Genomic DNA, 144,179 nt, shown 5'->3' with positions numbered 1-144,179 from the left:
TCCTATACTTTGTCATGGCAAACTCCATACCTATACTTTGTTATGGCAAACTCCATTCCTATACTTTGTTATGGCAAACTCCATACCTATACTTTGTAATGGCAAACTCCATTCCTATACTTTGTTATGGCAAACTCCATTCCTATACTTTGTTATAGCAAACTCCATACCTATACTTTGTTATGGCAAACTCCATACCTATACTTTGTTATAGCAAACTCCATACCTATACTTTGTTATGGCAAACTCCATACCTATACTTTGTAATGGCAAACTCCATTCCTATACTTTGTCATGGCAAACTCCATACCTATACTTTGTTATAGCAAACTCCATACCTATACTTTGTTATGGCAAACTCCATTCCTATACTTTGTTATGGCAAACTTCATTCCTATGCTTTGTAATGGCAAACTCCATACCTATACTTTGTTATGGCAAACTCCATACCTATACTTTGTTATGGCAAACTCCATACCTATACTTTGTTATAGCAAACTCCATACCTATACTTTGTTATAGCAAACTCCATACCTATACTTTGTTATGGCAAACTCCATTCCTATACTTTGTTACGGCAAACTCCATACCTATACTTTGTTATGGCAAACTCCATACCTATACTTTGTTATGGCAAACTCCATACCTATACTTTGTAATGGCAAACTCCATACCAATACTTTGTAATGGCAAACTCCATTCCTATACTTTGTTATGGCAAACTCCATACCTATACTTTGTTATGGCAAACTCCATACCTATACTTTGTTATGGCAAACTCCATACCTATACTTTGTTAAGGCAAACTCCATACCTATACTTTGTTATGGCAAACTCCATTCCTATACTTTGTTATGGCAAACTCCATACCTATACTTTGTAATGGCAAACTCCATTCCTATACTTTGTTATGGCAAACTCCATACCTATACTTTGTTATGGCAAACTCCATTCCTATACTTTGTCATGGCAAACTCCATTCCTATACTTTGTCATGGCAAACTCCATACCTATACTTTGTCATGGCAAACTCCATACCTATACTTTGTTATGGCAAACTCCATACCTATACTTTGTTATAGCAAACTCCATTCCTATACTTTGTTATGGCAAACTCCATACCTATACTTTGTAATGGCAAACTCCATACCTATACTTTGTAATGTCAAACTCCATACCTATACTTTGTTATGGCAAACTCCATACCTATACTTTGTTATGGCAAACTCCATTCCTATACTTTGTTATGGCAAACTCCATTCCTATACTTTGTAATGTCAAACTCCATACCTATACTTTGTTATGGCAAACTCCATACCTATACTTTGTTATGGCAAACTCCATACCTATACTTTGTAATGTCAAACTCCATACCTATACTTTGTTATGGCAAACTCCATACCTATACTTTGTTATGGCAAACTCCATTCCTATACTTTGTTATGGCAAACTCCATTCCTATACTTTGTTATGGCAAACTCCATACCTATACTTTGTCATGGCAAACTCCATACCTATACTCTGTTAGGGCAAACTCCATTCCTATACTCTGTTATGGCAAACTCCATTCCTATACTTTGTTATAGCAAACTCCATTCCTATACTTTGTTATAGCAAACTCCATTCCTATACTTTGTTATGGCAAACTCCATACCTATACTTTGTTATGGCAAACTCCATACCTATACTTTGTTATGGCAAACTCCATACCTATACTTTGTTATAGCAAACTCCATTCCTATACTTTGTTATGGCAAACTCCATACCTATACTTTGTCATGGCAAACTCCATTCCTATACTCTGTTATAGCAAACTCCATACCTATACTTTGTAATAGCAAACTCCATACCTATACTTTGTTATGGCAAACTCCATTCCTATACTTTGTTATGGCAAACTCCATACCTATACTTTGTTATGGCAAACTCCATACCTATACTTTGTTATGGCAAACTCCATACCTATACTTTGTTATGGCAAACTCCATACCTATACTTTGTTATAGCAAACTCCATACCTATACTTTGTTATGTCAAACTCCATACCTATACTTTGTTATGGCAAACTCCATTCCTATACTTTGTAATGGCAAACTCCATACCTATACTTTGTCATGGCAAACTCCATACCTATACTTTGTTATAGCAAACTCCATACCTATACTTTGTAATGGCAAACTCCATACCTATACTTTGTTGTAGCAAACTCCATTCCTATACTTTGTTATGGCAAACTCCATACCTATACTTTGTAATGGCAAACTCCATACCTATACTTTGTAATGTCAAACTCCATACCTATACTTTATCATGGCAAACTCCATACCTATACTCTGTTAGGGCAAACTCCATTCCTATACTTTGTTATAGCAAACTCCATTCCTATACTTTGTTATGGCAAACTCCATACCTATACTTTGTAATGGCAAACTCCATACCTATACTTTGTAATGGCAAACTCCATTCCTATACTTTGTTATGGCAAACTCCATACCTATACTTTGTAATAGCAAACTCCATACCTATACTTTGTTATGGCAAACTCCATACCTATACTTTGTAATGGCAAACTCCATACCTATACTTTGTTATGGCAAACTCCATACCTATACTTTGTTATGGCAAACTCCATTCCTATACTTTGTTATGGCAAACTCCATACCTATACTTTGTTATGGCAAACTCCATACCTATACTTTGTTATGGCAAACTCCATACCTATACTTTGTTATAGCAAACTCCATTCCTATACTTTGTTATGGCAAACTCCATACCTATACTTTGTTATGGCAAACACCATACCTATACTTTGTTATGGCAAACTCCATTCCTATACTCTGTTATAGCAAACTCCATACCTATACTTTGTAATAGCAAACTCCATACCTATACTTTGTTATGGCAAACTCCATTCCTATACTTTGTTAAAGCAAACTCCATACCTATACTTTGTTATGGCAAACTCCATACCTATACTTTGTTATGGCAAACTCCATACCTATACTTTGTTATGGCAAACTCCATACCTATACTTTGTTATAGCAAACTCCATACCTATACTTTGTTATGTCAAACTCCATACCTATACTTTGTTATGGCAAACTCCATTCCTATACTTTGTAATGGCAAACTCCATACCTATACTTTGTAATGGCAAACTCCATACCTATACTTTGTTATAGCAAACTCCATACCTATACTTTGTAATGGCAAACTCCATACATATACTTTGTTGTAGCAAACTCCATTCCTATACTTTGTTATAGCAAACTCCATACCTATACTTTGTTATGGCAAACTCCATACCTATACTTTGTTATAGCAAACTCCATACCTATACTTTGTAATGGCAAACTCCATACCTATACTTTGTTATGGCAAACTCCATACCTATACTTTGTTATGGCAAACTCCATACCTATACTTTGTTATGGCAAACTCCATACCTATACTTTGTTATGGCAAACTCCATACCTATACTTTGTTATGGCAAACTCCATACCTATACTTTGTAATGGCAAACTCCATACCTATACTTTGTTATGGCAAACTCCATACCTATACTTTGTAATGGCAAACTCCATACCTATACTTTGTAATGGCAATTTACTCCATTCCTATACTTATTATAGCAAACTCCATTCCTATACTTTATTATAGCAAACTCCATACCTATACTTTGTTATGGCAAACTCCATACCTATACTTTGTTATGGCAAACTCCATACCTATACTTTGTTATGGCAAACTCCATACCTATACTTTGTTATGGCAAACTCCATTCCTATACTTTGTTATGGCAAACTCCATACCTATACTTTGTCATGGCAAACTCCATTCCTATACTTTGTCATGGCAAACTCCATACCTATACTTTGTTATGGCAAACTCCATTCCTATACTTTGTTATGGCAAACTCCATACCTATACTTTGTAATGGCAAACTCCATTCCTATACTTTGTTATGGCAAACTCCATTCCTATACTTTGTTATAGCAAACTCCATACCTATACTTTGTTATGGCAAACTCCATACCTATACTTTGTTATAGCAAACTCCATACCTATACTTTGTAATGGCAAACTCCATACCTATACTTTGTAATGGCAAACTCCATTCCTATACTTTGTCATGGCAAACTCCATACCTATACTTTGTTATAGCAAACTCCATACCTATACTTTGTTATGGCAAACTCCATTCCTATACTTTGTTATGGCAAACTTCATTCCTATACTTTGTAATGGCAAACTCCATACCTATACTTTGTTATGGCAAACTCCATACCTATACTTTGTTATGGCAAACTCCATACCTATACTTTGTTATAGCAAACTCCATACCTATACTTTGTTATAGCAAACTCCATACCTATACTTTGTTATGGCAAACTCCATTCCTATACTTTGTTACGGCAAACTCCATACCTATACTTTGTTATGGCAAACTCCATACCTATACTTTGTTATGGCAAACTCCATACCTATACTTTGTAATGGCAAACTCCATACCAATACTTTGTAATGGCAAACTCCATTCCTATACTTTGTTATGGCAAACTCCATACCTATACTTTGTTATGGCAAACTCCATACCTATACTTTGTTATGGCAAACTCCATACCTATACTTTGTTAAGGCAAACTCCATACCTATACTTTGTTATGGCAAACTCCATTCCTATACTTTGTTATGGCAAACTCCATACCTATACTTTGTAATGGCAAACTCCATTCCTATACTTTGTTATGGCAAACTCCATACCTATACTTTGTTATGGCAAACTCCATTCCTATACTTTGTCATGGCAAACTCCATTCCTATACTTTGTCATGGCAAACTCCATACCTATACTTTGTTATGGCAAACTCCATACCTATACTTTGTTATGGCAAACTCCATTCCTATACTTTGTTATGGCAAACTCCATTCCTACACTTTGTAATGTCAAACTCCATACCTATACTTTGTTATGGCAAACTCCATACCTATACTTTGTAATGGCAAACTCCATTCCTATACTTTGTTATGGCAAACTCCATTCCTATACTTTGTAATGGCAAACTCCATACCTATACTTTGTAATGGCAAACTCCATACCTATACTTTGTCATGGCAAACTCCATACCTATACTTTGTTATGGCAAACTCCATACCTATACTTTGTTATGGCAAACTCCATACCTATACTTTGTTATGGCAAACTCCATACCTATACTTTGTTATGGCAAACTCCATACCTATACTTTGTAATGGCAAACTCCATACCTATACTTTGTTATGGCAAACTCCATACCTATACTTTGTAATGGCAAACTCCATACCTATACTTTGTAATGGCAATTTACTCCATTCCTATACTTTATTATAGCAAACTCCATTCCTATACTTTATTATAGCAAACTCCATACCTATACTTTGTTATGGCAAACTCCATACCTATACTTTGTTATGGCAAACTCCATACCTATACTTTGTTATGGCAAACTCCATACCTATACTTTGTTATGGCAAACTCCATTCCTATACTTTGTTATGGCAAACTCCATACCTATACTTTGTCATGGCAAACTCCATTCCTATACTTTGTCATGGCAAACTCCATACCTATACTTTGTTATGGCAAACTCCATTCCTATACTTTGTTATGGCAAACTCCATACCTATACTTTGTAATGGCAAACTCCATTCCTATACTTTGTTATGGCAAACTCCATTCCTATACTTTGTTATAGCAAACTCCATACCTATACTTTGTTATGGCAAACTCCATACCTATACTTTGTTATAGCAAACTCCATACCTATACTTTGTAATGGCAAACTCCATACCTATACTTTGTAATGGCAAACTCCATTCCTATACTTTGTCATGGCAAACTCCATACCTATACTTTGTTATAGCAAACTCCATACCTATACTTTGTTATGGCAAACTCCATTCCTATACTTTGTTATGGCAAACTTCATTCCTATGCTTTGTAATGGCAAACTCCATACCTATACTTTGTTATGGCAAACTCCATACCTATACTTTGTTATGGCAAACTCCATACCTATACTTTGTTATAGCAAACTCCATACCTATACTTTGTTATAGCAAACTCCATACCTATACTTTGTTATGGCAAACTCCATTCCTATACTTTGTTACGGCAAACTCCATACCTATACTTTGTTATGGCAAACTCCATACCTATACTTTGTTATGGCAAACTCCATACCTATACTTTGTAATGGCAAACTCCATACCAATACTTTGTAATGGCAAACTCCATTCCTATACTTTGTTATGGCAAACTCCATACCTATACTTTGTTATGGCAAACTCCATACCTATACTTTGTTATGGCAAACTCCATACCTATACTTTGTTAAGGCAAACTCCATACCTATACTTTGTTATGGCAAACTCCATTCCTATACTTTGTTATGGCAAACTCCATACCTATACTTTGTAATGGCAAACTCCATTCCTATACTTTGTTATGGCAAACTCCATACCTATACTTTGTTATGGCAAACTCCATTCCTATACTTTGTCATGGCAAACTCCATTCCTATACTTTGTCATGGCAAACTCCATACCTATACTTTGTCATGGCAAACTCCATACCTATACTTTGTTATGGCAAACTCCATACCTATACTTTGTTATAGCAAACTCCATTCCTATACTTTGTTATGGCAAACTCCATACCTATACTTTGTAATGGCAAACTCCATACCTATACTTTGTAATGTCAAACTCCATACCTATACTTTGTTATGGCAAACTCCATACCTATACTTTGTTATGGCAAACTCCATACCTATACTTTGTTATGGCAAACTCCATACCTATACTTTGTTAAGGCAAACTCCATACCTATACTTTGTTATGGCAAACTCCATTCCTATACTTTGTTATGGCAAACTCCATACCTATACTTTGTAATGGCAAACTCCATTCCTATACTTTGTTATGGCAAACTCCATACCTATACTTTGTTATGGCAAACTCCATTCCTATACTTTGTCATGGCAAACTCCATTCCTATACTTTGTCATGGCAAACTCCATACCTATACTTTGTCATGGCAAACTCCATACCTATACTTTGTTATGGCAAACTCCATACCTATACTTTGTTATAGCAAACTCCATTCCTATACTTTGTTATGGCAAACTCCATACCTATACTTTGTAATGGCAAACTCCATACCTATACTTTGTAATGTCAAACTCCATACCTATACTTTGTTATGGCAAACTCCATACCTATACTTTGTTATGGCAAACTCCATTCCTATACTTTGTTATGGCAAACTCCATTCCTATACTTTGTAATGTCAAACTCCATACCTATACTTTGTTATGGCAAACTCCATACCTATACTTTGTTATGGCAAACTCCATACCTATACTTTGTAATGTCAAACTCCATACCTATACTTTGTTATGGCAAACTCCATACCTATACTTTGTTATGGCAAACTCCATTCCTATACTTTGTTATGGCAAACTCCATTCCTATACTTTGTTATGGCAAACTCCATACCTATACTTTGTCATGGCAAACTCCATACCTATACTCTGTTAGGGCAAACTCCATTCCTATACTCTGTTATGGCAAACTCCATTCCTATACTTTGTTATAGCAAACTCCATTCCTATACTTTGTTATAGCAAACTCCATTCCTATACTTTGTTATGGCAAACTCCATACCTATACTTTGTTATGGCAAACTCCATACCTATACTTTGTTATGGCAAACTCCATACCTATACTTTGTTATAGCAAACTCCATTCCTATACTTTGTTATGGCAAACTCCATACCTATACTTTGTCATGGCAAACTCCATTCCTATACTCTGTTATAGCAAACTCCATACCTATACTTTGTAATAGCAAACTCCATACCTATACTTTGTTATGGCAAACTCCATTCCTATACTTTGTTATGGCAAACTCCATACCTATACTTTGTTATGGCAAACTCCATACCTATACTTTGTTATGGCAAACTCCATACCTATACTTTGTTATGGCAAACTCCATACCTATACTTTGTTATAGCAAACTCCATACCTATACTTTGTTATGTCAAACTCCATACCTATACTTTGTTATGGCAAACTCCATTCCTATACTTTGTAATGGCAAACTCCATACCTATACTTTGTCATGGCAAACTCCATACCTATACTTTGTTATAGCAAACTCCATACCTATACTTTGTAATGGCAAACTCCATACCTATACTTTGTTGTAGCAAACTCCATTCCTATACTTTGTTATGGCAAACTCCATACCTATACTTTGTAATGGCAAACTCCATACCTATACTTTGTAATGTCAAACTCCATACCTATACTTTATCATGGCAAACTCCATACCTATACTCTGTTAGGGCAAACTCCATTCCTATACTTTGTTATAGCAAACTCCATTCCTATACTTTGTTATGGCAAACTCCATACCTATACTTTGTAATGGCAAACTCCATACCTATACTTTGTAATGGCAAACTCCATTCCTATACTTTGTTATGGCAAACTCCATACCTATACTTTGTAATAGCAAACTCCATACCTATACTTTGTTATGGCAAACTCCATACCTATACTTTGTAATGGCAAACTCCATACCTATACTTTGTTATGGCAAACTCCATACCTATACTTTGTTATGGCAAACTCCATTCCTATACTTTGTTATGGCAAACTCCATACCTATACTTTGTTATGGCAAACTCCATACCTATACTTTGTTATGGCAAACTCCATACCTATACTTTGTTATAGCAAACTCCATTCCTATACTTTGTTATGGCAAACTCCATACCTATACTTTGTTATGGCAAACACCATACCTATACTTTGTTATGGCAAACTCCATTCCTATACTCTGTTATAGCAAACTCCATACCTATACTTTGTAATAGCAAACTCCATACCTATACTTTGTTATGGCAAACTCCATTCCTATACTTTGTTAAAGCAAACTCCATACCTATACTTTGTTATGGCAAACTCCATACCTATACTTTGTTATGGCAAACTCCATACCTATACTTTGTTATGGCAAACTCCATACCTATACTTTGTTATAGCAAACTCCATACCTATACTTTGTTATGTCAAACTCCATACCTATACTTTGTTATGGCAAACTCCATTCCTATACTTTGTAATGGCAAACTCCATACCTATACTTTGTAATGGCAAACTCCATACCTATACTTTGTTATAGCAAACTCCATACCTATACTTTGTAATGGCAAACTCCATACATATACTTTGTTGTAGCAAACTCCATACCTATACTTTGTAATGGCAAACTCCATACCTATACTTTGTTATAACAAACTCCATACCTATACTTTGTTATGGCAAACTCCATTCCTATACTTTGTTATGGCAAACTCCATACCTATACTTTGTTATGGCAAACTCCATACCTATACTTTGTTATGGCAAACTCCATTCCTATACTTTGTTATGGCAAACTCCATACCTACACTTTGTTATGGCAAACTCCATTCCTATACTTTGTTATAGCAAACTCCATACCTATACTTTGTTACGGCAAACTCCATACCTATACTTTGTTATGGCAAACTCCATACCTATACTTTGTTATGGCAAACTCCATACCTATACTTTGTAATGGCAAACTCCATACCTATACTTTGTTATGGCAAACTCCATACCTATACTTTGTTATGGCAAACTCCATACCTATACTTTGTAATGGCAAACTCCATACCTATACTTTGTTATGGCAAACTCCATACCTATACTTTGTTATGGCAAACTCCATACCTATACTTTGTTATAGCAAACTCCATACCTATACTTTGTTATGGCAAACTCCATTCCTATACTTTGTTATGGCAAACTCCATACCTATACTTTGTTATGGCAAACTCCATACCTATACTTTGTTATCGCAAACTCCATTCCTATACTTTGTTATGGCAAACTCCATACCTATACTTTGTTATAGCAAACTCCATACCTATACTTTGTCATGGCAAACTCCATACCTATACTTTGTAATGGCAAACTCCATACCTATACTTTGTTATGGCAAACTCCATTCCTATACTTTGTTATGGCAAACTCCATTCCTATACTTTGTTATGGCAAACTCCATTCCTATACTTTGTTATGGCAAACTCCATACCTATACTTTGTTATGGCAAACTCCATACCTATACTTTGTTATGGCAAACTCCATACCTATACTTTGTTATGGCAAACTCCATACCTATACTTTGTAATGGCAAACTCCATACCTATACTTTGTTATGGCAAACTCCATACCTATACTTTGTCATGGCAAACTCCATACCTATACTTTGTTATAGCAAACTCCATACCTATACTTTGTTATGGCAAACTCCATACCTATACTTTGTTATGGCAAACTCCATTCCTATACTTTGTTATGGCAAACTCCATACCTATACTTTGTTATGGCAAACTCCATACCTATACTTTGTTATGGCAAACTCCATACCTATACTTTGTTATGGCAAACTCCATACCTATACTTTGTTATGGCAAACTCCATTCCTATACTTTGTTATGGCAAACTCCATACCTATACTTTGTAATGTCAAACTCCATACCTATACTTTGTTATGGCAAACTCCATACCTATACTTTGTTATGGCAAACTCCATACCTATACTTTGTTATAGCAAACTCCATACCTATACTTTGTTATGTCAAACTCCATACCTATACTTTGTAATGGCAAACTCCATTCCTATACTTTGTTATAGCAAACTCCATTCCTATACTTTGTTATGGCAAACTCCATTCCTATACTTTGTAATAGCAAACTCCATACCTATACTTTGTAATGGCAAACTCCATTCCTATACTTTGTAATGGCAAACTCCATTCCTATAGTTTGTTATGGCAAACTCCATACCTATACTTTGTTATAGCAAACTCCATTCCTATACTTTGTAATGTCAAACTCCATTCCTACTGCATTTCAGAAACAAAGGTGCATTCTCTATTTGACAGTTTTCTCTATCACGTAAAACTCCAAATAAGATCACGTTTATAGTAGTGTCTTAGGCTGACATGTTGATAATAGTGTCCTAGGCCGACATGTTGATAGTAGTGTCCTGGGCCGACATGTTGATAGTAGTGTCCTAGGCTGACATGTTGATAATAGTGTCCTAGGCCGACATGTTGATAATAGTGTCCTAGGCCGACATGTTGATAGTAGTGTCCTGGGCCGACATGTTGATAATAGTGTCCTAGGCTGACATGTTGATAATAGTGTCCTAGGCCGACATGTTGATAAGAGTGTCCTAGGCCGACATGTTGATAATAGTGTACATCCTAGGCCGACATGTTGATAATAGCTCCATACCTATACTTTGTTATGGCAAACACCATACCTATACTTTGTTATGGAGTTTGCCATAACAAAGTATAGGTATGGAGTTGACATATGGCAAACTCCATACCTATACTTTGTAATGGCAAACTCCATACCTATACTTTGTTATAGCAAACTCCATTCCTATACTTTGTTATGGCAAACTCCATACCTATACTTTGTTATAGCAAACTCCATACCTATACTTTGTTATGGCAAACTCCATTCCTATACTTTGTTATGGCAAACTCCATACCTATACTTTGTTATGGCAAACTCCATACCTATACTTTGTTATCGCAAACTCCATTCCTATACTTTGTTATGGCAAACTCCATACCTATACTTTGTTATAGCAAACTCCATACCTATACTTTGTCATGGCAAACTCCATACCTATACTTTGTAATGGCAAACTCCATACCTATACTTTGTTATGGCAAACTCCATTCCTATACTTTGTTATGGCAAACTCCATTCCTATACTTTGTTATGGCAAACTCCATTCCTATACTTTGTTATGGCAAACTCCATACCTATACTTTGTTATGGCAAACTCCATACCTATACTTTGTTATGGCAAACTCCATACCTATACTTTGTTATGGCAAACTCCATACCTATACTTTGTAATGGCAAACTCCATACCTATACTTTGTTATGGCAAACTCCATACCTATACTTTGTCATGGCAAACTCCATACCTATACTTTGTTATAGCAAACTCCATACCTATACTTTGTTATGGCAAACTCCATACCTATACTTTGTTATGGCAAACTCCATTCCTATACTTTGTTATGGCAAACTCCATACCTATACTTTGTTATGGCAAACTCCATACCTATACTTTGTTATGGCAAACTCCATACCTATACTTTGTTATGGCAAACTCCATACCTATACTTTGTTATGGCAAACTCCATTCCTATACTTTGTTATGGCAAACTCCATACCTATACTTTGTAATGTCAAACTCCATACCTATACTTTGTTATGGCAAACTCCATACCTATACTTTGTTATGGCAAACTCCATACCTATACTTTGTTATAGCAAACTCCATACCTATACTTTGTTATGTCAAACTCCATACCTATACTTTGTAATGGCAAACTCCATTCCTATACTTTGTTATAGCAAACTCCATTCCTATACTTTGTTATGGCAAACTCCATTCCTATACTTTGTAATAGCAAACTCCATACCTATACTTTGTAATGGCAAACTCCATTCCTATACTTTGTAATGGCAAACTCCATTCCTATACTTTGTTATGGCAAACTCCATACCTATACTTTGTTATAGCAAACTCCATTCCTATACTTTGTAATGTCAAACTCCATTCCTACTGCATTTCAGAAACAAAGGTGCATTCTCTATTTGACAGTTTTCTCTATCACGTAAAACTCCAAATAAGATCACGTTTATAGTAGTGTCTTAGGCTGACATGTTGATAATAGTGTCCTAGGCCGACATGTTGATAGTAGTGTCCTGGGCCGACATGTTGATAGTAGTGTCCTAGGCTGACATGTTGATAATAGTGTCCTAGGCCGACATGTTGATAATAGTGTCCTAGGCCGACATGTTGATAGTAGTGTCCTGGGCCGACATGTTGATAATAGTGTCCTAGGCTGACATGTTGATAATAGTGTCCTAGGCCGACATGTTGATAAGAGTGTCCTAGGCCGACATGTTGATAATAGTGTACATCCTAGGCCGACATGTTGATAATAGCTCCATACCTATACTTTGTTATGGCAAACACCATACCTATACTTTGTTATGGAGTTTGCCATAACAAAGTATAGGTATGGAGTTGACATATGGCAAACTCCATACCTATACTTTGTAATGGCAAACTCCATACCTATACTTTGTTATAGCAAACTCCATTCCTATACTTTGTTATGGCAAACTCCATACCTATACTTTGTTATAGCAAACTCCATACCTATACTTTGTTATGGCAAACTCCATTCCTATACTTTGTTATGGCAAACTCCATACCTATACTTTGTAATGGCAAACTCCATACCTATACTTTGTTATAGCAAACTCCATACCTATACTTTGTTATGGCAAACTCCATTCCTATACTTTGTTATGGCAAACTCCATACCTACACTTCGTTATGGCAAACTCCATACCTATACTTTGTAATGGCAAACTCCATACCTATACTTTGTTATGGCAAACTCCATTCCTATACTTTGTTATGGCAAACTCCATTCCTATACTTTATTATAGCAAACTCCATACCTATACTTTGTTATGGCAAACTCCATACCTATACTTTGTTATGGCAAACTCCATTCCTATACTTTGTTATGGCAAACTCCATACCTATACTTTGTTATGGCAAACTCCATACCTATACTTTGTTATGGCAAACTCCATACCTATACTTTGTTATAGCAAACTCCATACCTATACTTTGTTATGGCAAACTCCATTCCTATACTTTGTTATGGCAAACTCCATTCCTATACTTTGTAATGTCAAACTCCATTCCTACTGCATTTCAGAAACAAAGGTGCATTCTCTATTTGACAGTTTTCTCTATCACGTAAAACTCCAAATAAGATCACGTTTATAGTAGTGTCCTAGGCTGACATGTTGATATTAGTGTCCTAGGCTGACATGTTGATAGTAGTGTCCTAGACTGACATACTGATAGTAGTGTCCTAGGCTGACATACTGATAATAGTGTCCAAGGCTGACATGTTGATAGTAGTGTCCTAGGCTGACATGTTGATAGTATTGTCCTAGACTGACACACTGATAATAGTGTCCTAGGCTGACATGTTTATAGTAGTGTTCTAGGCTGACATGTTGATAGTAGTGTCATAGGCTGACATGTTGATAATAGTGTCCTAGGCTGACATGTTGATAATAGTGTCCTAGGCTGACATACTGATAATAGTGTCCTACGCTGACATGTTGGTAATAGTGTCCTAGGCTGACATGTTGATAGTATTGTCCTAGGCTGACATGTTCATAGTATTGTCCTAAGCTGACATGTTGATAGTAGTGTCCTAGGCTGACATGTTGATAGTATTGTCCTAGACTGACATACTGACAGTAGTGTCCTAGGCTGACATGTTGATAGTATTGTCATAGGCTGACATGTTGATAGTATTGTCCTAAGCTGACATGTTGATAGTAGTGTCCTAGGCTGATATGTTGATAGTAGTGTCCTAGGCTGACATACTGATAATAGTGTCCTAGGCTGACATGTTGATAATAGTGTCCTAGGCTGACATGTTGATAATAGTGTTCTAATAGGCTGACATGTTGATAATAGTGTCCTAGGCTGACATGTTGATAATAGTGTCCTAGGCTGACATGTTGATAATAGTGTCCTAGGCTGACATGTTGATAATAGTGTCCTAGGTTGACATGTGGATAATAGTGTCCTAGACTGACATGTTGATAATAGTGTCCTAGGCTGACATGTTGATAGTAGTGTCCTAGGCTGACATGTTGATAGTAGTGTCCTAGGCTGACATGTTGATAGTAGTGTCCTAGGTTGACATACTGATAATAGTGTCCTAGGCTGACATACTGATAATAGTGTCCTAGGCTGACATGTTGATAGTAGTGTCCTAAGCTGACATACTGATAATAGTGTCCTAGGCTGACATGTTGATAATAGTGTCATAGGCTGACATGTTGATAGTAGTGTCCTAAGCTGACATACTGATAATAGTGTTCTAGGCTGACATGTTGATAGTAGTGTCATAGGCTGACATGTTGATAATAGTGTCCTAGGCTGACATGTTGATAATAGTGTCCTAGGCTGACATGTTGATAGTAGTGTCCTAAGCTGACATGTTGATAATAGTGTCCTAGGCTGACATACTGATAATAGTGTCCTAGGCTGACATGTTGATAGTAGTGTTCTAGGCTGACATGTTGATAATAGTGTTCTAGACTGACATGTTGATAATAGTGTCCTAGGCTGACATGTGGATAATAGTGTCCTAGGCTGACATGTTGATAGTAGTGTCATAGGCTGACATGTTGATAATGTGTCCTAGGCTGACATGTTGATAATGTGTCCTAGGCTGACATGTTGATAATAGTGTCCTAGGCTGACATACTGATAATAGTGTCCTAGGCTGACATGTTGATAATAGTGTCCTAGACTGACATGTTGATAGTAGTGTCCTAGGCTGACATGTTGATAGTAGTGTCCTAGGCTGACATGTTGATAATAGTGTCCTAGGCTGACATGTTGATAATAGTGTCCTAGGCTGACATGTTGATAATAGTGTCCTAGGCTGACATGTTGGTAGTAGTGTCCTAGGCTGACATACTGATAGTAGTGTCCTAGGCTGACATACTGATAATAGTGTCCTAGGCTGACATGTTGATAGTAGTGACCTAGGCTGACATGTTGATAGTAGTGTCCTAGGCTGACTTACTGATAGTAGTGTCCTAGGCTGACATACTGATAGTAGTGTCCTAGGCTGACTTACTGATAGTAGTGTCCTAGGCTGACATACTGATAGTAGTGACCTAGGCTGACATGTTGATAGTAGTGTCCTAGGCTGACATGTTGATAGTAGTGTCCTAGGCTGACATGTTGATAGTAGTGTCCTAGGCTGACATACTGATAGTAGTGACCTAGGCTGACATGTTGATAATAGTGTCCTAGGCTGACATGTTGATAGTAGTGTCCTAGGCTGACATGTTGATAGTAGTGTCCTAGACTGACAGGTTGATAATAGTGTCCTAGGCTGACATGTGGATAATAGTGTCCTAGGCTGACATACTGATAGTAGTGTTCTAGGCTGACATGTTGATAATAGTGTCGTAGGCTGACATGTTGATAGTATTGTCCTAGGCTGACATGTTGATAGTATTGTCCTAAGCTGACATGTTGATAGTAGTGTCCTTGGCTGACATGTTGATAGTATTGTCCTAGACTGACATACTGACAGTAGTGTCCTAGGCTGACATGTTGATAGTATTGTCCTAGGCTGACATGTTGATAGTATTGTCCTAAGCTGACATGTTGATAGTAGTGTCCTAGGCTGATATGTTGATAGTAGTGTCCTAGGCTGACATACTGATAATAGTGTCCTAGGCTGACATGTTGATAATAGTGTCCTAGGCTGACATGTTGATAATAGTGTTCTAATAGGCTGACATGTTGATAATAGTGTCCTAGGCTGACATGTTGATAATAGTGTCCTAGGCTGACATGTTGATAATAGTGTCCTAGGCTGACATGTTGATAATAGTGTCCTAGGTTGACATGTGGATAATAGTGTCCTAGACTGACATGTTGATAATAGTGTCCTAGGCTGACATGTTGATAGTAGTGTCCTAGGCTGACATGTTGATAGTAGTGTCCTAGGCTGACATGTTGATAGTAGTGTCCTAGGTTGACATACTGATAATAGTGTCCTAGGCTGACATACTGATAATAGTGTCCAAGGCTGACATGTTGATAGTAGTGTCCTAGGCTGACATGTTGATAGTATTGTCCTATACTGACACACTGATAATAGTGTCCTAGGCTGACATGTTTATAGTAGTGTTCTAGGCTGACATGTTGATAGTAGTGTCATAGGCTGACATGTTGATAATAGTGTCCTAGGCTGACATGTTGATAATAGTGTCCTAGGCTGACATACTGATAATAGTGTCCTACGCTGACATGTTGGTAATAGTGTCCTAGGCTGACATGTTGATAGTATTGTCCTAGGCTGACATGTTCATAGTATTGTCCTAAGCTGACATGTTGATAGTAGTGTCCTAGGCTGACATGTTGATAGTATTGTCCTAGACTGACATACTGACAGTAGTGTCCTAGGCTGACATGTTGATAGTATTGTCATAGGCTGACATGTTGATAGTATTGTCCTAAGCTGACATGTTGATAATAGTGTCCTAGGCCGACATGTTGATAAGAGTGTCCTAGGCCGACATGTTGATAATAGTGTACATCCTAGGCCGACATGTTGATAATAGCTCCATACCTATACTTTGTTATGGCAAACACCATACCTATACTTTGTTATGGAGTTTGCCATAACAAAGTATAGGTATGGAGTTGACATATGGCAAACTCCATACCTATACTTTGTAATGGCAAACTCCATACCTATACTTTGTTATAGCAAACTCCATTCCTATACTTTGTTATGGCAAACTCCATACCTATACTTTGTTATAGCAAACTCCATACCTATACTTTGTTATGGCAAACTCCATTCCTATACTTTGTTATGGCAAACTCCATACCTATACTTTGTAATGGCAAACTCCATACCTATACTTTGTTATAGCAAACTCCATACCTATACTTTGTTATGGCAAACTCCATTCCTATACTTTGTTATGGCAAACTCCATACCTACACTTCGTTATGGCAAACTCCATACCTATACTTTGTAATGGCAAACTCCATACCTATACTTTGTTATGGCAAACTCCATTCCTATACTTTGTTATGGCAAACTCCATTCCTATACTTTATTATAGCAAACTCCATACCTATACTTTGTTATGGCAAACTCCATACCTATACTTTGTTATGGCAAACTCCATTCCTATACTTTGTTATGGCAAACTCCATACCTATACTTTGTTATGGCAAACTCCATACCTATACTTTGTTATGGCAAACTCCATACCTATACTTTGTTATAGCAAACTCCATACCTATACTTTGTTATGGCAAACTCCATTCCTATACTTTGTTATGGCAAACTCCATTCCTATACTTTGTAATGTCAAACTCCATTCCTACTGCATTTCAGAAACAAAGGTGCATTCTCTATTTGACAGTTTTCTCTATCACGTAAAACTCCAAATAAGATCACGTTTATAGTAGTGTCCTAGGCTGACATGTTGATATTAGTGTCCTAGGCTGACATGTTGATAGTAGTGTCCTAGACTGACATACTGATAGTAGTGTCCTAGGCTGACATACTGATAATAGTGTCCAAGGCTGACATGTTGATAGTAGTGTCCTAGGCTGACATGTTGATAGTATTGTCCTAGACTGACACACTGATAATAGTGTCCTAGGCTGACATGTTTATAGTAGTGTTCTAGGCTGACATGTTGATAGTAGTGTCATAGGCTGACATGTTGATAATAGTGTCCTAGGCTGACATGTTGATAATAGTGTCCTAGGCTGACATACTGATAATAGTGTCCTACGCTGACATGTTGGTAATAGTGTCCTAGGCTGACATGTTGATAGTATTGTCCTAGGCTGACATGTTCATAGTATTGTCCTAAGCTGACATGTTGATAGTAGTGTCCTAGGCTGACATGTTGATAGTATTGTCCTAGACTGACATACTGACAGTAGTGTCCTAGGCTGACATGTTGATAGTATTGTCATAGGCTGACATGTTGATAGTATTGTCCTAAGCTGACATGTTGATAGTAGTGTCCTAGGCTGATATGTTGATAGTAGTGTCCTAGGCTGACATACTGATAATAGTGTCCTAGGCTGACATGTTGATAATAGTGTCCTAGGCTGACATGTTGATAATAGTGTTCTAATAGGCTGACATGTTGATAATAGTGTCCTAGGCTGACATGTTGATAATAGTGTCCTAGGCTGACATGTTGATAATAGTGTCCTAGGCTGACATGTTGATAATAGTGTCCTAGGTTGACATGTGGATAATAGTGTCCTAGACTGACATGTTGATAATAGTGTCCTAGGCTGACATGTTGATAGTAGTGTCCTAGGCTGACATGTTGATAGTAGTGTCCTAGGCTGACATGTTGATAGTAGTGTCCTAGGTTGACATACTGATAATAGTGTCCTAGGCTGACATACTGATAATAGTGTCCTAGGCTGACATGTTGATAGTAGTGTCCTAAGCTGACATACTGATAATAGTGTCCTAGGCTGACATGTTGATAATAGTGTCATAGGCTGACATGTTGATAGTAGTGTCCTAAGCTGACATACTGATAATAGTGTTCTAGGCTGACATGTTGATAGTAGTGTCATAGGCTGACATGTTGATAATAGTGTCCTAGGCTGACATGTTGATAATAGTGTCCTAGGCTGACATGTTGATAGTAGTGTCCTAAGCTGACATGTTGATAATAGTGTCCTAGGCTGACATACTGATAATAGTGTCCTAGGCTGACATGTTGATAGTAGTGTTCTAGGCTGACATGTTGATAATAGTGTTCTAGACTGACATGTTGATAATAGTGTCCTAGGCTGACATGTGGATAATAGTGTCCTAGGCTGACATGTTGATAGTAGTGTCATAGGCTGACATGTTGATAATGTGTCCTAGGCTGACATGTTGATAATGTGTCCTAGGCTGACATGTTGATAATAGTGTCCTAGGCTGACATACTGATAATAGTGTCCTAGGCTGACATGTTGATAATAGTGTCCTAGACTGACATGTTGATAGTAGTGTCCTAGGCTGACATGTTGATAGTAGTGTCCTAGGCTGACATGTTGGTAATAGTGTCCTAGGCTGACATGTTGATAATAGTGTCCTAGGCTGACATGTTGATAATAGTGTCCTAGGCTGACATGTTGGTAGTAGTGTCCTAGGCTGACATACTGATAGTAGTGTCCTAGGCTGACATACTGATAATAGTGTCCTAGGCTGACATGTTGATAGTAGTGACCTAGGCTGACATGTTGATAGTAGTGTCCTAGGCTGACTTACTGATAGTAGTGTCCTAGGCTGACATACTGATAGTAGTGTCCTAGGCTGACTTACTGATAGTAGTGTCCTAGGCTGACATACTGATAGTAGTGACCTAGGCTGACATGTTGATAGTAGTGTCCTAGGCTGACATGTTGATAGTAGTGTCCTAGGCTGACATGTTGATAGTAGTGTCCTAGGCTGACATACTGATAGTAGTGACCTAGGCTGACATGTTGATAATAGTGTCCTAGGCTGACATGTTGATAGTAGTGTCCTAGGCTGACATGTTGATAGTAGTGTCCTAGACTGACAGGTTGATAATAGTGTCCTAGGCTGACATGTGGATAATAGTGTCCTAGGCTGACATACTGATAGTAGTGTTCTAGGCTGACATGTTGATAATAGTGTCGTAGGCTGACATGTTGATAGTATTGTCCTAGGCTGACATGTTGATAGTATTGTCCTAAGCTGACATGTTGATAGTAGTGTCCTTGGCTGACATGTTGATAGTATTGTCCTAGACTGACATACTGACAGTAGTGTCCTAGGCTGACATGTTGATAGTATTGTCCTAGGCTGACATGTTGATAGTATTGTCCTAAGCTGACATGTTGATAGTAGTGTCCTAGGCTGATATGTTGATAGTAGTGTCCTAGGCTGACATACTGATAATAGTGTCCTAGGCTGACATGTTGATAATAGTGTCCTAGGCTGACATGTTGATAATAGTGTTCTAATAGGCTGACATGTTGATAATAGTGTCCTAGGCTGACATGTTGATAATAGTGTCCTAGGCTGACATGTTGATAATAGTGTCCTAGGCTGACATGTTGATAATAGTGTCCTAGGTTGACATGTGGATAATAGTGTCCTAGACTGACATGTTGATAATAGTGTCCTAGGCTGACATGTTGATAGTAGTGTCCTAGGCTGACATGTTGATAGTAGTGTCCTAGGCTGACATGTTGATAGTAGTGTCCTAGGTTGACATACTGATAATAGTGTCCTAGGCTGACATACTGATAATAGTGTCCAAGGCTGACATGTTGATAGTAGTGTCCTAGGCTGACATGTTGATAGTATTGTCCTAGACTGACACACTGATAATAGTGTCCTAGGCTGACATGTTTATAGTAGTGTTCTAGGCTGACATGTTGATAGTAGTGTCATAGGCTGACATGTTGATAATAGTGTCCTAGGCTGACATGTTGATAATAGTGTCCTAGGCTGACATACTGATAATAGTGTCCTACGCTGACATGTTGGTAATAGTGTCCTAGGCTGACATGTTGATAGTATTGTCCTAGGCTGACATGTTGATAGTATTGTCCTAAGCTGACATGTTGATAGTAGTGTCCTAGGCTGATATGTTGATAGTAGTGTCCTAGGCTGACATACTGATAATAGTGTCCTAGGCTGACATGTTGATAATAGTGTCCTAGGCTGACATGTTGATAATAGTGTTCTAATAGGCTGACATGTTGATAATAGTGTCCTAGGCTGACATGTTGATAATAGTGTCCTAGGCTGACATGTTGATAATAGTGTCCTAGGCTGACATGTTGATAATAGTGTCCTAGGTTGACATGTGGATAATAGTGTCCTAGACTGACATGTTGATAATAGTGTCCTAGGCTGACATGTTGATAGTAGTGTCCTAGGCTGACATGTTGATAGTAGTGTCCTAGGCTGACATGTTGATAGTAGTGTCCTAGGTTGACATACTGATAATAGTGTCCTAGGCTGACATACTGATAATAGTGTCCAAGGCTGACATGTTGATAGTAGTGTCCTAGGCTGACATGTTGATAGTATTGTCCTAGACTGACACACTGATAATAGTGTCCTAGGCTGACATGTTTATAGTAGTGTTCTAGGCTGACATGTTGATAGTAGTGTCATAGGCTGACATGTTGATAATAGTGTCCTAGGCTGACATGTTGATAATAGTGTCCTAGGCTGACATACTGATAATAGTGTCCTACGCTGACATGTTGGTAATAGTGTCCTAGGCTGACATGTTGATAGTATTGTCCTAGGCTGACATGTTCATAGTATTGTCCTAAGCTGACATGTTGATAGTAGTGTCCTAGGCTGACATGTTGATAGTATTGTCCTAGACTGACATACTGACAGTAGTGTCCTAGGCTGACATGTTGATAGTATTGTCATAGGCTGACATGTTGATAGTATTGTCCTAAGCTGACATGTTGATAGTAGTGTCCTAGGCTGATATGTTGATAGTAGTGTCCTAAGCTGACATACTGATAATAGTGTCCTAGGCTGACATGTTGATAATAGTGTCCTAGGCTGACATGTTGATAATAGTGTTCTAATAGGCTGACATGTTGATAATAGTGTCCTAGGCTGACATGTTGATAATAGTGTCCTAGGCTGACATGTTGATAATAGTGTCCTAGGCTGACATGTTGATAATAGTGTCCTAGGTTGACATGTGGATAATAGTGTCCTAGACTGACATGTTGATAATAGTGTCCTAGGCTGACATGTTGATAGTAGTGTCCTAGGCTGACATGTTGATAGTAGTGTCCTAGGCTGACATGTTGATAGTAGTGTCCTAGGTTGACATACTGATAATAGTGTCCTAGGCTGACATACTGATAATAGTGTCCTAGGCTGACATGTTGATAGTAGTGTCCTAAGCTGACATACTGATAATAGTGTCCTAGGCTGACATGTTGATAATAGTGTCATAGGCTGACATGTTGATAGTAGTGTCCTAAGCTGACATACTGATAATAGTGTTCTAGGCTGACATGTTGATAGTAGTGTCATAGGCTGACATGTTGATAATAGTGTCCTAGGCTGACATGTTGATAATAGTGTCCTAGGCTGACATGTTGATAGTAGTGTCCTAAGCTGACATGTTGATAATAGTGTCCTAGGCTGACATACTGATAATAGTGTCCTAGGCTGACATGTTGATAGTAGTGTTCTAGGCTGACATGTTGATAATAGTGTTCTAGACTGACATGTTGATAATAGTGTCCTAGGCTGACATGTGGATAATAGTGTCCTAGGCTGACATGTTGATAGTAGTGTCATAGGCTGACATGTTGATAATGTGTCCTAGGCTGACATGTTGATAATGTGTCCTAGGCTGACATGTTGATAATAGTGTCCTAGGCTGACATACTGATAATAGTGTCCTAGGCTGACATGTTGATAATAGTGTCCTAGACTGACATGTTGATAGTAGTGTCCTAGGCTGACATGTTGATAGTAGTGTCCTAGGCTGACATGTTGGTAATAGTGTCCTAGGCTGACATGTTGATAATAGTGTCCTAGGCTGACATGTTGATAATAGTGTCCTAGGCTGACATGTTGGTAGTAGTGTCCTAGGCTGACATACTGATAGTAGTGTCCTAGGCTGACATACTGATAATAGTGTCCTAGGCTGACATGTTGATAGTAGTGACCTAGGCTGACATGTTGATAGTAGTGTCCTAGGCTGACTTACTGATAGTAGTGTCCTAGGCTGACATACTGATAGTAGTGTCCTAGGCTGACTTACTGATAGTAGTGTCCTAGGCTGACATACTGATAGTAGTGACCTAGGCTGACATGTTGATAGTAGTGTCCTAGGCTGACATGTTGATAGTAGTGTCCTAGGCTGACATGTTGATAGTAGTGTCCTAGGCTGACATACTGATAGTAGTGACCTAGGCTGACATGTTGATAATAGTGTCCTAGGCTGACATGTTGATAGTAGTGTCCTAGGCTGACATGTTGATAGTAGTGTCCTAGACTGACAGGTTGATAATAGTGTCCTAGGCTGACATGTGGATAATAGTGTCCTAGGCTGACATACTGATAGTAGTGTTCTAGGCTGACATGTTGATAATAGTGTCGTAGGCTGACATGTTGATAGTATTGTCCTAGGCTGACATGTTGATAGTATTGTCCTAAGCTGACATGTTGATAGTAGTGTCCTTGGCTGACATGTTGATAGTATTGTCCTAGACTGACATACTGACAGTAGTGTCCTAGGCTGACATGTTGATAGTATTGTCCTAGGCTGACATGTTGATAGTATTGTCCTAAGCTGACATGTTGATAGTAGTGTCCTAGGCTGATATGTTGATAGTAGTGTCCTAGGCTGACATACTGATAATAGTGTCCTAGGCTGACATGTTGATAATAGTGTCCTAGGCTGACATGTTGATAATAGTGTTCTAATAGGCTGACATGTTGATAATAGTGTCCTAGGCTGACATGTTGATAATAGTGTCCTAGGCTGACATGTTGATAATAGTGTCCTAGGCTGACATGTTGATAATAGTGTCCTAGGTTGACATGTGGATAATAGTGTCCTAGACTGACATGTTGATAATAGTGTCCTAGGCTGACATGTTGATAGTAGTGTCCTAGGCTGACATGTTGATAGTAGTGTCCTAGGCTGACATGTTGATAGTAGTGTCCTAGGTTGACATACTGATAATAGTGTCCTAGGCTGACATACTGATAATAGTGTCCTAGGCTGACATGTTGATAGTAGTGTCCTAAGCGACATACTGATAATAGTGTCCTAGGCTGACATGTTGATAGTAGTGTTCTAGGCTGACATGTTGATAATAGTGTCCTAGGCTGACATGTTGATAATAGTGTCCTAGACTGACATGTTGATAATAGTGTCCTAGGCTGACATGTTGATAATAGTGTCCTAGGCTGACATGTTGATAGTAGTGTCCTAGGCTGACATGTTGATAGAAGTGTCCTAGGTTGACATGTTGATAGTAGTGTCCTAAGCTGACATGTTGATAATAGTGTCCTAGGCTGACATACTGATAATAGTGTCCTAGGCTGACATGTTGATAGTAGTGTTCTAGGCTGACATGTTGATAGTAGTGTCATAGGCTGACATGTTGATAATGTGTCCTAGGCTGACATGTTGATAATGTGTCCTAGGCTGACATATTGATAATAGTGTCCTAGGCTGACATGTTGATAATAGTGTCCTAGACTGACATGTTGATAGTAGTGTCCTAGGCTGACATGTTGATAGTAGTGTCCTAGGCTGACATGTTGGTAATAGTGTCCTAGGCTGACATGTTGATAATAGTGTCCTAGGCTGACATGTTGATAATAGTGTCCTAGACTGACATGTTGGTAGTAGTGTCCTAGGCTGACATACTGATAGTAGTGTCCTAGGCTGACATGTTGATAATAGTGTCCTAGGCTGACATGTTGATAATAGTGTCCTAGGCTGACATACTGATAGTAGTGTCCTGGATTGACATACTGATAATAGTGTCCTAGGCTGACATGTTGATAGTAGTGTCCTAGGCTGACATGTGGATAATAGTGTCCTAGGCTGACATACTGATAGTAGTGTTCTAGGCTGACATGTTGATAATAGTGTCGTAGGCTGACATGTTGATAATAGTGTCCTAGGCTGAAATGTTGATAATAGTGTCGTAGGCTGACATGTTGATAATAGTGTACTAGGCTGAAATGTTGATAATAGTGTCCTAGGCTGACATGTTGATAGTAGTGTCCTAGGCTGACATACTGATAGTAGTGTCCTAGACTGACATGTTGATAGTAGTGTCCTAAGCTGACATACTGATAATAGTGTCCTAGGCTGACATACTGATAGTATTGTCCTAGGCTGACATGTTGATAGTAGTGTCCTAAGCTGACATACTGATAATAGTGTCCTAGGCTGACATGTTGGTAATAGTGTCCTAGGCTAGCTGACATGTTGATAATAGTGTCCTAGGCTGACATGTTGATAATAGTGTCCTAGGCTGACATACTGATAGTAGTGTCCTAGGCTGACATGTTGATAGTAGTGTCCTAGGCTGACATACTGATAATAGTGTCCTAGGCTGACATACTGATAATAGTGTACTAGGCTGACATACTGATAGTAGTGTCCTAGGCTGACATACTGATAGTAGTGTCCTAGGCTGACATGTTGATAGTAGTGTCCTAGGCTGACATGTTGATAATAGTGTCCTAGGCTGACATGTTGATAATAGTGTCCTACGCTGACATGTTGATAATAGTGTCCTAGGCTGACATGTTGATAATAGTGTCCTAGGCTGACATACTGATAGTAGTGTCCTAGGCTGACATGTTGATAGTAGTGTCCTAGGCTGACATACTGATAGTAGTGTCCTAGGCTGACATGTTTATAGTAGTGTTCTAGGCTGACATGTTGATAATAGTGTCATAGGCTGACATGTTGATAATAGTGTCCTAGGCTGACATACTGATAGTAGTGTCCTAGGCTGACATGTTGATAATAGTGTCCTAGACTGACATGTTGATAATAGTGTCCTAGGCTGACATACTGATAGTAGTGTCCTAGGCTGACATGTTGATAATAGTGTCCAAGGCTGACATGTTGATAGTAGTGTCCTAGGCTGACATGTTGATAGTATTGTCCTAGACTGACACACTGATAATAGTGTCCTAGGCTGACATGTTTATAGTAGTGTTCTAGGCTGACATGTTGATAGTAGTGTCATAGGCTGACATGTTGATAATAGTGTCCTAGGCTGACATGTTGATAATAGTGTCCTAGGCTGACATACTGATAGTAGTGACCTAGGCTGACATGTTGATAATAGTGACCTAGGCTGACATGTTGATAATAGTGTCCTAGGCTGACATGTTGATAATAGTGTCCTAGGCTGACATGTTGATAATAGTGTCCTAGGCTGACATGTTGATAATAGTGTCCTAGGCTGACATGTTGATAATAGTGTCCTAGGCTGACATGTTGATAGTAGTGTCCTAGGCTGACATGTTGATAGTAGTGTCCTAGGCTGACATGTTGATAGTAGTGTCCTAGGCTGACATACTGATAGTAGTGTCCTAGGCTGACATACTGATAGTAGTGTCCTAGGCTGACATACTGATAATAGTGTCCTAGGCTGACATACTGATAATAGTGTCCTAGGCTGACATACTGATAATAGTGTCCTAGGCTGACATGTTGATAATAGTGTCCTAGGCTGACATGTTGATAGTAGTGTTCTAGACTGACATGTTGATAGTAGTGTCCTAGGCTGACATGTTGATAATAGTGTCCTACTAGGCTGACATGTTGATAATAGTGTCCTAGGCTGACATGTTGATAATAGTGTCCTAGGCTGACATGTTGATAGTAGTGTCCTAGGCTGACATGTTGATAATAGTGTCCTAGGCTGACATATTGATAATAGTTTCCTAGGCTGACATGTTGATAATACTGTCCTAGATTGACATACTGATAATACTGTCCTAGATTGACATACTGATAGTATTGTCCTAGGCTGACATGTTGATAGTAGTGTCCTAGGCTGACATGTTGATAGTAGTGTCCTAGGCTGACATGTTGATAATAGTGTCCTAGGCTGACATATTGATAATAGTTTCCTAGGCTGACATGTTGATAATAATGTTCTATTAATAGGCTGACATGTTGATAATAGTGTCCTAGGATGACATGTTGATAATAGTGTTCTAGGCTGACATGTTGATAATAGTGTCATAGGCTGACATGTTGATAGTAGTGACCTAGGCTGACATGTTGATAATAGTGTCATAGGCTGACATGTTGATAATAGTGTCCTAGGCTGACATACTGATAGTAGTGTCCTAGGCTGACATGTTGATAATAGTGTCCTAGACTGACATGTTGATAATAGTGTCCTAGGCTGACATACTGATAGTAGTGTCCTAGGCTGACATGTTGATAATAGTGTTCAAGGCTGACATGTTGATAGTAGTGTCCTAGGCTGACATGTTGATAGTATTGTCCTAGACTGACACACTGATAATAGTGTCCTAGGCTGACATGTTTATAGTAGTGTTCTAGGCTGACATGTTGATAGTAGTGTCATAGGCTGACATGTTGATAATAGTGTCCTAGGCTGACATGTTGGTAATAGTGTCCTAGGCTAGCTGACATGTTGATAATAGTGTCCTAGGCTGACATGTTGATAATAGTGTCCTAGGCTGACATACTGATAGTAGTGTCCTAGGCTGACATGTTGATAGTAGTGTCCTAGGCTGACATACTGATAATAGTGTCCTAGGCTGACATACTGATAATAGTGTACTAGGCTGACATACTGATAGTAGTGTCCTAGGCTGACATACTGATAGTAGTGTCCTAGGCTGACATGTTGATAGTAGTGTCCTAGGCTGACATGTTGATAATAGTGTCCTAGGCTGACATGTTGATAATAGTGTCCTACGCTGACATGTTGATAATAGTGTCCTAGGCTGACATGTTGATAATAGTGTCCTAGGCTGACATACTGATAGTAGTGTCCTAGGCTGACATGTTGATAGTAGTGTCCTAGGCTGACATACTGATAGTAGTGTCCTAGGCTGACATGTTTATAGTAGTGTTCTAGGCTGACATGTTGATAATAGTGTCATAGGCTGACATGTTGATAATAGTGTCCTAGGCTGACATACTGATAGTAGTGTCCTAGGCTGACATGTTGATAATAGTGTCCTAGACTGACATGTTGATAATAGTGTCCTAGGCTGACATACTGATAGTAGTGTCCTAGGCTGACATGTTGATAATAGTGTCCAAGGCTGACATGTTGATAGTAGTGTCCTAGGCTGACATGTTGATAGTATTGTCCTAGACTGACACACTGATAATAGTGTCCTAGGCTGACATGTTTATAGTAGTGTTCTAGGCTGACATGTTGATAGTAGTGTCATAGGCTGACATGTTGATAATAGTGTCCTAGGCTGACATGTTGATAATAGTGTCCTAGGCTGACATACTGATAGTAGTGACCTAGGCTGACATGTTGATAATAGTGACCTAGGCTGACATGTTGATAATAGTGTCCTAGGCTGACATGTTGATAATAGTGTCCTAGGCTGACATGTTGATAATAGTGTCCTAGGCTGACATGTTGATAATAGTGTCCTAGGCTGACATGTTGATAATAGTGTCCTAGGCTGACATGTTGATAGTAGTGTCCTAGGCTGACATGTTGATAGTAGTGTCCTAGGCTGACATGTTGATAGTAGTGTCCTAGGCTGACATACTGATAGTAGTGTCCTAGGCTGACATACTGATAGTAGTGTCCTAGGCTGACATACTGATAATAGTGTCCTAGGCTGACATACTGATAATAGTGTCCTAGGCTGACATACTGATAATAGTGTCCTAGGCTGACATGTTGATAATAGTGTCCTAGGCTGACATGTTGATAGTAGTGTTCTAGACTGACATGTTGATAGTAGTGTCCTAGGCTGACATGTTGATAATAGTGTCCTACTAGGCTGACATGTTGATAATAGTGTCCTAGGCTGACATGTTGATAATAGTGTCCTAGGCTGACATGTTGATAGTAGTGTCCTAGGCTGACATGTTGATAATAGTGTCCTAGGCTGACATATTGATAATAGTTTCCTAGGCTGACATGTTGATAATACTGTCCTAGATTGACATACTGATAATACTGTCCTAGATTGACATACTGATAGTATTGTCCTAGGCTGACATGTTGATAGTAGTGTCCTAGGCTGACATGTTGATAGTAGTGTCCTAGGCTGACATGTTGATAATAGTGTCCTAGGCTGACATATTGATAATAGTTTCCTAGGCTGACATGTTGATAATAATGTTCTATTAATAGGCTGACATGTTGATAATAGTGTCCTAGGATGACATGTTGATAATAGTGTTCTAGGCTGACATGTTGATAATAGTGTCATAGGCTGACATGTTGATAGTAGTGACCTAGGCTGACATGTTGATAATAGTGTCATAGGCTGACATGTTGATAATAGTGTCCTAGGCTGACATACTGATAGTAGTGTCCTAGGCTGACATGTTGATAATAGTGTCCTAGACTGACATGTTGATAATAGTGTCCTAGGCTGACATACTGATAGTAGTGTCCTAGGCTGACATGTTGATAATAGTGTTCAAGGCTGACATGTTGATAGTAGTGTCCTAGGCTGACATGTTGATAGTATTGTCCTAGACTGACACACTGATAATAGTGTCCTAGGCTGACATGTTTATAGTAGTGTTCTAGGCTGACATGTTGATAGTAGTGTCATAGGCTGACATGTTGATAATAGTGTCCTAGGCTGACATGTTGATAATAGTGTCCTAGGCTGACATACTGATAGTAGTGACCTAGGCTGACATGTTGATAATAGTGACCTAGGCTGACATGTTGATAATAGTGTCCTAGGCTGACATGTTGATAATAGTGTCCTAGGCTGACATGTTGATAATAGTGTCCTAGGCTGACATGTTGATAATAGTGTCCTAGGCTGACATGTTGATAATAGTGTCCTAGGCTGACATGTTGATAGTAGTGTCCTAGGCTGACATGTTGATAGTAGTGTCCTAGGCTGACATGTTGATAGTAGTGTCCTAGGCTGACATACTGATAGTAGTGTCCTAGGCTGACATACTGATAGTAGTGTCCTAGGCTGACATGTTGATAGTAGTGTTCTAGACTGACATGTTGATAATAGTGTCCTAGGCTGACATACTGATAATAGTGTCCTACGCTGACATGTTGGTAATAGTGTCCTAGGCTGACATGTTGATAGTATTGTCCTAGGCTGACATGTTCATAGTATTGTCCTAAGCTGACATGTTGATAGTAGTGTCCTAGGCTGACATGTTGATAGTATTGTCCTAGACTGACATACTGATAGTATTGTCCTAGACTGACATACTGACAGTAGTGTCCTAGGCTGACACGTTGATAGTATTGTCCTAAGCTGACATGTTGATAGTAGTGTCCTAGGCTGATATGTTGATAGTAGTGTCCTAGGCTGACATACTGATAATAGTGTCCTAGGCTGACATGTTGATAATAGTGTCCTAGGCTGACATGTTGATAATAGTGTTCTAATAGGCTGACATGTTGATAATAGTGTCCTAGGCTGACATGTTGATAATAGTGTCCTAGGCTGACATGTTGATAATAGTGTCCTAGGCTGACATGTTGATAATAGTGTCCTAGGTTGACATGTGGATAATAGTGTCCTAGACTGACATGTTGATAATAGTGTCCTAGGCTGACATGTTGATAGTAGTGTCCTAGGCTGACATGTTGATAGTAGTGTCCTAGGCTGACATGTTGATAGTAGTGTCCTAGGTTGACATACTGATAATAGTGTCCTAGGCTGACATACTGATAATAGTGTCCTAGGCTGACATGTTGATAGTAGTGTCCTAAGCTGACATACTGATAATAGTGTCCTAGGCTGACATGTTGATAATAGTGTCATAGGCTGACATGTTGATAGTAGTGTCCTAAGCTGACATACTGATAATAGTGTTCTAGGCTGACATGTTGATAGTAGTGTCATAGGCTGACATGTTGATAATAGTGTCCTAGGCTGACATGTTGATAATAGTGTCCTAGGCTGACATGTTGATAGTAGTGTCCTAAGCTGACATTTTGATAATAGTGTCCTAGGCTGACATACTGATAATAGTGTCCTAGGCTGACATGTTGATAGTAGTGTTCTAGGCTGACATGTTGATAATAGTGTTCTAGACTGACATGTTGATAATAGTGTCCTAGGCTGACATGTGGATAATAGTGTCCTAGGCTGACATGTTGATAGTAGTGTCATAGGCTGACATGTTGATAATGTGTCCTAGGCTGACATGTTGATAATGTGTCCTAGGCTGACATGTTGATAATAGTGTCCTAGGCTGACATACTGATAATAGTGTCCTAGGCTGACATGTTGATAATAGTGTCCTAGACTGACATGTTGATAGTAGTGTCCTAGGCTGACATGTTGATAGTAGTGTCCTAGGCTGACATTTTGGTAATAGTGTCCTAGGCTGACATGTTGATAATAGTGTCCTAGGCTGACATGTTGATAATAGTGTCCTAGGCTGACATGTTGGTAGTAGTGTCCTAGGCTGACATACTGATAGTAGTGTCCTAGGCTGACATACTGATAATAGTGTCCTAGGCTGACATGTTGATAGTAGTGACCTAGGCTGACATGTTGATAGTAGTGTCCTAGGCTGACTTACTGATAGTAGTGTCCTAGGCTGACATACTGATAGTAGTGTCCTAGGCTGACTTACTGATAGTAGTGTCCTAGGCTGACATACTGATAGTAGTGACCTAGGCTGACATGTTGATAGTAGTGTCCTAGGCTGACATGTTGATAGTAGTGTCCTAGGCTGACATGTTGATAGTAGTGTCCTAGGCTGACATACTGATAGTAGTGACCTAGGCTGACATGTTGATAATAGTGTCCTAGGCTGACATGTTGATAGTAGTGTCCTAGGCTGACATGTTGATAGTAGTGTCCTAGACTGACAGGTTGATAATAGTGTCCTAGGCTGACATGTGGATAATAGTGTCCTAGGCTGACATACTGATAGTAGTGTTCTAGGCTGACATGTTGATAATAGTGTCGTAGGCTGACATGTTGATAGTATTGTCCTAGGCTGACATGTTGATAGTATTGTCCTAAGCTGACATGTTGATAGTAGTGTCCTTGGCTGACATGTTGATAGTATTGTCCTAGACTGACATACTGACAGTAGTGTCCTAGGCTGACATGTTGATAGTATTGTCCTAGGCTGACATGTTGATAGTATTGTCCTAAGCTGACATGTTGATAGTAGTGTCCTAGGCTGATATGTTGATAGTAGTGTCCTAGGCTGACATACTGATAATAGTGTCCTAGGCTGACATGTTGATAATAGTGTCCTAGGCTGACATGTTGATAATAGTGTTCTAATAGGCTGACATGTTGATAATAGTGTCCTAGGCTGACATGTTGATAATAGTGTCCTAGGCTGACATGTTGATAATAGTGTCCTAGGCTGACATGTTGATAATAGTGTCCTAGGTTGACATGTGGATAATAGTGTCCTAGACTGACATGTTGATAATAGTGTCCTAGGCTGACATGTTGATAGTAGTGTCCTAGGCTGACATGTTGATAGTAGTGTCCTAGGCTGACATGTTGATAGTAGTGTCCTAGGTTGACATACTGATAATAGTGTCCTAGGCTGACATACTGATAATAGTGTCCTAGGCTGACATGTTGATAGTAGTGTCCTAAGCGACATACTGATAATAGTGGCCTAGGCTGACATGTTGATAGTAGTGTTCTAGGCTGACATGTTGATAATAGTGTCCTAGGCTGACATGTTGATAATAGTGTCCTAGACTGACATGTTGATAATAGTGTCCTAGGCTGACATGTTGATAATAGTGTCCTAGGCTGACATGTTGATAGTAGTGTCCTAGGCTGACATGTTGATAGAAGTGTCCTAGGTTGACATGTTGATAGTAGTGTCCTAAGCTGACATGTTGATAATAGTGTCCTAGGCTGACATACTGATAATAGTGTCCTAGGCTGACATGTTGATAGTAGTGTTCTAGGCTGACATGTTGATAGTAGTGTCATAGGCTGACATGTTGATAATGTGTCCTAGGCTGACATGTTGATAATGTGTCCTAGGCTGACATATTGATAATAGTGTCCTAGGCTGACATGTTGATAATAGTGTCCTAGACTGACATGTTGATAGTAGTGTCCTAGGCTGACATGTTGATAATAGTGTCCTAGGCTGACATGTTGATAATAGTGTCCTAGACTGACATGTTGATAATAGTGTCCTAGGCTGACATGTTGATAGTAGTGTCCTAGGCTGACATGTTGATAGTAGTGTCCTAGGCTGACATGTTGATAGTAGTGTCCTAGGTTGACATACTGATAATAGTGTCCTAGGCTGACATACTGATAATAGTGTCCTAGGCTGACATGTTGATAGTAGTGTCCTAAGCGACATACTGATAATAGTGTCCTTGGCTGACATGTTGATAGTAGTGTTCTAGGCTGACATGTTGATAATAGTGTCCTAGGCTGACATGTTGATAATAGTGTCCTAGACTGACATGTTGATAATAGTGTCCTAGGCTGACATGTTGATAATAGTGTCCTAGGCTGACATGTTGATAGTAGTGTCCTAGGCTGACATGTTGATAGAAGTGTCCTAGGTTGACATGTTGATAGTAGTGTCCTAAGCTGACATGTTGATAATAGTGTCCTAGGCTGACATACTGATAATAGTGTCCTAGGCTGACATGTTGATAGTAGTGTTCTAGGCTGACATGTTGATAGTAGTGTCATAGGCTGACATGTTGATAATGTGTCCTAGGCTGACATGTTGATAATGTGTCCTAGGCTGACATATTGATAATAGTGTCCTAGGCTGACATGTTGATAATAGTGTCCTAGACTGACATGTTGATAGTAGTGTCCTAGGCTGACATGTTGATAGTAGTGTCCTAGGCTGACATGTTGGTAATAGTGTCCTAGGCTGACATGTTGATAATAGTGTCCTAGGCTGACATGTTGATAATAGTGTCCTAGACTGACATGTTGGTAGTAGTGTCCTAGGCTGACATACTGATAGTAGTGTCCTAGGCTGACATGTTGATAATAGTGTCCTAGGCTGACATGTTGATAATAGTGTCCTAGGCTGACATACTGATAGTAGTGTCCTGGATTGACATACTGATAATAGTGTCCTAGGCTGACATGTTGATAGTAGTGTCCTAGGCTGACATGTGGATAATAGTGTCCTAGGCTGACATACTGATAGTAGTGTTCTAGGCTGACATGTTGATAATAGTGTCGTAGGCTGACATGTTGATAATAGTGTCCTAGGCTGAAATGTTGATAATAGTGTCGTAGGCTGACATGTTGATAATAGTGTACTAGGCTGAAATGTTGATAATAGTGTCCTAGGCTGACATGTTGATAGTAGTGTCCTAGGCTGACATACTGATAGTAGTGTCCTAGACTGACATGTTGATAGTAGTGTCCTAAGCTGACATACTGATAATAGTGTCCTAGGCTGACATACTGATAGTATTGTCCTAGGCTGACATGTTGATAGTAGTGTCCTAAGCTGACATACTGATAATAGTGTCCTAGGCTGACATGTTGGTAATAGTGTCCTAGGCTAGCTGACATGTTGATAATAGTGTCCTAGGCTGACATGTTGATAATAGTGTCCTAGGCTGACATACTGATAGTAGTGTCCTAGGCTGACATGTTGATAGTAGTGTCCTAGGCTGACATACTGATAATAGTGTCCTAGGCTGACATACTGATAATAGTGTACTAGGCTGACATACTGATAGTAGTGTCCTAGGCTGACATACCGATAGTAGTGTCCTAGGCTGACATGTTGATAGTAGTGTCCTAGGCTGACATGTTGATAATAGTGTCCTAGGCTGACATGTTGATAATAGTGTCCTACGCTGACATGTTGATAATAGTGTCCTAGGCTGACATGTTGATAATAGTGTCCTAGGCTGACATACTGATAGTAGTGTCCTAGGCTGACATGTTGATAGTAGTGTCCTAGGCTGACATACTGATAGTAGTGTCCTAGGCTGACATGTTTATAGTAGTGTTCTAGGCTGACATGTTGATAATAGTGTCATAGGCTGACATGTTGATAATAGTGTCCTAGGCTGACATACTGATAGTAGTGTCCTAGGCTGACATGTTGATAATAGTGTCCTAGACTGACATGTTGATAATAGTGTCCTAGGCTGACATACTGATAGTAGTGTCCTAGGCTGACATGTTGATAATAGTGTCCAAGGCTGACATGTTGATAGTAGTGTCCTAGGCTGACATGTTGATAGTATTGTCCTAGACTGACACACTGATAATAGTGTCCTAGGCTGACATGTTTATAGTAGTGTTCTAGGCTGACATGTTGATAGTAGTGTCATAGGCTGACATGTTGATAATAGTGTCCTAGGCTGACATGTTGATAATAGTGTCCTAGGCTGACATACTGATAGTAGTGACCTAGGCTGACATGTTGATAATAGTGACCTAGGCTGACATGTTGATAATAGTGTCCTAGGCTGACATGTTGATAATAGTGTCCTAGGCTGACATGTTGATAATAGTGTCCTAGGCTGACATGTTGATAATAGTGTCCTAGGCTGACATGTTGATAATAGTGTCCTAGGCTGACATGTTGATAGTAGTGTCCTAGGCTGACATGTTGATAGTAGTGTCCTAGGCTGACATGTTGATAGTAGTGTCCTAGGCTGACATACTGATAGTAGTGTCCTAGGCTGACATACTGATAGTAGTGTCCTAGGCTGACATACTGATAATAGTGTCCTAGGCTGACATACTGATAATAGTGTCCTAGGCTGACATACTGATAATAGTGTCCTAGGCTGACATGTTGATAATAGTGTCCTAGGCTGACATGTTGATAGTAGTGTTCTAGACTGACATGTTGATAGTAGTGTCCTAGGCTGACATGTTGATAATAGTGTCCTACTAGGCTGACATGTTGATAATAGTGTCCTAGGCTGACATGTTGATAATAGTGTCCTAGGCTGACATGTTGATAGTAGTGTCCTAGGCTGACATGTTGATAATAGTGTCCTAGGCTGACATATTGATAATAGTTTCCTAGGCTGACATGTTGATAATACTGTCCTAGATTGACATACTGATAATACTGTCCTAGATTGACATACTGATAGTATTGTCCTAGGCTGACATGTTGATAGTAGTGTCCTAGGCTGACATGTTGATAGTAGTGTCCTAGGCTGACATGTTGATAATAGTGTCCTAGGCTGACATATTGATAATAGTTTCCTAGGCTGACATGTTGATAATAATGTTCTATTAATAGGCTGACATGTTGATAATAGTGTCCTAGGATGACATGTTGATAATAGTGTTCTAGGCTGACATGTTGATAATAGTGTCATAGGCTGACATGTTGATAGTAGTGACCTAGGCTGACATGTTGATAATAGTGTCCTAGGCTGACATGTTGATAATAGTGTCCTAGGCTGACATGTAGATAATAGTGTACTAGGCTGACATGTTGATAGTAGTGTCCTAGGCTGACATGTTGATAATAGTGTCGTAGGCTGACATGTTGATAATAGTGTCATAGGCTGACATACTGATAGTAGTGTCCTAGGCTGACATGTTGATAATAGTGTCATAGGCTGACATGTTGATAGTAGTGTCCTAGGCTGACATGTTGATAATAGTGTCGTAGGCTGACATGTTGATAATAGTGTCCTAGGCTGACATGTTGATAGTAGTGACCTAGGCTGACATGTTGATAATAGTGTCCTAGGCTGACATGTTGATAATAGTGTTCTAGGCTGACATGTTGATAATAGTGTCATAGGCTGACATGTTGATAATAGTGTCGTAGGCTGACATGTTGATAATAGTGTCCTAGGCTGACATGTTGATAATAGTGTCCTAGGCTGACATGTTGATAATAGTGTCCTAGGCTGACATGTTGATAATAGTGTCCTAGGTTGACATGTGGATAATAGTGTCCTAGACTGACATGTTGATAATAGTGTCCTAGGCTGACATGTTGATAGTAGTGTCCTAGGCTGACATGTTGATAGTAGTGTCCTAGGCTGACATGTTGATAGTAGTGTCCTAGGTTGACATACTGATAATAGTGTCCTAGGCTGACATACTGATAATAGTGTCCTAGGCTGACATGTTGATAGTAGTGTCCTAAGCTGACATACTGATAATAGTGTCCTAGGCTGACATGTTGATAATAGTGTCATAGGCTGACATGTTGATAGTAGTGTCCTAAGCTGACATACTGATAATAGTGTTCTAGGCTGACATGTTGATAGTAGTGTCATAGGCTGACATGTTGATAATAGTGTCCTAGGCTGACATGTTGATAATAGTGTCCTAGGCTGACATGTTGATAGTAGTGTCCTAAGCTGACATGTTGATAATAGTGTCCTAGGCTGACATACTGATAATAGTGTCCTAGGCTGACATGTTGATAGTAGTGTTCTAGGCTGACATGTTGATAATAGTGTTCTAGACTGACATGTTGATAATAGTGTCCTAGGCTGACATGTGGATAATAGTGTCCTAGGCTGACATGTTGATAGTAGTGTCATAGGCTGACATGTTGATAATGTGTCCTAGGCTGACATGTTGATAATGTGTCCTAGGCTGACATGTTGATAATAGTGTCCTAGGCTGACATACTGATAATAGTGTCCTAGGATGACATGTTGATAATAGTGTCCTAGACTGACATGTTGATAGTAGTGTCCTAGGCTGACATGTTGATAGTAGTGTCCTAGGCTGACATGTTGGTAATAGTGTCCTAGGCTGACATGTTGATAATAGTGTCCTAGGCTGACATGTTGATAATAGTGTCCTAGGCTGACATGTTGGTAGTAGTGTCCTAGGCTGACATACTGATAGTAGTGTCCTAGGCTGACATACTGATAATAGTGTCCTAGGCTGACATGTTGATAGTAGTGACCTAGGCTGACATGTTGATAGTAGTGTCCTAGGCTGACTTACTGATAGTAGTGTCCTAGGCTGACATACTGATAGTAGTGTCCTAGGCTGACTTACTGATAGTAGTGTCCTAGGCTGACATACTGATAGTAGTGACCTAGGCTGACATGTTGATAGTAGTGTCCTAGGCTGACATGTTGATAGTAGTGTCCTAGGCTGACATGTTGATAGTAGTGTCCTAGGCTGACATACTGATAGTAGTGACCTAGGCTGACATGTTGATAATAGTGTCCTAGGCTGACATGTTGATAGTAGTGTCCTAGGCTGACATGTTGATAGTAGTGTCCTAGACTGACAGGTTGATAATAGTGTCCTAGGCTGACATGTGGATAATAGTGTCCTAGGCTGACATACTGATAGTAGTGTTCTAGGCTGACATGTTGATAATAGTGTCGTAGGCTGACATGTTGATAGTATTGTCCTAGGCTGACATGTTGATAGTATTGTCCTAAGCTGACATGTTGATAGTAGTGTCCTTGGCTGACATGTTGATAGTATTGTCCTAGACTGACATACTGACAGTAGTGTCCTAGGCTGACATGTTGATAGTATTGTCCTAGGCTGACATGTTGATAGTATTGTCCTAAGCTGACATGTTGATAGTAGTGTCCTAGGCTGATATGTTGATAGTAGTGTCCTAGGCTGACATACTGATAATAGTGTCCTAGGCTGACATGTTGATAATAGTGTCCTAGGCTGACATGTTGATAATAGTGTTCTAATAGGCTGACATGTTGATAATAGTGTCCTAGGCTGACATGTTGATAATAGTGTCCTAGGCTGACATGTTGATAATAGTGTCCTAGGCTGACATGTTGATAATAGTGTCCTAGGTTGACATGTGGATAATAGTGTCCTAGACTGACATGTTGATAATAGTGTCCTAGGCTGACATGTGGATAATAGTGTCCTAGGCTGACATACTGATAGTAGTGTTCTAGGCTGACATGTTGATAATAGTGTCCTAGGCTGACATGTTGATAGTAGTGTCCTAGGCTGACATGTTGATAGTAGTGTCCTAGGTTGACATACTGATAATAGTGTCCTAGGCTGACATACTGATAATAGTGTCCTAGGCTGACATGTTGATAGTAGTGTCCTAAGCGACATACTGATAATAGTGTCCTAGGCTGACATGTTGATAGTAGTGTTCTAGGCTGACATGTTGATAATAGTGTCCTAGGCTGACATGTTGATAATAGTGTCCTAGACTGACATGTTGATAATAGTGTCCTAGGCTGACATGTTGATAATAGTGTCCTAGGCTGACATGTTGATAGTAGTGTCCTAGGCTGACATGTTGATAGAAGTGTCCTAGGTTGACATGTTGATAGTAGTGTCCTAAGCTGACATGTTGATAATAGTGTCCTAGGCTGACATACTGATAATAGTGTCCTAGGCTGACATGTTGATAGTAGTGTTCTAGGCTGACATGTTGATAGTAGTGTCATAGGCTGACATGTTGATAATGTGTCCTAGGCTGACATGTTGATAATGTGTCCTAGGCTGACATATTGATAATAGTGTCCTAGGCTGACATGTTGATAATAGTGTCCTAGACTGACATGTTGATAATAGTGTCCTAGGCTGACATGTTGATAATAGTGTCCTAGGCTGACATGTTGATAATAGTGTCCTAGGCTGACATGTTGATAATAGTGTCCTAGGTTGACATGTGGATAATAGTGTCCTAGGTTGACATGTTGATAATAGTGTCCTAGGCTGACATGTTGATAGTAGTGTCCTAGGCTGACATGTTGATAGTAGTGTCCTAGGCTGACATGTTGATAGTAGTGTCCTAGGTTGACATACTGATAATAGTGTCCTAGGCTGACATACTGATAATAGTGTCCTAGGCTGACATGTTGATAGTAGTGTCCTAAGCGACATACTGATAATAGTGTCCTTGGCTGACATGTTGATAGTAGTGTTCTAGGCTGACATGTTGATAATAGTGTCCTAGGCTGACATGTTGATAATAGTGTCCTAGACTGACATGTTGATAATAGTGTCCTAGGCTGACATGTTGATAATAGTGTCCTAGGCTGACATGTTGATAGTAGTGTCCTAGGCTGACATGTTGATAGAAGTGTCCTAGGTTGACATGTTGATAGTAGTGTCCTAAGCTGACATGTTGATAATAGTGTCCTAGGCTGACATACTGATAATAGTGTCCTAGGCTGACATGTTGATAGTAGTGTTCTAGGCTGACATGTTGATAGTAGTGTCATAGGCTGACATGTTGATAATGTGTCCTAGGCTGACATGTTGATAATGTGTCCTAGGCTGACATATTGATAATAGTGTCCTAGGCTGACATGTTGATAATAGTGTCCTAGACTGACATGTTGATAGTAGTGTCCTAGGCTGACATGTTGATAGTAGTGTCCTAGGCTGACATGTTGGTAATAGTGTCCTAGGCTGACATGTTGATAATAGTGTCCTAGGCTGACATGTTGATAATAGTGTCCTAGACTGACATGTTGGTAGTAGTGTCCTAGGCTGACATACTGATAGTAGTGTCCTAGGCTGACATGTTGATAATAGTGTCCTAGGCTGACATGTTGATAATAGTGTCCTAGGCTGACATACTGATAGTAGTGTCCTGGATTGACATACTGATAATAGTGTCCTAGGCTGACATGTTGATAGTAGTGTCCTAGGCTGACATGTGGATAATAGTGTCCTAGGCTGACATACTGATAGTAGTGTTCTAGGCTGACATGTTGATAATAGTGTCGTAGGCTGACATGTTGATAATAGTGTCCTAGGCTGAAATGTTGATAATAGTGTCGTAGGCTGACATGTTGATAATAGTGTACTAGGCTGAAATGTTGATAATAGTGTCCTAGGCTGACATGTTGATAGTAGTGTCCTAGGCTGACATACTGATAGTAGTGTCCTAGACTGACATGTTGATAGTAGTGTCCTAAGCTGACATACTGATAATAGTGTCCTAGGCTGACATACTGATAGTATTGTCCTAGGCTGACATGTTGATAGTAGTGTCCTAAGCTGACATACTGATAATAGTGTCCTAGGCTGACATGTTGGTAATAGTGTCCTAGGCTAGCTGACATGTTGATAATAGTGTCCTAGGCTGACATGTTGATAATAGTGTCCTAGGCTGACATACTGATAGTAGTGTCCTAGGCTGACATGTTGATAGTAGTGTCCTAGGCTGACATACTGATAATAGTGTCCTAGGCTGACATACTGATAATAGTGTACTAGGCTGACATACTGATAGTAGTGTCCTAGGCTGACATACTGATAGTAGTGTCCTAGGCTGACATGTTGATAGTAGTGTCCTAGGCTGACATGTTGATAATAGTGTCCTAGGCTGACATGTTGATAATAGTGTCCTACGCTGACATGTTGATAATAGTGTCCTAGGCTGACATGTTGATAATAGTGTCCTAGGCTGACATACTGATAGTAGTGTCCTAGGCTGACATGTTGATAGTAGTGTCCTAGGCTGACATACTGATAGTAGTGTCCTAGGCTGACATGTTTATAGTAGTGTTCTAGGCTGACATGTTGATAATAGTGTCATAGGCTGACATGTTGATAATAGTGTCCTAGGCTGACATACTGATAGTAGTGTCCTAGGCTGACATGTTGATAATAGTGTCCTAGACTGACATGTTGATAATAGTGTCCTAGGCTGACATACTGATAGTAGTGTCCTAGGCTGACATGTTGATAATAGTGTCCAAGGCTGACATGTTGATAGTAGTGTCCTAGGCTGACATGTTGATAGTATTGTCCTAGACTGACACACTGATAATAGTGTCCTAGGCTGACATGTTGATAATAGTGTCCTAGGCTGACATGTTGATAATAGTGTCCTAGGCTGACATGTTGATAATAGTGTCCTAGGCTGACATGTTGATAATAGTGTTCTAGGCTGACATGTTGATAATAGTGTCCTAGGCTGACATGTTGATAATAGTGTCCTAGGCTGACATACTGATAATAGTGTCCTAGGCTGACATGTTGATAATAGTGACCTAGGCTGACATACTGATAATAGTGTCCTAGGCTGACATGTTGATAGTAGTGTCCTAGGCTGACATGTTGATAATAGTGTCCTAGGCTGACATGTTGATAGTAGTGTCCTAGGCTGACATGTTGATAATAGTGTCCTAGACTGACATGTTGATAATAGTGTCCTAGGCTGATATACTGATAATAGTGTCCTAGGCTGACATGTTGATAGTAGTGTCCTAGGCTGACATGTTGTTAATAGTGTCCTAGACTGACATGTTGATAATAGTGTCCTAGGCTGACATACTGATAATAGTGTCCTAGGCTGACATGTTGATAATAGTGTCCTAGGCTGACATGTTGATAATAGTGTCCTAGGCTGACATGTTGATAATAGTGTCCTAGGCTGACATACTGATAATAGTGTCCTAGGCTGACATACTGATAATAGTGTCCTAGGCTGACATATTGATAATAGTGTCCTAGGCTGACATACTGATAATAGTGTCCTAGGCTGACATGTTGATAATAGTGACCTAGGCTGACATACTGATAGTATTGTCCTAGGCTGACATACTGATAGTAGTGTCCTAGGCTGACATACTGATAATAGTGTTCTAGGCTGACATGTTGATAGTAGTGTCCTAGGCTGACATGTTGATAATAGTGTCCTAGGCTGACATGTTGATAATAGTGTCCTAGGCTGACATACTGATAATAGTGTCCTAGGCTGACATACTGATAATAGTGTCCTAGGCTGACATACTGATAATAGTGTCCTAGGCTGACATGTTGATAGTATTGTCATAGGCTGACATGTTGATAATAGTGTCCTAGGCTGACATGTTGATAATAGTGTCCTAGGCTGACATACTGATAATAGTGTCCTAGGCTGACATGTTGATAGTAGTGACCTAGGCTGACATGTTGATTATAGTGTCCTAGGCTGACATGTTGATAATAGTGTCCTAGGCTGACATGTTGATAGTAGTGTCCTAGGCTGACATACTGATAATAGTGTCCTAGGCTGACATGTTGATAATAGTGTCCTAGGCTGACATGTTGATAATAGTGTCCTAGACTGACATGTTGATAATAGTGTCCTAGGCTGACATGTTGATAATAGTGTCCTAGGCTGACATGTTGATAATAGTGTCCTAGGCTGACATGTTGATAATAGTGTCCTAGGCTGACATGTTGATAATAGTGTCCTAGGCTGACATGTTGATAATAGTGTCCTAGGCTGACATGTTGATAATAGTGTCCTAGGCTGACATGTTGATAATAGTGTCCTAGGCTGACATGTTGATAATAGTGTCCTAGGATGACATGTTGATAATAGTGTCCTAGGCTGACATGTTGATAATAGTGTCCTAGGCTGACATGTTGATAATAGTGTCCTAGGCTGACATGTTGATAATAGTGTCCTAGGCTGACATGTTGATAATAGTGTCCTAGGCTGACATGTTGATAATAGTTTCCTAATAGGCTGACATGTTGATAATAGTTTCCTAATAGGCTGACATGTTGATAATAGTTTCCTAATAGGCTGACATGTTGATAATAGTTTCCTAATAGGCTGACATGTTGATAGACACTTCATTGTTTAACTGCTGCACAATTGCCATGACATGTGTGTGTTTATGTAACTGAGTGTCTGTTTGTGTGTGTTAGTGGCTTTGTCTGTGTGTAATTGTGTAATTCTGTGTTTTAGAGTGCTGTGTATGTATATATAGAGAGAGTGCTGTTCATGAAAAACAAATATCTATAACATGTGATACAACGTCCAAGTTGTCTCCACCAGTGATACATCTACCCAGATATTCCAACAGGTGTTACAACTACAAGTGATCCACCTACCAAGATATCACCACAGGTAATACACCTACCAAGATATCCCCACAGGTGATACACCTACCAAGATATCCCCACAGGTGATACAACTACAGGTAATACACCTACCAAGATGCCCCCACAGGTGATACACCTACCAAGATATCACCATAGGTGATACATCTACCAAGATATCCCCACTGGTGATACAACTACAGGTGATACACCTACCAAGATATCACCACAGGTGATACACCTACCAAGATATCCCCACAGGTGATACAACTACAGGTGATACATCTACCAAGATATGACCACAGGTGATACAACTACAGGTGATACACCTACCAAGATATCCCCACAGTTGATACACCTACCAAGATATCCCCACAGGTGATACAACTACAGATGATACACCTACCAAGATATCACCACAGGTGATACACCTACCAAGATATCACCACAGGTGATACACCTACCAAGATATCACTACAGGTGATACACCTACCAAGATATCACCACAGGTGATACAACTACCAAGATATCACCACAAGTGATACACCTACCAAGATATCCCCACAGGTGATACAACTACCAAGATATCACCACAGTTGATACACCTACCAAGATATCACCACAGGTGATACAACTACCAAGATATCACCACAGGTGATACACCTACCAAGATATCACCACAGTTGATACACCTACCAAGATATCACCACAGTTGATACACCTACCAAGATATCACCACAGGTGATACAACTACCAAGATATCACCACAAGTGATACACCTACCAAGATATCCCCACAGGTGATACAACTACCAAGCTATCACCACAGGTGATACACCTACCAAGATATCACCACAGGTGATACACCTACCAAGATATCACCACAGGTGATACACCTACCAAGATATCACCACAGGTGATACAACTACAGGTAATACACCTACCAAGATATCACTACAGGTGATACAACTACCAAGATATCACTACAGGTGATACAACTACCAAGATATCACTACAGGTGATACACCTACCAAGATATCACTACAGGTGATACAACTACAGGTAATACACCTACTAAGATATCACTACAGGTGATACAACTACCAAGATATCACTACAGGTGATACAACTACCAAGATATCACTATAGGTGATACACCTACCAAGATATCACTACAGGCGATACAACTACAGGTAATACACCTACTAAGATATCACTACAGGTGATACAACTACCAAGATATCACTACAGGTGATACAACTACCAAGATATCACCACAGGTGATACACCTACCAAGATATCACCACAGGTGATACACCTACTAAGATATCACCACAGGTGATACACCTACCAAGATATCACCACATGTGATACACCTACCAAGATATCACCACAGGTGATACAACTACCAAGACATCCCCACAGGTGATACAACGTCATGTGTTGAGTTGTTTATCTTCCATAACAGTTACATATTTTACATACAATACTACAGACAGGACATGTGCCAAGATGTCTTAATGTTTTGATAGCGATACATATTGCTATGCCAACAACGAGAATAACATTTTCTGCATGTATACCGGGAGGGCGCTATGGTATACGACGTTACGACACAGTACCTATTATGGTAGTCTTGCTGCTAGACGTTCGGGCCTTCTTTCCGATACCATAAGGGATCGGTCAGTTTCTTCGGCCTGGGGGGGGGGACGCGGTGGATTTGTAGGGGGGGGGGGTCACCCTGTTTTTGAAATTGGCAGTAGTGGTTGTCATGCTGTTTTCAAAATTGTGGATAGCGGGGTCATTGTGTTTTGGATTGAGATGGAAGAAAAAAATCCTTTTTCTACAAATGCATATAGCCTTGTCCGAAATGTGGTACATGTAAATATTTGTTCTTATCCCTGTTTCTTACATGAATTCTTTAATTATATTACTTATTAGTTCAAACATACATATACATATACATATACATATACATATACATATACATATACATATACATATACATGTATTACCTAGCTACCACACTAGTTACAGACATGTCGTGTAAATGCTTGGCTGTTTCACAATCAGTGCTTCACTTATATTGCACTTTGGGGCAAAAGTGAACGTGAACATATACGTTAGCTATTCGAACCTTGGAAATATTACCTCAAAGGCCTAAACATTGCCTTAATAGAAGCAAAAAACTCCAGATCTGCCAGGGCAAAAACCCCAAGGACTCCCTCACCCCAGAGGTCACTCATGCATTCAACCGACAATCAGATGCACCAACAACCTCTTTACTGTCATAATGGTATTAAACTTTTCTTAAATATTGTCACCAAATTCTAATTTGAGATGATATTGTCTTTTAAAGATGTGAAATGTTTGCCAAGGTAGTTTAAACTTGCCTTATTCTCCAAATCTCCCCTACCAATGATACTACCATTAGATGTGCTGACCTTTACTACATGTGTATAATGATGCCATTTAAGATTTTTAAGAACATATTTCAACCCTATGTAAGTTATAAAGAATAGTTTCTGATACTTGATGGTGCTGTCTTGTAAAGCATGGATTGAGTTATTGCTTGAAAGGGTCTGAATAGCCTATAATAAATATTGGCTTTAAGAGTAAAAATCCTCCAGGGATAGTGTAGCCAGGGCTTTTACCAACCATCTGAGGAATGTAAGCATATTTTATTCTATTTTATTCCTTATTCTTATAAATTGAGAAGAAGGTGGGAGAGTTTATTTTCTGTCTCCCCTTTTGGGGATAAATTACATTTTAATCTAATGATTTTTAACACCAGGAGGACATACCATATGAAAATAAACTTAATGTAAGCAATACAGTCTTACTAACGGGCCAAAGGTTTTGTATGATCGATGCCGTTCAACAACTCCTAAACGGGGCGAGAGCGCGTTGTACAATGTTACAATCACACCAAGCATTAAAAGTGAAAACAAAAGTATGAAATATACGTAAAGTGAGGGCGCCATATATACCTCGGCTACAATAACATCTTGTAACAAGATTTAAACTGAATGCCTTCCGTCAGGGCAAAGTTTTGAGATTGTTAATCCTACAGACAATTGTTGGAATACAACAGAACACATGCAATATTAAAGTTATTTTTCTCATTGATTGCTATTTGCCCATTGCTGTTAGTGATCTCCTGGCCAACGACAACATGTAATGTGAAGCTTTATAGAACGTTGTAACATAGCACTCACCGTAGAAAGAGTTTTAATGGCCAAAAACAATTTTTTTCTGGTCAGAGTCCATCACTTAAGTACCCCACTATCCACGTTATTTGTTTCTTCCGTAAGCCAATTCAGTATGCAGATGAAAGGGAAAACACAAAAGTAACTCTCCCTACATTAATTGCCACAAGTAAAGACAACTGCAAAACTAATCATGAACTAGCCTATGACATCTGCCCCACATACACACTTGCTGTAAAGTACTAAATATAAAGAACAGTAACTGCAATGATAAGTAGATTGATTAACATTTGTTGAGAATGTCAAAAAAAATAATCGCATCGTCGCACCACTTTAGACAACATTTCCCTTATGGGAGGCATTCAGTTTAAATGTGTTTGTAAGTTGCTATAACTCATTTGGAGTCTGACTGAGTACTTTATATCTAGAGTGATTTTGATGCATGACAAAATTATTCATTAAAACTGTAAGCTATATCAACTAATTTTGTCGGACATATCTGCTTTATATGGTTAACGTATGAACTAAATTATATTGAAATTCAAGTATGCATTCTTAAGATATCCTAATTACCGAAAATCATTAATCATGCAAGTTATTAACACTGTAACGGTACATCAACAAACTTTATAGGGCATATAAACTTTGTTATGTTTAATGTATGAAGTAAATTATATTGAAATTGAAGTATGCAGTCTTAAGATATAGCCTAAATACCGAAAATAATTAATTATGCAAATTATTCACTAAATCTTCAAGCGAAATCATCAACTTTTATAGGAGATATACACTCTGTTATGTTTAACGTATGTACTAAATTGTATTGAAATTGAAGTATGCAGTCTTAAGATATAGGCTAATTACCGAAAATCATTAATCATGCAAATTATTCATTAACACTGTAATGGTACATCAACTAACTTTATGCATACACAATTTGTTATGGTTAATGTATGTACTGAATTGTATTGAAATTGAAGTATGCAGTCGTAAGATATAGCCTAATTACCAAAAATCATTAATTATGCAAATTATTCATTAACACTGTAAGGTACATCAACTAACTTTATAGGACATACACAATTTGTTATGGTTAATGTATGTACTGAATTGTATTGAAATTGAAGTATACAATCGTAAGATATAGCCTAATTACCAAGAATCATTAATTATGCAAATTATTCATTAACACTGAAAGGTACACCAACAAGGTTGACAGGGCATATGCGATTGTTATTGTTAACGTGTGTACTGAATTATATCAAAATTGAATTAAGTATTCTTAAGATATAGCCTAATTACCGAAAATCAATAATTATCATTAACAGTTGTAATGTACATCAACAAACTTGATAGGACATATGTGTTTTCTTATGGTTAATGTATGTATTAAATTATATTGAATTTTAAGTATGCATTCTTAAGATATAGCCTAATTACCAAAAATAATTAATTATGCAAGTTATTCATTAACACTGTAAGGTATATATCAACAAATTTTATAGGACAAATGTATGTTGTTATGTTTAACGAATATACTAAATTATATTGAAATTGAAGTATGGAGTCTTAAGATATTGCTTTCATTGATATGCAAATTTCTCTAATTAAACATTAACGGATCTGGCTGAAAACCTAATCAGGTCTAGCTATTACCCTAAAGATTATACATTCCAAATTTCATTACAATTGAGCAAGCCAATTTTTAGAAAATGATCACACACACACACACACACACACACACACACACACACACACACACACACACACACACACACACACACACACACACACACACATTTCTGCCCTAAAGTATCTCCTCCCTTACGGAAGGAAAAAATGTAGTAGTCGAGTCAAGTATACTAGTAAGATATCCATAATTGTGAGCGGCATACCGCGCTGTACTTGTTATACTTTTGTTCATTTACTTTAGGGAAAACAGCATGTAATCAAAGATCTTTTACAAGATATCATACAGTTTACAGTTTCTTATTTATTATTATTTGTAGTTTAATTATTTATCTATAATTCATAACGATGCAGGTTTGAGGAAACATGAAAGTTGGTCATTATTATGATAGAAGTGCGCCCCCATGCTGTCAACTTGTGTGAGGTAGACAGCTTGACAACCATACATGGAAATGTTAATAATTACTAATAATGTAAACATTATTGGGTAAATTGATTTATCATACCATATGAAATATTCAAGACATGCAAAATCCAAATCTGTATCGGTAACAATGTCTTTTTTAATTACTTCAATTGCCCCTCCTCCTCAACTACACCAGATGAAAGTAAGACATTGTTTAAAGTCCTAGAAAGATTGAAGGGGTGTCATACTGTGTTTAAACAGTTTTAACATGAATTTATTGATAAGACTAACTATTAACAGATATCGATAAATCTAAAGTCCTTGCTGAGACGCTATTGTTTCATACAGGGGTTATTTAGTAGCTAGACAGATATGAAATCCTAGTTTTTATCAGCATAATCTTATCAAATATGTAACTATATAGATATGAATTACTAGTTTTTATCAGCATAATCTTATCAAAAAGATTTCAATCGACATCTATACAAAATATAATATAACCCTACATAATGGTATGTAAAAACTCAGTAGCGTTTGTTTGTTTGTTTGTTTGTTTGTTTGTTTGTATGTTTGTTGTCTCAAAACATCGCTATTCTTAGCAATCGCTGTATTAATCCTATAAACTTGCAAATAGACCATGTTATTCTGACAGTGACGATTACTTCTATAGCCTTGCAAACAGAATACACTAGCAGATGTTAAAATATGCCAAGATAGCCATGAAAATTGTTCAATACGGAGATGTAAAAATCGATTGAGATTCGAGGGACCGGATGACCATTACCATGGCAACGTAGTACTTGATTTAAAGTGTACATTTTTCAGAGTGGGAGCACCACAGTGCTAAAAGAGTTCAATCTATTTTTTGTTCAATGTTGTCGACAATAAAGCAATGTTAGATATAATTGATAATGTTTTAACATTCCTATTTCTTTTCGAATCGAGAATCACAATTCGAGATGGAAAATAACTTATTTGCATAATAATGGCTACGTCATGGTTACTATCTAAAATCGATTTAACGCACCTGTCTTAAGTGACAGGTGCAGGCATTCTACGCATGCGTCCTTTTGTGTGATTGGTTGTGAATCTTTGATAACTTTTATCGAACAGTTCAGTAGCGATCCTATTCAGTTAATGTCAATGCTCGTTGGCATGTGAATGTCAGTGTTCGTTGCCATGTGAATTTCAATATTTTCATCATTACAATATGTAGCAACCAGCCTAATGAGAATATACAATACCTAGGGATGAGCAAACAAAACAACCTAGATGTTTAAATGCACTTTTGTCGGTACATCGAAGCAACATCGAAGGAAGACTTGTCCAAAGTGTTATGGTGTGATGGCGTAAAAAGAGATATATGATGATTCCTGTAGTAAACCAATTCAACTATGTGGTTAGGATGATATGACAGATTGACTGGAAGTCTTGTTATTCTTTACAACTCTAAGTGTCATAAGACAAGGTATTGTAAAATGAGTGCCTCTTCGAGTAAACGTTCAGTGCGAGGCGATGGGGAAGACAAACTTTCGATTAGCGGACAAACAGATGCTCTTGCCGGAGAGACAACGGGGATGCCGCGACGCCGAGACAATGTCGTGTACATCAATGTCGGTGGGGTTCGCCACGAAACGTACAAGTCAACTCTGAGAAATATACCCGATACACGTCTTTCCTGGTTGACACAGACAACGGCAAATAATGCAGACTATGATCCTATAGCAAAGGAGTTCTTTTTTGATAGGCACCCGGGTGTGTTTTTAGCGATCCTGAACTACTACCGAACTGGTAAGTTACATTGTCCAAACGACGTGTGTGGACCGCTTTTCGAGGAAGAACTGCAATTCTGGGGAATAGATGAGAAACAAATTGAACCGTGTTGTTGGTCGAATTATACACAGCATCGGGATGCACAGGAAACATTGGCTAAATTGAATGGACCGGATTGGGAGGATAATGATTTGGAAGATGAAGATGACGATGTTGCCAAAAGATTCGGTATTGAGGAATCCGGGGGTTTTGAAAAGGAAAGTTGGTGGCAAAGGTGTCAACCCAAAGTATGGACATTATTTGAAGAACCTTACTCCTCAAGATGGGCTACAGTAAGTCTCGTAAAATAAACACACATAATGTAGAGTCTCTTACTGTAACAGTCACTATACACTACAGCACATACAACGTAACACTTTTTGTGGTTCATTCATTCTTTCTTCGACATATTACTCGTACACGTTGGCGTCTACATTTGTCGAAGCTTGAACAAATTATAATATAACAAACTCAATGATTTGCAATTTTTATTTTTCAAAGGATATTACGCAAACATGGATTGGTCCAAAGTAATACTAGTTACTACCTTGGGCTGTATCTAATCAGTCTATACACATGTTGTCCTTGTTTTTAGCCGTGTGTCTCATATCATATCATATCCGTCATTATATTTCATTGAAATATAGTGACGGATAGAGGCAGTATTGAAATACAGTGACGGATAGAGGCAGTATTGAAATATAGTGACAGGTAGAGGCAGTATTGAAATATAGTGATGGATAGAGGCAGTATTGAAATATAGTGATGGATAGAGGCAGTATTGAAATATAGTGATGGATAGAGGCAGTATTGAAATATAGTGATGGATAGAGGCAGTATTCAAATATAGTGACGGATAGAGGCAGTATTGAAATATAGTGACAGGTAGAGGCAGTATTGAAATATAGTGATGGATAGAGGCAGTATTGAAATATAGTGATGGATAGAGGCAGTATTCAAATATAGTGATGGATAGAGGCAGTATTGAAATATAGTGATGGATAGAGGCAGTCTTGAAATATAGTGACGGATAGAGGCAGTATTGAAATACAGTGACGGGTAGAGGCAGTATTGAAATATAGTGACGGGTAGAGGCAGTATTGAAATATAGTGACGGATAAAGGCAGTATTGAAATATAGTGACGGATAGAGGCAGTATTGAAATATAGTGACGGGTAGAGGCAGTATTGAAATATAGTGACGGGTGAGGCAGTATTGAAATATAGTGACGGATAGAGGCAGTATTGAAATATAGTGACGGGTAGAGGCAGTATTGAAATATAGTGACGGGTGAGGCAGTATTGAAATATAGTGACGGGTAGAGACAGTATTGAAATATAGTGACGGGTAGAGGCAGTATTGAAATATAGTGACGGATAGAGGCAGTATTGAAATATGGTGACGGGTAGAGACAGTATTGAAATATAGTGACGGATAGAGGCAGTATTGAAATATAGTGACGGATAAAGGCAGTAATGAAATATAGTGACGGATAAAGGCAGTATTGAAATATAGTGACGGGTAGAGACAAAATTGAATTCAGTGACGGATAGAGGCAGTATTGAAATATAGTGACGGATAGAGGCAGTATTGAAATATAGTGACAGGTAGAGGCAGTATTGAAATATAGTGACGGGTAGAGGCAGTATTGAAATATAGTGACGGGTAGAGGCAGTATTGAAATATAGTGACGGGTAGAGGCAGTATTGAAATATAGTGACGGATAGAGGCAGTATTGAAATATAGTGACGGGTAGAGGCAGTATTGAAATATAGTGACGGATAAAGGCAGTATTGAAATATAGTGACGGGTAGAGGTAGTATTGAAATATAGTGACAGGTAGAGGCAGTATTGAAATATAGTGACGGATAGAGGCAGTATTGAAATATAGTGACGGATAGAGGCAGTATTGAAATATAGTGACGGATAGAGGCAGTATTTAAATATAGTGACGAGTAGAGGCAATATTTAAATATAGTGACAGGTAGAGGCAGTATTGAAATATAGTGACGAGTAGAGGCAATATTTAAATATAGTGACAGGTAGAGGCAGTATTGAAATATAGTGACATGTAGAGGCAGTATTGAAATATAGTGACGGGTAGAGGCAGTATTGAAATATAGTGACGGGTAGAGGCAGTATTGAAATATAGTGACGGGTAGAGGCAGTATTGAAATATAGTGGCGGATCGGATAGAGGCAGTATTGAAATATACAATGTAGTGGCGGATCGGATAGAGGCAGTATTGAAATATAGTGACGGATAGAGGCAGTAATGAAATATAGTGACAGGTAGAGGCAGTATTGAAATATAGTGACGGATCGGATAGAGGCAGTAATGAAATATAGTGGCGGGTAGAGGCAGTATTGAAATATAGTGACGGATAGAGGCAGAATTGAAATATAGTGACGGGTAGAGGTAGTAATGAAATATAGTGGCGGGTAGAGGCAGTATTGAAATATAGTGACGGATAGAGGCAGAATTGAAATGTAGTGACGGGTAGAGGCAGTAATGAAATATAGTGACGGATAGAGGCAGTAATGAAATATAGTGACAGGTAGAGGCAGTATTGAAATATAGTGACGGGTAGAGGCAGTATTGAAATATAGTGGCGGATCGGATAGAGGCAGTATTGAAATATAGTGACGGATAGAGGCAGTATTGAAATATAGTGACGGATAGAGGCAGTATTGAAATATAGTGACGGATCGGATAGAGGCAGTAATGAAATATAGTGGCGGGTAGAGGCAGTAATGAAATATAGTGACGGATAGAGGCAGAATTGAAATATAGTGACGGGTAGAGGTAGTAATGAAATATAGTGACGGATAGAGGCAGTATTGAAATATAGTGACGGATAGAGGCAGTATTGAAATATAGTGATGGATAGAGGTAGTATTGAAATATAGTGACATGTAGAGGCAGTATTGAAATATAGTGACGGATAGAGACAGTATTGAATTCAGTGACGGATAGAGGCAGTATTGAAATATAGTGACGGATAGAGGCAGTATTGAAATATAGTAACTGGTAGAGGCAGTATTGAAATGTAGTGACGGGTAGAGGCAATATTTAAATATTTCAGTCGCAATTTTTTTCATAGAAGTAAATTTAGACAGCCTTTTTTATGTCAAGAGCTACTGTATGTGAAATAAAACTCGAACATTCGAATTCCCTCTCCTTAAAAATACTTATACTTCTTGAAATTTTATCAACAGTAATATCATCTTCAATAGTTTCTTTCAGAGTATGTTTCCTGAAATATGTTAGGAAATGGCAAATAACCCTGTATACTACCTTCAATAAATATTTGTCTGTGCGTGCAGTGAGGACTGTGTGAACTGTCAGCTGTTATGGATCATAAAGTATTAATGATTTAACATAGCAACTTAGTTCACATTTTATGCAGTAAACACCTCCCTGGTTTCTAAGGTCGACTGACCAGATTTCTATGGGAAATTAACTTGACTTTTACCTGTGTTGTTGTACACTAGCTATATGTTGACATCAGATAACTTAGAATTGAGATTAGGCCCCCCCCAAAAAAAAAAAAAAAAAAAATTATTATTTCTGGTCGGCGCGCGCATCGCGAGTCGGTCTTTTTTGTGTTTCCCCATGCCCCCTCCCTGAGACACCTGCAGAACCAACACAGTCATGAACAAGCATCTACCCCACGTACACATTTCAATGTGTATCGCCTCGATAATAACAATGCTAGTCGAAACAAAATTGAAAACAGTTTACACCCTAAACGATTCCCTGTAATACCGTAGTACAAGTAGAGCAAGATCGAAGACGGTACCCGGGTAAATCAGATTTTCCAAGCCTTCCCGCATGTCCCGTACACGTAATAGTACGCATACGACGTCATGACCAGTTTTGCTTTTATGTCGATGAATGAAAACTTAAAATTTGTACTTAGTCTTAAAGAATTACTACCCCGGTACAGTTCCGTGTTAGAATTACTGTCCTAGATGATTAAGTTCGGATGTGAATCGTGATTGCCGTAGAACGATACTATCCATACGATACGGCAGCCATGTTTTGTCACCCACATAAGCACACGTACATATTCTGTAATATTCATAGCCCAAATTCGTCACACACAAACATGTATTCAAGTTTGCTGAATGGATAAAATGAGAATTTAATTGATTGTAAGCCTTTTTAACATTTTTTCACTCTCTAATATTATGATCTGAAAAATATGCTGGTGATATGCAAATTAATATGCAAATTACACCACCTCTTTAATAGTCGTGGAGAACCCTGCACTTGCTCTAAAGAACTAAATAAAAAGAACAGTAATTGCCATAAATAGGAGACTGTGACCAGTTTATTGAGAATGAAAAAAATCGCGTCATCCCACCATTTCAGACAGACAGTCCTGACCAGAAACAATTGTTTCTTTTTTTTTGACTTATAAATAACAAACTGACTTAGACTTAAGAGTAATAACAAACTGACTTAGAATTAAGAATAATAACTAACTGAGAGTAATACATGTAATAACAAAACGACTTAGAATTAAGAATAATAACAAACTCAGAGTAATACATGTAATAACAAAGTGACTTAGAATTAAGAATAATAACAAACTGAGAGTAATACATGTAATAACAAAGTGACTTAAAATTGAGAGTAATAGCAAACTGACTTAGAATTGAGAGTAATAACAAACTGACTTAGAATTGAGAGTAATAACAAACTGACTTAAAATTGAGAGTAATAACAAAAACTTACTTAAAATTGAGAGTAAGAACTAACTGACTTAGAATTGAGAGTAATAACAAACTGACTTAGAATTGAGAGTAATAACAAAAACTGACTTAGAATTGAGAGTAATAACAAAAACTGACTTAGCATTGAGAGTAATAACTAACTGACTTAGAATTGAGAGTAATAACAAAAACTGACTTAGAATTGAGAGTAATAACAAAAACTGACTTAGAATTGAGAGTAATAACAAACTGACTTAGAATTGAGAGTAATAACAAACTGACTTAGAATTGAGAGTAATAACAAAAACTGACTTAAAATTGAGAGTAATAACTAACTGACTTAGAATTGACAGTAATAACAAAGTGACTTAAAATTGAGAGTAATAACAAACTGACTTAGAATTGAGAGTAATAACAAACTGACTTAAAATTGAGTAATAACAAAAACTTACTTAAAATTGAGAGTAAGAACTAACTGACTTAGAATTGAGAGTAATAACAAACTGACTTAGAATTGAGAGTAATAACAAAAACTGACTTAGAATTGAGAGTAATAACAAAAACTGACTTAGCATTGAGAGTAATAACTAACTGACTTAGAATTGAGAGTAATAACAAACTGACTTAGAATTGAGAGTAATAACAAACTGACTTAGAATTGAGAGTAATAACAAAAACTGACTTAGCATTGAGAGTAATAACTAACTGACTTAGAATTGAGAGTAATAACAAACTGACTTAGCATTGAGAGTAATAACAAACTGACTTAGAATTGAGAGTAATAACAAACTGACTTAGAATTGAGAGTAATAACAAACTGACTTAGCATTGAGAGTAATAACAAAAACTGAATTAGAATTGAGAGTAATAACTAACTGAATTAGAATTGAGAGTAATAACAAACTGACTTAGCATTGAGAGTAATAACTAACTGAAATAGAATTGAGAGTAATAACAAATTGACTTAGAATTGAGAGTAATAACAAACTGACTTAGAATTGAGAGTAATAACAAAAACTGACTTAGAATTGAGAGTAATAACTAACTGAATTAGAATTGAGAGTAATAACAAACTGACTTAGAATTGAGAGTAATAACAAAAACTGACTTAGAATTGAGAGTTATAACTAACTGAATTAGAATTGAGAGTAATAACAAACTGACTTAGCATTGAGAGTAATAACAAAAACTGACTTAGAATTGAGAGTAATAACTAACTGAATTAGAATTGAGAGTAATAACAAACTGACTTAGAATTGAGAGTAATAACAAAAACTGACTTAAAATTGAGAGTAATAACTAACTGAATTAGAATTGAGAGTAATAACAAACTGACTTAGAATTGAGAGTAATAACAAAAACTGACTTAGAATTGAGAGTAAGAACTAACTGACTTAGAATTGAGAGTAATAACAAACTGACTTAGAATTGAGAGTAATAACTAACTGACTTAGAATTGAGAGTAATAACAAACTGACTTAGAATTGAGAGTAATAACAAAAACTGACTTAGAATTGAGAGTAATAACAAAAACTGACTTAGCATTGAGAGTAATAACTAACTGACTTAGAATTGAGAGTAATAACAAACTGACTTAGAATTGAGAGTAATAACAAACTGACTTAGAATTGAGAGTAATAACAAAAACTGACTTAGCATTGAGAGTAATAACTAACTGACTTAGCATTGAGAGTAATAACAAACTGACTTAGCATTGAGAGTAATAACAAACTGACTTAGAATTGAGAGTAATAACAAACTGACTTAGAATTGAGAGTAATAACAAACTGACTTAGCATTGAGAGTAATAACAAAAACTGACTTAGAATTGAGAGTAATAACTAACTGAATTAGAATTGAGAGTAATAACAAACTGACTTAGCATTGAGAGTAATAACTAACTGAAATAGAATTGAGAGTAATAACAAATTGACTTAGAATTGAGAGTAATAACAAACTGACTTAGAATTGAGAGTAATAACAAAAACTGACTTAGAATTGAGAGTAATAACTAACTGAATTAGAATTGAGAGTAATAACAAACTGACTTAGAATTGAGAGTAATAACAAAAACTGACTTAGAATTGAGAGTTATAACTAACTGAATTAGAATTGAGAGTAATAACAAACTGACTTAGCATTGAGAGTAATAACAAAAACTGACTTAGAATTGAGAGTAATAACTAACTGAATTAGAATTGAGAGTAATAACAAACTGACTTAGAATTGAGAGTAATAACAAAAACTGACTTAGAATTGAGAGTAATAACTAACTGAATTAGAATTGAGAGTAATAACAAACTGACTTAGAATTGAGAGTAATAACAAAAACTGACTTAGAATTGAGAGTAAGAACTAACTGACTTAGAATTGAGAGTAATAACAAAAACTGACTTAGAATTGAGAGTAATAACTAACTGACTTACAATTGAGAGTAATAACAAACTGACTTAGAATTGAGAGTAATAACAAAAACTGACTTAGCATTGAGAGTAATAACAAACTGACTTAGAATTGAGAGTAATAACAAACACTTAGAATTGAGAGTAATAACAAACTGACTTAGAATTGAGAGTAATAACAAAAACTGACTTAGAATTGAGAGTAATAACAAAAACTGACTTAGAATTGAGAGTAATAACAAACTGACTTAGAATTGAGAGTAATAACAAACTGAATTAGAATTGAGAGTAATAACAAAAACTGACTTAGGATTGAGAGTAATAACAAACTGAATTAGAATTGAGAGTAATAACAAACTGAATTAGAATTGAGAGTAATAACAAACTGACTTAGAATTGAGAGTAATAACAAAAACTGACTTAGAATTGAGAGTAATAACAAAAACTGACTTAGCATTGAGAGTAATAACAAACTGACTTAGCATTGAGAGTAATAACAAACTGACTTAGAATTGAGAGTAATAACAAAAACTGACTTAGAATTGAGAGTAATAACAAACTGACTTAGAATTCAGAGTAATAACAAACTGACTTAGCATTGAGAGTAATAACAAACTGACTTAGAATTGAGAGTAATACATGTAATAACAAACTGTAATGGCGTTATAAATCTAGTCGAGTAGAATGTTGGAATTGGTCAGACATGGCTTAAATATCTCCTATGTTCAAATCTACACATGAAGGCAATGACAACTTTTTTGTGGCTACATCAAATTGTTTTAGTTTATCAGGTAGATGGGACATTGTCTATCAGGTAGATGGGACATTGTCTATCAGGTAGATGGGACATTGTCTATCAGGTAGATGGGACATTGTCTATAGTGTAGTAGACTATATATATTCTATGTGCGGTTCACAGTAGTGTAAAAGATCACAGGTCACGTAACTTCTGAATCTTGTAACCCATGGATATGTGTGTGTGTGTGTGTGTGTGTGTGTGTGTGTGCGCGCGCGCGTGTGTGATTTATTTTAACTTTTTGTCTTTTTTTCTACGGGTAGAGTGGGAACACTACATACACATAGGAAGTAAGTATCACATACGTAATAATTCTCAATCTTGAGTTTATTCCCTACGCCGGGCAGAATACACAATACGTGTCAACGGCAGAATACACAATATGTCATTTGACGTGTGCGTGTCAACGGCAAATTCCCCCTATTTTACACTTCTCTTGAGTACCTACCTATAAGCGTATCTACTGTGTGTGTGGGGGGGGGGTACAGAAATGTTGTAAGTGCTAATTATTTAACAAAACATGGCCGGAAAGGTTTGGCATAATTCCAATTCATTTACATATATGTATAACTGTATAATTTGTTATAGCAATCTATATTCATAAAGACCACACAGTTCAATAAAATCGGTCGCCTTCATAAAATTAGCAACGACGTCACAGGACGTATGTTTCCCTGATGAACAACTCTCTATATAGTAACACTCTTAATCTATGAAATCCATCTCATAGACAAAAACATTTGGAGAACTACAAAACAACAAATCCCACTGATAAAGTCGAATTATTATCGCTGATGGAGAGACATTCTTTTGTCTAGAATACCAATATCACCCTAGTCACTACATGACTGATGAATTCTTTAGTCCTCAGATATCTGTACATTATTGACAATTTAACAATCAATGTCAGAGATCTCATAGAAACGACACGGATACTTCTTGAATAATTTTAAACGAAATACGCAGACATTAATTATGAGCAGACACAGGAACTGTAAATGGTGATAAAATACGGACTGTAATGTCACCATGACGACGTATTAAATCTAAATCTGTCAATCATACAGTATTCAACTTTACTGAACTTAAATAAAGACACTTAGCTGAAACACCAATTAGAGATTATCAAAAATATTTTTAAAAATCTTCTTGGTCGAAGAGACATTTTAGAACTAAAATGATCGAAGATACATATATTAGAAATACACTAGATACCAATAACAATAAAAAGACTGTAATGTTCCTTACAATATAGTCTTCTCTGTATCAAATGCAATCACACCAACATTCAACATGTTTTTTTTCCCCAATAGTTTCCATCAACCCCTGACACTATTATTGTACACACAGTATACATACACCCATGTAATACATTGACATCATACAATGTGAGTTCGTCTATCAAAAATAGATTACAAAATAGAATTTGTCCCTCACATCACCATGGTAACTGTTTATACATAGTTTTTAATTGATCCTCATATTAAGCCAAAGTTTTGCAGGTAATAACATTAGATTGGTTGGTTTTATTTATTTATTTTATTTATTTAAACTTTATTTAAAGAGGGTTAAGAATCATACAGATAACCTGGTTAGCTAAAAGCTAGTCTTCCCCAGGACCCTCTAAAAGACAACAAAACAGGAAAAACAGTTACTTCAGAATAAAACACAAAATCATATACAAATTAAATACAATATGCAGGAATCATATACAAATTAAATACAATATGCAGGAATCAATAAAACTCATTTAAAATATGCTTCTATAAAATTAGTCTTAAAAGTGCTTAAAGACGGTGAACTCGGTAAGCTTATTAAAAGTGATAAAATTGTACACTCTTGATTTGATTTTCAATCTGTAACAAAATATTGGTTAATGTATAATTGACAGATAGTGTCCAGTGAGTCATCTTACACACACACACACACACACACACACACACACACACACACACACACACACACACACATACATACATACATACATACATACATACATACATACATACATACATACATTTTATATATAGGTTCGACTGTAGGTCATCTTGGTGATCGTTTCATGAAATATATCCGTCTTACCAGACAAAAGAATCGTAACTATCCTGTAACTATGCATTTTACTACCAACGTTCATAGTGTATAAGATATGTCGATTTCAGGAATTTGTAAGGTTTCTGGCGATGAGAATCGATTGAGGTTGAAGGAGAAGGAAATCAGTTTCCGTTTCAGACCGCTGGAACCCCATGCAATTAATAGATTATTTACAGCATTTCCTATTGTCTAACTACGCTTATTCTATATTTCAGGCTTGTTCTATAGGGTTCTTTTTAGTGCGTGTGAATTTTAGATCTCGTTAGTCGTATAACCATCTATCTCGCGTGGTTGTCGTTCTAGTCCATAAAATTCAGATATAGTCAAGTGTTAACCTACTATGTCGTGCCTTGAATTCCTTAATAAAAATGTTTTATTCGAAAAGTCAGATTACATCCTTTAATTCGGACTATCTCACTAGTTCCTTACACATACATACATACATACATACATACATACATACATACATACATACATACATACATACATACATACATACATACATACATACACACATACATACACATACACACATACATACATACATACATACATACATACATACATACATACACACACACACACATACATACATACATACATACATACATACATACATACATACATACATACATACATACACACATACATACACTTACACACATACATACATACATACATACATACATACACACATACATACATACATACATACATACATACATACATACACACATACATACACATACATACACACATACATACATACATACATACATACATACATACATACATACATACACACACACACATACATACATACATACATACATACATACATACATACATACATACATACATACATACATACATACACACATACATACACTTACACACATACATACATACATACATACACACACATACATACATACATACATACATACATACATACATACATACATACATACATACATACACACACACATACATACATACATACATACATACATACATACATACACACACACACGCATACACACACACACATACATACATACATACATACATACATACATACATACATACATACATACATACATGTACATACATACATACATACATACAAACATACACACGCACACACACACACACATACATACATACATACATACATACATACATACATACATACATACATACATACATACATACATACATACATACACACAACTTATTATACTTTCTGACGTCATATACGTGTACGGTCCAACTCTGTTCACCAAATTTCAACCATCATACCACACTCAGAGAACGCAAGGTTGAAAGAGTAACTGAAAATAAAAAAAATCTGCTGTTCAAAAATACGCCAAACCAAGAAGACAAACCATCGTTATAAATACTTGTTATTACATTGTGGAGCAAATAACCACTTTACACTGTCACAAAGTAAGCACATTACAAAATAAAGAAATTGAATATGTAATCCCAATTGGTCTCGTAATAGAATTATCTTATCAGTGGGGAGATAAGGAATACATACGATTATTCCTTAGTTCTGGACTAGTAAACTTTTTCTATAGTTTTCTATAGTTTTTCCAGACGATTGTCTTTTTACTAAGTTTAACCAAATCTGACCTTGGTCTTTGAATGTAAATGTGATTACAACCGATATCACGATACTGCTATCTTATGAATTACATTTCCTTGGCTAATCACTAAAATACTCTTATTCTATATAAATATGAAGGACTAAATTATTAAATATTTTAAAACTGAAAGCTTCGGTGCATGCCCGTACATTTAGTTTGATTTAAGTTACTATTTGTGCCTAATATACAAACTGAGGGCAACTTAAATATATGTGTATATGCATACTATACACACTGAGGGCAACTTAAATATATGTGTATATACATAAATAATATCATAAACCATACAGTTCTGACCCAAATATTTCGAAGAGACTGAGCTCCTCTTCATCGGTCGGGTGGGTCTCCAGTTCTGTCAAACAAATCAAGCTCTTTGTTTGACAGAACTGGAGACCCACCGATGAAGAGGAGCTCAGTCTCTTCGAAATATTTGGGTCAGAACTGTATGGTTTATGATATTATTTATATATAGAACCTCAGTGTAAAGTTGTATATACATACTATACAAACTCAGGGCAACTTAAATATATGTGTATATACATAATATACAAACTTAGGGCATGGATTCTACTCAATTTCTACAAATATGGATACTCTTTACTGTTTTCTACCTTCCTGAAACGAGTTCCTTTCTGAGCCACTGACAGTAACAATATAATTCTCCCTTCGAATACATTGACAAGATATAGATTAACGTGTACAATGGCTTAGTATATATTGACATAACTAGTCTCAGTTGCCATGTTATTTCGTGGCACGTTTTATGCCATCTATTATACATCGACGTATGGACGTTTCAAAGAAGCTTTCAGACATCGATCGACGCATCCAAAATGTAAAGAATCGACACCGTCTGGAGTCTTACAATTTTCAATAAAACCACACTCGTCTCCTCAAAAAAAACATCAATTTCAGTCTGTCGCCAAATCTATCTCAATGGGATTTATGGTTCCTTGTTATTTAGTAAAACATACATTGCACCTTCAATTCTATAATAATAATAATAATAATAATAATAATAATAATAATAATAATAATAATAATAATAATAATAATAATAATAATAATAATAATAATATTTATTTTTCTATACCGTAAATCCATAAAATACTCTAAACGGTTCACAAATCTAAAAAAAAAGAAAAAAAAAAAAAAAGCACATGACACTAAAACAACACTTGATACGATACATCTTAAAAGACAGTTAAATTAAAAGCTTTGCGGAAAAGATGCGTTTTTAAACTTGTCTTAAAACAATCAACGGTATTACACATTCTAATCCCAGCCGGTAAATCGTTCCATAGCCGCGGAGCAACATAGCTGAAGGCCCGTTTGTAGACGAAAGATGACCTCGTAAACGGAACCTCAAGCAAGCCCGAATCTGAAGAACGCAGACGACGTGTAGTATTTCTGGGTGTTAAAAGATCAACAATGTACATAGGCGCAAGACCATGAAGTGCCTTAAAAACCAGTAGTAAAACTTTGAATTCAATTCTCCACTCGATTGGGAGCCAGTGAAGTGATCTTAAAACAGGAGATATTTGATCATACTTGCGGCAGCCAGACAATAGGTGAGCCGCGCTATTTTGAACGAGCTGTAGTTTCCGTAGTAAACACAAAGGAAGCCCAGGAAACAGTACATTACAATACAATAGTCTAATTTAGAAAAAATGAAAGCATGAATGAGCCTTTCAAGTGACAAACGTGGAAGAAATTTACAAATGCTAGCTATATTTCGTAAATGAAAGTATGCACTCTTGCATGTGGATGTCACATGCCGCTCCATCGTCAACTGGCAATCGAGAAGAACACCAAGATTTTTAACTACCGGCGCCGAATTCACGAGGGAGCCGCCGATTGCAACATTCACATGCCAGAGATGAGAAAGGGAATGCCTCGTACCAAAGCAGATGACCTCCGTCTTACTGTCATTCATCTTCAAACGGTGACCTAGCATCCAACACTGCACACCCCTAATACAATCAGATATCTGAGCAATGGCGGGTGCAGACTCATCAACCTCGAACGAGATGTAAATCCCCGTCTCATCCGCATATACAATTGATACGAAACATCGTGATCAGTGAGCAACTCAGCTAATGATGATGTGTATAAATTAAATAAAATGGGACCGAGTACACTCCGTTGGGAGACCCCACATTAAGATGTCGCTAAAGATGGACACTATCGTAATTTTACAAATCGGTAAAAAAATTGAAATGGATTAGTTCAGCATCGTTGCCATTCGGTCAGATTACTGTCCTTTCTTTTAACATCAGAATTATTGTCTGTTTGATAGCCATATCTCATTGTCTGTTTGATAGCCATATCTTATTGTCTGTTTGATAGCCATATCTTATTGTCTGTTTGATAGCCACATCTCATTGTCTGTTTGATAGCCATATCTTATTGTCTGTTTGATAGCCATATCTTATTGTCTGTTTGATAGCCATATCTTATTGTCTGTTTGATAGCCACATCTCATTGTCTGTTTGATAGCCATATCTTATTGTCTGTTTGATAGCCATATCTCATTGTCTGTTTGATAGCCACATCTCATTGTCTGTTTGATAGCCATATCTTATTGTCTGTTTGATAGCCACATCTCATTGTCTGTTTGATAGCCATATCTTATTGTCTGTTTGATAGCCATATCTCATTGTCTGTTTGATAGCCATATCTTATTGTCTGTTTGATAGCCACATCTCATTGTCTGTTTGATAGCCATATCTTATTGTCTGTTTGATAGCCATATCTTATTGTCTGTTTGATAGCCACATCTCATTGTCTGTTTGATAGCCATATCTTATTGTCTGTTTGATAGCCATATCTTATTGTCTGTTTGATAGCCATATCTCATTGTCTGTTTGATAGCCACATCTCATTGTCTGTTTGATAGCCACATCTTATTGTCTGTTTGATAGCCATATCTCATTGTCTGTTTGATAGCCACATCTCATTGTCTGTTTGATAGCCATATCTTATTGTCTGTTTGATGGCCATATCTTATTGTCTGTTTGATAGCCACATCTCATTGACTGTTTGATAGCCATATCTTATTGTCTGTTTGATAGCCACATCTCATTGTCTGTTTGATAGCCATATCTTATTGTCTGTTTGATAGCCACATCTCATTGTCTGTTTGATAGCCATATCTTATTGTCTGTTTGATAGCCACATCTCATTGTCTGTTTGATAGCCATATCTTATTGTCTGTTTGATAGCCACATCTCATTGTCTGTTTGATAGCCATATCTCATTGTCTGTTTGATAGCCACATCTTATTGTCTGTTTGATAGCCACATCTCATTGTCTGTTTGATAGCCATATCTTATTGTCTGTTTGATAGCCATATCTTATTGTCTGTTTGATAGCCATATCTCATTGTCTGTTTGATAGCCATATCTCATTGTCTGTTTGATAGCCATATCTCATTGTCTGTTTGATAGCCACATCTCATCGTCTGTTTGATAGCCACATCTCACTGTCTGTTTGATAGCCACATCTCATCGTCTGTTTGATAGCCACATCTTATTGTCTGTTTGATAGCCATATCTTATTGTCTGTTTGATAGCCACATCTCATTGTCTGTTTGATAGCCATATCTCATTGTCTGTTTGATAGCCATATCTCATTGTCTGTTTGATAGCCACATCTCATCGTCTGTTTGATAGCCACATCTCACTGTCTGTTTGATAGCCACATCTCATCGTCTGTTTGATAGCCACATCTTATTGTCTGTTTGATAGCCATATCTTATTGTCTGTATACATAGCCCCTATGAAAATGCATACACATTCGACATATACATTTAGTTTCTGAAGCCAGTACAGTAGACCATAACAATCGGTAACACAAATTGATCAAACCGATACTAGTACATTGAGTTCTGTTACACGAAACAAATCATTAATTGATAAAAGTAGTAAGGAATAACCTGGTTAAATAAATAAACAGCTGAAGCCACACAGGAGGGCAAAGTTTGACCAAATAGAATCAACTCATCTAGAATATCGCAGTGTAGATTATATGTCAATCAGTGAAAACATACCAGATACTGGGATGATATGGTGACTTGGTGAGCTGAAAATCTCTGACAGGTTTCATTGCTGATTATAAATATTAAATACATGTTGAATACAAAGAGTATGGTAATGTTTAGCTAACTTTTCATTACACAGATACTAGTACATGGCGTTCTGTTACAAGAAATGAGTATACTATAATTTTTCCCTGATTTTGATTGGTATGGCATGCAACTATACTTTGAGAATTGTTTTAGTGTTAGTATTCTGAATTCAACTTTCAATTTTGATCAGGAGAGGGTATTGTTATCACCTTGTCATGTGAAAATAATACCAGATAACACTCTTTTAGTTTTAGTCCCTGAATTCAGAAATTTCTAGGGGCTCAAGGGTAACCCCTTCCTGTACCTACTCTCACACTGCTCCCTTTTATTACCTTCCGTAAGGGTTGAAATGTATGTGTGTCTGAGTGTCTGTGTGTGTCTGTATCACCATTTTCTAAAATACAACTGGCTCAATTCAAACACAATTTTGTAGACTTGTTTCGTAGGGTAATGGCAAGAACAGGTTAGGTTTTGGTAAAAATCCCATGAATATTAATGAGCAATTAATGGTTTTCGGTAATTACTCTATATCTCAAGAATGCACGCTTCAAATTCATTATAACTTGATACATACATTTGCGATACCAAAGCGCACCTGTCCTGAAAATATTACTAGTTTTAATACGTTATTGGCATATTTTTGGTAGGCCACTAAAAAGGAAAAAATAGTTTCTGGTCAGGAAATGTTGTCTAAAGTGGTGCGACGATGCGATTTTTTAAAACAATTTTTTTACATTCTCAACGAATCATTGCAGTTACTGTTCTTTTTATTGGGTACTTTACAGCAAGTGTGTATGTGGAGCAGATGCCATAGGCTTGTTCATTTTTTCTATTTATTTCGCCAGAAATTGTACAAATGGTACATAACAGGAAAAAAAGAGGAGGAGGAAAAGCAAATAAGTCAATAAGTTACAATTTCTGACAAAATTACTTCCAGCTAATAATTACACTAACACTAAAAGAAAACAAAAAAAGGAAGAGTAACATATTCCTGGTGAGGACCATGGACATAGTACGCTAGGGATTAATCTAGTCCATAGTCCTAACTTAATAAAAAAACATAAATATATATACAGTTACAGCGTACACTTATCAGATGAAGTGAAGTGCGAACAATACACTATGAACTGAAAATGAAAGAAACAACAATGGAAGGCAGAAGACAGGAAAAATAAATCAAATATGTAAAATATGGTGTTTAAGATTTGTCTTGAAAGCATGGCGATTATGGGTATTCTTTAAAGTAGGGGGAAGGCAGTTCCGGTGTTTTACAGCAGCATATTTGAAAATTGAATTGGCAAAATGTATGATGTACTTTTGGTATTGGAAAATTTCTGTGAGTTGCTGATCTTGTTGTGTAATTGTGGGGTAATATTTCATTTATATAGTGGTTTAGGTTATGACAATAACGGTTAGTTTAAAGTCAAATATGAACATGCATGTATGTATGATATTAGCAGAGTTTGTGAATATCTAGGATTTTTAGTTGAGAATGTGAGTGGTAATCAGAGAATGTTATTAAGCGAACAATTTTCTTTTGTAAAAGAAGGAGAGGTTCAAGTGCAGAGGGATACCTGTTGCCCCAAATTTCAATACAATAATTTAAATGTGGTAGGATTAGGGCATTATACAAGAGAACAAGTGTTGATTTTGGAATGTAATGGTGAATTTTTGACATGAGACCAACCTTAGGGCTTATGGCACATTTAACTTTCTTTATATGTGATTTCCATGTTAAAGCTGGTTCAATTGATACACCAAGATATGCAGCAGAGGTTACGGCGTCAACGGGTGGGTTTCCAATTCTTAAATGTCCCTCTGCAGCTGTATATGTGCAATTCTTTTAGGGGTTTTAAAAATCATATAATTTGTTTTATCGATGTCAATTGTTAGTTTGTTGGAATTGCACCACATGTTTTCTTTGTTAAAATGTACATTCAGATCATTAAGATTAATGTGGTTAGTTTCCATGGATTTAAAAAGGTTAGTATCATCAGCAAACAGGCGGAATTTGAAGGCGTCAGTGGATTTGTTAATATCGTTAATGTAAAGAAGAACCATATTTAAACTGAATGCCTCCCGTAAGGGAACCACTAATTATGCAAATAACACATTAAACTAAAACAAAAACTATGCTAACAGGCTTTTTTGGACAAGCGTGCTTTCTTAGGTTAATGTATGTGCCAAATTATACGGGATTTGAAGAGTGCATGATACTGCTTAATTACTGAATATCGTTCATTACTCATTAAAGGTAAAAGTTGTAGCAAAAAACTTCATAGAACAGGTGCGTATAATTATGGATGATATATGTACCATATGATATTATATAAAATTTGAAGTTTGCATTTTTAAGATACAGCCTAGTTACCTAAAATCGTTAATTATGCATTTTTTTCATTAAAACTGTAAGCTATATCAACAAATTTATAGGATTTATCAGGTTTGTTATGGTTAAGGTAAGTACTAAATGATATTGAAATTCAATTATGCATTCTTATGATATATCTTAATCACCGAAAATAATTAATCATGCAAATTGGTTATTAACACTGTAAACAACCTTATAGGGCATATAAAGTTTGTTATGTTTAACATATGTACTAAATTGTAGTGAAATTGAAGTATGCAGTCTTCAGATATAGCCTAATTACAGAAACTCATTAATTATGCAAATTATTCATTAACACTGTAAGGTACATCAACTAACTTTATAGGACATACACAATTTGTTATGGTTAGTGTATGTACTGAATTGTATTGAAATTGATGTATGCAGTCGGAAGATATAGCCTTATTACCAAAAATAATTAATTATGCAAATTATTCATTAACACTGAAAGGTACATCAACAAGCTTTACAGGACATATGCGATTGTTATGGTAAACATGTGTACTGAATTATATTAAAACTGAAGTATGCAGTCTTAAGATATAGCCTTATATATTACCGACAATCATTAATTATGCAAATTATTCATTAACACTGTAAACAAACTTGATAGGACATATGTGTTTTCTTATGGTTAACGTATGTACAAAATTATATTGAATTTGAAGTATGCATTCTTAAGATATAGCCTAATTAGTTGATTTCATATTGTACGATGTGCAATCTCCATGCCAAGGGCGCTATCTATGATATAATCATGAGGCAGCCGGTCACAAATGAATCTACCCAGCTGTGCGAGCTTTGGGGCTTTGGCCTAGTTATGATATTAAATGTATGGACTTCATTGAAGTACAGGAGCGTGGCTCATGATTTTGTTTAGTTGAAAACAAGGTGACCCCCCCCCCTTTATTCACTTCGGAAAAATGATGATCCCCCTTCTTTGAGTTCCAAATTAAGGTGCCCCCCCCCTCTGATTTGCCGCCCCCCCCCCGGCCGTAAAAAATATTCGCTCCCTTACGACAATATCCATCCCAAATTTATTATCGACGTTGTTTCCATTATCTCCCATCCACTAACACACATTATCAACTGCTCTCTTTCTCTTGGTATTTTCCCTGATTCCCTTAAATTTGTCCAAATAACCCATATTTACAAAAAAGGATCAGCCCTAGATGTTAGTAATTACAGGCCAATTTCGATTCTATCTGCATTCAGCAAAATATTTGAATCCGTTGTAAATGACCAAATAGTTAAGTTTCTCGATAAATACAATATACTTTTGAACACACAGTATGGTTTCAGAAAGAAGTTTAGTACAGAACTCGCCCTTGCAGACCTAATCTCAGATATCACAGACAAAATGGACAAAGTCTTATAACTTTTGGCATCTTCATCGATCTGAAAAAAAGCTTTTGATACAATCGACCACCATATCCTTGTTCAAAGATTTTCATACTACGGCATTCGAGGTGTCCCACTCCTTTGGTTCCATAGTTATCTCGAAAAACGTCCCGAATAACCTGTAAAATAGATTGTAAAAAACTTTGTACGCATCGTTTGGATTTGTACAATCAAATACAACCTGCCAGGAAATATTGTTCATGTCAGAAGGAAAGTCCTCACGATTGTAATGTGAAAAATCAGATTTGTAAAAAGTGGTATTGTGCTTGAAGATATGGTGAAAGTTATTAATAATGGCAAAGATGGGATAATTGCGTCGCTAATGTCGCTACGTATGTTTCCACAGTCAATGAAATGGTCTGTAACATTTGTGATTATGTGGTCAATAATTGTGTTTGTATTAGATGTGATTCTAGTTGGGGTGTTGATAATCTGGTGGAAGTTATAGCTATTCAGAAGATTAATGTACTTAGAGCTAGCTGGAGTATCTACACTTACATCGATATTAAGATCACCTAATGTTATACAATTTCTGTGCTTAGCGGACATGTGGTTGAGACAGACTTCAAGACTGTCGATGAACTCTTGAATTGAAGTATTCGGTTTTCTGTAAATTACACCGATAACTAACTTTTTGTTCTCAAGGTATATGTCAACGAAAATTGATTCACTGTGACAAATTTCAATTGTGTTAATGCGTGTGAAAGTGATCAGTTCTGCAGTGTCTTCACTGGTGGCAATTAATGTAGGGAGAGTTACTTTTGTGTTTCCCTTCCATCTGCAGACAGAACTGGCTGGACAAACATGAAAAAAGAAATTAACACGGGAAGGGGGGTATTTAATTTATGGGCGCTGACCAGAAACAATTCTCTCTCTTTTTTGGCTTTTAAAACTCTTTCTACGGTGAGTGCTATGCTACAACGTTCTATAAAGCTTCACATTACATGCTGTGGTTGGCCAGGAGATCACTAACAGCAATGGGCAAATAACAATCAATGAGAAAATATAACTTATTGCATATGTTCTGTACCCACCCCCACCTGTTTCCAATTTTACTAGCTACTTTGGGATTAAGCTGCATTCATTGTTACTTCTTCCTTTTGAAATAAGCTACATCCATCATGTTATGAAGAAATCCAATGTCAAATAAAAGTTTGGTTTTTGTTTGTTTGTTTGTTTGTTTGTTTGTTTGTTTGTTTGTATGTATGTATGTATGTATGCATGTGTGTATGTATGTATGTATGTATGTATGTATGTATGTATGTATGTATGTATGTATGTGTGTGCATGTGTGTATGTATGTATGTATGTATGTATGTATGTATGTATGTGTGGATGGATGAATGGATGGATGGATGTGTGTATGTGCCATGGTATTTTGAATATTGTACTCTTAGTGGTGATATTTCCATATTGTACTCTTAAGTGGTGTTATTTTTAATCATATTGTACTTTTAGTGATGGTATTTTCAATATTGTACTCTTAGTGGTGGTAATTTTAATATTGTGCTGTTAGTGGTGGTAATCTCAATATTGTACTCTTAGTGGTGGTACTTTTAATACTGTACTCTTAGTGGTGGTATTGTAATATTGTACGCATAGTGGTGGTATTCTCAATATCGTTCTCTTAGTGGTGGTATTTCATATAATGTACTCTTAGTGGTGGTACTTTTAATATTGTATTCTTAGTGGTGGTATTCTCAATATCGTTCTCTTAGTGGTGGTATTTCATATAATGTACTCTTAGTGGTGGTACTTTTAATATTGTACTCTTAGTGGTGGTATTTGTACCACCCGTAAGGGTACGGGAGGTATTACCAGATTTAAACCGAATGCCTCCCGTAAGGGAATCATTAATACAATGCGTATTTATATTGAATAAACGTTATAACAGGAAATTTGCAAGTTGTCAAATTACGGTCGATACTTATGACTGAGGCTATGTTGTGTCTGTATTCAACTTTGTCTGGCCACCAAGGTGCATTCCGATGCTTGAAACAAAACAAAAGTTTTAGGTCATATTTAATTATCTGTTCCAAATTTGGTGTCGCTACCTTATGTGATCTATATTTGGTACAGATTTCAATATGACCTAAGTTAATGATTGTGCGTACATACGTATGTCTGTGTTGAATTTGCCGTGGCTGGCTAGTTGGTTCTTTTAGCGCACAACAACACGAAATTTTGAAGACTAAAATGTTAGTTTATATCCATTGTCTGTGCCAAATTGGCGGTCTTTACCTTATGTGGTCCATAAATTGTACGGATTTCAATTTGACATGTAGTTAGAAAATTACCGACACTGGGATGTAACACCGTGTGAATACACTGTGCACTATTTACATTGCAATGGCCTTGAATGTATTTGTAAGGTATCTGTGATAGCATCCATAAGAGGTCGTAAAATATTATACTCGCAAATCTAACTTCTACTGATTGGATTTTTCTTTCATATGACTACACATACAATATACACTAACTGATCTATATTTAGTTTTTCTGTGGAGAATATGTTTATTATGGGTGGTTGTTTTTCTTCTTCTTTTTTTTTAATATCTGGTTTTGTGTCTTGAGTGTCTTGGCAACAGAGCCGCCCACAGTATACATTCCTGAAAAAGAGAAAGAGCAAAACTTACACCAAACTGCCAAAGAGTGTGTGGAGTGATGATATGTTATTATCTCTCGAACTAGATGATACAGTTAGACATGAGTTTCGATGTCATTATTGCCCTGATTGGCATGCATAGAGTCGACGTTTTCGGAATTCCCGCCCAATAGGAAACTTCACAAACATATGCAATCAGGATTTGTATAGGTGTTTTTAGATATAATTCTTGATCATTGGTATTGCTAGTAAATATACAAAAATAATATTTTGGTTAATAGGATTCTGGGCTAAAATCGAGCTCTAATTAATGGTACAGTGTACTAGCGAGGTTGGCGGCCATATTGATTATTGCAAGTGTGAACTAAAGTGATTTCAATCGGCAGTTTTTCATGGAATTATACCTTGAAACGACCAAAATCAAACAAAAACAAGAAATATACAATGCAAAAATTCAAAAAATCCTAATTTTGAAACATAGTGGCCATGATTCTGTAATTCGTACAGACATGGAACGGATCATGTAAAAGTCACAAAAACACTCTATTCACGTTCAAATTTTACTAAACAACATACCTACCTTCATTAAAACAGCATTCGATAACCTAAACTGCTGTACCGACTGCCAAAATCCTCTATTTCTCGAGCGAAAAAAAACACATCAAGCTCTCCAACGTTCACTGCATTGTAGTGATAGTATCTCGGATATGAAGGGAAATCTCATTAACATATTAAAATTTGTACACTAGTTCACGCCTGTGAGGACAGTCTTCTGATTTCCCCGAGGGTTATTTCTTATGCAAATTATTCACTAAATCTTTAAGCGAAATCAACAAATTTTATAGGACATATGCACTTTGTTATGTTTTTAACGTATGTGCTAAATTATATTGAAATTGAAGAATGTAGTCTAAATACGAAAATCATTACTTATGCAAATTATTCATTAACACTGCAAAGTTCATCAACACACTTTATAGGATGTTTGCGTCTTCTAATGGTTAACGCATGTAGTAAATTGAAGTGTGCATTCTTAAGATATGGCCTAATAACCTCAAATAATTAATTATGCAAATTATTCATTAACACTGTAAGGTATTTCAGCAAATGTTAATAGGACAAATGCACTTTGTTATGTTTAACGAATAGTCTAATTTATATTACTTGGCAGATACACTAACCTAAGAAAGCACACTTGTACAAAATAAGCCAGTTAGCATAGTATTAGTTTTATTTTAGTTTTAATGAGTGATTCCCTTATGGGAGGCATGCAGTTTAAATCTGGTCAATATTGTACTTAGTAGTGGTATTTTTAATATTGTACTCTTAGTGGTGGTATTTTTAATATTGTACTCTTAGTGGTGGTATTTTTAATATTGTACTCTTAGTGGTGGTATTTTTAATATTGTACTCTTAGTGGTGGTATTTTTAATATTGTACTCTTAGTAGTGGTATTTTTAATATCATACTCTTAGTGGTGGTATTTTTAATATTGTACTCTCAGTGGTGGTATTTTTAATATTGTACTCTTAGTGGTGGTATTTTTAATATTGTACTCTTAGTGGTGGTATTTTTAATATTGTACTCTTAGTGGTGGTATTTTTAATATTGTACTCTTAGTAGTGGTATTTTTAATATCATACTCTTAGTGGTGGTATTTTTAATATTGTACTCTCAGTGGTGGTATTTTTAATATTGTACTCTTAGTAGTGGTATATTCAATATTGTACTCTCAGTGGTGGTATTTTTAATATTGTACTCTCAGTGGTGGTATTTTTAATATTGTACGCTTAGTAGTGGTATATTTAATATTGTACTCTCAGTGGTGGTATTTTTAATATTGTACTCTCAGTGGTGGTACTTTTAATATTGTACTCTTAGTAGTGGTATTTTTAATATTGTACTCTCAGTGGTGGTATTTTTAATATTGTACTCTCAGTGGTGGTATTTTTAATATTGTACTCTCAGTGGTGGTACTTTTAATATTGTACTCTTAGTAGTGGTATTTTTAATATTGTACTCTTAGTAGTGGTATTTTTAATATTGTACTCTTAGTAGTGGTATATTTAATATTATACTCTTAGTGGTGGTATATTTAATATTGTACTCATAGTAGTGGTATTCATAATATACTCTTAGTAGTGGTATATTCAATATTGTACTCTTAGTGGTGGTATTTTTAATATTGTACTCTTAGTAGTGGTATTTTTAATATTGTACTCTTAGTGGTGGTATTTTTAATATTGTACTCTTAGTAGTGGTATATTCAATATTGTACTCTTAGTAGTGGTATTTTTAATATTGTACTCTTAGTGGTGGTATTTTTAATATTGTACTCTCAGTGGTGGTATTTTTAATATTGTACTCTTAGTAGTGGTATTTTTAATATTGTACTCTTAGTGGTGGTATTTTTAATATTGTACTCTTAGTAGTGGTATATTCAATATTGTACTCTTAGTAGTGGTATATTTAATATTGTACTCTCAGTGGTGGTACTTTTAATATTGTACTCTTAGTAGTGGTATTTTTAATATTGTACTCTTAGTAGTGGTATATTTAATATTGTACTCTCAGTGGTGGTACTTTTAATATTGTACTCTTAGTAGTGGTATTTTTAATATTGTACTCTTAGTAGTGGTATATTCAATATTGTACTCTTAGTAGTGGTATATTCAAAATTGTACTCTTAGTAGTGGTATATTCAATATTGTACTCTTAGTGGTGGTATTTTTAATATTGTACTCTTAGTAGTGGTATTTTTAATATTGTACTCTCAGTGGTGGTATTTTTAATATTGTACTCTTAGTAGTGGTATATTCAATATTGTACTCTTAGTAGTGGTATTTTTAATATTGTACTCTTAGTAGTGGTATTTTTAATATTGTACTCTTAGTGGTGGTATTTTTAATATTGTACTCTCAGTGGTGGTATTTTTAATATTGTACTCTTAGTAGTGGTATATTCAATATTGTACTCTTAGTAGTGGTATATTCAATATTGTACTCTTAGTAGTGGTATATTCAATATTGTACTCTTAGTAGTGGTATATTCAATATTGTACTCTTAGTGGTGGTATTTTTAATATTGTACTCTTAGTGGTGGTATTTTTAATATTGTACTCTTAGTAGTGGTATTTTTAATATTGTACTCTTAGTGGTGGTATATTCAATATTGTACTCTTAGTGGTGGTATATTCAATATTGTACTCTCAGTGGTGGTATTTTTAATATTGTACTCTTAGTGGTGGTATTTTTAATATTGTACTCTTAGTGGTGGTATATTCAATATTGTACTCTCATTGGTGGTATTTTTAATATTGTACTCTTAGTGGTGGTATTTTTAATATTGTACTCTTAGTAGTGGTATTTTTAATATTGTACTCTTAGTGGTGGTATTTTTAATATTGTACTCTTAGTAGTGGTATATTCAATATTGTACTCTTAGTGGTGGTATATTCAATATTGTACTCTTAGTGGTGGTATTTTTAATATTGTACTCTTAGTAGTGGTATTTTTAATATTGTACTCTTAGTGGTGGTATTTTTAATATTGTACTCTTAGTAGTGGTATATTCAATATTGTACTCTTAGTGGTGGTATATTCAATATTGTACTCTCAGTGGTGGTATTTTTAATATTGTACTCTTAGTGGTGGTATTTTTAATATTGTACTCTCAGTGGTGGTATTTTTAATATTGTACTCTTAGTAGTGGTATATTCAATATCGTACTCTTAGTAGTGGTATTCTTAATATACTCTTAGTAGTGGTATATTCAATATTGTACTCTTAGTGGTGGTATTTTTAATATTGTACTCTTAGTGGTGGTATTTTTAATATTGTACTCTCAGTGGTGGTATTTTTAATATTGTACTCTTAGTGGTGGTATTTTTAATATTGTACTCTCAGTGGTGGTATTTTTAATATTGTACTCTCAGTGGTGGTATTTTTAATATTGTACTCTTAGTAGTGGTATATTCAATATTGTACTCTCAGTGGTGGTATTTTTAATATTGTACTCTCAGTGGTGGTATTCTTAATATACTCTTAGTGGTGGTATATTCAATATTGTACTCTTAGTGGTGGTACTTTTAATATTGTACTCTTAGTAGTGGTATATTTAATATTGTACTCTTAGTAGTGGTATATTCAATATTGTACTCTCAGTGGTGGTATATTTAATATTGTACTCTTAGTGGTGGTATATTCAATATTGTACTCTTAGTAGTGGTATATTCAATATTGTACTCTCAGTGGTGGTATTTTTAATATTGTACTCTTAGTGGTGGTATTTTTAATATTGTACTCTTAGTAGTGGTATTTTTAATATTGTACTCTTAGTGGTGGTATTTTTAATATTGTACTCTTAGTGGTGGTATATTCAATATTGTACTCTTAGTGGTGGTATATTCAATATTGTACTCTCAGTGGTGGTATTTTTAATATTGTACTCTTAGTGGTGGTATTTTTAATATTGTACTCTCAGTGGTGGTATTTTTAATATTGTACTCTTAGTGGTGGTATTTTTAATATTGTACTCTCAGTGGTGGTATTTTTAATATTGTACTCTTAGTAGTGGTATATTCAATATCGTACTCTTAGTAGTGGTATTCTTAATATACTCTTAGTAGTGGTATATTCAATATTGTACTCTTAGTGGTGGTATTTTTAATATTGTACTCTCAGTGGTGGTATTTTTAATATTGTACTCTTAGTGGTGGTATTTTTAATATTGTACTCTCAGTGGTGGTATTTTTAATATTGTACTCTCAGTGGTGGTATTTTTAATATTGTACTCTTAGTAGTGGTATATTCAATATTGTACTCTCAGTGGTGGTATTTTTAATATTGTACTCTCAGTGGTGGTATTTTTAATATTGTACTCTTAGTAGTGGTATATTCAATATTGTACTCTGTGGTGGTATTTTTAATATTGTACTCTTAGTAGTGGTATATTCAATATTGTACTCTCAGTGGTGGTATTTTTAATATTGTACTCTTAGTAGTGGTATATTCAATATTGTACTCCTAGTAGTGGTATTTTTAATATTGTACTCTCAGTGGTGGTATTTTTAATATTGTACTCTTAGTAGTGGTATTTTTAATATTGTACTCTTATTAGTGGTATATTCAATATTGTACTCTTAGTAGTGGTATTTTTAATATTGTACTCTCAGTGGTGGTATTTTTAATATTGTACTCTCAGTGGTGGTATTTTTAATATTGTACTCTTAGTGGTGGTATATTCAATATTGTACTCTCAGTGGTGGTATTTTTAATATTGTACTCTCAGTGGTGGTATTTTTAATATTGTACTCTTAGTAGTGGTATATTTAATATTGTACTCTTAGTAGTGGTATTTTTAATATTGTACTCTCAGTGGTGGTATTTTTAATATTGTACTCTCAGTGGTGGTATTTTTAATATTGTACTCTTAGTAGTGGTATTTTTAATATTGTACTCTCAGTGGTGGTATTTTTAATATTGTACTCTTAGTAGTGGTATATTCAATATTGTACTCTCAGTGGTGGTATTTTTAATATTGTACTCTTAGTAGTGGTATATTCAATATTGTACTCTCAGTGGTGGTATTTTTAATATTGTACTCTTAGTAGTGGTATATTCAATATTGTACTCTCAGTGGTGGTATTTTTAATATTGTACTCTTAGTAGTGGTATTTTTAATATTGTACTCTCAGTAGTGGTATATTCAATATTGTACTCTCAGTGGTGGTATTTTTAATATTGTACTCTTAGTAGTGGTATTTTTAATATTGTACTCTCAGTAGTGGTATATTTAATATTGTACTCTCAGTAGTGGTATTTTTAATATTGTACTCTTAGTAGTGGTATTTTTAATATTGTACTCTTAGTAGTGGTATTTTTAATATTGTACTCTTAGTAGTGGTATATTCAATATTGTACTCTCAGTGGTGGTATTTTTAATATTGTACTCTTAGTAGTGGTATTTTTAATATTGTACTCTCAGTGGTGGTATTTTTAATATTGTACTCTTAGTAGTGGTATATTCAATATTGTACTCTCAGTGGTGGTATTTTTAATATTGTACTCTTAGTAGTGGTATATTCAATATTGTACTCTCAGTGGTGGTATTTTTAATATTGTACTCTTAGTAGTGGTATATTCAATATTGTACTCTCAGTGGTGGTATTTTTAATATTGTACTCTTAGTAGTGGTATTTTTAATATTGTACTCTCAGTGGTGGTATTTTTAATATTGTACTCTTAGTAGTGGTATATTCAATATTGTACTCTCAGTGGTGGTATTTTTAATATTGTACTCTTAGTAGTGGTATTTTTAATATTGTACTCTCAGTAGTGGTATATTCAATATTGTACTCTCAGTGGTGGTATTTTTAATATTGTACTCTTAGTAGTGGTATTTTTAATATTGTACTCTCAGTAGTGGTATATTTAATATTGTACTCTCAGTAGTGGTATTTTTAATATTGTACTCTTAGTAGTGGTATTTTTAATATTGTACTCTTAGTAGTGGTATTTTTAATATTGTACTCTTAGTAGTGGTATATTCAATATTGTACTCTCAGTGGTGGTATTTTTAATATTGTACTCTTAGTAGTGGTATTTTTAATATTGTACTCTCAGTGGTGGTATTTTTAATATTGTACTCTTAGTAGTGGTATATTCAATATTGTACTCTCAGTGGTGGTATTTTTAATATTGTACTCTTAGTAGTGGTATATTCAATATTGTACTCTCAGTGGTGGTATTTTTAATATTGTACTCTTAGTAGTGGTATATTCAATATTGTACTCTCAGTGGTGGTATTTTTAATATTGTACTCTTAGTAGTGGTATTTTTAATATTGTACTCTTAGTAGTGGTATTTTTAATATTGTACTCTTAGTGGTGGTATATTCAATATTGTACTCTTAGTGGTGGTATATTCAATATTGTACTCTTAGTAGTGGTATTTTTAATATTGTACTCTTAGTAGTGGTATTTTTAATATTGTACTCTTAGTGGTGGTATTTTTAATATTGTACTCTTAGTGGTGGTATATTCAATATTGTACTCTTAGTAGTGGTATATTCAATATCGTACTCTTAGTAGTGGTATATTCAATATTGTACTCTTAGTGGTGGTATTTTTAATATTGTACTCTTAGTAGTGGTATATTCAATATTGTACTCTTAGTAGTGGTATTTTTAATATTGTACTCTCAGTGGTGGTATATTCAATATTGTACTCTCAGTGGTGGTATTTTTAATATTGTACTCTTAGTAGTGGTATATTCAATATTGTACTCTTAGTAGTGGTATTTTTAATATTGTACTCTCAGTGGTGGTATTTTTAATATTGTACTCTCAGTGGTGGTATATTCAATATTGTACTCTCAGTGGTGGTATTTTTAATATTGTACTCTTAGTAGTGGTATATTCAATATTGTACTCTCAGTGGTGGTATTTTTAATATTGTACTCTTAGTAGTGGTATTTTTAATATTGTACTCTCAGTAGTGGTATATTCAATATTGTACTCTCAGTGGTGGTATTTTTAATATTGTACTCTTAGTAGTGGTATATTCAATATTGTACTCTCAGTGGTGGTATTTTTAATATTGTACTCTTAGTAGTGGTATTTTTAATATTGTACTCTTAGTAGTGGTATTTTTAATATTGTACTCTTAGTGGTGGTATATTCAATATTGTACTCTTAGTGGTGGTATATTCAATATTGTACTCTTAGTAGTGGTATTTTTAATATTGTACTCTTAGTAGTGGTATTTTTAATATTGTACTCTTAGTGGTGGTATTTTTAATATTGTACTCTTAGTGGTGGTATATTCAATATTGTACTCTTAGTAGTGGTATATTCAATATCGTACTCTTAGTAGTGGTATATTCAATATTGTACTCTTAGTGGTGGTATTTTTAATATTGTACTCTTAGTAGTGGTATATTCAATATTGTACTCTTAGTAGTGGTATTTTTAATATTGTACTCTCAGTGGTGGTATATTCAATATTGTACTCTCAGTGGTGGTATTTTTAATATTGTACTCTTAGTAGTGGTATATTCAATATTGTACTCTTAGTAGTGGTATTTTTAATATTGTACTCTCAGTGGTGGTATTTTTAATATTGTACTCTCAGTGGTGGTATATTCAATATTGTACTCTCAGTGGTGGTATTTTTAATATTGTACTCTTAGTAGTGGTATATTCAATATTGTACTCTCAGTGGTGGTATTTTTAATATTGTACTCTTAGTAGTGGTATTTTTAATATTGTACTCTCAGTAGTGGTATATTCAATATTGTACTCTCAGTGGTGGTATTTTTAATATTGTACTCTTAGTAGTGGTATTTTTAATATTGTACTCTCAGTAGTGGTATATTTAATATTGTACTCTCAGTAGTGGTATTTTTAATATTGTACTCTTAGTAGTGGTATTTTTAATATTGTACTCTTAGTAGTGGTATTTTTAATATTGTACTCTTAGTAGTGGTATATTCAATATTGTACTCTCAGTGGTGGTATTTTTAATATTGTACTCTTAGTAGTGGTATTTTTAATATTGTACTCTCAGTGGTGGTATTTTTAATATTGTACTCTTAGTAGTGGTATTTTTAATATTGTACTCTTAGTAGTGGTATTTTTAATATTGTACTCTCAGTGGTGGTATTTTTAATATTGTACTCTTAGTAGTGGTATATTCAATATTGTACTCTCAGTGGTGGTATTTTTAATATTGTACTCTTAGTAGTGGTATATTCAATATTGTACTCTCAGTGGTGGTATTTTTAATATTGTACTCTTAGTAGTGGTATATTCAATATTGTACTCTCAGTGGTGGTATTTTTAATATTGTACTCTTAGTAGTGGTATTTTTAATATTGTACTCTTAGTAGTGGTATTTTTAATATTGTACTCTTAGTAGTGGTATATTCAATATTGTACTCTTAGTGGTGGTATATTCAATATCGTACTCTTAGTAGTGGTATATTCAATATTGTACTCTTAGTGGTGGTATTTTTAATATTGTACTCTTAGTAGTGGTATATTCAATATTGTACTCTTAGTAGTGGTATTTTTAATATTGTACTCTCAGTGGTGGTATATTCAATATTGTACTCTCAGTGGTGGTATTTTTAATATTGTACTCTTAGTAGTGGTATATTCAATATTGTACTCTTAGTAGTGGTATTTTTAATATTGTACTCTCAGTGGTGGTATTTTTAATATTGTACTCTCAGTGGTGGTATATTCAATATTGTACTCTCAGTGGTGGTATTTTTAATATTGTACTCTTAGTAGTGGTATTTTTAATATTGTACTCTCAGAGGTGGTATATTCAATATTGTACTCTTAGTGGTGGTATTTTTAATATTGTACTCTTAGTAGTGGTATATTCAATATTGTACTCTTAGTAGTGGTATTTTTAATATTGTACTCTCAGTGGTGGTATATTCAATATTGTACTCTCAGTGGTGGTATATTCAATATTGTACTCTCAGTGGTGGTATATTCAATATTGTACTCTCAGTGGTGGTATATTCAATATTGTACTCTTAGTGGTGGTATATTCAATATTGTACTCTTAGTAGTGGTATTTTTAATATTGTACTCTTAGTGGTGGTATTTTTAATATTGTACTCTTAGTGGTGGTATATTCAATATTGTACTCTTAGTGGTGGTATATTCAATATTGTACTCTTAGTGGTGGTATATTCAATATTGTACTCTTAGTGGTGGTATATTCAATATTGTACTCTTAGTAGTGGTATATTCAATATTGTACTCTTAGTAGTGGTATATTCAATATTGTACTCTTAGTAGTGGTATATTCAATATTGTACTCTTAGTAGTGGTATTTTTAATATTGTACTCTCAGTGGTGGTATTTTTAATATTGTACTCTTAGTAGTGGTATATTCAATATCGTACTCTTAGTAGTGGTATATTCAATATTGTACTCTTAGTAGTGGTATTTTTAATATTGTACTCTTAGTAGTGGTATATTCAATATTGTACTCTTAGTAGTGGTATTTTTAATATTGTACTCTCAGTGGTGGTATTTTTAATATTGTACTCTTAGTAGTGGTATATTCAATATCGTACTCTTAGTAGTGGTATTTTTAATATTGTACTCTTAGTGGTGGTATTTTTAATATTGTACTCTTAGTAGTGGTATATTCAATATCGTACTCTTAGTGGTGGTATTCTTAATATACTCTTAGTAGTGGTATATTCAATATTGTACTCTTAGTAGTGGTATATTCAATATTGTACTCTTAGTGGTGGTATATTCAATATTGTACTCTTAGTGGTGGTATATTCAATATCGTACTCTTAGTAGTGGTATTCTTAATATACTCTTAGTAGTGGTATATTCAATATTGTACTCTTAGTAGTGGTATATTCAATATTGTACTCTTAGTAGTGGTATATTCAATATTGTACTCTTAGTAGTGGTATTTTTAATATTGTACTCTTAGTGGTGGTATTTTTAATATTGTACTCTCAGTGGTGGTATTTTTAATATTGTACTCTTAGTAGTGGTATTTTTAATATTGTACTCTTAGTGGTGGTATTTTTAATATTGTACTCTTAGTAGTGGTATATTCAATATTGTACTCTTAGTAGTGGTATATTTAATATTGTACTCTCAGTGGTGGTACTTTTAATATTGTACTCTTAGTAGTGGTATTTTTAATATTGTACTCTTAGTAGTGGTATATTTAATATTGTACTCTCAGTGGTGGTACTTTTAATATTGTACTCTTAGTAGTGGTATTTTTAATATTGTACTCTTAGTAGTGGTATATTCAATATTGTACTCTTAGTAGTGGTATATTCAATATTGTACTCTCAGTGGTGGTATTTTTAATATTGTACTCTTAGTAGTGGTATTTTTAATATTGTACTCTTAGTAGTGGTATATTTAATATTGTACTCTCAGTGGTGGTATTTTTAATATTGTACTCTTAGTAGTGGTATTTTTAATATTGTACTCTTAGTAGTGGTATATTCAATATTGTACTCTTAGTGGTGGTATATTCAATATTGTACTCTTAGTAGTGGTATATTCAATATTGTACTCTTAGTGGTGGTATTTTTAATATTGTACTCTTAGTAGTGGTATTCTTAATATACTCTTAGTGGTGGTATATTCAATATTGTACTCTTAGTAGTGGTATTCTTAATATTGTACTCTTAGTAGTGGTATTTTTAATATTGTACTCTTAGTGGTGGTATTTTTAATATTGTACTCTTAGTAGTGGTATATTCAATATTGTACTCTTAGTAGTGGTATTTTTAATATTGTACTCTTAGTAGTGGTATATTCAATATTGTACTCTTAGTAGTGGTATATTCAATATTGTACTCTTAGTGGTGGTATATTCAATATTGTACTCTTAGTGGTGGTATATTCAATATTGTACTCTTAGTAGTGGTATATTCAATATTGTACTCTTAGTAGTGGTATTTTTAATATTGTACTCTTAGTAGTGGTATATTCAATATTGTACTCTTAGTAGTGGTATATTCAATATTGTACTCTTAGTAGTGGTATTTTTAATATTGTACTCTCAGTGGTGGTATTTTTAATATTGTACTCTTAGTAGTGGTATATTCAATATCGTACTCTTAGTAGTGGTATATTCAATATTGTACTCTTAGTAGTGGTATTTTTAATATTGTACTCTTAGTAGTGGTATATTCAATATTGTACTCTTAGTAGTGGTATTTTTAATATTGTACTCTCAGTGGTGGTATTTTTAATATTGTACTCTTAGTAGTGGTATATTCAATATCGTACTCTTAGTAGTGGTATTTTTAATATTGTACTCTTAGTGGTGGTATTTTTAATATTGTACTCTTAGTAGTGGTATATTCAATATCGTACTCTTAGTGGTGGTATTCTTAATATACTCTTAGTAGTGGTATATTCAATATTGTACTCTTAGTAGTGGTATATTCAATATTGTACTCTTAGTGGTGGTATATTCAATATTGTACTCTTAGTGGTGGTATATTCAATATCGTACTCTTAGTAGTGGTATTCTTAATATACTCTTAGTAGTGGTATATTCAATATTGTACTCTTAGTAGTGGTACATTCAATATTGTACTCTTAGTAGTGGTATTTTTAATATTGTACTCTTAGTGGTGGTATTTTTAATATTGTACTCTCAGTGGTGGTATTTTTAATATTGTACTCTTAGTAGTGGTATTTTTAATATTGTACTCTTAGTGGTGGTATTTTTAATATTGTACTCTTAGTAGTGGTATATTCAATATTGTACTCTTAGTAGTGGTATATTTAATATTGTACTCTCAGTGGTGGTACTTTTAATATTGTACTCTTAGTAGTGGTATTTTTAATATTGTACTCTTAGTAGTGGTATATTTAATATTGTACTCTCAGTGGTGGTACTTTTAATATTGTACTCTTAGTAGTGGTATTTTTAATATTGTACTCTTAGTAGTGGTATATTCAATATTGTACTCTTAGTAGTGGTATATTCAATATTGTACTCTCAGTGGTGGTATTTTTAATATTGTACTCTTAGTAGTGGTATTTTTAATATTGTACTCTTAGTAGTGGTATATTTAATATTGTACTCTCAGTGGTGGTATTTTTAATATTGTACTCTTAGTAGTGGTATTTTTAATATTGTACTCTTAGTAGTGGTATATTCAATATTGTACTCTTAGTGGTGGTATATTCAATATTGTACTCTTAGTAGTGGTATATTCAATATTGTACTCTTAGTGGTGGTATTTTTAATATTGTACTCTTAGTAGTGGTATTCTTAATATACTCTTAGTGGTGGTATATTCAATATTGTACTCTTAGTAGTGGTATTCTTAATATTGTACTCTTAGTAGTGGTATTTTTAATATTGTACTCTTAGTGGTGGTATTTTTAATATTGTACTCTTAGTAGTGGTATATTCAATATTGTACTCTTAGTAGTGGTATATTCAATATTGTACTCTTAGTAGTGGTATATTCAATATTGTACTCTTAGTAGTGGTATATTCAATATTGTACTCTTAGTGGTGGTATTTTTAATATTGTACTCTCAGTGGTGGTATATTCAATATTGTACTCTTAGTAGTGGTATATTCAATATTGTACTCTTAGTAGTGGTATATTCAATATTGTACTCTTAGTAGTGGTATATTCAATATTGTACTCTTAGTAGTGGTATATTCAATATTGTACTCTTAGTGGTGGTATTTTTAATATTGTACTCTTAGTAGTGGTATTCTTAATATACTCTTAGTGGTGGTATATTCAATATTGTACTCTTAGTAGTGGTATTTTTAATATTGTACCCTTAGTAGTGGTATTTTTAATATTGTACTCTTAGTGGTGGTATATTCAATATTGTACTCTTAGTAGTGGTATATTCAATATTGTACTCTTAGTAGTGGTATATTTAATATTGTACTCTTAGTAGTGGTATATTCAATATTGTACTCTTAGTGGTGGTATATTCAATATTGTACTCTTAGTAGTGGTATATTCAATATTGTACTCTTAGTGGTGGTATATTCAATATTGTACTCTTAGTAGTGGTATATTCAATATTGTACTCTTAGTAGTGGTATATTCAATATTGTACTCTTAGTGGTGGTATTTTTAATATTGTACTCTCAGTGGTGGTATTTTTAATATTGTACTCTCAGTGGTGGTATATTCAATATTGTACTCTTAGTAGTGGTATATTCAATATTGTACTCTTAGTAGTGGTATATTCAATATTGTACTCTCAGTGGTGGTATTTTTAATATTGTACTCTCAGTGGTGGTATTTTTAATATTGTACTCTCAGTGGTGGTATTTTTAATATTGTACTCTTAGTAGTGGTATTTTTAATATTGTACTCTCAGTGGTGGTATTTTTAATATTGTACTCTTAGTAGTGGTATTTTTAATATTGTACTCTTAGTAGTGGTATTTTTAATATTGTACTCTTAGTAGTGGTATTTTTAATATTGTACTCTTAGTAGTGGTATATTCAATATTGTACTCTTAGTAGTGGTATATTCAATATTGTACTCTTAGTGGTGGTATTTTTAATATTGTACTCTTAGTAGTGGTACTTTTAATATCATACTCTTAGTAGTGGTATATTCAATATTGTACTCTTAGTAGTGGTATATTCAATATTGTACTCTTAGTGGTGGTATTTTTAATATTGTACTCTTAGTAGTGGTACTTTTAATATCATACTCTTAGTAGTGGTATATTCAATATTGTACTCTTAGTAGTGGTATATTCAATATTGTACTCTTAGTGGTGATATTTTTAATATTGTACTCAGGTAGTGGTACTTTTAATATCATACTCTTAGTGGTGGTATATTCAATATTGTACTCTTAGTGGTGGTATATTCAATATTGTACTCTCAGTGGTGGTATTTTTAATATTGTACTCTCAGTGGTGGTATTTTTAATATTGTACTCTTAGTAGTGGTATTTTTAATATTATACTCTCAGTGGTGGTATTTTTAATATTGTACTCTTAGTAGTGGTATTTTTAATATTGTACTCTTAGTAGTGGTATTTTTAATATTGTACTCTTAGTAGTGGTATTTTTAATATTGTACTCTTAGTAGTGGTATATTCAATATTGTACTCTTAGTAGTGGTATATTCAATATTGTACTCTTAGTAGTGGTATATTCAATATTGTACTCTTAGTAGTGGTATTTTTAATATTGTACTCTCAGTGGTGGTATTTTTAATATTGTACTCTTAGTAGTGGTATATTCAATATTGTACTCTTAGTGGTGGTATATTCAATATTGTACTCTTAGTAGTGGTATATTCAATATTGTACTCTTAGTAGTGGTATATTCAATATTGTACTCTTAGTGGTGGTATATTCAATATTGTACTCTTAGTGGTGGTATATTCAATATTGTACTCTTAGTAGTGGTATATTCAATATTGTACTCTTAGTGGTGGTATATTCAATATTGTACTCTTAGTGGTGGTATATTCAATATTGTACTCTTAGTGGTGGTATTTTTAATATTGTACTCTTAGTAGTGGTATATTCAATATTGTACTCTTAGTGGTGGTATTTTTAATATTGTACTCTTAGTGGTGGTACTTTTAATATTGTACTCTTAGTAGTGGTATATTCAATATTGTACTCTTAGTAGTGGTATATTCAATATTGTACTCTTAGTAGTGGTATATTCAATATTGTACTCTCAGTGGTGGTATTTTTAATATTGTACTCTTAGTGGTGGTATATTCAATATTGTACTCTCAGTGGTGGTATATTCAATATTGTACTCTTAGTAGTGGTATTTTTAATATCATACTCTTAGTGGTGGTACTTTTAATATCGTACTCTCAGTGGTGGTATATTCAATATTGTACTCTCAGTGGTGGTATTTTTAATATTGTACTCTCAGTGGTGGTATATTCAATATTGTACTCTCAGTGGTGGTATATTCAATATTGTACTCTCAGTGGTGGTATATTCAATATTGTACTCTTAGTAGTGGTATTTTTAATATTGTACTCTCAGTGGTGGTATTTTTAATATTGTACTCTTAGTAGTGGTATATTCAATATTGTACTCTCAGTGGTGGTATTTTTAATATTGTACTCTTAGTAGTGGTATTTTTAATATTGTACTCTTAGTGGTGGTATTTTTAATATTGTACTCTCAGTGGTGGTATATTCAATATTGTACTCTCAGTGGTGGTATATTCAATATTGTACTCTTAGTAGTGGTATTTTTAATATTGTACTCTTAGTAGTGGTATTTTTAATATTGTACTCTTAGTAGTGGTATTTTTAATATTGTACTCTCAGTGGTGGTATTTTTAATATTGTACTCTCAGTGGTGGTATTTTTAATATTGTACTCTCAGTGGTGGTATTTTTAATATTGTACTCTCAGTGGTGGTATTTTTAATATTGTACTCTTAGTAGTGGTATTTTTAATATTGTACTCTCAGTGGTGGTATTTTTAATATTGTACTCTTAGTAGTGGTATATTCAATATTGTACTCTTAGTAGTGGTATTTTTAATATTGTACTCTTAGTAGTGGTATTTTTAATATTGTACTCTCAGTGGTGGTATTTTTAATATTGTACTCTTAGTAGTGGTATATTCAATATTGTACTCTCAGTGGTGGTATTTTTAATATTGTACTCTTAGTGGTGGTATATTCAATATTGTACTCTTAGTGGTGGTATATTCAATATTGTACTCTTAGTGGTGGTATTTTTAATATTGTACTCTTAGTAGTGGTATATTCAATATTGTACTCTTAGTGGTGGTATATTCAATATTGTACTCTTAGTGGTGGTATATTCAATATTGTACTCTTAGTAGTGGTATTTTTAATATTGTACTCTTAGTAGTGGTATTTTTAATATTGTACTCTTAGTAGTGGTATATTCAATATTGTACTCTTAGTGGTGGTATATTCAATATTGTACTCTTAGTGGTGGTATATTCAATATTGTACTCTTAGTGGTGGTATTTTTAATATTGTACTCTTAGTAGTGGTATTTTTAATATTGTACTCTTAGTGGTGGTATTTTTAATATTGTACTCTTAGTGGTGGTATATTCAATATTGTACTCTTAGTGGTGGTATATTCAATATTGTACTCTTAGTGGTGGTGTTTTTAATATTGTACTCTCAGTGGTGGTATTTTTAATATTGTACTCTTAGTAGTGGTATATTCAATATTGTACTCTTAGTGGTGGTATTTTTAATATTGTACTCTTAGTAGTGGTATTCTTAATATACTCTTAGTGGTGGTATATTCAATATTGTACTCTTAGTGGTGGTACTTTTAATATTGTACTCTCAGTGGTGGTACTTTTAATATTGTACTCTTAGTAGTGGTATTTTTAATATCATACTCTTAGTGGTGGTACTTTTAATATCGTACTCTTAGTGGTGGTATTTTTAATATTGTACTCTTAGTAGTGGTATTTTTAATATTGTGTAGCCTTGTGAAAAATGCGAGAGCTACATATGACTTGGGTGCAAAATGTGTCCCGTGAAAACCTGCATAGTTCAGCAGATTCAGACTGAACAACACTTTTCCTTATATACCATAAGGTAAATTTGATATTGTATTCATGCATTCGAAAAAGAATGTTCATCATATGTTGAAACTAGCTGACGGCATACTAAAACGACCAAGACTACTATAGATGTTATCAAACAAGTTATTCATTTCTACAGTGTTCATTAATCCATCCCTGAATACAAATGATAACCACATCTTAATATAACGACCTCATTCAAAAGGCTAAGTGCATAAATGGCGGGAAAAGACAGCTGGCGTAGTCACATCGAGGGTCGTTTTCAAAAGAAAAGTGACGTCATACCATTGCTGTTTGCCAAGGTGACAATAAAGTACTCAATATGACATATACCATTTCTGTATATCTCGGCAAACATTTCCACGGTCATGTCGGAACTTGATCCTAAAGTCTGACGTCATCAACTATATTTCATGACTGTAGTTCAAGGTTCTCTGATGTTATGGCAATCAATTCTGATTCAAATACTTCCCTGATAACCTAAAATACTAAAGCTAAACAAGGAGGGCTTAGAGCAAAATGACATATCCTACAACGAGTGCTTTGGAGCCAAACACTGACTCAGTGCTACTGCTGCCAATAAACCTAGTTGCCAGGTGACATAAATATATAATGTGGGGTAGGATAAATAACTGTGATTGTAAACTAGACAGATAAATGGATAATAAGATGCCAATTACAGACAAACTATCCACAAAAACAATTTCAAATATAACACACAACTGTTATTGAGACTAAAACTTTCATAAATACACTATACCATGTATTCATATAATAAATACACTATACCATGTATTCATATAATAAATACACTCTCTCCCTCCCTCGCTCTGTCTGTCTGTCTGTCTGTCTCTCTCTCTCTCTCTCTCTCTCTCTCTCTCTCTCTCTCTCTCTCTCTCTCTCTCTCTCTCTCTCTCTCTCGGTAGAAATTCTCTCCGTTTAACAAATATTTTTTTAATAATATATTTTATTTTCATAGTTCCTGGCAGCTATTTCACTGATGTTTGTCTGTATCTCTATCATAACATTTTGTCTGGAAACTGCGGAAGAATTCCAGGAGCCTGTTTACGCTGACAACCCAGATTCCAACAGTACAAACACAACAATAATCGTGGATCATAAACCAAGGGATGAGTTGTTCTACATAGAAGCAGTGTGTGTTACGTTTTTCACGCTGGAAATCATCCTACGGTTTATTTTCTGTCCAAGTAAATTAGAATTTTACAAAAGTGCCCAGAACATAATAGATTTCTTAGCTATCGTTCCTTTCTACATCGATGCTATCTGCAGAATAGCCAATGTCAATGTCAGTGGTACTGCCAACGATATTCTTAGTTTTGCAAGAATCGTCAGGATTTTCAGAATTGGTAAACTAACACGACATTTCAGTGGACTGAAAATACTGGTGCATACTATAAAAGCCAGTGCAAAGGAATTACTATTACTTATCATTTTCCTTGGACTTGGAATCCTCGTTTTTGCGAGTTTGGTCTACTACGCTGAAAAATGGTTGGCGGACGAGGATGCAAGGAATGACTTTACAAATATACCAGTCGGTTTCTGGTGGGCTGTTGTAACCATGACAACAGTAGGTTATGGCGATATGGCTCCACGAACTCCATCTGGTAGAATTATCGGAGCCATATGTGCTGTGTTCGGTGTGTTAACCATCGCACTCCCAGTTCCCGTCATTGTTAACAACTTTGCCTTATATTATACTCATGCACAAGCAAGAGCAAAACTTCCCAAGAAGAGAAAGAGGATTTTGATAGGTGCTGCTGATGCGTTGAAAACACAGGGACAGACATTTAGTAGTATTAGTGGTTATTCTACACAGTCTACCAATGATGCTGAGAATAACGACAGTGGCAGTGACACAAGTGAAGACAGTGGTGTCAAAACAAACAATGTTAAAACAGGTTGGTATCTGTAGATCTCTCATTCTTAATGTATAATATATGCACATACATATCTCACAGTTCATTCTTAGTGCATGTATATACATATCTCACAGTTCATTCTTAGTGTATATACATATATCACAGTTCATTCTTAGTGTATATACATGTCCCACAGTTCATTCTTAGTATATATACATATCTCACAGTTCATTCTTAGTGTATATACATATCTCACAGTTCATTCTTAGTATATATACATATCTCACAGTTCATTCTTAGTATATATACATATCTCACAGTTCATTCTTAGTGTATATACATATCTCACAGTTCATTCTTTAGTGTATATAAATGTGTCACAGTTCATTCTTAGTGTATATACATATCTCACAGTTCATTCTTTAGTGTATATACATGTGTCACAGTTCATTCTTAGTATATATACATATCTCATAGTTCATTCTATATTGTATATACATGTCCCACAGTTCATTCTTAGTGTATATACATATCTCACAGTTCATTCTTAGTATATATACATATATCACAGTTCATTCTTAGTGTATATACATATCTCACAGTTCATTCTTAGTGTATATACATATCTCACAGTTCATTCTTAGTATATATACATATATCACAGTTCATTCTTAGTGTATATACATATATCACAGTTCATTCTTAGTGTATATACATATCTCACAGTTCATTCTTAGTGTATATACATATCTCACAGTTCATTCTTAGTGTATATACATATCTCACAGTTCATTCTTAGTGTATATAAATATCTCACAGTTCATTCTTAGTGTATATACATGTGTCACAGTTCATTCTATATTGTATATACATGTCCCACAGTTCATTCTTAGCGTATATACATGTGTCACAGTTCATTCTATATTGTATATACATGTCCCACAGTTCATTCTTAGTGTATATACATATCTCACAGTTCATTCTTAGTGTATATACATATCTCACAGTTCATTCTTATCTACATATCTCGTGGAGTCATGATGGGTGAATGGTTAGCGTGACTGGCTTGGAATCTACAGGTTGCAGGTTCGAGCCCTGTCGCTGCTTGCTGTTTGTTTCTGAGTGGCTAAAGTCCTTGGGCAAGATTTGAACCACGACTGTGCTTCAGTCAACCCAGCTGTATAATTGGGGACCTGGTAGGATGTAGGTTGCAATGTGAAGGCTTTAATCCTATGCGCTTAAATGGCTGCAATGGATTGTATGCTCCCCGGGGAGTTGAGGAAGACTAAAGGGCCGTTGTGCCGTTCTGATCCGAGCCAGGGGTAATAAATTGTAAAGCGCTTTGAGCACGGTGTGGGAAAGCGCTATATAAGAACCGAACATTGAACATTATCTCACAGTTCATTCTTAGTATATATACATATATCACAGTTCATTCTTAATGTATATACATATATCACAGTTCATTCTTAGTGTATATACATATCTCACAGTTCATTCTTTAATGTATATACATATATCACAGTTCATTCTTTAGTGTATATACATGTCCCACAGTTCATTCTTAGTATATATACATATATCACAGTTCATTCTTAGTATATATACATATATCACAGTTCATTCTTAGTGTATATACATATCTCACAGTTCATTCTTAGTGTATATACATATCTCACAGTTCATTCTTAGTGTATATACATATCTCACAGTTCATTCTTTAATGTATATACATATATCACAGTTCATTCTTTAGTGTATATACATGTCCCACAGTTCATTCTTAGTATATATACATATATCACAGTTCATTCTTAGTGTATATACATATCTCACAGTTCATTCTTAGTGTATATACATATCTCACAGTTCATTCTTAGTGTATATACATATCTCACAGTTCATTCTTAGTATATATACATATCTCACAGTTCATTCTTTAATGTATATACATATATCACAGTTCATTCTTAGTGTATATACATATCTCACAGTTCATTCTTAGTATATATACATATCTCACAGTTCATTCTTTAGTGTATATACATATATCACAGTTCATTCTTAGTGTATATACATGTCCCACAGTTCATTCTTAGTGTATATACATATATCACAGTTCATTCTTAGTGTATATACATATCTCACAGTTCATTCTTAGTGTATATACATATCTCTCACTTTATTTAACTATGTAGTCAGTCTGATGGATATAGGGATGGACGAACAGACAGACAGACAGACAGACAGACAGACAGACAGACAGACAGACAGACAGAGACAAACCATGAAATTCACTGACATTAGCGATAGAGACATACTTAGGTGCTTGTGTATCCAAGGAACTGTATATAAAGAACACTTGTCTATGATTCTCTATGTACGTTACTAGTCGCTAAGAGGAAATCAATACCTCTGAGCTTGAATCAATTATTGCCATGGAAACGTTAGAGAGTTGAACTTAATAGCCGTATTTGTCATAAATGTACAGGTGATACATCGCTACTTATCAGCAAGATATTCCCATGGCATCCTGAGTTGATGTAACTAATTCTCACAGTGTGGTTATCATACAAACAAAGCATTGACAGCTTGTCATATTGTGTACACGTATTTCACACAACTTGGTTGCCAACTTGGGTGTAATAACGTCATTTCAAGTAAAACGTAAATTCACACATTGCCAACGAGATGTTGTTGTTGAGATGTACTAGTTACATTAAACACCTTTCTGTTCTAATACACAGTAGTTGTTGACCAGTCCAACGGTTCTAATACACAGTAGTTGTTGGCCAGTCCAACGGTTCTAATACACAGTAGTTGTTGACCAGTCCAACGGTTCTAATACACAGAAGTTGTTGACCAGTCCAACGGTTCTAATACACAGTAGTTGTTGACCAGTCCAACGGTTCTAATACACAGTAGTTGTTGGCCTGTCCAACGGTTCTAATACACAGTAGTTGTTGACCAGTCCAACGGTTCTAATACACAGTAGTTGTTGACCAGTCCAACGGTTCTAATACACAGTAGTTGTTGACCAGTCCAACGGTTCTAATACACAGTAGTTGTTGGCCTGTCCAACGGTTCTAATACACAGTAGTTGTTGACCAGTCCAACGGTTCTAATACACAGTAGTTGTTGGCCTGTCCAACGGTTCTAATACACAGTAGTTGTTGACCAGTCCAACGGTTCTAATACACAGTAGTTGTTGACCAGTCCAACGGTTCTAATACACAGAAGTTGTTGACCAGTCCAACGGTTCTAATACACAGTAGTTGTTGACCAGTCCAACGGTTCTAATACACAGTAGTTGTTGGCCTGTCCAACGGTTCTAACACACAGTAGTTGTTGACCAGTCCAACGGTTCTAATACACAGTAGTTGTTGACCAGTCCAACGGTTCTAATACACAGTAGTTGTTGGCCAGTCCAACGGTTCTAATACACAGTAGTTGTTGACCAGTCCAACGGTTCTAACACACAGTAGTTGTTGACCTGTCCAACGGTTCTAACACACAGTACTTGTTGGCCAGTCCAACGGTTCTAATACACAGTAGTTGTTGACCAGTCCAACGGTTCTAATACACAGTAGTTGTTGGCCTGTCCAACGGTTCTAATACACAGTAGTTGTTGACCTATCCAACGGTTCTAATACACAGAAGTTGTTGACCAGTCCAACGGTTCTAATACACAGTAGTTGTTGGCCAGTCCAACGGTTCTAATACACAGAAGTTGTTGACCAGTCCAACGGTTCTAATACACAGTAGTTGTTGACCAGTCCAACGGTTCTAATACACAGTAGTTGTTGGCCAGTCCAACGGTTCTAATACACAGTAGTTGTTGACCAGTCCAACGGTTCTAATACACAGAAGTTGTTGACCAGTCCAACGGTTCTAATACACAATAGTTGTTGACCAGTCCAACGGTTCTAATACACAGTAGTTGTTGACCTATCCAACGGTTCTAATACACAGAAGTTGTTGACCAGTCCAACGGTTCTAATACACAGTAGTTGTTGACCAGTCCAACGGTTCTAATACACAGTACTTGTTGGCCAGTCCAACGGTTCTAATACACAGTAGTTGTTGACCTGTCCAACGGTTCTCATACACAGTAGTTGTTGGCCAGTCCAACGGTTCTAATACACAGTAGTTGTTGACCAGTCCAACGGTTCTAATACACAGTAGTTGTTGACCAGTCCAACGGTTCTAATACACAGTAGTTGTTGACCAGTCCAACGGTTCTAACACACAGTAGTTGTTGACCAGTCCAACGGTTCTAATACACAGTAGTTGTTGACCAGTCCAACGGTTCTAATACACAGTAGTTGTTGACCAGTCCAACGGTTCTAATACACAGTAGTTGTTGGCCAGTCCAAAGGTTCTAATACACAGTAGTCGTTGACATGTCCAACGGTTCTAATACGCAGTAGTTGTTGGCCAGTCCAACGGTTCTAATACACAGTAGTTGTTGACCAGTCCAACGGTTCTAATACACAGTAGTTGTTGGCCAGTCCAACGGTTCTAATACACAGTAGTTGTTGACCAGTCCAACGGTTCTAATACACAGTAGTTGTTGACCTATCCAACGGTTCTTATACACAGTAGTTGTTGACCTATCCAACGGTTCTAATACACAGTAGTTGTTGACCAGTCCAACGGTTCTAATACACAGTAGTTGTTGACCAGTCCAACGGTTCTAATACACAGTAGTTGTTGACCAGTCCAACGGTTCTAATACACAGTAGTTGTTGACCAGTCCAACGGTTCTAATACACAGTAGTTGTTGACCTGTCCAACGGTTCTAATACACAGTAGTTGTTGGCCAGTCCAACGGTTCTAATACACAGTAGTTGTTGGCCTGTCCAACGGTTCTAATACACAGTAGTTGTTGACCAGTCCAACGGTTCTAATACACAGTAGTTGTTGACCTATCCAACGGTTCTAATACACAGTAGTTGTTGACCTATCCAACGGTTCTAATACACAGTAGTTGTTGACCAGTCCAACGGTTCTAATACACAGTAGTTGTTGACCTATCCAACGGTTCTAATACACAGTAGTTGTTGACCTATCCAACGGTTCTAATACACAGTAGTTGTTGGCCAGTCCAACGGTTCTAATACACAGTAGTTGTTGGCCAGTCCAACGGTTCTAATACACAGTAGTTGTTGGCCAGTCCAACGGTTCTAATACACAGTAGTTCTTGACCAGTCCAACGGTTCTAATACACAGTAGTTGTTGGCCAGTCCAGCGGTTCTAATACACAGTAGTTGTTGACCAGTCCAACGGTTCTAATACACAGTAGTTGTTGACCAGTCCAACGGTTCTAATACACAGTAGTTGTTGACCAGTCCAACGGTTCTAATACACAGTAGTTGTTGACCAGTCCAACGGTTCTAATACACAGTAGTTGTTGACCTATCCAACGGTTCTAATACACAGTAGTTGTTGACCAGTCCAACGGCTCTAATACACAGTAGTTGTTGACCTGTCCAACGGTTCTAATACACAGTAGTTGTTGGCCAGTCCAATGGTTCTAATACACAGTAGTTGTTGACCAGTCCAACGGTTCTAATACACAGTAGTTGTTGGCCAGTCCAACGGTTCTAATACACAGAAGTTGTTGACCAGTCCAACGGTTCTAATACACAGTAGTTGTTGACCAGTCCAACGGTTCTAATACACAGTAGTTGTTGACCAGTCCAACGGTTCTAATACACAGTAGTTGTTGACCTGTCCAACGGTTCTAATACACAGTAGTTGTTGACCAGTCCAACGGTTCTAATACACAGTAGTTGTTGACCAGTCCAACGGTTCTAATACACAGTAGTTGTTGACCAGTCCAACGGTTCTAATACACAGAAGTTGTTGACCAGTCCAACGGTTCTAATACACAGTAGTTGTTGACCTATCCAAAGGTTCTAATACACAGTAGTTATTGGCCAGTCCAACGGTTCTAATACACAGTAGTTGTTGACCAGTCCAACGGTTCTAATACACAGTAGTTTTTGACCAGTCCAACGGTTCTAATACACAGTAGTTGTTGACCAGTCCAACGGTTCTAATACACAGTAGTTGTTGACCTGTCCAACGGTTCTAACACACAGTAGTTGTTGACCAGTCCAACGGTTCTAATACACAGTAGTTGTTGACCTCTCCAACGGTTCTAATACACAGTAGTTGTTGACCAGTCCAACGGTTCTAATACACAGTAGTTGTTGACCTGTCCAACGGTTCTAATACACAGTAGTTGTTGGCCAGTCCAACGGTTCTAATACACAGTAGTTGTTGGCCTGTCCAACGGTTCTAATACACAGTAGTTGTTGACCAGTCCAACGGTTCTAATACACAGTAGTTGTTGACCTATCCAACGGTTCTAATACACAGTAGTTGTTGACCTGTCCAACGGTTCTAATACACAGTAGTTGTTGGCCAGTCCAACGGTTCTAATACACAGTAGTTGTTGGCCAGTCCAACGGTTCTAATACACAGTAGTTGTTGGCCAGTCCAACGGTTCTAATACACAGTAGTTCTTGACCAGTCCAACGGTTCTAATACACAGTAGTTGTTGACCAGTCCAACGGTTCTAATACACAGTACTTGTTGGCCAGTCCAACGGTTCTAATACACAGTAGTTGTTGACCTGTCCAACGGTTCTCATACACAGTAGTTGTTGGCCAGTCCAACGGTTCTAATACACAGTAGTTGTTGACCAGTCCAACGGTTCTAATACACAGTAGTTGTTGACCAGTCCAACGGTTCTAATACACAGTAGTTGTTGACCAGTCCAACGGTTCTAACACACAGTAGTTGTTGACCAGTCCAACGGTTCTAATACACAGTAGTTGTTGACCAGTCCAACGGTTCTAATACACAGTAGTTGTTGACCAGTCCAACGGTTCTAATACACAGTAGTTGTTGACCAGTCCAACGGTTCTAATACACAGTAGTTGTTGGCCTGTCCAACGGTTCTAATACACAGTAGTTGTTGACCTGTCCAACGGTTCTAATACGCAGTAGTTGTTGGCCAGTCCAACGGTTCTAATACACAGTAGTTGTTGACCAGTCCAACGGTTCTAATACACAGTAGTTGTTGGCCAGTCCAACGGTTCTAATACACAGTAGTTGTTGACCAGTCCAACGGTTCTAATACACAGTAGTTGTTGACCAGTCCAACGGTTCTAATACACAGTAGTTGTTGACCAGTCCAACGGTTCTAATACACAGTAGTTGTTGGCCAGTCCAAAGGTTCTAATACACAGTAGTCGTTGACATGTCCAACGGTTCTAATACGCAGTAGTTGTTGGCCAGTCCAACGGTTCTAATACACAGTAGTTGTTGACCAGTCCAACGGTTCTAATACACAGTAGTTGTTGGCCAGTCCAACGGTTCTAATACACAGTAGTTGTTGACCAGTCCAACGGTTCTAATACACAGTAGTTGTTGACCTCTCCAACGGTTCTTATACACAGTAGTTGTTGACCTATCCAACGGTTCTAATACACAGTAGTTGTTGACCAGTCCAACGGTTCTAATACACAGTAGTTGTTGACCAGTCCAACGGTTCTAATACACAGTAGTTGTTGACCAGTCCAACGGTTCTAATACACAGTAGTTGTTGACCAGTCCAACGGTTCTAATACACAGTAGTTGTTGACCTGTCCAACGGTTCTAATACACAGTAGTTGTTGGCCAGTCCAACGGTTCTAATACACAGTAGTTGTTGGCCTGTCCAACGGTTCTAATACACAGTAGTTGTTGACCAGTCCAACGGTTCTAATACACAGTAGTTGTTGACCTATCCAACGGTTCTAATACACAGTAGTTGTTGACCTATCCAACGGTTCTAATACACAGTAGTTGTTGACCAGTCCAACGGTTCTAATACACAGTAGTTGTTGACCTATCCAACGGTTCTAATACACAGTAGTTGTTGACCTATCCAACGGTTCTAATACACAGTAGTTGTTGACCAGTCCAACGGTTCTAATACACAGTAGTTGTTGACCTATCCAACGGTTCTAATACACAGTAGTTGTTGACCTATCCAACGGTTCTAATACACAGTAGTTGTTGGCCAGTCCAACGGTTCTAATACACAGTAGTTGTTGGCCAGTCCAACGGTTCTAATACACAGTAGTTGTTGGCCAGTCCAACGGTTCTAATACACAGTAGTTGTTGGCCTGTCCAACGGTTCTAATACACAGTAGTTGTTGACCAGTCCAACGGTTCTAATACACAGTAGTTGTTGACCTATCCAACGGTTCTAATACACAGTAGTTGTTGACCTGTCCAACGGTTCTAATACACAGTAGTTGTTGGCCAGTCCAACGGTTCTAATACACAGTAGTTGTTGGCCAGTCCAACGGTTCTAATACACAGTAGTTGTTGGCCAGTCCAACGGTTCTAATACACAGTAGTTCTTGACCAGTCCAACGGTTCTAATACACAGTAGTTGTTGACCAGTCCAACGGTTCTAATACACAGTACTTGTTGGCCAGTCCAACGGTTCTAATACACAGTAGTTGTTGACCTGTCCAACGGTTCTCATACACAGTAGTTGTTGGCCAGTCCAACGGTTCTAATACACAGTAGTTGTTGACCAGTCCAACGGTTCTAATACACAGTAGTTGTTGACCAGTCCAACGGTTCTAATACACAGTAGTTGTTGACCAGTCCAACGGTTCTAACACACAGTAGTTGTTGACCAGTCCAACGGTTCTAATACACAGTAGTTGTTGACCAGTCCAACGGTTCTAATACACAGTAGTTGTTGACCAGTCCAACGGTTCTAATACACAGTAGTTGTTGACCAGTCCAACGGTTCTAATACACAGTAGTTGTTGGCCTGTCCAACGGTTCTAATACACAGTAGTTGTTGACCTGTCCAACGGTTCTAATACGCAGTAGTTGTTGGCCAGTCCAACGGTTCTAATACACAGTAGTTGTTGACCAGTCCAACGGTTCTAATACACAGTAGTTGTTGGCCAGTCCAACGGTTCTAATACACAGTAGTTGTTGACCAGTCCAACGGTTCTAATACACAGTAGTTGTTGACCAGTCCAACGGTTCTAATACACAGTAGTTGTTGACCAGTCCAACGGTTCTAATACACAGTAGTTGTTGGCCAGTCCAAAGGTTCTAATACACAGTAGTCGTTGACATGTCCAACGGTTCTAATACGCAGTAGTTGTTGGCCAGTCCAACGGTTCTAATACACAGTAGTTGTTGACCAGTCCAACGGTTCTAATACACAGTAGTTGTTGGCCAGTCCAACGGTTCTAATACACAGTAGTTGTTGACCAGTCCAACGGTTCTAATACACAGTAGTTGTTGACCTCTCCAACGGTTCTTATACACAGTAGTTGTTGACCTATCCAACGGTTCTAATACACAGTAGTTGTTGACCAGTCCAACGGTTCTAATACACAGTAGTTGTTGACCAGTCCAACGGTTCTAATACACAGTAGTTGTTGACCAGTCCAACGGTTCTAATACACAGTAGTTGTTGACCAGTCCAACGGTTCTAATACACAGTAGTTGTTGACCTGTCCAACGGTTCTAATACACAGTAGTTGTTGGCCAGTCCAACGGTTCTAATACACAGTAGTTGTTGGCCTGTCCAACGGTTCTAATACACAGTAGTTGTTGACCAGTCCAACGGTTCTAATACACAGTAGTTGTTGACCTATCCAACGGTTCTAATACACAGTAGTTGTTGACCTATCCAACGGTTCTAATACACAGTAGTTGTTGACCAGTCCAACGGTTCTAATACACAGTAGTTGTTGACCTATCCAACGGTTCTAATACACAGTAGTTGTTGACCTATCCAACGGTTCTAATACACAGTAGTTGTTGACCAGTCCAACGGTTCTAATACACAGTAGTTGTTGACCTATCCAACGGTTCTAATACACAGTAGTTGTTGACCTATCCAACGGTTCTAATACACAGTAGTTGTTGGCCAGTCCAACGGTTCTAATACACAGTAGTTGTTGGCCAGTCCAACGGTTCTAATACACAGTAGTTGTTGGCCAGTCCAACGGTTCTAATACACAGTAGTTCTTGACCAGTCCAACGGTTCTAATACACAGTAGTTGTTGGCCAGTCCAGCGGTTCTAATACACAGTAGTTGTTGACCAGTCCAACGGTTCTAATACACAGTAGTTGTTGACCAGTCCAACGGTTCTAATACACAGTAGTTGTTGACCAGTCCAACGGTTCTAATACACAGTAGTTGTTGACCAGTCCAACGGTTCTAATACACAGTAGTTGTTGACCTATCCAACGGTTCTAATACACAGTAGTTGTTGACCAGTCCAACGGCTCTAATACACAGTAGTTGTTGACCTGTCCAACGGTTCTAATACACAGTAGTTGTTGGCCAGTCCAATGGTTCTAATACACAGTAGTTGTTGACCAGTCCAACGGTTCTAATACACAGTAGTTGTTGGCCAGTCCAACGGTTCTAATACACAGAAGTTGTTGACCAGTCCAACGGTTCTAATACACAGTAGTTGTTGACCAGTCCAACGGTTCTAATACACAGTAGTTGTTGACCAGTCCAACGGTTCTAATACACAGTAGTTGTTGACCAGTCCAACGGTTCTAATACACAGTAGTTGTTGACCTGTCCAACGGTTCTAATACACAGTAGTTGTTGACCAGTCCAACGGTTCTAATACACAGTAGTTGTTGACCAGTCCAACGGTTCTAATACACAGTAGTTGTTGACCAGTCCAACGGTTCTAATACACAGAAGTTGTTGACCAGTCCAACGGTTCTAATACACAGTAGTTGTTGACCTATCCAAAGGTTCTAATACACAGTAGTTATTGGCCAGTCCAACGGTTCTAATACACAGTAGTTGTTGACCAGTCCAACGGTTCTAATACACAGTAGTTTTTGACCAGTCCAACGGTTCTAATACACAGTAGTTGTTGACCAGTCCAACGGTTCTAATACACAGTAGTTGTTGACCTGTCCAACGGTTCTAACACACAGTAGTTGTTGACCAGTCCAACGGTTCTAATACACAGTAGTTGTTGACCTCTCCAACGGTTCTAATACACAGTAGTTGTTGACCAGTCCAACGGTTCTAATACACAGTAGTTGTTGACCTGTCCAACGGTTCTAATACACAGTAGTTGTTGGCCAGTCCAACGGTTCTAATACACAGTAGTTGTTGGCCTGTCCAACGGTTCTAATACACAGTAGTTGTTGACCAGTCCAACGGTTCTAATACACAGTAGTTGTTGACCTATCCAACGGTTCTAATACACAGTAGTTGTTGACCTGTCCAACGGTTCTAATACACAGTAGTTGTTGGCCAGTCCAACGGTTCTAATACACAGTAGTTGTTGGCCAGTCCAACGGTTCTAATACACAGTAGTTGTTGGCCAGTCCAACGGTTCTAATACACAGTAGTTCTTGACCAGTCCAACGGTTCTAATACACAGTAGTTGTTGGCCAGTCCAGCGGTTCTAATACACAGTAGTTGTTGACCAGTCCAACGGTTCTAATACACAGTAGTTGTTGACCAGTCCAACGGTTCTAATACACAGTAGTTGTTGACCAGTCCAACGGTTCTAATACACAGTAGTTGTTGACCAGTCCAACGGTTCTAATACACAGTAGTTGTTGACCTATCCAACGGTTCTAATACACAGTAGTTGTTGACCAGTCCAACGGCTCTAATACACAGTAGTTGTTGACCTGTCCAACGGTTCTAATACACAGTAGTTGTTGGCCAGTCCAACGGTTCTAATACACAGAAGTTGTTGACCAGTCCAACGGTTCTAATACACAATAGTTGTTGACCAGTCCAACGGTTCTAATACACAGTAGTTGTTGACCTATCCAACGGTTCTAATACACAGAAGTTGTTGACCAGTCCAACGGTTCTAATACACAGTAGTTGTTGACCAGTCCAACGGTTCTAATACACAGTACTTGTTGGCCAGTCCAACGGTTCTAATACACAGTAGTTGTTGACCTGTCCAACGGTTCTCATACACAGTAGTTGTTGGCCAGTCCAACGGTTCTAATACACAGTAGTTGTTGACCAGTCCAACGGTTCTAATACACAGTAGTTGTTGACCAGTCCAACGGTTCTAATACACAGTAGTTGTTGACCAGTCCAACGGTTCTAACACACAGTAGTTGTTGACCAGTCCAACGGTTCTAATACACAGTAGTTGTTGACCAGTCCAACGGTTCTAATACACAGTAGTTGTTGACCAGTCCAACGGTTCTAATACACAGTAGTTGTTGACCAGTCCAACGGTTCTAATACACAGTAGTTGTTGGCCTGTCCAACGGTTCTAATACACAGTAGTTGTTGACCAGTCCAACGGTTCTAATACACAGTAGTTGTTGGCCTGTCCAACGGTTCTAATACACAGTAGTTGTTGACCTGTCCAACGGTTCTAATACGCAGTAGTTGTTGGCCAGTCCAACGGTTCTAATACACAGTAGTTGTTGACCAGTCCAACGGTTCTAATACACAGTAGTTGTTGGCCAGTCCAACGGTTCTAATACACAGTAGTTGTTGACCAGTCCAACGGTTCTAATACACAGTAGTTGTTGACCAGTCCAACGGTTCTAATACACAGTAGTTGTTGACCAGTCCAACGGTTCTAATACACAGTAGTTGTTGGCCAGTCCAAAGGTTCTAATACACAGTAGTCGTTGACATGTCCAACGGTTCTAATACGCAGTAGTTGTTGGCCAGTCCAACGGTTCTAATACACAGTAGTTGTTGACCAGTCCAACGGTTCTAATACACAGTAGTTGTTGGCCAGTCCAACGGTTCTAATACACAGTAGTTGTTGACCAGTCCAACGGTTCTAATACACAGTAGTTGTTGACCTATCCAACGGTTCTTATACACAGTAGTTGTTGACCTATCCAACGGTTCTAATACACAGTAGTTGTTGACCAGTCCAACGGTTCTAATACACAGTAGTTGTTGACCAGTCCAACTGTTCTAATACACAGTAGTTGTTGACCAGTCCAACGGTTCTAATACACAGTAGTTGTTGACCAGTCCAACGGTTCTAATACACAGTAGTTGTTGACCTGTCCAACGGTTCTAATACACAGTAGTTGTTGGCCAGTCCAACGGTTCTAATACACAGTAGTTGTTGGCCTGTCCAACGGTTCTAATACACAGTAGTTGTTGACCAGTCCAACGGTTCTAATACACAGTAGTTGTTGACCTATCCAACGGTTCTAATACACAGTAGTTGTTGACCTATCCAACGGTTCTAATACACAGTAGTTGTTGACCAGTCCAACGGTTCTAATACACAGTAGTTGTTGACCTATCCAACGGTTCTAATACACAGTAGTTGTTGACCTATCCAACGGTTCTAATACACAGTAGTTGTTGACCAGTCCAACGGTTCTAATACACAATAGTTGTTGGCCTGTCCAACGGTTCTAATACACAGTAGTTGTTGACCAGTCCAACGGTTCTAATACACAGTAGTTGTTGACCTATCCAACGGTTCTAATACACAGTAGTTGTTGACCTGTCCAACGGTTCTAATACACAGTAGTTGTTGGCCAGTCCAACGGTTCTAATACACAGTAGTTGTTGGCCAGTCCAACGGTTCTAATACACAGTAGTTGTTGGCCAGTCCAACGGTTCTAATACACAGTAGTTCTTGACCAGTCCAACGGTTCTAATACACAGTAGTTGTTGGCCAGTCCAGCGGTTCTAATACACAGTAGTTGTTGACCAGTCCAACGGTTCTAATACACAGTAGTTGTTGACCAGTCCAACGGTTCTAATACACAGTAGTTGTTGACCAGTCCAACGGTTCTAATACACAGTAGTTGTTGACCAGTCCAACGGTTCTAATACACAGTAGTTGTTGACCTATCCAACGGTTCTAATACACAGTAGTTGTTGACCAGTCCAACGGCTCTAATACACAGTAGTTGTTGACCTGTCCAACGGTTCTAATACACAGTAGTTGTTGGCCAGTCCAACGGTTCTAATACACAGAAGTTGTTGACCAGTCCAACGGTTCTAATACACAATAGTTGTTGACCAGTCCAACGGTTCTAATACACAGTAGTTGTTGACCTATCCAACGGTTCTAATACACAGAAGTTGTTGACCAGTCCAACGGTTCTAATACACAGTAGTTGTTGACCAGTCCAACGGTTCTAATACACAGTACTTGTTGGCCAGTCCAACGGTTCTAATACACAGTAGTTGTTGACCTGTCCAACGGTTCTCATACACAGTAGTTGTTGGCCAGTCCAACGGTTCTAATACACAGTAGTTGTTGACCAGTCCAACGGTTCTAATACACAGTAGTTGTTGACCAGTCCAACGGTTCTAATACACAGTAGTTGTTGACCAGTCCAACGGTTCTAACACACAGTAGTTGTTGACCAGTCCAACGGTTCTAATACACAGTAGTTGTTGACCAGTCCAACGGTTCTAATACACAGTAGTTGTTGACCAGTCCAACGGTTCTAATACACAGTAGTTGTTGACCAGTCCAACGGTTCTAATACACAGTAGTTGTTGGCCTGTCCAACGGTTCTAATACACAGTAGTTGTTGACCTGTCCAACGGTTCTAATACGCAGTAGTTGTTGGCCAGTCCAACGGTTCTAATACACAGTAGTTGTTGACCAGTCCAACGGTTCTAATACACAGTAGTTGTTGGCCAGTCCAACGGTTCTAATACACAGTAGTTGTTGACCAGTCCAACGGTTCTAATACACAGTAGTTGTTGACCAGTCCAACGGTTCTAATACACAGTAGTTGTTGACCAGTCCAACGGTTCTAATACACAGTAGTTGTTGGCCAGTCCAAAGGTTCTAATACACAGTAGTCGTTGACATGTCCAACGGTTCTAATACGCAGTAGTTGTTGGCCAGTCCAACGGTTCTAATACACAGTAGTTGTTGACCAGTCCAACGGTTCTAATACGCAGTAGTTGTTGGCCAGTCCAACGGTTCTAATACACAGTAGTTGTTGACCAGTCCAACGGTTCTAATACACAGTAGTTGTTGACCTATCCAACGGTTCTTATACACAGTAGTTGTTGACCTATCCAACGGTTCTAATACACAGTAGTTGTTGACCAGTCCAACGGTTCTAATACACAGTAGTTGTTGACCAGTCCAACGGTTCTAATACACAGTAGTTGTTGACCAGTCCAACGGTTCTAATACACAGTAGTTGTTGACCAGTCCAACGGTTCTAATACACAGTAGTTGTTGACCTGTCCAACGGTTCTAATACACAGTAGTTGTTGGCCAGTCCAACGGTTCTAATACACAGTAGTTGTTGGCCTGTCCAACGGTTCTAATACACAGTAGTTGTTGACCAGTCCAACGGTTCTAATACACAGTAGTTGTTGACCTATCCAACGGTTCTAATACACAGTAGTTGTTGACCTATCCAACGGTTCTAATACACAGTAGTTGTTGACCAGTCCAACGGTTCTAATACACAGTAGTTGTTGACCTATCCAACGGTTCTAATACACAGTAGTTGTTGACCTATCCAACGGTTCTAATACACAGTAGTTGTTGACCAGTCCAACGGTTCTAATACACAGTAGTTGTTGACCTATCCAACGGTTCTAATACACAGTAGTTGTTGACCTGTCCAACGGTTCTAATACACAGTAGTTGTTGGCCAGTCCAACGGTTCTAATACACAGTAGTTGTTGGCCAGTCCAACGGTTCTAATACACAGTAGTTGTTGGCCAGTCCAACGGTTCTAATACACAGTAGTTCTTGACCAGTCCAACGGTTCTAATACACAGTAGTTGTTGGCCAGTCCAGCGGTTCTAATACACAGTAGTTGTTGACCAGTCCAACGGTTCTAATACACAGTAGTTGTTGACCAGTCCAACGGTTCTAATACACAGTAGTTGTTGACCAGTCCAACGGTTCTAATACACAGTAGTTGTTGAACAGTCCAACGGTTCTAATACACAGTAGTTGTTGACCTGTCCAACGGTTCTAATACACAGTAGTTGTTGGCCAGTCCAACGGTTCTAATACACAGTAGTTGTTGGCCTGTCCAACGGTTCTAATACACAGTAGTTGTTGACCAGTCCAACGGTTCTAATACACAGTAGTTGTTGACCTATCCAACGGTTCTAATACACAGTAGTTGTTGACCTATCCAACGGTTCTAATACACAGTAGTTGTTGACCAGTCCAACGGTTCTAATACACAGTAGTTGTTGACCTATCCAACGGTTCTAATACACAGTAGTTGTTGACCTATCCAACGGTTCTAATACACAGTAGTTGTTGACCAGTCCAACGGTTCTAATACACAGTAGTTGTTGGCCTGTCCAACGGTTCTAATACACAGTAGTTGTTGACCAGTCCAACGGTTCTAATACACAGTAGTTGTTGACCTATCCAACGGTTCTAATACACAGTAGTTGTTGACCTGTCCAACGGTTCTAATACACAGTAGTTGTTGGCCAGTCCAACGGTTCTAATACACAGTAGTTGTTGGCCAGTCCAACGGTTCTAATACACAGTAGTTGTTGGCCAGTCCAACGGTTCTAATACACAGTAGTTCTTGACCAGTCCAACGGTTCTAATACACAGTAGTTGTTGGCCAGTCCAGCGGTTCTAATACACAGTAGTTGTTGACCAGTCCAACGGTTCTAATACACAGTAGTTGTTGACCAGTCCAACGGTTCTAATACACAGTAGTTGTTGACCAGTCCAACGGTTCTAATACACAGTAGTTGTTGACCAGTCCAACGGTTCTAATACACAGTAGTTGTTGACCTATCCAACGGTTCTAATACACAGTAGTTGTTGACCAGTCCAACGGCTCTAATACACAGTAGTTGTTGACCTGTCCAACGGTTCTAATACACAGTAGTTGTTGGCCAGTCCAACGGTTCTAATACACAGAAGTTGTTGACCAGTCCAACGGTTCTAATACACAATAGTTGTTGACCAGTCCAACGGTTCTAATACACAGTAGTTGTTGACCTATCCAACGGTTCTAATACACAGAAGTTGTTGACCAGTCCAACGGTTCTAATACACAGTAGTTGTTGACCAGTCCAACGGTTCTAATACACAGTACTTGTTGGCCAGTCCAACGGTTCTAATACACAGTAGTTGTTGACCTGTCCAACGGTTCTCATACACAGTAGTTGTTGGCCAGTCCAACGGTTCTAATACACAGTAGTTGTTGACCAGTCCAACGGTTCTAATACACAGTAGTTGTTGACCAGTCCAACGGTTCTAATACACAGTAGTTGTTGACCAGTCCAACGGTTCTAACACACAGTAGTTGTTGACCAGTCCAACGGTTCTAATACACAGTAGTTGTTGACCAGTCCAACGGTTCTAATACACAGTAGTTGTTGACCAGTCCAACGGTTCTAATACACAGTAGTTGTTGACCAGTCCAACGGTTCTAATACACAGTAGTTGTTGGCCTGTCCAACGGTTCTAATACACAGTAGTTGTTGACCTGTCCAACGGTTCTAATACGCAGTAGTTGTTGGCCAGTCCAACGGTTCTAATACACAGTAGTTGTTGACCAGTCCAACGGTTCTAATACACAGTAGTTGTTGGCCAGTCCAACGGTTCTAATACACAGTAGTTGTTGACCAGTCCAACGGTTCTAATACACAGTAGTTGTTGACCAGTCCAACGGTTCTAATACACAGTAGTTGTTGACCAGTCCAACGGTTCTAATACACAGTAGTTGTTGGCCAGTCCAAAGGTTCTAATACACAGTAGTCGTTGACATGTCCAACGGTTCTAATACGCAGTAGTTGTTGGCCAGTCCAACGGTTCTAATACACAGTAGTTGTTGACCAGTCCAACGGTTCTAATACACAGTAGTTGTTGGCCAGTCCAACGGTTCTAATACACAGTAGTTGTTGACCAGTCCAACGGTTCTAATACACAGTAGTTGTTGACCAGTCCAACGGTTCTAATACACAGTAGTTGTTGACCTATCCAACGGTTCTTATACACAGTAGTTGTTGACCTATCCAACGGTTCTAATACACAGTAGTTGTTGACCAGTCCAACGGTTCTAATACACAGTAGTTGTTGACCAGTCCAACGGTTCTAATACACAGTAGTTGTTGACCAGTCCAACGGTTCTAATACACAGTAGTTGTTGACCAGTCCAACGGTTCTAATACACAGTAGTTGTTGACCTGTCCAACGGTTCTAATACACAGTAGTTGTTGGCCAGTCCAACGGTTCTAATACACAGTAGTTGTTGGCCTGTCCAACGGTTCTAATACACAGTAGTTGTTGACCAGTCCAACGGTTCTAATACACAGTAGTTGTTGACCTATCCAACGGTTCTAATACACAGTAGTTGTTGACCTATCCAACGGTTCTAATACACAGTAGTTGTTGACCAGTCCAACGGTTCTAATACACAGTAGTTGTTGACCTATCCAACGGTTCTAATACACAGTAGTTGTTGACCTATCCAACGGTTCTAATACACAGTAGTTGTTGACCAGTCCAACGGTTCTAATACACAGTAGTTGTTGACCTATCCAACGGTTCTAATACACAGTAGTTGTTGACCTGTCCAACGGTTCTAATACACAGTAGTTGTTGGCCAGTCCAACGGTTCTAATACACAGTAGTTGTTGGCCAGTCCAACGGTTCTAATACACAGTAGTTGTTGGCCAGTCCAACGGTTCTAATACACAGTAGTTCTTGACCAGTCCAACGGTTCTAATACACAGTAGTTGTTGGCCAGTCCAGCGGTTCTAATACACAGTAGTTGTTGACCAGTCCAACGGTTCTAATACACAGTAGTTGTTGACCAGTCCAACGGTTCTAATACACAGTAGTTGTTGACCAGTCCAACGGTTCTAATACACAGTAGTTGTTGACCAGTCCAACGGTTCTAATACACAGTAGTTGTTGACCTATCCAACGGTTCTAATACACAGTAGTTGTTGACCAGTCCAACGGCTCTAATACACAGTAGTTGTTGACCTGTCCAACGGTTCTAATACACAGTAGTTGTTGGCCAGTCCAATGGTTCTAATACACAGTAGTTGTTGACCAGTCCAACGGTTCTAATACACAGTAGTTGTTGGCCAGTCCAACGGTTCTAATACACAGAAGTTGTTGACCAGTCCAACGGTTCTAATACACAGTAGTTGTTGACCAGTCCAACGGTTCTAATACACAGTAGTTGTTGACCAGTCCAACGGTTCTAATACACAGTAGTTGTTGACCTGTCCAACGGTTCTAATACACAGTAGTTGTTGACCAGTCCAACGGTTCTAATACACAGAAGTTGTTGACCAGTCCAACGGTTCTAATACACAGTAGTTGTTGACCTATCCAACGGTTCTAATACACAGTAGTTATTGGCCAGTCCAACGGTTCTAATACACAGTAGTTGTTGACCAGTCCAACGGTTCTAATACACAGTAGTTTTTGACCAGTCCAACGGTTCTAATACACAGTAGTTGTTGACCAGTCCAACGGTTCTAATACACAGTAGTTGTTGACCTGTCCAACGGTTCTAACACACAGTAGTTGTTGACCAGTCCAACGGTTCTAATACACAGTAGTTGTTGACCTCTCCAACGGTTCTAATACACAGTAGTTGTTGACCAGTCCAACGGTTCTAATACACAGTAGTTGTTGACCTGTCCAACGGTTCTAATACACAGTAGTTGTTGGCCAGTCCAACGGTTCTAATACACAGTAGTTGTTGGCCTGTCCAACGGTTCTAATACACAGTAGTTGTTGACCAGTCCAACGGTTCTAATACACAGTAGTTGTTGACCTATCCAACGGTTCTAATACACAGTAGTTGTTGACCTGTCCAACGGTTCTAATACACAGTAGTTGTTGGCCAGTCCAACGGTTCTAATACACAGTAGTTGTTGGCCAGTCCAACGGTTCTAATACACAGTAGTTGTTGGCCAGTCCAACGGTTCTAATACACAGTAGTTCTTGACCAGTCCAACGGTTCTAATACACAGTAGTTGTTGGCCAGTCCAGCGGTTCTAATACACAGTAGTTGTTGACCAGTCCAACGGTTCTAATACACAGTAGTTGTTGGCCAGTCCAACGGTTCTAATACACAGAAGTTGTTGACCAGTCCAACGGTTCTAATACACAGTAGTTGTTGACCAGTCCAACGGTTCTAATACACAGTAGTTGTTGACCAGTCCAACGGTTCTAATACACAGTAGTTGTTGACCTGTCCAACGGTTCTAATACACAGTAGTTGTTGACCAGTCCAACGGTTCTAATACACAGTAGTTGTTGACCAGTCCAACGGTTCTAATACACAGTAGTTGTTGACCAGTCCAACGGTTCTAATACACAGAAGTTGTTGACCAGTCCAACGGTTCTAATACACAGTAGTTGTTGACCAGTCCAACGGTTCTAATACACAGAAGTTGTTGACCAGTCCAACGGTTCTAATACACAGTAGTTGTTGACCTATCCAACGGTTCTAATACACAGTAGTTATTGGCCAGTCCAACGGTTCTAATACACAGTAGTTGTTGACCAGTCCAACGGTTCTAATACACAGTAGTTTTTGACCAGTCCAACGGTTCTAATACACAGTAGTTGTTGACCAGTCCAACGGTTCTAATACACAGTAGTTGTTGACCTGTCCAACGGTTCTAACACACAGTAGTTGTTGACCAGTCCAACGGTTCTAATACATAGTAGTTGTTGACCAGTCCAACGGTTCTAACACACAGTAGTTGTTGACCTGTCCAACGGTTCTAACACACAGTAGTTGTTGACCAGTCCAACGGTTCTAACACACAGTAGTTGTTGACCAGTCCAACGGTTCTAATACACAGTAGTTGTTGGCCAGTCCAACGGTTCTAATACACAGTAGTTGTTGGCCAGTCCAACGGTTCTAATACACAGTAGTTGTTGGCCTGTCCAACGGTTCTAAGACACAGTAGTTGTTGACCTGTCCAACGGTTCTAACACACAGTAGTTGTTGACCAGTCCAACGCTTCTAACACACAGTAGTTGTTGACCTGTCCAACGGTTCTAATACACAGTAGTTGTTGGCCAGTCCAACGGTTCTAATACACAGTAGTTGTTGACCAGTCCAACGGTTCTAATACACAGTAGTTGTTGACCTGTCCAACGGTTCTAATACACAGTAGTTGTTGGCCAGTCCAATGGTTCTAATACACAGTACTTGTTGGCCAGTCCAACGGTTCTAACACACAGTAGTTGTTGGCCAGTCCAACGGTTCTAATACAGAGTAGTTGTTGACCAGTCCAACGGTTCTAATACACAGTAGTTCTTGACCTGTCCAACGGTTCTAACACACAGTAGTTGTTGACCAGTCCAACGGTTCTAACACACAGTAGTTGGTGGCCAGTCCAACGGTTCTAATACACAGTAGTTGTTGACCAGTCCAACGGTTCTAATACACAGTAGTTGTTGACCTGTCCAACGGTTCTAACACACAGTAGTTGTTGACCAGTCCAACGGTTCTAACACACAGTAGTTGTTGACCAGTCCAACGGTTCTAATACACAGTAGTTGTTGACCAGTCCAACGGTTCTAATACACAGTAGTTGTTGACCAGTCCAACGGTTCTAATACACAGTAGTTGTTGACCAGTCCAACGGTTCTAATACACAGAAGTTGTTGACCAGTCCAACGGTTCTAATACACAGTAGTTGTTGACCTATCCAACGGTTCTAATACGCAGTAGTTATTGGCCAGTCCAACGGTTCTAATACACAGTAGTTGTTGACCAGTCCAACGGTTCTAATACACAGTAGTTTTTGACCAGTCCAACGGTTCTAATACACAGTAGTTGTTGACCAGTCCAACGGTTCTAATACACAGTAGTTGTTGACCTGTCCAACGGTTCTAACACACAGTAGTTGTTGACCAGTCCAACGGTTCTAATACACAGTAGTTGTTGACCTCTCCAACGGTTCTAATACACAGTAGTTGTTGACCAGTCCAACGGTTCTAATACACAGTAGTTGTTGACCTGTCCAACGGTTCTAATACACAGTAGTTGTTGGCCAGTCCAACGGTTCTAATACACAGTAGTTGTTGGCCTGTCCAACGGTTCTAATACACAGTAGTTGTTGACCAGTCCAACGGTTCTAATACACAGTAGTTGTTGACCTATCCAACGGTTCTAATACACAGTAGTTGTTGACCTGTCCAACGGTTCTAATACACAGTAGTTGTTGGCCAGTCCAACGGTTCTAATACACAGTAGTTGTTGGCCAGTCCAACGGTTCTAATACACAGTAGTTGTTGGCCAGTCCAACGGTTCTAATACACAGTAGTTCTTGACCAGTCCAACGGTTCTAATACACAGTAGTTGTTGGCCAGTCCAGCGGTTCTAATACACAGTAGTTGTTGACCAGTCCAACGGTTCTAATACACAGTAGTTGTTGGCCAGTCCAACGGTTCTAATACACAGAAGTTGTTGACCAGTCCAACGGTTCTAATACACAGTAGTTGTTGACCAGTCCAACGGTTCTAATACACAGTAGTTGTTGACCAGTCCAACGGTTCTAATACACAGTAGTTGTTGACCTGTCCAACGGTTCTAATACACAGTAGTTGTTGACCAGTCCAACGGTTCTAATACACAGTAGTTGTTGACCAGTCCAACGGTTCTAATACACAGTAGTTGTTGACCAGTCCAACGGTTCTAATACACAGAAGTTGTTGACCAGTCCAACGGTTCTAATACACAGTAGTTGTTGACCAGTCCAACGGTTCTAATACACAGAAGTTGTTGACCAGTCCAACGGTTCTAATACACAGTAGTTGTTGACCTATCCAACGGTTCTAATACACAGTAGTTATTGGCCAGTCCAACGGTTCTAATACACAGTAGTTGTTGACCAGTCCAACGGTTCTAATACACAGTAGTTTTTGACCAGTCCAACGGTTCTAATACACAGTAGTTGTTGACCAGTCCAACGGTTCTAATACACAGTAGTTGTTGACCTGTCCAACGGTTCTAACACACAGTAGTTGTTGACCAGTCCAACGGTTCTAATACATAGTAGTTGTTGACCAGTCCAACGGTTCTAACACACAGTAGTTGTTGACCTGTCCAACGGTTCTAACACACAGTAGTTGTTGACCAGTCCAACGGTTCTAACACACAGTAGTTGTTGACCAGTCCAACGGTTCTAATACACAGTAGTTGCTGGCCAGTCCAACGGTTCTAATACACAGTAGTTGTTGGCCAGTCCAACGGTTCTAATACACAGTAGTTGTTGGCCTGTCCAACGGTTCTAAGACACAGTAGTTGTTGACCTGTCCAACGGTTCTAACACACAGTAGTTGTTGACCAGTCCAACGCTTCTAACACACAGTAGTTGTTGACCTGTCCAACGGTTCTAATACACAGTAGTTGTTGGCCAGTCCAACGGTTCTAATACACAGTAGTTGTTGACCAGTCCAACGGTTCTAATACACAGTAGTTGTTGACCTGTCCAACGGTTCTAATACACAGTAGTTGTTGGCCAGTCCAATGGTTCTAATACACAGTACTTGTTGGCCAGTCCAACGGTTCTAACACACAGTAGTTGTTGGCCAGTCCAACGGTTCTAATACAGAGTAGTTGTTGACCAGTCCAACGGTTCTAATACACAGTAGTTCTTGACCTGTCCAACGGTTCTAACACACAGTAGTTGTTGACCAGTCCAACGGTTCTAACACACAGTAGTTGGTGGCCAGTCCAACGGTTCTAATACACAGTAGTTGTTGACCAGTCCAACGGTTCTAATACACAGTAGTTGTTGACCTGTCCAACGGTTCTAACACACAGTAGTTGTTGACCAGTCCAACGGTTCTAACACACAGTAGTTGTTGACCAGTCCAACGGTTCTAATACACAGTAGTTGTTGACCAGTCCAACGGTTCTAATACACAGTAGTTGTTGACCAGTCCAACGGTTCTAATACACAGTAGTTGTTGACCAGTCCAACGGTTCTAATACACAGTAGTTGTTGACCAGTCCAACGGTTCTAACACACAGTAGTTGTTGACCTGTCCAGCGGTTCTAACACACAGTAGTTGTTGGCCAGTCCAACGGTTTTAATACACAGAAGTTGTTGACCTGTCCAACGGTTCTAACACACAGTAGTTCTTGACCTGTCCAACGGTTCTAACACACAGTAGTTGTTGACCAGTCCAACGGTTCTAACACACAGTAGTTGTTGACCTGTCCAACGGTTCTAACACACAGTAGTTGTTGACCAGTCCAACGGTTCTAATACACAGTTGTTGTTGTTGGCCAGTCCAACGGTTCTAATACACAGTAGTTGTTGACCAGTCCAACGGTTCTAATACACAGTAGTTGTTGGCCAGTCCAATGGTTCTAATACACAGTACTTGTTGGCCAGTCCAACGGTTCTAACACACAGTAGTTGTTGGCCAGTCCAACGGTTCTAATACAGAGTAGTTGTTGACCAGTCCAACGGTTCTAATACACAGTAGTTCTTGACCTGTCCAACGGTTCTAACACACAGTAGTTGTTGACCAGTCCAACGGTTCTAACACACAGTAGTTGTTGGCCAGTCCAACGGTTCTAATACACAGTAGTTGTTGGCCAGTCCAACGGTTCTCATACACAGAAGTTGTTGGCCAGTCCAACGGTTCTAATACACAGTACTTGTTGGCCAGTCCAACGGTTCTAATACACAGTAGTTGTTGGCTAGTCCAACGGTTCTAATACACAGTACTTGTTGGCCAGTCCAACGGTTCTAATACACAGTACTTGTTGGCCAGTCCAACGGTTCTAATACACAGTAGTTGTTGGCAAGTCCAACGGTTCTAATACACAGTAGTTGTTGACCAGTCCAACGGTTCTAATACACAGTACTTGTTGGCCAGTCCAACGGTTCTAACACACAGTAGTTGTTGACCTGTCCAGCGGTTCTAATACACAGTAGTTGTTGGCCAGTCCAACGGTTCTAATACACAGTAGTTGTTGACCAGTCCAACAGTTCTAATACACAGTAGTTGTTGACCAGTCCAACGGTTCTAATACACAGTAGTTGTTGGCCAGTCCAACGGTTCTAATACACAGTAGTTGTTGGCCAGTCCAACGGTTCTAATACAGAGTAGTTGTTGACCAGTCCAACGGTTCTAATACACAGTAGTTCTTGACCTGTCCAACGGTTCTAACACACAGTAGTTGTTGACCAGTCCAACGGTTCTAACACACAGTAGTTGTTGGCCAGTCCAACGGTTCTAATACACAGTAGTTGTTGGCCAGTCCAACGGTTCTCATACACAGAAGTTGTTGGCCAGTCCAACGGTTCTAATACACAGTACTTGTTGGCCAGTCCAACGGTTCTAATACACAGTAGTTGTTGGCCAGTCCAACGGTTCTAATACACAGTACTTGTTGGCCAGTCCAACGGTTCTAATACACAGTACTTGTTGGCCAGTCCAACGGTTCTAATACACAGTAGTTGTTGGCAAGTCCAACGGTTCTAATACACAGTAGTTGTTGACCAGTCCAACGGTTCTAATACACAGTAGTTGTTGGCCAGTCCAACTGTCCAATGGTTCTAATACACAGTACTTGTTGGCCAGTCCAACGGTTCTAACACACAGTAGTTGTTGACCTGTCCAGCGGTTCTAATACACAGTAGTTGTTGGCCAGTCCAACGGTTCTAATACACAGTAGTTGTTGACCAGTCCAACAGTTCTAATACACAGTAGTTGTTGACCAGTCCAACGGTTCTAATACACAGTAGTTGTTGGCCAGTCCAACGGTTCTAATACACAGTAGTTGTTGGCCAGTCCAACGGTTCTAATACACAGAAGTTGTTGACCTGTCCAACGGTTCTAATACACAGTAGTTGTTGACCAGTCCAACGGTTCTAATACACAGTAGTTGTTGACCAGTCCAACGGTTCTAATACACAGTAGTTGTTGGCCAGTCCAACGGTTCTAATAAACAGTAGTTGTTGGCCAGTCCAACGGTTCTAATACACAGTAGTTGTTGACCAGTCCAACGGTTCTAATACACAGTAGTTGTTGGCCAGTCCAACGGTTGTAAAAGATATCAGTTCTTTGCATTGTATGCAAATATTTTTTATTCTGCTATATTGACAAATTTTGCATATTCTTTTAGTTGCTGTTGAGGGAAAATCCTTTATTTCAAGGTATTTTGTAATGCTTTAAATTACACAGATTTATAAATCTAAGGTTTGTAAAATTTAATCCACGGGGTGTTCTTTTCAGAAAAGGACATTGCGTGCAACACTTTAGGAACAAATCTAAGATAGAACCCCGGATTCATTTACACCAAATTAGTATTACAGTACTTGCACCTTTCAAGAACCCCATTGCATTCAAAATAGCACACAGCCATTCCGATAACTACACTGGAAAATAAACAATTCCCCATAGAAACATTGCAACCTCCTCCAACATAGAAACATATCCCTGTACACCCCTCTAACATAGAAATATATCCCTGTACACCCCTCCAACATAGAAATATATCCCTGTACACCCCTCCAACATAGAAATATATCCCTGTTACGCCTCTCTCCTGAAAGAACGCAGTCCTGATACACAACATTGCACGCAACAGAAAAATCGTAATTTTGCTTACTTTTGACACTATTTTAACCCTTCCACTAAACCTCCCAATATTACTCTGGTATAAAACAAATAGCAGTAGAGACCTAAACACGCTCGTGTCTATTGATGTACGGTACAGAGAAGTAACACCATCCGTTGAGGGCAGTTCTCATTAGGACTTAATTCGCTTAGGGAGCCTTCACTATTTACAAGGGGGGACGGCCGGAGGAAATCACACATGGTATGTTAAGAAAAACATGACCCCCCATTCTCCATTTGTAAAAAAGTGACCCTCCCCTTTGTCCCATTTTGTAAAACATGACCCTCCCCATGACAATTACATATTCTGAAAGTTAATCAATATTCCCATTATATGTATACATACAAAATGAATGATTTTGACTCTGTATTAGAAAGCAATATTTGTATATATAAAGTGACAAACAGTAAAAGACTGGCTAGTTACCTTTCTCTTATAATCATACACAATCTAGTTAGCATCTAAAATGTGCTTTCCATGTTGTGCATACTCTGTCTGACCTGGTCACTCGTAAATGTTCCCTGATATCATCATCACGTTCACCTTCAGTATTGCCATTATCAGTGTCCCTTTAATCATCATCACTGCTACCATTACCATCATATTTTAACAACAACATTCACGGACAGTGTGAATGATAAGGTGAGATGGTACACTCAACAATATGCATCATTTTATTAAACAATTTTCCAAAAATATATGTAGTTTTATTTGTTGTATTTTGGCATGTAAAGTACCAGTAAAAATAAATGTTGAGTGCTCATTTCACTTTTACATCTCAAAACACATAAAACAACCCTTACCAAAATGAAACGGTAAAAAGTATGCTTAAAGTGTCTTTATTCTATACTTGAATTATACTTTGGAATGTCAAGTACATTTCAATTATACTTAAAATATACTCAAGTATACTTAAATTATAAATTGACAATATGAATTTTCAATTTTGTCACAAAACTACGGATGTGACCCTCCCCAAACATTGTAATGCAAAATATGACCCCCCCCCCCAAGAACAGGTTTATAAAATGTGACCCCCCCCCCCCCCAATTCCTTCGGCCCTCCCCCTGTGAATACTGAAGGCTCCCTCAGGGCGGCCCTTTTTTTTCCTGAGGAATTTTCAGGTGGGGCGGGCTGTCTTTTTAATTCTTTGTCCTATTTGTCCTCTCAATCTCTACTTTGTTATTTCTTCCTTATTGGATTCCTCGCGATAGGTCGTCTCCCTTCACTATGGCACTTATTGGATTCCTCGTGAAAGGTCGTCTCCCTTCACTATGGCACTTATTGGATTCCTCGTGATAGGTCGTCTCCCTTCACTATGGCACTTATCGGATTCCTCATGATAGGTCGTCTCCCTTCACTATGGCACTTATTGGATTCCTCACGATAGGTCGTCTCCCTTCACTATGGCACTTATTGGATTCCTCGTGATAGGTCGTCTCCCTTCCCTATGGCACTTATTGGATTCCTCGTGATAGGTCGTCTCCCTTCACTATGGCACTTATTGGATTTCTCGTGATAGGTCGTCTCCCTTCACTATGGCACTTATCGGATTCCTCATGATAGGTCGTCTCCCTTCCCTATGGCACTTATCGGATTCCTCGTGATAGGTCGTCTCCCTTCACTATGGCACTTATCGGATTCCTCGTGATAGGTCGTCTCCCTTCACTATGGCACTTATCGGATTCCTCGTGATAGGTCGTCTCCCTTCACTATGGCACATATTGGATTCCTCGCGATAGGTCGTCTCCCTTCACTATGGCACATATTGGATTCCTCGCGATAGGTCGTCTCCCTTCACTATGGCACATATTGGATTCCTCGCGATAGGTCGTCTCCCTTCACTATGGCACATATTGGATTCCTCGCGATAGGTCGTCTCCCTTCACTATGGCACATATTGGATTCCTCGGGACAGGTCGTCTCCCTTCACTATGGCACATATTGGATTCCTCGCGATAGGTCGTCTCCCTTCACTATGGCACATATTGGATTCCTCGCGATAGGTCGTCTCCCTTCACTATGGCACTTATTGGATTCCTCGTGGTAGGTCGTCTCCCTTCACTATGGCACTTATCGGATTCCTCGTGATAGGTCGTCTCCCTTCACTATGGCACTTATTGGATTCCTCGTGATAGGTCGTCTCCCTTCACTATGGCACTTATCGGATTCCTCGTGATAGGTCGTCTCCCTTCACTATGGCACTTATTGGATTCCTCACGATAGGTCGTCTCCCTTCACTATGGCACTTATCGGATTCCTCGTGATAGGTCATCTCCCTTCACTATGGCACTTATCGGATTCCTCGTGATAGGTCGTCTCCCTTCACTATGGCACTTATTGGATTCCTCGTGAAAGGTCGTCTCCCTTCACTATGGCACTTATCGGATTCCTCGTGATAGGTCGTCTCCCTTCACTATGGCACTTATTGGATTCCTCGTGAAAGGTCGTCTCCCTTCACTATGGTACAATTGACAAACATCCAGTACCACTTTAAACGATGAATAATCATCTTCCTTGGAGATGTCTACCTGTAGTAGTAATGGCATGAGGGTGAGAATGGGGCTCCGAACATGGACAAAGTTCATCCAGGTCGCATGGTAGTTGGGTTTAAAGAGCTGACCAGAGTGTGGTTGTTACGTACAGGTTTGAACCCTTAAAAGTTTGGGTTGAACTGTGTAGGGAAACTTTTGGCGATACATTCTCGGATCGGTAATAGTTGATCCTTCTAGCTGAACGTTTTGAAAACAACTATAGGGTCTCTTCTAGACTGTCGACAGTCGTTCGAGCCTTTTTTGCTACGTTTCATCTTTAGAGTCATCGCCTCGCTCCGTAGCACTGAATACTAATGCGTACTGATAGGAAGTGCGAGTGCCGATCGGCACGAACGACTCACAATTCTGGCCCTTCTCAAAGTATAAGTTGTCCGCGGAGATGTGCAAGACTTGTTTCATCACAATCACATGCATTTTCTGAGCTATCAGTATCACAATTGTCTCCATCACTGCCTAGAACATGCATTACAGAAATGTCACTTTCAGTCTTAGAGTCACTACTATCTGTTTCACTCATACCCATGATATTAGTTTTAATTTCATTTGCAGTCATTTTTTTAGATCTAAATTCTGGTGTTCCTACTACGTGAGTGGATATTATGTCTATTTTTTCTCAGTTTAATTTTCTCTGTTTTGGCGATTTATGCTTATCAAGATATTTATCTAACTCTTTCACTTTCAGTTTTTCAAGAACAACTTCATCCATTCATAGTCATTATATTTCTTCTCTTTTTTTCTGTTGCTTTTCCCAATGTTTGGATCGGACATAGACCCTCCACCAGGAGGGTCTATGGATCGGATGTTTTTTTACTCTCTCCAGGTTTTTCAGATGTTCAGTGTAGTTTTTGACAACACTTATGCTGACAATATATTTCTCTGCAAAACGAGATATAGCAATTTCATCATGTAATTGTTTGAAGCATACATATTTTTTATGTTGGCACTGGGGTTGGAAGTCATCTACAGTTCGGTGTGTGTTTGCGAAAGCACCTAATACTGGAAACAGGTGTTAAACTTATATATCAGTCAAAGTATAACAAGCAAAAATGTTGACAGTTGAATTATTTCAGTTTTTGACTATTCCTTCTAGCAATAAAAATGTTCACATTTATACTTGCACTGTTGACAAGCTGAGCAACACAAACCGGCATTGGAACTAAAGTTGTATTCAATACATATCGAAAAAGTAGAACAGTTGTGAAGTATTTAAAGTATACCCGCATTGCCCAATGGAATATGTTGTTCTTGCCATTGTGCATGAAATGGTTATCTTGTTTTTTTTTAATAATATAATGATTTACCCTAGCCTGTAAAAGTTTATACACAGAAACTTTATAAGTTATTTATGAGTATTTTTTAGACCAACTGAACAAAGGTTTAGAGGTTCAACGGCTATACACATGGCGCTGAAGCTGTGTTTGTGTGTGTGTGTTTTGTAATTGAATGCAGACAGACAGACAGACAGGCAGGCAGGCAGGCAGACAGGCAGGCAGGCAGGCAGGCATACATACATACATACATACATACGTATGTATGTATATGTACATTGTGTATGTATAGTGTGTTTGTGTATGTGTGTAAGTGTATGGGGTGTCATGGAAAAAATCAAGAACTTGCAGGGGGGCATCACTTTTCCAAAGCTTTTGTAGGGGGGGGGCACGAAAAAAATACACAAGGAAAAAGGGAAATCCTCTGGGGTCCCCCTGGAAGTAAAATCTGGACACTCCCTTATTATACCATGTCTTCGCCGGTACTTTCATTTGTTTTACATAGTTGTGTTTTGTAAGTCCCAATGTTATGTAATTGTCTCTTGTATTTGAGACATTTTAATTATAGGACTGAATGTTATGTTAGCAAACTTGGGATAACATCGATTGGTGTCCGATTTTTGAGAATATCTCTCTATTTGATATTGGACTCCATTGTTGGAACAATATGTTTGTTCATGAAGAATTGCTGCTTGTTTTTTGAACTCTTCCTGTTTGCTTTGTGCTCGTTTGTATTTCATATTATTTGCCTGAATGTTGTATTCTGTATATTGCACAGCCACTACCTTTCCTCCAACACCCTTCCTCCATCTTCTATAGCTTCTGCCATGAACGATGCACACTGCTCACTAGCTGACAGGTGGGGCAGCTGTAGACGTAGTCTCTCTGCTAGACCTCGGATGTTCTTCCGATACAATACGACACACGACCGAACATCGCTATCGAGGATGGAACATCCAAGTGCAAGCCCTCATCGAAAGAAAGCCCGAACGTCTAGCAGCAAGACTACTGTAGACGCCATGTTGAATGTCAGATGTTCGCACAATCTTGCCGTCGAGGGCGTTGTTGTTGGGATAACAGAGGGTCGGGCTAGGCTAAATTAAAAGGCCGAGTCTGCTGACAAGCGCTTGTCACCAGAACAATATGCTGCTGACAAGCGTGACCTTTGACACCCATTGTGATGCGTTTTAGCGTCAAGTGTAAAACGTTCTTATTACCCTTGAAATTGACTGCACTTTATCACTTTATCAAACACCATCAGTTTTTAAAACTGTTAATTTACGTGTGATAGCTCCTGTTTTTTCCAACAACCGCGAAGTCCGCCGCGTACACACATGTACACTTCACCGCCTATGCTCCATGGCCATGACCATGGCCGCGTATGTGATGTAGTACTAGTAGTAGTACTACGTGCAACGTGTAAACAGTAAAGGTAATTAATCTAAAACAACTAAAGTTTGTTGCATCAATAACATTCATTATTGTGAAGGACAGGTAAAATGCGTATAGTTTTTGTGATGTTGCGTGGTCTTTTTACTTGTTTTATCCCATGTGCAGTGATGGCCTCAAAGTAATGACATTTGACCTGAACAGCTGACGACAGCTCACCGGCCGCGCAAGTTAAACGCCGAATCGTGAAATAAACATTAAATCTCAAGTACTATTAAAGCTGGGGTGGGAAACTTGAAACTACTACAGGAAAACGACACGGTGACGGTATTACTCCATTCCGGGACTTAATTCTGTCAAAGGTACGGGTCAGTACTAGCGCACATGTTGACGTCGACCAGGCTGTAGTACACGTACACACGTACGCTCGGCGCTTGTCACGAGAACAATATGCTGCTGACAAGAGCTGGTCACCAGACACTCCGAAATTGGCCAAGGGTTTTTTTGGTTTCGGAGCTGAAAATTAGGGTTGGTCGGAAGATGAGAAACAGAAAAAAAGGGCCGCCCTTAGGGACTATAACTCATAGAGAATACAGAATACTAGTAACATATATACATTTTGTATCTTACAGTCAATGGAGAATCGACAGGAATCAGTGTGACGTTTACAGACGAAGTAATAGCAAGTCCCAAACCTAAACCTAAAAAATCACCTAACTCCAAAAGAGGACCGGGTCGCCGGGAGAGTTTTATTCCCAACGGTATTGGGAGACGTGAGAGTTTTCGACCAAATGGTCTTCCAGGTAAAAACAAATATGTTATGTCTACTGTGTAATAGTAATGTCTACTGTGTACTGGTAATGTGTACTGGGTAATAGTAATATGTGCTGGGTAATAGTAATGTCTACTGTGTACTAGTAATGACTACTGTGTACTAGTAATGTGTGCTGGGTAATAGTAATGTCTACTGTGTACTAGTAATGTGTGCTGGGTAATAGTAATGTCTACTGTGCACTAGTAATGTGTGCTGGGTAATAGTAATGTCTACTGTGTACTAGTAATGTCTACTGTGTACTAGTAATGTGTGCTGGGTAATAGTAATGTCTACTGTGTACTAGTAATGACTACTGTGCACTGGTAATGTGTGCTGGGTAATAGTAATGTCTACTGTGTACTGGTAATGTGTGCTGGGTAATAGTAATGTCTATTGTGTACTAGTAATGTGTGCTGGGTAATAGTAATATCTACTGTGTACTGGTAATGTGTGCTGGGTAATAGTAATGTCTATTGTGTACTAGTAATGTGTGCTGGGTAATAGTAATGTCTACTGTGTACTAGTAATGTGTGCTGGGTAATAGTAATGTCTACTGTGTACTAGTAATGTGTGCTGGGTAATAGTAATGTCTACTGTGTACTAGTAATGTGTGCTGGGTAATAGTAATGTCTATTGTGTACTAGTAATGTGTGCTGGGTAATAGTAATGTCTACTGTGTACTAGTAATGTGTGCTGGGTAATAGTAATGTCTACTGTGTACTAGTAATGTGTGCTGGGTAATAGTAATGACTACTGTGTGCTAGTAATGTGTGCTGGGTAATAGTAATGTCTACTGTGTACTAGTAATGAGTGCTGGGTAATAGTAATATGTGCTGGGTAATAGTAATGTGTGCTGGGTAATAGTAATGTCTACTGTGTACTAGTAATGTGTGCTGGGTAATAGTAATGTCTACTGTGTACTGGTAATATGTGCTGGGTAATAGTAATGTGTGCTGGGTAATAGTAATGTCTACTGTGTACTAGTAATGAGTGCTGGGTAATAGTAATATGTGCTGGGTAATAGTAATGTGTGCTGGGTAATAGTAATGTCTACTGTGTACTGGTAATGTCTGCTGAGAACTGGTAATATCTACTGGTACTGGTAATTTCTACTCCTTATTGAAAAGGAAGGGCTTTGTTTTCAATAAGGCCAAAGTAAAAATTGTGTGTTTCCGATAACTGATCCTAGTTTAAGCCGCCAACCCTAAACATTTTTCTTCTTGACCTCCATGCATGTCTGTTTAGTTTCTCCAGTGATGTCTGTACACATTTCATCAAACTATCACAAAAGGAGCAGTCTGACCGACATTTTGTTTCTTTTTGGGTGGAAGCAATATTTTGTTCAAATATGAAAACAATTTAAAAAAATGAAATAAAATAAAATCCCGACTTACCTATTCTATTTTCTGAGGCCATGTTATCAGAAACACATAATTATTTTTAATAATAATAATAATAATAATTATAATAATAGTACATGATAATAATAATTATTGTAATAATCGGGTTTACTCCAATATTAACCACCCTACCTGGGGTAGTTTTGTATGCTGAGTTCAAAAAAGGGGGTCATTTTATGAACATCTGTTGCCATGGTAACCAAAATCACCATAATATGTTAATCATTTGTCCAAAAATTGACATAAAACATTGAAAAAAAAAGATAATACAGTGAAAAAATGTCCTTGTATTAGACATGTATTAGTTAGTGCTACCTGGTGTAACATAAATTGTATAAAATTGGAAAGCTGTTTCCATGGAAACATATGGTAGAGTAAAACATGTTGTGTTGGTTAAACACCTACATATCTGGAAAATAACATGATAAACCTAATCAGGGATCTGCCGACGCCGGTCGGCACCGGTCGCTAGCGTCCGGGACTCAGCCTTGCCGACCACCACTCAAAGGTTGCCGACCACCACCTTCAAGTGTCACCGACCCCACGATCACTTTAATAATTACACATTTATTTTCTGCCCACATGGGCGTATTGATTTAAAAGATAATGAAGTATGAAAATGTCTTTGAGAAAAGAACAATGTAGACGACCATTAATTACAATAATGACAAATACTTGACTATTTATAAAGACGAAGTGTGAATTGACAACAGCTGACGCTGCATGTGTACAGTATGTGTGTGAATTACAGGGCAAACACGATGCTGCAGACTTTCGACTAGCATTCTTCAGCGTCGTCAAAAAAGTATAACAGCCTCATATACCTTTTATAAAGTGTTGACGTTGTGTCCGATCATTAGTTTTCTGTTCAATTTTACTCTGAAAACACTTTTAGTTAGTAGTTTGCCATCGTACATAGCACGACGATGAAAACACGTAATTTCCAAAATGGCGGGTGGTGACGTCACAAACTATCGCGAGGTCTCATGTATCACGAGATTTCGTCTAAACGTGATGGGTATGTGTGGATATACGCAACTTTTTAGAGTTTTGAAACTGCAGTCGTCTTTGGATATTTAGTTTGATTGAAACAACTTTAGCTTTTCAGAAAACTAATCAAAAACTGATTGAAAAAAAATCGATGTGCAAAGACTGAGATTAGAGTTATAAATCAGTAGAGAAAGAAAAGTTGGTTTTATCTTTTTCATTGGCAACTTTGATCATACACCATATACTTTGAGTGTACCATTAATTTATTCATGAATATTAATTATGCAAATTGACATGAATATGACCGGGACTACTCTCAAGCTTGGCAGAACCCTGCCTAATTATAACATAGTTTATTAGCATATTGACCGTCCTATCTTGAGTAGTTTGTTATGCCGAGTTCAAAAATAGATATCATTTTAGGAACATCTGTTGCCATGGTAACCTAAATCACCATATTATGCATTATTAGGCAAAATTTATGTAAAATTCGAAGAAAAATTTTTTTACAAACAAAATCCTTACTTTTGGCATATATGCACTAATGCTATCCATTGTAAGACAGATTATCTAAAATTGGAGAGTGGCTTCCATGGAAACATAAAATACGCTTACTTTACAAATGCCATGTTTTAGTAAAAAAAATTACATCTGACATACACCTACAAACGAATGGGTTTGCTATTAAAATACCAAATAGTTTGTTACTCCAAGTCCTAATAAAATATGCAACTAGTCACAAACTGAGTGGTTGTAAATGCTTGACATGTATGTCAGAAGATCTGGGCCGATTACAAGGTCTAATTACGATCCCAATTTTTTGAAGGGCCGGCCGGGCCAACTACACTACAACATGTCACGCGCAAGGAGGGTGCTACTATATGTCACGTGAATATAAACAACCCGGTGTGCGGGAATGTGAAGAAAATTGCAGGCCTTCGCTAGTTTTCTGTTAAATATTAAATGTATACACTGGCAACTGTTTGCAATAATGACAGAAATTACGATTTAATACAAATTACTCAGCTTTTAAATACAACCCCATCGTGACATATTCTTTTCAGTAACTGTTGTGCTGACATTTACAAACATGTACGTTAACGAAGTCATCAGCTCTACATACCTTTTGCTATGCACAAAATTCAACTTTCCTTTCTTGGCAGTGTAAATCATATACATATATGCATACGTAGTACATAGTCTTCAGTTGAATATATGACATAATCATGGATAAGCAATTAATGTAACGTAGGTCCGGTTTGACAAGACATTGACACCCGATACCAAAACATACATCCAAAGTTGCGTTCAAGGAAACCGTTAGTTGCTTCATGATTAAACACTGTCCGTTTACACAGAGGTTATTTCCACGCAAATATATAGCCGTCACAAAATAATTGAATATTAGGTATCCTGTGCAACTCTGTAGGGTTGCACTCGTGCTGTATATGCTGCTGTTCGAAGCATACGATATGCAGTCCGACATAAACTCACGAGCAAATTCAAATATGGCCGGTTAGTCTTATCACAGTATCGTGTAGTCTGCAGGAAACGTCCTCAATAACAATAAGTAAACATCAGTAAGCGTCTAAAAAAATAAACCACACTTGGTAGAGTTTTTTTTAGTGTATGTTCGTTGAATTTAGCAGTCAGTATTGCCAAAGGAGTCATCACAATACAGATTTTGAGTGAAATTTTGTTGTGGATTTCTCTCATTGATCCACATAATACTGTGGTCTGATTGTTGCATGATGGGAAAGTTTGGACCGGCCGATGAGGGCAGCATTCGAATGACAAACTCAGGTCTGGCACCAGCCCCCCCCCCCCCCTACACACACAAACAAACACACACACACTCACTCACATACTTTTTTAAAAAAAATTCATGTTTTCTGTTTATTATTCATTTTAAGCTTTATAAAGGAAAAATGTCCACATCTTATGATCCCTAAATATATTCTATAAGCTCACACGGATACATTTTATTGAAAGCACCATTCCTCTAAAAAAAAAATTGTGCAGACATTTTTATTATAATGTACTATTAAAACCCCTTAACTTGTAATAATAATAATAATAATAATAATAATAATAATAATAATAATAATAATAATAATAATAAGTTTATTCAGTACTTTGGCCACTGGCCTATGGTACAAAAAAATATAAAGTTACATAAACGGACACTTGAGGTTCACAAGCAATACAATAAGAATAAACCCCAAATCATACCAAAAAAATCAAAAGGAAATTTTGTATGGCTGATACATTACTCGTTAAAATTATCCCGCATTTTCAATGCTGCATATAGAAAGCATGCAACATTTTTCACAGTTGGGATATTGTCAGTATTCATGAGTCTTACAAACTTGTCAAAATGAGGCTGGTTACGATAATACAGAGGAATAAACTTATTAATAATTATTTTTAATTCACCTAGTAAGGAATATAACATTATGTTGTTGTTGTTGTTGTTTGAGTGCAAAATGATTATTAAAGTGGCACAAACTGAGTTTATATATACTTATGTGAAAATATTTGATTTACTCTTCTAGTATAATGTTAACATCAATGCATACCTTCTGTGACATTACAATTTGTGTTCTAGCATTCTTTGAACTGTTCATTGCATAGTAGGGAGTTCCTGTATATTTTTGATAGGTACCTTACACACACAATCCTTGTCAAAAAGCTTAGCATTTGAGGTTTTGTGAGGTACCTTACACACACAATCCTTGTCAAAAAGCTTAGCATTTGAGGTTTTGTGAGGTACCTTACACACACAATCCTTGTCAAAAAGTTTAGCATTTGAGGTTTTGTGCAACAATTTACTCTAAAACAGGAGATATCAAAGGTTGCGTGTCGATAAACCGTAATTTGGTGTGGTTTCGAAAGCTGTCGCGCACCTAGACGTTGTCTTGTCGCCTCAGAATAGCACTTCTCATGTTTTAGAATAAATTGTTGCATAAACCTCTCGAATACTAAGAATTAATTAAAGGGAATTAGACTATGTTTAGTCTTGGTTCTTATACAGTATCATTACCCATTTACACCACCACTCACTAGTCTAGTTCCTATACAGTATCATTACCTATTTACACCACCACTCACTAGTCTAGTTCCTATACAGTATCATTACCCATTTACACCACCACTCACTAGTCTAGTTCCTATACAGTATCATTACCCATTTACACCACCACTCACTAGTCTAGTTCCTATACAGTATCATTATCCATTTACACCACCACTCACTAGTCTAGTTCCTATACAGTATCATTACCCATTTACACCACCACTCACTAGTCTAGTTCCTATACAGTATCATTACCCATTTACACCACCACTCGCATAGTCTAGTTCCTATACAGTATCGTTATCATTTACACCACCACTCGCATAGTCTAGTTCCTATACAGTATCGTTATCATTTACACCACCACTCACATAGTCTAGTTCCTATACAGTATCATTACCATTTACACCACCACTCGCATAGTCTAGTTCCTATACAGTATCATTACCATTTACACCTCCACTCACTCTAGTTCCAATACAGTATCATTACCATTTACACCTCCACTAACATAGTCTAGTTCCTATATACAGTATCATTACCATTTATACCTCCACTCACATACTCTAGTTCCAATACAGTATCATTACCATTTACACCTCCACTCACATAGTCTAGTTCCTATATACAGTATCATTACCATTTATACCTCCAGTCACATAGTCTAGTTCCAATACAGTATCGTTACCATTTACACCTCCACTCACATAGTCTAGTTCCAATACAGTATCGTTACCATTTACATCTCCACTTATATAGTCTAGTTCCAATACAGTATCGTTACCATTTACATCTCCAGTCACATAGTCTAGTTCCTATACAGTATCGTTACCATTTATACCTCCAGTCACATAGTCTAGTTCCTATACAGTATCGTTACCATTTACACCTCCAGTCACATAGTCTAGTTCCAATACAGTATCGTTACCATTTACATCTCCAGTCACATAGTCTAGTTCCAATACAGTATCGTTACCATTTACACCTCCAGTCACATAGTCTAGTTCCAATACAGTATCGTTACCATTTACATCTCCAGTCACATAGTCTAGTTCCAATACAGTGTCGTTACCATTTACACCACCACTTACATACTCTAGTTCCTATACAGTATCGTTACCATTTACACCTCCACTCACAGTCTAGTTCCTATACAGTATCATTACCATTTACACCTCCACTCACAGTCTAGTTCCTATACAGTATCATTACCATTTACATCTCCAGTCACAATTAGTCTAGTTCCTATACAGTATCATTACCATTTACACCTCCACTCACTAGTCTAGTTCCTATACAGTATCATTACCATTTACACCTCCACTCACTCTAGTTCCAATACAGTATCGTTACCATTTACATCTCCAGTCACCTCCTTTAGCGACCACGTTGGCATCCAGACTAGAATATAATGTATGTGTGTCTCAAAACCCAAATGCTCTTTCGAAAACTTTCACGCCTTGAATGATAAATTAACTTTATGTCATATACAGTGCTCTGTTCCGGGTATTATTTTAATGTGTTTACCATCATGTGGCATCCATCGTTGTGGTGTGACCGCTACAATTTGTATTATGGTTTACGTTGATACACACACACACACACACACACACACACACACACACACACACACACACACACATATATATATATATATATATATATATATATATATATATACATATATACATATACATATACATATAGATATATATATATATGTGTGTGTGTGTGTGTGTGTGTGTGTGTGTGAAATGCATAAGGGAGCCGTCAATATTTATGGCCCGGGGGGGGGGGGGGGTCGGAGGAATCTAAGGGGGTCACTTAAAAATTGGAGATGGAGGGGGGGGGGGGGGGCTACTCAAAAATGAGAGAAAGGTAGGGGGTGGGGGGCTACTCAAAAATTTGTTCACAAAACTTCCGTACACGAAAATGGTGAGTAAACTGTAACACCAAATACAATTTTATTGTCAAAATTTCTGATAAATGAAAAATATGGTATAGAAAATACACAAATTGTCAAAATTTCTGATTATTGAAAATTATATTCCAGTGAAGTTTGTGACGTCATCCCTCAACATTATTTCTGATAATGTACACTATTATTGCAGATGACATACATCGGCACCAAAACCCTGTGTAAATTTAATTCAATTTTACTTTTCACCATCTGCAAATTCACTGGTATTGGCAAAACTGTAAAATAATAACAATAATGCACGCCCTGCCAATCCATCATGGACTCAAGCAAACTTTGCACTCCATAATGTACTTGGCTGTCGCCTCACACAATTATGTCATGCAAAGGTTGCTTTTGCCCAGTATCGGCTGGCAGGGTGTGCATTATTGTCTAAATATATAGAAAATGCAATCCCTGAATCACAGTTTTGTAGGATGTCATCTGGCCTGATAGAATTGTTGCAGTACATGTACTGGCATAATATCTCACAGAAATGAGAAAACACTGCTATTGCGGATTCCCTTAACCCTTTCTGTACTGGAGAAGAATATGAAACAATACGGATAATCGATTTGTAAATGTAGTAATACTACATCATCAGGAAGTAATATTTCTCAATCTAAAATCAAGTTGATATATGGAAAAAAAACTTGCAGACTAACAAGAAATTTTGCCTTAAAAAAATGGCGGGAGAGTTTTTAGTACTGAAAGGGTTAATAGCCGACAGATTAAATTAAGTACCAAGTGATAGACAACTTTGTTTGCTGTGTATAAGAGTCTAGTTGCTAATATTAGTATTATGACAAGACCATGGTAACTGTGGTATACATGTACAGGGTACATTGTTTCAAATTGTTATAAGGCTCAAAAACAAAGCACAAGACAGTGTCAGTGTTTTATAAGGAGTAAAATAAAAGGAGACATGTCTGAAACTCGTGTGTAAGATACAATAATGAGAAATGGCATGAAATGGCATGAGACAGCTATAGGAAATTTAACCATATGTTTATAGCTGTTACATACTGGGAAGCAGTTGATATTGAATCAGTTTCTGAAAGATTTGCCTTTTTAAATACCTTGAAAAAAATGGATGAGGCAATACAGCAAACTTATGCCAAACAAGTGTTTGTCTACACTGTTTAGGTGAAACTAGTTAACTGCATCAAAACATATGCAGTTGACTGAATTGGAGTACCAAGATTGTCAGCTCAAATACTATAGTGTATCTAAAATGTTAATCCCTGTCTGTTTTTGAAATCTCCTGAGTGTACTGTAAAAACAATACATCCCAGCTTTCCATTTTTTTAAATCATTCACTTTAAACTTCTGTAAATACCTCTTTACCATATTTCTTTTTATATATGAACATAACATCTGAATATAAATTATGAGAAATACATAAATGTAACTTTTATAAATAACAAGTGATATATATATGAAACATTTTAAACATATATTTCCCTGAATGGAAAACTTTAACAACTGAGAGTCAACGAGTTAGAAAAATATTTAGATCATCATCATCTAAGTAAAAAAGGAAAGAAAGATGATAAAATCAAAGCAATCATGGCAGACTGTCTCAGGAAATCAAATGTGGATACCTCAATGTTAAAAAAAGTTACTTTATCAACTGAAAGTGAAACAGATGACAATAGTGATGATGATGATGTTGTGATCCATGAACTTGATGGTACATGTAGTGACAGTGAACATGAACAAAGTAACATTATGAGTCAAATCTCAACAGAGTCAGTGGTTGTAACAAGAGGTGGTAGGAGGGCTGGTTCCTGGTACACATGACACTTTAAAATTAATGGCCACCATGTCACCATTTTGTAAGTAACTCAGTATCTCAATACATATTTTGCAGTAACTAACCAAGTGCACATCTCCTCAATATCTTGTTATCACCACATGTATAGTACAAGTGATGAATGCCTGTAGTTCATATACCACACATGTACAGAACAATTCCTCCGACCCCCCCCCAGGCCATAAATAATGACAGCTCCCTAAGGAACTTGTGAGACAGTCCAAATCAATAAATGCAATCCGACCAGGGGCATGAGACAACAATTCTGGTGATCTGAATATAATAATGGCATACAGGTAATAAAGGCCCAAGTTAGATGAGTCACATTTACATACTTACTTCTTTATTTTAATTTTATTTTAATAAACTCATTATACGCGTCTACACATATTTGTTATTTTGGGTATAAGGCCAGAAATGATTATATGTATGTATGTATGTATGTATGTATGTATGTATGTATGTATGTACTTGTACACTTTCTGGTCTTTTAAAAAATGAAACATTTTTAATAATCGCAGAAAAAGTTTATATAAATATGTTAGACTCCAAAAAAGAATAAAGGAAAAGAAAGTATAGTGATAGATTTAGTCTGTAATGCTTTATCTGTTACCAACATTAATGGAACATGATCATGGTGCAAAATCGACGCACTGCTTGCCGTGCTCGAGCTCAAATGCATTCCTAGTAATACAGAGGGGTAGGACGCGGCATCGAATAAACCAATCAGGACGCTTCAAATCGAACATGTGATCCATGAATTTTCTCTCGAAACTTGATAGCACCTGCTGCCCTCTTGTGGTGAGATATATATTTCGCATGTTGCAGTACATTGTCATGATTGTGGAGTTTGCGGGACAATAAAGCAGATTGCCGAAACAGCATATTATTGGAAATGAAGCTCCGAAACGTCGCGTCTTTTGCGAGGGAAATAAACAACAACACAATTGATAGTTACGGTAGGCTCGAACACACAGTCGATTCCGGTCTATATTATTTTCATAAAATTACGTAAATATAATCAGTTGTCTTCATATCTGTGTCTCTTCAAAATATACACTTTGAATGTAGGAGAAAACGTAACAACATCATTTGACTGAGTAAACAAATATTCGTAAGTTTGCCCGAAACAGAAAGCGTCCGTTGAACGAGGGCGATGTGGTTTCGCGCATACGACGAAAAAGAACACTAAAGTGTCCTACCCCTTAATTCTTTTTTAGCAATTGAGCAAATTGAGCAAATGCTGAACTCGTGGAGGTTGAAATTTAAAATTCCAGTACTTTCATGGACGTTTGCCAAGATTCGAATCATTCAGCTCGCAATCACGCGACAAGACAGAGAAGTAAATTCTACGGCCGATGGGGGCGCTATTCAATCGGTACACTCCTGGCGCAGCGTCCGATCCCGTACCTCATTAGAGAGGTTTAGATACACGTTAGAACGCGTACGCCTACGGGAGCGTTATCGTGCAGGCGTACTGGTAATGACGCGTACAAAATTGTGTTTAGTTATGCGTTCCATAATTACAAGTAATGTTATGCAGTGGAATGTGAACGCGCGCGTTGACATCTTCAGTCCAGCCAGACACATGCCTTTGATTTCTAAATTTGTCCGTACTTTAGCCATTTTTCCTGCAACTACCCAAACCAAAAACCAAAAAATTAGTTTAAAGTTATGCTTCCGAACTTTGATATAAAAAATACGACATTTAATATAAGAAAATGACAAAAACTCAACACGTATTTACAGTTACGTATAGACCACCATTTTGACGGAGCGTCGCTTGATACAGAACGCCTGAGTTGCTTCGAATCAAGTGACTATGACGCTACACGTATAGAACACACGTAAATACGCGCATCTAAACCTCTCTATTCTATTTATATTCCAGCGCGATTCGAGTTGAATATATGTAATTCTCTGTGTATTATAATTAGATATTAATTATCGATACAAGATACTGAAATAATACAGACATTTGCAAAACAGTAAAGAAACTGCATGGAGTGCTAAGAAAAGTAACCAACCAAAACATTGGGCAAATTTTCGCAAGATTCGCAATAGGCTGAAAAATATGTTGACGACAAAGGGACCGGTCAGTTTCTTCGGCCTGGGGGGGGGGGGTCCGGTGGATTGGGAGGGGGGTCACTCTGTTTTTGAAATTGGCAGTAGGGGGGGGGGGTCATGCTGTTTTCAGAATTGTGGATAGGGGGGGGGGGGGTCATCGTGTTTTGGATTGTGATGGAAGAAAAAAATCCTTTTTCTACAATGGCATATAGCCTTGTCTGAAATGTGGTACATGTCAATATTTGTTCTTCTCCCTGTTTCTTACATGAATTCTTTAATATTACTTATTAGTTCAAGCATAACTATAAATATACATATACATGTATTACCTAGCTACCACACCACATGGACCCCCACATGAGGTGGACATATCCCTGTCTCAAGTTCTTCCCCTCTTACTGTCAAGATGCTATCAAAGTATATTTCAAAAGTATTTCAACCCTGTGTAGTTGCTTTTTACATGTTGATGCTGTCTTGTAAAGCTTGGAAATTATTGTCTGAAAGGGTCTGAATAGTCTCAAAATTGACTTTTCAGAGTAAAAAACCTCCAGGACTTCTAGGGGGAGACCCTAGGACCCCCCCCCCCCCCACTACATGAGGTGTACACATCCCAGTCTCAAGCTCTCCCCACCTCTTACTGTCAAGATGCTATCAAACTTAATATTTCAAAAAAGAATTTCTTTTTACATGTTGTTGCTGTCTTGTAAAGCTTGGAAATTATTGTCTGAAAAATAAGGGCCTGAATAGTCTCAAAATTGACTTTTCAGAGTAAAAAACCTCCAGGGCTTCTAGGGGAAGACCCCCTAGGACCCCCATAAGACATATACATTTTCCCTGCCCAAGCTTTCCTATACCTTTCACTGTCAAGATGCTATTAAACTCCTTTTGGAATATATTTACCTTGTGTAGTCAATAATTATAATTATGATAGTGTTAACCCGGGATCTTATAAAGTAGATGCAAGACAGTCAAGCAGTCCACACTGAGTCATGATCAAAAAATACCTGTCATGTGAATATTATATATATGGGGGGGGGGGGTATTATGTTTTAGAATTAAGTGATAGGGGGGGGGGTCAGCCTGTTTTTGGTTTTACAGATAGGGGGGGTCAATGACTTTTTGTCGGCCCAATTTAAGATTCCACCGCACCCCCCCCCCCCCAGGCTGAAGAAACTGACCGGTCCCTAAATATCAACAGTATAATCGATAATTTTGGAACCACAATTATTGACAACCCAAAACGTTTCTGGTCATTTATCAGGTCAAAAATACGCTCTAAAAGTCTCCCAAGTGTGACCATAAGCCGGCATGGCTCTGCCAGTATGGCTAAAGACAAGGCCAACCTCTTAAACAATTACTTCTACTCTGTTTTTACTAAGCCACAGATCAATTTCAATCTACCAAACATCCCAATTACTGAACACGAAAGTCTCGGCAATATCCGGGTTACCGAAGACGAAGTATTCAAAATTTTGAATAACCTTGACGTCTACAAGGCTATGGGTCGAGAAGGTATAGCCCCAATTGTTCTCAAACACTGCGCTAGACAAATAGCTAAACCGTTATGTTTTATTTTCAATCTTTCAATCAGTAAGGGGACCCTACCCGATGACTGGCTGTCAGCTAACGTAGTTCCTGTCCATAAAAAATCTGACAAACAATGTGTAGAGAATTACACGCCTGTCTCTTTACTTTGTGTCTGCAGTAAAGTAATGGAAAGGGCAATTTTCAACATCGTTTTTCCAAAGATAAGGTCTCAACTATATCATTTGCACCACGGTTTCGTGAAAGTTCGTTCCTCGGTTACCCAACTCTTGCAAATTTTTCATGACATTGGCACCGCTGTGGACCAAGCTGGTCAAGTCAATATGATTAACCTTGATTTTTCAAAGGCGTTCGACAGTGTCATAAATTACTTATTCATAAATTGTGTGCGGGATCCATTCGGAGTTGTTAATTTAGTTTCAGTCATATCTGACAGGAAGAAAGCAAAGTCGATGGACTCAACTCCGACTGGCTTCCTGTTATTTCCGGAGTTCCCCAAGGGTCAATATTAGGCCCACTTCTATTCCAAGACATTAATTCTTTGATTGAGTGGAGTAAATCTTGGGATCTCAACTTTCACTCCTCAAAGTGTCAAACTATCACAATATCACGTCGAAAACAGCTAATTCACTATGACTATAACAAGAATGGTACCATACGTCGTACTAATTATATCAAAGATTTAGGAGTTGTCATTTCTTTCACTCTGTTCTGGAACAACCACATCAATAGAATCGTTAGTAATTCAAACAGTAAATTAGGCATGATTAAGCCATAGACCCCCCAACCACAAAATCTTTTGTAGTAACCGTGATAAAGTCAAGTTTATAAGGAATATTTCGAACGGGCCGTTCGTGTACATCTTCATACATGGACGTTTTAACTCGTACATGATGAAAAGGTCATCAGGATAGCTTCAAACTTTACGAAATGATTGATTTGGACAATATCTAAGCTCTGTAGGCTCTGCGACCTCTGTGACAGAGGGACCTCTGTCTGAGAAGTCAACTCTACCTGCCGAGCGGCGCAGCCGCGAGAAGAGCTGGACTTGTCCCGAGTCTGGCCGGGAGCGTTTGGTTAAAAATACCCGCCAATGAAACTAGTGAATCGACAGATTGTTCAAACATACTAGCTACTGAATATTCTATATCCAGGAGGAGTCTGTTATAAATAGCAACTAATCATGTGTTGAGGATTTAATTACTTCATCAGTGAATGACAATGTCACTCATTGTTCATTGCATAATGCCAAGAAGTATATTGTTTTTGTAGTCTCGTAATCTGTGGAATATTGGAATATATATTTCGAAATGTAAACAGGATATCAAAAGTGAACTATATATTTCAATCACAGCTATTGTAGTACATCGATGATTCTGTTGCAGTCCTATTTCGCAACAATTAATGTTTTCTGAAAGATTGTAGATGCAAAACGGAGCAAAACATTTGATTATCTAGACGGGTATACTTTGATGTTTACGCTAACGGCAAACTTTTATTTTCAATTCGTACTAAGGGAGCCTTCAATATTTACAAGGGGGCGGAGGAATGGGGGGGAGTCACATTTTACAAACCTGTTCTTGGGAGAGGGTCATATTTTGCATTACAATGTTTGGGGGAGGGTCACATTTTACAATCCGTAGTTTTGTGACCAAATGGAAGATTCAATTATTGTCAATTTGTTTTGTGTGTTTTGAGATGTAAAAGTGAGATGAGCACTCAATATTTATTTTTACGAGTACTTTACATGCCAAAATACAAAAATAAAAATACATATATTGTAAGAAAATCGTTTTATAAAACGATGCATTTTGTTGAGTGTGCCATCTCACCTTATCCCTCACACTGTCCGTGAATGTTGTTGTTAAAATATGATGGTGATGATGATGATACTAACTAGACTGTGCATGATTATAAGAGAAAGGTAACTAGCCAGTCTTTTACTGTTTGTCACTTTATATGTAGAAATATTGCTTTCTAATACAGAGTCAAAATCATTTAATTTGTATGTATACATATAATGGAAATATTGATTAACTTTCAGTATATGCAATTGTCATGGGGAGGGTCATGTTTTACAAAATGGGACAAAGGGGGAGGGTCACCTTTTACAAATGGAGAAAGGGGAGAGGGTCATCTTTTACTTAACAGGCCATGTATGATTTCCGCCCCCCCCCCCTTGCAATAAGCTTACTGAAGGATCCCTAACATAAAAAGAAAATCTACTTTTACCTCTTTGTAGACAGTGGATATTTTGAGAATGTGTTACAGTATTGTTCGACAACGTGTTACAATCAGTCACTTGTAAGCCAATATTGTATTCACGGATAGTCATGATACAAATTAATGGTATTATTGGGTATTTTCGAATACGCAAAGAAATACCGTCGACGCGTCACTAATGTCTGCTACCGTAAACGATACGGGAGCAGACACCGGTGACCATGGTGACAGTATTTTTTTAAAAAAATATTCGACTGTAGTCACAATGAAGGCCACGATTTATCAGGAATACCGTGGCTATGTTTGAAATATGAATGACAACGTGCGTTGTTTAACAATTTTGACAGGTAGAACATGAACTTGCATCGTCGTAATTGTGTAACACTATGAAATGTACCAGTCCGGTTGATCTTGTCTTCATATACAGCAAGTTATAAAACAAAGTATTGCAGATTGGGATCGGATTCACCACATTCCCGGCAACATCTCTAACGTTGTCGAAAAAAACCCTGAGTCTTTTGGCCCTGTTCCCCAGTCGACTTGATGGGGATAATAGTCGGCTATATTTTATGTGGTCACCATATACTTTAACCGATGTTTTTGTTACCCTAGACATCGTAGCTTTCAGGAGTCAGACAACAAATATTACCACCATCACCACTGTGCGTAGGCTACTCAGCTACTCAGTACACGTGTCTTTGTTATGATCGCAGGACTGTGTTAAGATGTTATTTGCATACTTTGGCCAACCCACATAATGACGACATCACATTCCTTTCCAAACTCTTCCAGTCAGACTCGGGACAAGTCCCTCTCTTCTCGCTATGTTGATATGGTCTAATGGCTCATACTAATCACTTTTGTAAACGTCACATCACTACACAAATGCTTACCAACATTAAGGCAGTCTGGGGGCAACTTTGTAACAAGTGTCATTAGTTATAATTATTTTATTGTGAATACAGAACATGGAACATAGGTCGCAAAACAAAGAATATAGAACGTAGAACATAGAACGCAGAACATAGAATGTTGAACACAGAACGCAGAACTCAGAACGCTGAACTCAGAACTCCGAACGTAGAAGTCAGAACTCAGAACGTAGAACGCAGAACTCAGAACTCAGAACGTAGAAGTCAGAACTCAGAACGTAGAACATATAACATAGAATGCAGAACTCAGAACGTAGAACATAGAACATAGAACGCAGAACTCAGAACGTAGAACTCAGAACTTGAACATAGAACTCAGAACTCAGAATGTAGAACTCAGAACATAGAATTCAGAACGTGGTTTAACCCGTCCCATTATACTGTATTCTAATGGCACTGTTATAAATATTCTTTCACATCAGGACGAAGTAAATCACTGCACGGACCGAGTAAAGGGCCGCCTCCTCGAAGACGTTCCCTTCTACCGTCCATGACAGAAGTCGATGTGTAGTTAATAACAACCTCCAATATATATATATATATATATATATATATATATATATATATATATATATATATATATATATATATATATATATATATATATATATATATATATATGGTTACACTACAACACCTACAGAAGTATACAACAGTCTACAACATCTACCCTACCGTACAGCTCTGTCTACAAGCGTCTATAACCCTACTGGGGCACCACTGTGACAACAGAAGTCTACACGCATCTACTGTACCGTACCACTGTGACAACAGGAGTCTATAACCTTACCATACCACTGTGATAATATAGTATATAGCTCTATCATACCACTGTGACAATCTGTTAGCCAATCCCATCTCCACTAGTACATCCAGACTGTGACAATTCGAGTCTATAACTTTACCGTACAACTAAAGTGACAGTCACATGAAATAGCACTTGCGTGGCAAAACACTGCAGCTGACGGACAACAGTCAGTTGGTCGTTCATGGACCGGTCGGTACTAACAAAGGTACAGGCCAGGTACAGGCCAGGCCAGGTCAGGTCAGGTATCAACTGAATATATATTTTGGGGATTCACATTAACATCCAAAGAATCCGTCATTATATTTGGTGTAGATTTTCGATTAGTTGTCAGGTTATTCTTTCTCAGCAATTCACCATCACTTATCATTGTTTTCAAAATTGGCAGGCAATTAGTGTCTTCTGTTCTGTGCATTACATTTTTCATATAGATTTCATACTCATTCTTGTACGTACTGGGTGCATTCAAGAGTAAAAACGTTTTGCCAACTGTAGGCACTTTTAAAATGTTGCACATGAAAACAAAAAAGATGGCAGACACTCATATGGGGAAAGTAGTCGCATTTCATTCAGTTTCAGTATTAATTGATAACACATGACGATTTGTACAACTAAAATATACCATTGCAATATGATTAGGACAATAATGTACGAAAATGGCTTGGCTAAATGAAGTGACAATTGCTTATTTAAGAACAAAACATCTTGGGGATATTAGTCCAAGTGCATCATCCCTGAAGATAAATAATGATCTAGCAGGTTTCATGACTGGAAATCTGTCACCCTAACTCAGAGGATAGTAAACCTTTGGAAGTTTTAAAAAATTGATAAAATTGATAGAATTAATATATGCCATCGATATGTACCTTTGTGTATGTCATGTTTACATAAACACGTTCCAGATGAAAAGGTCAAAGGTTATTCAGTGGCTGATATAACATGTATAGTAATAGACGTTAGAAACATTGTGTGTAATAGTAAGAAGATTTCAAAGTTAGCCTTATATTCAATCTGTTTTATGTGAATGTTCAAAATTGTGCTTCAATATATATTGATACATATATGTATAGTCGGTTACCCAGACTCATGCCATTGAGGACTCCACTACCACCAGGGGGATGGGGGGCCTTCAATGGCATGAGTCTGGGTAACCAAAACTAACATATATGTTGCACCAAGGTCAATGAAAGTTAGCGCAACAAATCAGGTCAGGTGATGTACTTTGTAATTGTGGATTTCCATCATTGGGCACGCATCTACCATTTATGCTCACTTCTTTTGTATGCAATGTAACAAATAGGCTTTGATTTCTACTTGTCTACTACACACTCTATGACACATCTAAATGCACATGCTCATGTAAGCGGTACTTAAAATTGGTAATGAATGGCTGTCAAGAGAGACAGCATTTGAGCGAGTCGTGGTATTTATCATAGACAATGTCAACATATTTTGAGTACTTACATTGTTGAATTAGCATTTATAAATGAGAAGGTGAAATTTGCCATGAAAACAAATAAATATTGCAAATGAAAACAGATGATGGATCTTTGGATCAGAGCGTGAATGTGAATAAAAAAAAATGTGCCGTCTTTACCTGACCTGTTTTGTACCAAGCGTTCATGGACACTAGTCTTGGTTACCCAGACTCTCACTGCTGGGGCTCTTCTACAAGACCACCCAGCAGCAAGAGTCTGGATAACTGAGACTATCACATAACTACATGTACTATGATATCCAAACTGCATAGATGTATTGACCATGAATGGTGCAGATGGCATTCTATTTAATGTTAACTTATAAAGTGGCAACTCCTTCGGAAAACTCAGTACAACCTATTTTTTCGTTGAATATTGCACTGTGCAGTGAAATGTACACAATCGTACGATGGCCACACTACATATTGTAACACAGATCTGCCTACCCGACGATTCCATAGCGCATAGGGACTATCTCCCGGGTCATTCCATGGTCACGGTGCATAGGGACAGTCTACCGGGTCATTCCAGCGTGCATGGGGACTAAAGTTTGTTTGTAAATTAAGTGCCAGCAAAGCTATTCTGCTTTCCCTAAATAAATGGAAAGTCTTTTTTCTTATTATTTGTAACAATCGGTGCTCAAATTCAGCCAGTTTCGAAACAAAATTCGGAATCAATAAAAATTTGTATAATTAGAGAATGTGATTAATATTAGGATGA

The 144,179-nt window shown here is 37.4% G+C and overlaps 1 protein-coding gene across 1 annotated transcript; it reads left to right on the top strand.

The window, feature by feature from the left end:
* The first annotated feature begins 51,031 nt into the window (after window positions 1–51,031).
* Window positions 51,032–141,703, top strand: LOC144448422 (potassium voltage-gated channel protein Shaw-like). The gene is made up of 4 exons (XM_078138666.1): window positions 51,032–51,658; window positions 91,613–92,552; window positions 124,989–125,159; window positions 141,599–141,703. The coding sequence occupies exons 1-4, from the start codon at window positions 51,032–51,034 to the stop codon at window positions 141,685–141,687; spliced, it is 1,827 nt and encodes a 608-aa protein (XP_077994792.1). The 3' UTR covers window positions 141,688–141,703.
* The last annotated feature ends 2,476 nt before the right edge of the window (window positions 141,704–144,179 follow it).

Source organism: Glandiceps talaboti, chromosome 17, assembly GCF_964340395.1.
Source record: "Glandiceps talaboti chromosome 17, keGlaTala1.1, whole genome shotgun sequence".
In the NCBI taxonomy this organism is placed as follows: domain Eukaryota; kingdom Metazoa; phylum Hemichordata; class Enteropneusta; family Spengelidae; genus Glandiceps; species Glandiceps talaboti.
This window is presented reverse-complemented; position numbering and strand designations above follow the sequence as displayed.

Coding starts and splice junctions, on each gene's coding strand:
- LOC144448422 (XM_078138666.1), top strand. CDS start 51,032: ATGAGTGCCTCTTCGAGTAAACGTTCAGTGCGAGGCGATGGGGAAGAC. Junction 51,659..91,612: donor ACTCCTCAAGATGGGCTACA/GTAAGTCTCGTA, acceptor TTATTTTCATAG/TTCCTGGCAGCTATTTCACT. Junction 125,160..141,598: donor TCGACCAAATGGTCTTCCAG/GTAAAAACAAAT, acceptor CTTTCACATCAG/GACGAAGTAAATCACTGCAC.